General features: G+C 45.7%; 2 protein-coding genes across 2 annotated transcripts; both read left to right on the top strand.

The window, feature by feature from the left end:
• Positions 1–14,614: 14,614 nt before the first annotated feature.
• Positions 14,615–90,433, top strand: MUC16 (mucin 16, cell surface associated). Its single transcript, XM_067562056.1, has 68 exons — positions 14,615–14,843; positions 15,024–15,119; positions 18,774–19,001; positions 22,414–22,575; positions 24,580–24,735; positions 25,645–26,310; positions 26,637–26,879; positions 27,705–27,898; positions 34,214–34,289; positions 48,034–48,423; positions 56,205–56,441; positions 58,149–58,366; positions 58,555–58,628; positions 62,735–62,814; positions 64,107–64,249; positions 64,356–64,423; positions 64,826–64,998; positions 65,267–65,293; positions 65,564–65,706; positions 65,801–65,868; positions 66,008–66,180; positions 66,882–66,908; positions 67,640–67,782; positions 67,889–67,956; positions 68,360–68,532; positions 68,793–68,819; positions 69,102–69,244; positions 69,339–69,406; positions 69,546–69,718; positions 70,420–70,446; positions 71,178–71,320; positions 71,427–71,494; positions 71,896–72,068; positions 72,337–72,363; positions 72,646–72,788; positions 72,883–72,950; positions 73,090–73,262; positions 73,531–73,557; positions 73,840–73,982; positions 74,077–74,144; positions 74,284–74,456; positions 75,108–75,134; positions 75,409–75,551; positions 75,640–75,707; positions 76,070–76,242; positions 76,814–76,840; positions 77,342–77,490; positions 77,597–77,664; positions 78,803–78,975; positions 79,644–79,670; positions 80,082–80,212; positions 80,320–80,387; positions 81,104–81,276; positions 81,972–81,998; positions 82,267–82,412; positions 82,514–82,581; positions 82,899–83,071; positions 84,450–84,476; positions 84,666–84,808; positions 84,936–85,003; positions 85,398–85,558; positions 85,896–86,059; positions 86,810–86,877; positions 87,934–88,088; positions 88,914–89,074; positions 89,239–89,306; positions 90,086–90,261; positions 90,375–90,433. Exons 1-68 carry the CDS (start codon positions 14,615–14,617, stop codon positions 90,431–90,433), a joined length of 8,790 nt encoding a protein of 2,929 aa, XP_067418157.1.
• A 22,390-nt stretch (positions 90,434–112,823) lies between these two features.
• On the top strand, positions 112,824–114,191 carry ACTL9 (actin like 9). Its single transcript, XM_067554405.1, has one exon. It carries the CDS (start codon positions 112,824–112,826, stop codon positions 114,189–114,191), a length of 1,368 nt encoding a protein of 455 aa, XP_067410506.1.
• The last annotated feature ends 29,988 nt before the right edge of the window (positions 114,192–144,179 follow it).

The following is a 144,179-nucleotide window of genomic DNA, read 5'->3' on the forward strand; positions in this document are numbered from 1 at the left end:
GTTTCCATGTTTCTACACATGCTGAACCTGTCCCCAGATACTCAAAGAAATCACACAAATACATTTTCCATCTTCCCAGAAGAGATCTAGAAGGGCATTTCCCTACATAGGAGATGTGAGGTTTTCTGGATCTCTAAGAAAGCTCCAAGGATCTGCTCTTATTTTGTCCTTACTTTAACTTATTTGCCACCACTGAGGCTCTATTTCACAGCCACTATCCTTCTATTTAAGGAACACTAGATGGGATGCTCTTTAGATTCTGTTAACTTCTCTGCTTAATCAATATAGCTATAGACAGCTGTATGTTATATATAATACAGCTATGCAGCTGTGTTATTTTGTGGCAGGCAGCATTTATTGGACAAAGAAGATTATTTAGCATGAAAGTGTTGTGACCTGGAAATAACAAATCTTTCAGACCAGAAAAGACCATGTTTCTTTCATTTCAGGCCACAGCTCATTTCAACTGAAAGATATTATCTCTACATTTACTAGCTTACTCAGCATTGCTCACACAACATTTTGTGATGTTTGAATGACCTTAGGGGGCTCAGTCTTGCAAGTTGCTTATCACTGTGGTCTCTAGCATGTAAGCTAGATTGTCCACTTTATACTCGCTTTATTCTGGTATCCAAGCTGTGCTAAACTGCACCAATTGGTAATGGCTTTCGAGAGGCCTTTCTAGAAACCAGGAATTGGCCAGAAGGGGTGGATTACCTGGCCACATCCCTGTGTCCCACCTATGTCCTGTACACCAGTAGTTGGAAGGGCTGTGGCATCAGAGCAGCTATACCAGCCTTATGTCACCAGAGGATTCTCCCACTGCAAGGTAATACTTAGTAAGCCACTTACCCTAACTTTGCGGCTTGCTGTATGCTGCCTGACTGGCATAAAGCAGCTTCAGCGGGGGTCAGGATCTGACTCCATGAGTGTAGCCCAATCAAACACATGCCTATGCTATTTGTGGGCTTTTGAGCCGGTACTAGATAGTAGTAACTGGGGGGAGTAAGTCAGCCTCCTTGATGTTCATGGTGACATGTGTCACCTTATCTTTTTGCGGTACACCGAGAGGTTGTCAATCATTTCCACAGATGTTCTAGCTTGCATTTTCCTACACGTTTTCTTTCATCTTCCTCCCGCACCTAGCCCTTTTTAAATTATTTTTCTGACCTTGGTAGTGTTTGCTCCAAGCTCAAAGAGACTCTTTACAGATTCTCCCATCCCTGGCACATCCAGGCAGGAATCAAATGCCAACTGTCTCTGAACCATGAAGTTTATCCTCTGAACAACTTAGGAACCTCTTTGATATTCTTTTTAGCTTTATTTGTTATCCAAGCAATGGCCAAGTAATTTAAAAAATGTATGATTTTTCCAACATTTGGAACCATAAAATTATGTATTAAAACAACGGAAACTGGTTTTTAAAGAAAAATAACATTGAAGTTAATGAGTAAATAGACCAAAATTTTCCCCTAATTGCTTTAATAATAAAATTGAATTCACTTTGGCTTCGATGGTATCCCTTTGGTGTTTGCTATCCATTGATATTCTAGCCAGCAGGTTTACTAGCTGAAAGGCCTGTAGAAACAGCAGTTTTTATGGGAATAGTCTCAAATATATGCATAAAGTGAATTTTGAACTTGGAAATGTATATATTCACACCAGAACTACACTCAGCCAAGCACAGAGCAGAAACAACACCATGTGACCTATGGGTCCAATCAAAATTAATCAACAGATCAAATTTTGGATTTTGAATTCTTGTCAGCAAGCGACAAAATTATTGACTGAAATGATTTGGTGGGTAGTCCTGAATAACAGATGAAATCTAGATCTACTAACAGAAGAAGAGTATAGTTTAACTATATAACATTAGATGGTAAAACTCTGGTGGTATTTTTTTATTTTTTAAAAGAGATTCTGCATGAGAACCCTATTCATTGTTTGCTTTTATATAGTTAGTCCAAGAATTTTTCATTCTCTCTCCTCTTCAGGCTTGGGGTGATCTTGTAGCAAATACCCATTTAGTTTCTTTTTTGTTTTTCATTATTTGTATTTTTACCTGAAGTATTTCTTCTGTGGCCAGAAATTATGTGCTTTGGCTATCAATATGTACTAGTAATTAGTGATTCTGCCTACCAATGCACCCTGACACCTACTTTCCGAGGGCCATTACTAATTGTTTGCAAGCAGACGTTGTAATCCTAGGATTGAGTTATATAAAACATAATTGATTGTGCAAGGGACCAACTCGTGTCCTGGACAATGAAACTTCTACTTAGAGAGCTGGAGTGAAATGGATGTAGCCACTCCCTTACCTTCCCCAAACGGCTTAGTAAAAGTCTTTAAACAAACTCTTATGCAAGGTTTCAGGCAATTCGTGAATTTCACTGGGTCTGTCTGGGAGAAGTAGTTTTGATTTCTCAGAGTGGTGTCAGAGAGAAAGGAACTAGGACTGTGGAAGTAAAGCAAGGGGAGGTGTGAAGAGGGGAAACCCAGGCCAAATAATGTGTGAGCTGTAATTGATTCTTGTAGATTTGGGGAAGAAACCAGATTAACCATGGTAAAGCTATCAATAGCCATGGAACTCCCTAAATAGTTATGGCTGTGCTCCAGCATAGCTTAGTTAACTTTCTTATCTCACTGATTTTAACAGAGTCCTTCCTATTTGTGCTGCATTGCCCTGGGGATCTAGAGGTAGCTGCATATAAATTTGTCTCTTATTCACTCATGCATTTCTTTGATTTCTAATTTTCCTGATTGCTTCATTCCTTCATCCCATTTACTCCTGCACATCCCCTGTCTCCATCCTCTCCTTCTTTGCAACCCACCGGAAAATATCCCAAAAGTCAGCAGACACCAGGAAATCCCCTTCTCACAGTTACACTGGTAGGACCCACACTGTGATCTGTGGAGTTGTACTGGTGTAACTGAGAGAGTAACATGACTATTGGGCCTTTAGTTGCAATCAGGCGGTCACTGGATCCAGGACTCCCATGACGCATGTGATGAATGGGGATGTTCAGAGATCGAAAGCCAAACTTTGTTTTTTTAATTGTTTGTATTTATTTTTTTGTTACTCACAGGATTAACTTTTTTAATCAAAGTGGTTTTGTGGCTCTGATCCAATTAAGCACTTAAGCATTTGCTTAATTTTAAGTGCCAAAGAACTTAAAAAAAATCAACTGCCTACTCGTAAGCCTAAAACTAAGCACACACTTAAGTGCTCTGTTGGATTGGAGTCTTTATCGCTTTCTAAAATAGTTTTTCTAAAAGTTTTACACAAAATAGCATCACAGCATATTTTTCTATATATGCATAAAAAAACTATATTGTTTGAACCGAAACTTTCACAAAACTTGACACCCAAAAGTTTGCCTGTCTTAGCTAGAGGAGTGCACTGTACTTAAATAGCTAGTACATGAATGTCTGATTGAACCATCCTTAAATATGTTGATTAGTCACTATTCTCTGTCATAGTTTAATGTTTGAATAATGCACATTGACCTTTTTAAGGCACATTGACCTTTTCAAGGTTTCTAATTTTCCTTACCTAGTGGGAAGGTATGATACTCTAATTTTAAAACCCCCATGCTGTAAGGTGCAGCTGGGTGTGTCAAGTCACCAAACCCAAAGTGCTTGCATTATGCAAGATACTGTAGGTTAACAACATATATCTTGGTTTTCGGAGTTATTCTCTTATCATAAGGAATACAGCAATACAGAAAGTGAATTCTGGACTAAGTTAGTAAAAAACAAGATGGGCTGGACGTTGCGTTTACCTCACTGTAAACTGCAGAAAATATGCATAATCCTGGTACTATGCTGTGTTTCAGGTAGGTTTTATTTATTTGCTGTTTTGACTGGGGACAAAATTTGTGGATATACATTTTTAAAGTCTTAGATTTTTGAAAAAAAATGAAATTACTATACTTACCAAAACTACAAGCAAGGGACCAATTTTGCTCTCATATTAATGTAAATCCAAAAGCAATTCTACTCACTTCAATGAAGTCACTCAGGATTTACCTCAGACTAAAAGTGAGAAAATAATTAGCCCTAGGTTTTAACTAAGGAGCATTGTATTTTGATTATCACAATGCCATTTGAGAGCACACAAATCAGATCAAGCTTTCATCAGCAAAATAGAGAGGAATTTCTTTTCCAAACTTTTGTAAGGAAGTTATTTAAAAAACAAAACATTTTTTAACAGTTTGAACTGAATTAATTGCATTTCATTTTGCAAATCCCATGACACACCTTTATATTGATATCTTTGATATCTTTATTAATGATGAAAGTTTTTTTTTAAATGGCCTATAGGAAAAATCACTTTGGTGAGAAATATTACATTTGTTTGAAGATTTTATTAAAGTTATATTTAATTACAAATTTTTCACTCTGGGTAAACTTTTTAAAAGCACCCAAGTGTCTTAGGAGTCTAAAGTTAAAATTGTCAAAGGCATCTAAGTGATTAAAAAGCCTAAATCACTTAAGTGCCTACGTGACTTGAAAAATGTGACTTAGTCAATGGGACTTAGGCACTTAAGGACCAGATTTGTAAAGGTGTTTAGACACCCAAAATGCAAATACATGGCTAGCTATTAGCTAGGTGCACAAATACCTTTAATATTCTGCCCATAAGTTACTTTTGAAAATAAGACTCAAGCTCCTAAATCACTTAAGTGATTTTGAAAATTTTACCCTAAGTCTCATTTTCAAAAGTGAGTAAGGCACTAAGTATTGACTTAATCATTTAGCCACTTTTTGAAGATTACACCCCTTATCCTTTATGCTTAGCCTTTTTTGGAGATTGTACCATACTGATTAAGATCAGTTAAGAGATACATGATGATTCAGCTCCTCATAAGAATAAGGTTTAAGTTTGTACACTGCGGTCATGCTGATAATGCAGTCAGAGCAGCATAGGGTGACTAGATGTCCCGATTTTATAGATATTTGGGGTTTTTTCTTAGGCCTGATCTACACTTAACGGGAAATTCAGCCGCAGTTGATGGGAGATATGCAAGCTACATAGAATGGCTTGTGTATCTTCCTTCAACTTCCTAAAGTCTGTTCTGCGTGCCATCTCCACTACACTGCGCCGAAGGGAAATGTGTTCCCGTTGATGCAGCGTTACTCTTTTTTCGGGGGGTGGATTTATTAAATCGATTTCTGGATTGATTGAGTGGGTCTTCACTTCCTCTCAATAGATCCCGAGAAATCGATCTGACGGTAGCGAATTTGCTGTCATAAGTGAAGACATACCTTTATATAGGCGCCTATTATCACCCCATCCCCTGTCCCAATTTTTCACACATGCTATCTTGTCATCCTAGAGTGGCAACTGTGAAAATGGGACATCTGGTTTTGTTCAAGGGCAACAGCCATGGAATTTGTGAAAGCCTTTTTAGCAGAAATATAAGTATGCTTTTATGTTTGGTCTTTGGCTATATTTATAACAGTTTGTTTCCAGGCATACAGTTGGGATTTTCAAAGCAGTTTAATGGAGTGAGATGTCCAAATCCCATGGGAGTTGAGACTCTAACTCATCTGTGCTCCTTTGAAAATCTCAGCCTATATTCTCTGGATATCTATAAGATGCCTCTGTGTTACCTATTTTTTGTATTACTGCATCTGAAGAAGAGAGCTGAAGTCTCTCGAAAGCTTATGCCTGCAAATATTAAATTTGTTAGTCTTTAAAGTGCACAGAACTCTCACTGTTTTAGCCTATATTCTCTGTTAGATGTGTGTTTAATACTTTGTATGTGTGTTTAATACTTTGCAGTTTAATTACTTGCAGTAATGCAAACTAATATTCTTGGATGTATTAACAGGAGTGTTGTATGTAGGAGGTAACTGAGAGGTAACTGTCTTTCTCTTCTTGGCACTGGTGAGGCCTCAGCTGGAGTATGGAGTCCAGTTCTGAGTGCCACACTTTAGGAAAGATGTGGACATATTGGAGACAGTCCAGAGGAGAGCAACAAAACGGATGAAAGGTTTAGAAAACCTGACCTATGAGGAAAGGTTAAAAAAAACTGGGCATGTTTAGTCCTGAAAAAATTAGACTGAGGGGGAACCTGGTAACAGTCTTCAAAATGCTAAGGGCTGTTATAAAGAGGACAGTGATCAATTGTTCTCCATGTGCACTGAAGGTAGAATAAGACGTAATGGACTTAATCTGCAACAAGGGAGATTTAGGCTAGATATTAGGAAAAGCTTTTTAACTCTCAGGGTAGGTAAGCACTGGTCTAGGTTTCCAAGGGAGGTTGTGGAATCCCCATCATTGGAGGTTTTTAAGAAGAAGTTGGACAAAAACCTGTGAGGGACGGTCTAGGTTTACTTGGTCCTGCCTCTGCGCAGGGGGCTGGACTTGACAACCTCTCAAGGTCCCTTCCAGCCCTATATTTCTATGATTCTAAAAAACAGACCAAGGAGAATTTTGACCGAGTACATTGTAGGTAATTATAAAAGTGTCTTGTCCAGAACTGAGTTTTATTTGCAGGTAATAGACCCAACAGTATTTTTTGCTGTAGGAGATACTGTTCTCTCTTTTACTGGTGGGAATCTAGAATAACTTGTTGAAATCACTGGTATTGCTCTAGGTTCTCGCTGGTGTAACTGAGATCAGAATCCGGCCTAGATGTTTAATACAATATTTCCTGGGCATCAATCCAAGCTACACTGCACTGACATGTATATAATTGCATACTGCATTCACTGGGGAGAATCTGATGAGGTTTTACCAACTAGGGGCTAGATCCCATGCATACACTGTAAGTAAACCTGCACAAGGGGCAGAGAAGTTGGTGAATTTTCCCTTGCCAGAATGTCCTCAACATTCTGTCATCAGAAGCTGAGCTTGTCTAACCTGTCCACCAGCCACAGAAGGAAGCAAACATCTAGGCCTCGAAGCCTGTGAATTCACAGGGGGCACAAAGGCCATCCACCCCCTGTTTATCTCTGTTGGAGCCATTCTGACAGGGCCACCACTGGCCTCAATGGCCTGAGACCTGTCTTCAATAGGTATGACAGGGATGCAGAAATGTAACACAGCTTCTCTCTGTATCACGCTGCCAGAGGACTCTGCCCAGTGCCAGCAAAGCGAGGGGGGAAATACACATACCCTGGCCCCACTCTGACCCACCCACTCCCCACTTTGCTCACCTGCCTGGCTCCCTGATACCGCTGTGTGGGTCCTCAGAACTGTGGAGCCCCCACTGTCATGAGATGTACAGCTCAAAAGGGCATGACCCGGACTAATATTATAATATTAATAATAAAAATAATAAATAATCATAATCATAATCATAATAAATGACCAAGGGATTAACTATTTGTGTGCCCTAGGCCTGGCACACTCAACAGGTATGTGGATTTCCACACAACCTACTGCATGCCAGGAAATGGCAGAGGAATATTTGGCAAATGCCCATGGAGCCACACAGGTACCTCTAATCTGAATATCCCCAGGCTGGTAAAGTGGGTAGGAATTAGGAGAATGACGCTGCTGATAGTGAGTGTGTTCTACCAGTTGGGTTATTTGTACTTTCTAAGCAGTTACCATTGGTAAGCTTGAATGCTCTTCTAGGAAAGTGTCTCTCTTTTTCTAGAAAGGTCTCTTGACATTTCATATTTTCAGCAGCTGCCTTTTATTATCAGTTTTCCAATATATCCTCTTGTAAGATTTCATATTACTAGCAAATTTTCTAAAACGACATGGAGTCCTATAAACCTTGAAATATCACAATGAAAGGAGGTAGTGATTTAGATATTTCCTAGTAGTATTTTTGTTTTGATCTCTTCAGAGGTTTCATAGCTAGTCTATAAAAATCTGCTCCAGGCTGAAACTTGGCAGAAAGGATCTCAGCCTACAACTAGATTTGCGCATGGATAGCTGAAAGACAGCTTTAATTTACAACATGAAAAATGGCATTATAATGTCCTAGGGTCATCTACTCCAAATTCTTGCCCAGGACTTTGGAACAACTAAGGAAATGACTGACCCTACGAAATCCACTTTGAGAGTTTATTGAGTTCTGTGTGAATGCCGCTGCAGTGCAGATATGGTAAATCAAGCTCATAGTCGTGTACTTTACTCTTGAATCTCAGTGCTTCCTGATACATTATGCATACGTGTAGCTGATCCTTTCAGACGGCCTGATACCACCAATAGCTTGGAGCCAGTAATTAGCAAATCAGGATGGTCCACTGGGCAGGAGGTTACTTGGAGACATGGGTTCAGTTGCTTGCTCTACCACAATGTGACCTTTTGCAAATCACTTAGTGTCTCTGTGCCTAAGTGTCCTATCAGTAAAATGGAGCTAATAGCATTGCCCTGCTGCACAGGGGTTTGGTGAGGGCAAATACATTGAAGATTGTATGGTGCTCAGATATTATGGTAGTGGAGGAGACCACAGACAGAAAATCAAGATGTGAAATGAGTGCATCATGTTTGGCCTACTCATGTGGTATTCAGAAAAACATAGTAGATATATTGAATTTGTTCCAGGTAAGGGGTTAGAAGAAAGTCAGCCCTTTAACACATGGCATTTAGATCCAGCTGGGTCAGAACCGAAGGTTAATTTTGTTATATCAAGTGCACACAGCTTCTCCTTCTAAAGCAGAAGCTGGTCATATTCAAGAGATTTGCACCTGCTTTCCTAGTAACGACATGTACTGTTATTGTGGTTACTGTGTTTGTTATTTTTAGTGTCCTAAAGCATGGCACACCCTTCTCAAACACATACGTAAAAAGTCTGAGCCTTGCCCTAGAGAAATTATAATCCAAAAGGACAAGATGCAGACAAAAGAGCAGGAGAAAGGATGGCACACCCATCATAGTTGCAATGTACAGAGAATGAGAGGGTAGCTGCTGAGGTCAAAGCAAAAGGAAGGTTTAGAGGAGGGACTGGGAGGAGAGGGAGGCTGCGTGGCATACAGGATCAGATAGGACAATCCAGGCATGATAGGGCTTGGCATGATGTATGGGGCAGAGCCCAGGGTGCGGGTTGGAGAGTGCTAGAGTGTGGCAGGCAGGTGCACAGCTATGCATTCGGGCCTAATCCTCCTTCCCAAAGACAAGTTGCAATTTTATTGACAGACGCAGATGTTATTTAAAAATGCAGGATTAGACTTTGTCCCAACTTGTGACATCAATAGAAGCGAAGGAGACAAGTGGTCTTCTTAAATGTGTACATACACCTTGTCACAAGCAGCAAGGCAGAATCTCTCCACAGGGCTCAAGGAAGTGCTAGGAGAGGTGACTAGATAACATGCTGGCCAGCACAGGGAGACTAGCATCTCCAGCTCCCCAGCTGGCTAACATGTATGCCACCATCAGCAGCAGTCACTACCTTACCCTTCCCTGCTTCCCCTGCACAATTGTTTCCTGTAAGCGCAGAAATGAGCCCACCGTAGTATTCGTCAGCCAAAAATTCCACAAATTACTGTATCCTAGACATATCCATTGTAACTCAATCCTAAAAATACCCTCCCCACCTCCCATCAAAACCAGGGAACTTAAAATTAAGCCACCACTCCTCTACATCCCCTATGCAGGCTTACCAACCATTCAAAAGTCCAGTGACGGCTCTTCCGCAACCCAGACTCCCTCTATGCTAAACAGGTATGAAGACCCTGAATTGAAAGCATTTGACAATGTAGAGGAGGGCACCTCTACATAACCTTCTGTCTGCAGCCCCTGCTCCTGCACAGCTCTGCATAGGGACTTAAGTGCTGTGCAGGCCCACTACTCTGCAGTGACTCTCAGCCTAACAGACTATCCCTAGTCAGCTTTAAGGCTTTCATTTAAAACAATATGCCTCCCTTTTTGCGCCTGCGCTAATAGCAGAGTCAGTTTTGAGGCCTCAGAGTGGTAGCTGTTGTACATTTCAGGCACAGCTGATAATAGCAGAGTGTCTGTGAAAACCATCAAGAAGCTAGATACCTTAACGGCTACCATTTGGAGGCACAACATTGCACCTCCAACTATTTGTGGGGACAGAACTGCAGGCACAAAACAGGAAGCCAGTTTTTAAAAATCAAGCCCCAAAATTTCAAGTGTAATTTATAAGTCAGAACAAATCTCTTCTTGACTACATCTGAGTTTTGGATCCTGAGTTTTTACAGCAATAGCAGATATTATTAATGATGAGAGCAGAGCAGGAAACAATTTTCCTATCATGAGATTTTTTTCAAGATTTCAACATTTTTTCCATCCTAAAAGAGGACAAAGTGAAAAAAGTTTTTACTAAATTTTTACTATACTATATTTACTATAGTATACTATATAATATATAGTATATAATTTACTATACTCTATATTTTTTACTATATTTTAATTTTTTTTACTATTTTTTTTACTATAAAGAGGAAAAATTGAAAAAAATGTTTACTATAAATTCACTGAAATTTCAAAACAAAAAGTCATTTTGACTCAAAAAACTGAACTTTGCATTTTGAAAATGTTGAAATGGGATGTTCTGATAATTTTGGGGAAAAAAGAATTCCAAAATTGTTTCAGATTGGGAGATTTGTTGAAACCAACCTTTTGTCATGTACAGTTTCATTAGTTTTGACAAACTGACATTTGCTGGGGGGGAAAAAAGAGTTATGAAATACTTCTTTTCCTACAGGAAGCTAGGTGGATAGATAGCTCTCAGAGGTCCCAATTCAGCAAAACACTTACGCATGTGCATAAATCCCACTGAAGTCAATGAAATTTAACCCGCTTAGAGTTAAGCAGGACAAAGTGCATTTCTATTTGACAGATGGAATGACAAATTTGCAGGAAGGTTAAAGGGCTTAGAGAGGAAGGATGGTCGAAGGGCTAGAATGGTGGCTTGTGACATCGAGGGTCAATTTCCTGCTCCACCACTGACTTCTTAGAGCACCGTAGGTGTGCGGCTGTAGTGTGGATATACCACGAGTATACAGCCTCTATCCCTTTCCTTCCCCTCCTAACCCACAATTGCACTAGTAGAAGCAGAGCATCAGCCTTAACTTTGAATTTCCTGGTTGGGGTCACAAATGTTATATAAACAGAATGGTTTCTCTTCAGCAGTAAATTAGTCTGCGAAGTGACTCAGATACCTTGAACATGAATTGATTGTGATGGCAAAACTGTTATGAGCCATTATTAATAGAATGGGCCCCTCCTTAAGAACATTTGATCTAAATGACTTTGGACATAAGGCTATTTCACAAGGAGAGAGAGATTAATTATTTTAGAATGACAAACATGCAGGGCTACCATCATTTAATAAGTTAGTGCCTAGTTTTTAACTCCGGAGACCTGGCTTAGGTCAGATGCCTGATGATTTCCTATTCTACTCACAACTGGGTTTTTATCCACATCATAGTGCCACTGCATACATTGGCATGACTGGAAGTCTCTAGCAAAAAAGAATCCAGGTGGGAATCATAGGGGACTGTTGTAAATCAGGACTGACACAATAACAGAGCTGCTGTGCAGAAAAAAAGAAACGTCAATCTTCCACAGCGGAATGGACTGTTTGATGCCCCTTAGAGGGGTCCGACTGCCATGGTACACCTCAACCCAATGGTGACCCTGGGAGGAGTTGGAATTAGAGTTAAATCCGAGTAGGAGGGAGGGGGCACAGTCCCTGACAGAGTCTCTTTGAGTCCAGGCGATCAGGTGGAGTTGAGCTGATTTGAGATCAAAGCTAGATCTGGTCATTATTACCTAGGACAATTACAAATATTTCACTTTCATTCAAAAAAAAAAATTGATGAAAATTTTCTAAATGAATTTTTTGTTTCCAATTTTCTCGTTGCATTTTGGTGGGAAAAATACCATTTTCTGTTACCTTTAAAATATTCCCTCCTGCCTTTTATTTTTTATATTTGAAAAAGGGGGAGGGGAAAGACTAGAAAAGTGAAACCATATGGGGGGGACCCCCACTTTCCCTCACTTTTTACCCACCAAAATAATATTTTTACAAACCTCATTTTTCCCCCAAAAAATATTATTTTTCATGAAAACATGTTGATCTTTTCAAAACTTCCCAAGCGGCTGGGCTGCTCTTATGTGGGATGGTGGAGTGGAGTTTTGCTGCTTAGGACCACTTTGTGATATTTTGTTTGATTGTATATTGTTTGTTTGGAGTTTTCTGATTGTTGAGCTGCCTGAAGGGAATGTGGTCAGTTTGTTTTCTTTTAGTCCCATGATTTCCAAGTAAATAATCCAGCCCTTGACTTTTTTTGCTGCTAAAGTGGGCCTTCTATGAACTTTTTCTTCAATCACAAGGGTACATCTACAATACCTCAAAAAAAAAAACAAAAAAAACAATCCTGAAGCAGCAAGTCTCAGAGCCTGGGTCAAATGACTCAGACTTGCAGTACGGGGCTAAAATAGCAGTGTAGAGATTCCTGAGACCTGATGAGTGGGGTGAATTCCCATGGGGATTCAGCCCTTTTATCTGTTTAGCTGTGGTGGCCCAAAAGTTTCACAATGATGCACAGCACAGACCTTTTAGGAAAAACGTCTGTTTGACCTTTAAATTACTGTCAAAATACACAACAATAAAAGAGGAGGTGAGATGAGGCATTCATGCAGTAAGAAACTCAGAGTCACCCTTTGCAAATGTCACATTTGTCATATTCAGGTATGATTATAACACTTCGGCGAGGGGAGGGAACAGAAAGAGGTTGGACTGAACAGGTGTTTGCTTGTCCATAAAACATAAGCACAATTGGTTAAATAGATCCTCATTCCAACACAAGGTCTATGTGGAACTATTTGAAGGACTTAAGGGGAACATAATGTGATGCTTAAGCATGTAATGGCCTTTCAGATGAGAGTGCAGGGGTGGAAAATTTCAGCCAATATGCACAAACTGAAACATAACACTGGATCCATGCCTATCTTGTGTGTGTGCAACATCTACCCGGATTCCTGATTCCAAACGGAACCTCTGAGCGTAATGTAATACAAATAAATAATCAATAAAGATAGTGCAATTCATAATAAATAATAATAACTAGCCCTTATATAGTGCTTTTCATTGGCTGGAAAGAGTACCAGCAAACAATGGGCTAGCAAAAAAACTTTGCATTAAATATTTCCTTTTTATTAATGGAACATTCTGGAAAACATAAAATTCTGATAAAAAGCACAAGATTCATAAAGTGACAAAGACCCTCTTGGTACCCACATTTGTTAATGTGCTGCTTGTAGATACAGCATCCCCCATACTCAAAATTTCTGATATCTCTTGTGTTGTTGGTTTTGTGAAAAATGCTATAGAAGATAGAGCTACTTGAAATGTTTTATTCAAATTTTTTTCAAATAAAAGATAAATGTTTTAAATAAGAAATTTTCATCGAAAACTTTTTAACTAAATTTTTTGTAAAAATTCAATTATTTTCAATTTACATATAATAAAAATTTGTTTTTCATCTCTTTGCACTTATTAATCACCAAACAAAATAGAATGAAGGATGTTTCGGGAGTTAATTATTCTCTGACTTTAAAATTTATATTTCATTTTTTTATTCTCCCTCTTCTTTGGCAGACAGCACAAGCACATTAAAATCTCTTTTTATTCCACTCTCAGAGAGCATTGCTGAAGAGACTTCCACGACTCCAGAGACCTTCAATACTACATTGGAGATCATTTCCCTAGCAAAGACTACATCAATATCCAGTAAAACTACAGATGAAGAAACAAAAACAGTTACACTGAAAACAAATACACTCTATGAGAGCACAGCAACCACCTCTACTATAGGAGAAACAGACACCTCTCCTCTAGAGAAAACTACTGCAGCTGAAACTACACCTATAACTGATACAACCATAGTTTCTCCGTCTACCAGCAAAATCACTGAGAACCCGACTGTAGCCACATCTATAACGCCAGAGACATCCACAACTCCTCTAGAGACCACATCCCCAACAGCGAAGACAACAATAAGTGGTAGCACGATACCTGAAGAGACAACCATACTTTCCCTTCCTACCACTTCACAAGCTCAAAACACAGCTGGAGCCATCTCTAAATTGGGAGAAACATCCAGCCCTCGTCTAGACACAACTTCTCCAGCTGAAACTACAGCAATATCTAGTACTACCACAACACAGGGGACAACAACAGTTCTTTTTCCTGCGACTACACAGCCTGGAAGTACAACTATAGACACATCTCCCACAGGAGAAACATCCATCTCAACTCAAGAGAGGACTTCTGCAGTTGAAACAACAGCAAGAACTAGTACTACTGCAATAAAAGGGACAACCGCAGTTTCTGTTGATACCACTACAGCACCTGGGAGCACAGCTATAGCTACCTCTACTGTTGCAGAGACATCCACAGCTGCGCTAGGGACCTCTTCCCCAGGAGAGACTACAGCAATATCTAGTACCCCTACAGCAGAAAAGACAACCATAGTTCCTCCTTCTACCAGCACAATCACTGAGAACCCGACTGTAGCCACGTCTATAATGCCGGAGACATCCACAACTCCTCTAGAGACCACATCCCCAACAGCAAAGTCAACAATAACTGGTAGCACGACGCTTGAAGAGACAACCATACTTTCCCTTCCTACAACTTCACAAGCTCAAAGCTCAGCAGCAGCCACCTCTAAAATGGGAGAAACATCCAGCCCTCGTCTAGAGACAACTTCTGCAGCAGAACCTACAGCAATAACTGATACTACCACAATAAAGGGGACCACCACAGTTCTTCTTCCTACGACTACACTACCTGGGAGCACAGCTCTAGCCAGCTCTACTATTCCAGAGACATCCACAGCTGCGCTAGAGACCTCGTCCCCAGCTCAGACTATAGGAATTATTAGTACTCCCACAGTAGAGGGTATAACCACGCTTCCCCTTCTAACTAGTTCAGAATCTGAAAGTACAGCGGTAGCCAGCTCTACCTTGGGAGAGACACCCACTTCCACTCTCCACAATACTTCTCCTTCTGAATCAACAGCAATAACTAGTACCACTACAGTTGCCGAGACAACCATACTTTCCCTTCCTACAACTTCAGAACCTCAAAGCACAGCTGGAGCCACATCTCCCACAGGAGAAACATCCATCTCAACTCTAGGGAGGACATCTGCAGTTGAAACAACAGCAATAACTAGTACTACTGCAATAAAAGGGACAACCGCAGTTTCTGTTGATACCACTACAGCACCTGGGAGCACAGCTATAGCTACCTCTACTGTTGCAGAGACATCCACAGCTGCGCTAGGGACCTCTTCCCCAGGAGAGACTACAGCAATATCTAGTACCCCTACAGCAGAAAAGACAACCATAGTTCCTCCTTCTACCAGCACAATCACTGAGAACCCGACTGTAGCCACGTCTATAATGCCAGAGACATCCACAACTCCTCTAGAGACCACATCCCCAACAGCAAAGACAACAGTAACTGGTAGCACGACGCTTGAAGAGACAACCATACTTTCCCTTCCTACAACTTCACAAGCTCAAAGCTCAGCAGCAGCCACCTCTAAAATGAGAGAAACATCTAGCCCTCGTCTAGAGACAACTTCTGCAGCAGAACCTACAGCAATAACTGATACTACCACAATAAAGGGGACCACCACAGTACTTCTTCCTACGACTACACTACCTGGGAGCACAGCTCTAGCCAGCTCTACTATTCCAGAGACATCCACAGCTGCGCTAGAGACCTCTTCCCCAGCTCAGACTACAGGAATTATTAGTACTCCCACAGTAGAGGGTACAACCACGCTTCCCCTTCTAACTAGTTCAGAATCTGAAAGTACAGCGGTAGCCAGCTCTACCTTGGGAGAAACACCCACTTCCACTCTCCACAATACTTCTCCTTCTGAATCAACAGCAATAACTAGTACCACTACAGTTGCCGAGACAACCATACTTTCCCTTCCTACAACTTCAGAACCTCAAAGCACAGCTGGAGCCACATCTCCCAGAGGAGAAACATCCATCTCAACTCTAGGGAGGACATCTGCAGTTGAAACAACAGCAATAACTAGTACTACTGCAATAAAAGGGACAACCGCAGTTTCTGTTGATACCACTACAGCACCTGGGAGCACAGCTATAGCTACCTCTACTGTTGCAGAGACATCCACAGCTGCGCTAGGGACCTCTTCCCCAGGAGAGACTACAGCAATATCTAGTACCCCTACAGCAGAAAAGACAACCATAGTTCCTCCTTCTACCAGCACAATCACTGAGAACCCGACTGTAGCCACGTCTATAATGCCAGAGACATCCACAACTCCTCTAGAGACCACATCCCCAACAGCAAAGACAACAGTAACTGGTAGGACGACACTTGAAGAGACAACCATACTTTCCCTTCCTACAACTTCAGAAGCACAAAGCTCAGCAGCAGCCACCTCTAAAATGGGAGAAACATCCAGCCCTCGTCTAGAGACAACTTCTGCAGCAGAACCTACAGCAATAACTGATACTACCACAATAAAGGGGACCACCACAGTACTTCTTCCTACGACTACACTACCTGGGAGCACAGCTCTAGCCAGCTCTACTATTCCAGAGACATCCACAGCTGCGCTAGAGACCTCTTCCCCAGCTCAGACTACAGGCATTATTAGTACTACCACAGTAGAGGGTACAACCACGCTTCCCCTTCTAACTAGTTCAGAATCTGAAAGTACAGCGGTAGCCAGCTCTACCTTGGGAGAGACACCCACTTCTACTCTCCACAATACTTCTCCTTCTGAATCAACAGCAATAACTAGTACCACTACAGTTGCCGAGACAACCATACTTTCCCTTCCTACAACTTCAGAACCTCAAAGCACAGCTGGAGCCACATCTCCCACAGGAGAAACATCCATCTCAACTCTAGGGAGGACATCTGCAGTTGAAACAACAGCAATAACTAGTACTACTGCAATAAAAGGGACAACCGCAGTTTCTGTTGATACCACTACAGCACCTGGGAGCACAGCTATAGCTACCTCTACTGTTGCAGAGACATCCACAGCTGCGCTAGGGACCTCTTCCCCAGGAGAGACTACAGCAATATCTAGTACCCCTACAGCAGAAAAGACAACCATAGTTCCTCCTTCTACCAGCACAATCACTGAGAACCCGACTGTAGCCACGTCTATAATGCCAGAGACATCCACAACTCCTCTAGAGACCACATCCCCAACAGCAAAGACAACAATAACTGGTAGCACGACACTTGAAGAGACAACCATACTTTCCCTTCCTACAACTTCACAAGCACAAAGCTCAGCAGCAGCCACCTCTAAAATGGGAGAAACATCCAGCCCTCGTCTAGAGACAACTTCTGCAGCAGAACCTACAGCAATAACTGATACTACCACAATAAAGGGGACCACCACAGTACTTCTTCCTACGACTACACTACCTGGGAGCACAGCTCTAGCCAGCTCTACTATTCCAGAGACATCCACAGCTGCGCTAGAGACCTCTTCCCCAGCTCAGACTACAGGCATTATTAGTACTACCACAGTAGAGGGTACAACCACGCTTCCCCTTCTAACTAGTTCAGAATCTGAAAGTACAGCGGTAGCCAGCTCTACCTTGGGAGAGACACCCACTTCTACTCTCCACAATACTTCTCCTTCTGAATCAACAGCAATAACTAGTACCACTACAGTTGCCGAGACAACCATACTTTCCCTTCCTACAACTTCAGAACCTCAAAGCACAGCTGGAGCCACATCTCCCACAGGAGAAACATCCATCTCAACTCTAGGGAGGACATCTGCAGTTGAAACAACAGCAATAACTAGTACTACTGCAATAAAAGGGACAACCGCAGTTTCTGTTGATACCACTACAGCACCTGGGAGCACAGCTATAGCTACCTCTACTGTTGCAGAGACATCCACAGCTGCGCTAGGGACCTCTTCCCCAGGAGAGACTACAGCAATATCTAGTACCCCTACAGCAGAAAAGACAACCATAGTTCCTCCTTCTACCAGCACAATCACTGAGAACCTGACTGTAGCCACGTCTATAATGCCAGAGACATCCACAACTCCTCTAGAGACCACATCCCCAACAGCAAAGACAACAATAACTGGTAGCACGACGCTTGAAGAGACAACCATACTTTCCCTTCCTACAACTTCACAAGCTCAAAGCTCAGCAGCAGCCACCTCTAAAATGGGAGAAACATCCAGCCCTCGTCTAGAGACAACTTCTGCAGCAGAACCTACAGCAATAACTGATACTACCACAATAAAGGGGACCACCACAGTACTTCTTCCTACGACTACACTACCTGGGAGCACAGCTCTAGCCAGCTCTACTATTCCAGAGACATCCACAGCTGCGCTAGAGACCTCTTCCCCAGCTCAGACTACAGGCATTATTAGTACTACCACAGTAGAGGGTACAACCACGCTTCCCCTTCTAACTAGTTCAGAATCTGAAAGTACAGCGGTAGCCAGCTCTACCTTGGGAGAGACACCCACTTCTACTCTCCACAATACTTCTCCTTCTGAATCAACAGCAATAACTAGTACCACTACAGTTGCCGAGACAACCATACTTTCCCTTCCTACAACTTCAGAACCTCAAAGCACAGCTGGAGCCACATCTCCCAGAGGAGAAACATCCATCTCAACTCTAGGGAGGACATCTGCAGTTGAAACAACAGCAATAACTAGTACTACTGCAATAAAAGGGACAACCGCAGTTTCTGTTGATACCACTACAGCACCTGGGAGCACAGCTATAGCTACCTCTACTGTTGCAGAGACATCCACAGCTGCGCTAGGGACCTCTTCCCCAGGAGAGACTACAGCAATATCTAGTACCCCTACAGCAGAAAAGACAACCATAGTTCCTCCTTCTACCAGCACAATCACTGAGAACCCGACTGTAGCCACGTCTATAATGCCAGAGACATCCACAACTCCTCTAGAGACCACATCCCCAACAGCGAAGTCAACAATAACTGGTAGGACGACACTTGAAGAGACAACCATACTTTCCCTTCCTACAACTTCACAAGCACAAAGCTCAGCAGCAGCCACCTCTAAAATGGGAGAAACATCCAGCCCTCGTCTAGAGACAACTTCTGCAGCAGAACCTACAGCAATAACTGATACTACCACAATAAAGGGGACCACCACAGTACTTCTTCCTACGACTACACTACCTGGGAGCACAGCTCTAGCCAGCTCTACTATTCCAGAGACATCCACAGCTGCGCTAGAGACCTCTTCCCCAGCTCAGACTACAGGCATTATTAGTACTACCACAGTAGAGGGTACAACCACGCTTCCCCTTCTAACTAGTTCAGAATCTGAAAGTACAGCGGTAGCCAGCTCTACCTTGGGAGAGACACCCACTTCTACTCTCCACAATACTTCTCCTTCTGAATCAACAGCAATAACTAGTACCACTACAGTTGCCGAGACAACCATACTTTCCCTTCCTACAACTTCAGAACCTCAAAGCACAGCTGGAGCCACATCTCCCACAGGAGAAACATCCATCTCAACTCTAGGGAGGACATCTGCAGTTGAAACAACAGCAATAACTAGTACTACTGCAATAAAAGGGACAACCGCAGTTTCTGTTGATACCACTACAGCACCTGGGAGCACAGCTATAGCTACCTCTACTGTTGCAGAGACATCCACAGCTGCGCTAGGGACCTCTTCCCCAGGAGAGACTACAGCAATATCTAGTACCCCTACAGCAGAAAAGACAACCATAGTTCCTCCTTCTACCAGCACAATCACTGAGAACCCGACTGTAGCCACGTCTATAATGCCAGAGACATCCACAACTCCTCTAGAGACCACATCCCCAACAGCAAAGACAACAATAACTGGTAGCACGACACTTGAAGAGACAACCATACTTTCCCTTCCTACAACTTCACAAGCACAAAGCTCAGCAGCAGCCACCTCTAAAATGGGAGAAACATCCAGCCCTCGTCTAGAGACAACTTCTGCAGCAGAACCTACAGCAATAACTGATACTACCACAATAAAGGGGACCACCACAGTACTTCTTCCTACGACTACACTACCTGGGAGCACAGCTCTAGCCAGCTCTACTATTCCAGAGACATCCACAGCTGCGCTAGAGACCTCTTCCCCAGCTCAGACTACAGGCATTATTAGTACTACCACAGTAGAGGGTACAACCACGCTTCCCCTTCTAACTAGTTCAGAATCTGAAAGTACAGCGGTAGCCAGCTCTACCTTGGGAGAGACACCCACTTCTACTCTCCACAATACTTCTCCTTCTGAATCAACAGCAATAACTAGTACCACTACAGTTGCCGAGACAACCATACTTTCCCTTCCTACAACTTCAGAACCTCAAAGCACAGCTGGAGCCACATCTCCCACAGGAGAAACATCCATCTCAACTCTAGGGAGGACATCTGCAGTTGAAACAACAGCAATAACTAGTACTACTGCAATAAAAGGGACAACCGCAGTTTCTGTTGATACCACTACAGCACCTGGGAGCACAGCTATAGCTACCTCTACTGTTGCAGAGACATCCACAGCTGCGCTAGGGACCTCTTCCCCAGGAGAGACTACAGCAATATCTAGTACCCCTACAGCAGAAAAGACAACCATAGTTCCTCCTTCTACCAGCACAATCACTGAGAACCCGACTGTAGCCACGTCTATAATGCCAGAGACATCCACAACTCCTCTAGAGACCACATCCCCAACAGCAAAGACAACAGTAACTGGTAGGACGACACTTGAAGAGACAACCATACTTTCCCTTCCTACAACTTCACAAGCTCAAAGCTCAGCAGCAGCCACCTCTAAAATGGGAGAAACATCCAGCCCTCGTCTAGAGACAACTTCTGCAGCAGAACCTACAGCAATAACTGATACTACCACAATAAAGGGGACCACCACAGTACTTCTTCCTACGACTACACTACCTGGGAGCACAGCTCTAGCCAGCTCTACTATTCCAGAGACATCCACAGCTGCGCTAGAGACCTCTTCCCCAGCTCAGACTACAGGCATTATTAGTACTACCACAGTAGAGGGTACAACCACGCTTCCCCTTCTAACTAGTTCAGAATCTGAAAGTACAGCGGTAGCCAGCTCTACCTTGGGAGAGACACCCACTTCCTACTCTCCACAATACTTCTCCTTCTGAATCAACAGCAATAACTAGTACCACTACAGTTGCCGAGACAACCATACTTTCCCTTCCTACAACTTCAGAACCTCAAAGCACAGCTGGAGCCACATCTCCCACAGGAGAAACATCCATCTCAACTCTAGGGAGGACATCTGCAGTTGAAACAACAGCAATAACTAGTACTACTGCAATAAAAGGGACAACCGCAGTTTCTGTTGATACCACTACAGCACCTGGGAGCACAGCTATAGCTACCTCTACTGTTGCAGAGACATCCACAGCTGCGCTAGGGACCTCTTCCCCAGGAGAGACTACAGCAATATCTAGTACCCCTACAGCAGAAAAGACAACCATAGTTCCTCCTTCTACCAGCACAATCACTGAGAACCCGACTGTAGCCACGTCTATAATGCCAGAGACATCCACAACTCCTCTAGAGACCACATCCCCAACAGCAAAGACAACAGTAACTGGTAGCACGACGCTTGAAGAGACAACCATACTTTCCCTTCCTACAACTTCACAAGCTCAAAGCTCAGCAGCAGCCACCTCTAAAATGGGAGAAACATCCAGCCCTCGTCTAGAGACAACTTCTGCAGCAGAACCTACAGCAATAACTGATACTACCACAATAAAGGGGACCACCACAGTACTTCTTCCTACGACTACACTACCTGGGAGCACAGCTCTAGCCAGCTCTACTATTCCAGAGACATCCACAGCTGCGCTAGAGACCTCTTCCCCAGCTCAGACTACAGGCATTATTAGTACTACCACAGTAGAGGGTACAACCACGCTTCCCCTTCTAACTAGTTCAGAATCTGAAAGTACAGCGGTAGCCAGCTCTACCTTGGGAGAGACACCCACTTCTACTCTCCACAATACTTCTCCTTCTGAATCAACAGCAATAACTAGTACCACTACAGTTGCCGAGACAACCATACTTTCCCTTCCTACAACTTCAGAACCTCAAAGCACAGCTGGAGCCACATCTCCCACAGGAGAAACATCCATCTCAACTCTAGGGAGGACATCTGCAGTTGAAACAACAGCAATAACTAGTACTACTGCAATAAAAGGGACAACCGCAGTTTCTGTTGATACCACTACAGCACCTGGGAGCACAGCTATAGCTACCTCTACTGTTGCAGAGACATCCACAGCTGCGCTAGGGACCTCTTCCCCAGGAGAGACTACAGCAATATCTAGTACCCCTACAGCAGAAAAGACAACCATAGTTCCTCCTTCTACCAGCACAATCACTGAGAACCCGACTGTAGCCACGTCTATAATGCCAGAGACATCCACAACTCCTCTAGAGACCACATCCCCAACAGCAAAGACAACAATAACTGGTAGCACGACACTTGAAGAGACAACCATACTTTCCCTTCCTACAACTTCACAAGCTCAAAGCTCAGCAGCAGCCACCTCTAAAATGGGAGAAACATCCAGCCCTCGTCTAGAGACAACTTCTGCAGCAGAACCTACAGCAATAACTGATACTACCACAATAAAGGGGACCACCACAGTACTTCTTCCTACGACTACACTACCTGGGAGCACAGCTCTAGCCAGCTCTACTATTCCAGAGACATCCACAGCTGCGCTAGAGACCTCTTCCCCAGCTCAGACTACAGGCATTATTAGTACTACCACAGTAGAGGGTACAACCACGCTTCCCCTTCTAACTAGTTCAGAATCTGAAAGTACAGCGGTAGCCAGCTCTACCTTGGGAGAGACACCCACTTCTACTCTCCACAATACTTCTCCTTCTGAATCAACAGCAATAACTAGTACCACTACAGTTGCCGAGACAACCATACTTTCCCTTCCTACAACTTCAGAACCTCAAAGCACAGCTGGAGCCACATCTCCCACAGGAGAAACATCCATCTCAACTCTAGGGAGGACATCTGCAGTTGAAACAACAGCAATAACTAGTACTACTGCAATAAAAGGGACAACCGCAGTTTCTGTTGATACCACTACAGCACCTGGGAGCACAGCTATAGCTACCTCTACTGTTGCAGAGACATCCACAGCTGCGCTAGGGACCTCTTCCCCAGGAGAGACTACAGCAATATCTAGTACCCCTACAGCAGAAAAGACAACCATAGTTCCTCCTTCTACCAGCACAATCACTGAGAACCCGACTGTAGCCACGTCTATAATGCCAGAGACATCCACAACTCCTCTAGAGACCACATCCCCAACAGCAAAGACAACAGTAACTGGTAGCACGACACTTGAAGAGACAACCATACTTTCCCTTCCTACAACTTCACAAGCTCAAAGCTCAGCAGCAGCCACCTCTAAAATGAGAGAAACATCTAGCCCTCGTCTAGAGACAACTTCTGCAGCAGAACCTACAGCAATAACTGATACTACCACAATAAAGGGGACCACCACAGTACTTCTTCCTACGACTACACTACCTGGGAGCACAGCTCTAGCCAGCTCTACTATTCCAGAGACATCCACAGCTGCGCTAGAGACCTCTTCCCCAGCTCAGACTACAGGCATTATTAGTACTACCACAGTAGAGGGTACAACCACGCTTCCCCTTCTAACTAGTTCAGAATCTGAAAGTACAGCGGTAGCCAGCTCTACCTTGGGAGAGACACCCACTTCTACTCTCCACAATACTTCTCCTTCTGAATCAACAGCAATAACTAGTACCACTACAGTTGCCGAGACAACCATACTTTCCCTTCCTACAACTTCAGAACCTCAAAGCACAGCTGGAGCCACATCTCCCACAGGAGAAACATCCATCTCAACTCTAGGGAGGACATCTGCAGTTGAAACAACAGCAATAACTAGTACTACTGCAATAAAAGGGACAACCGCAGTTTCTGTTGATACCACTACAGCACCTGGGAGCACAGCTATAGCTACCTCTACTGTTGCAGAGACATCCACAGCTGCGCTAGGGACCTCTTCCCCAGGAGAGACTACAGCAATATCTAGTACCCCTACAGCAGAAAAGACAACCATAGTTCCTCCTTCTACCAGCACAATCACTGAGAACCCGACTGTAGCCACGTCTATAATGCCAGAGACATCCACAACTCCTCTAGAGACCACATCCCCAACAGCAAAGACAACAGTAACTGGTAGCACGACGCTTGAAGAGACAACCATACTTTCCCTTCCTACAACTTCACAAGCTCAAAGCTCAGCAGCAGCCACCTCTAAAATGAGAGAAACATCTAGCCCTCGTCTAGAGACAACTTCTGCAGCAGAACCTACAGCAATAACTGATACTACCACAATAAAGGGGACCACCACAGTACTTCTTCCTACGACTACACTACCTGGGAGCACAGCTCTAGCCAGCTCTACTATTCCAGAGACATCCACAGCTGCGCTAGAGACCTCTTCCCCAGCTCAGACTACAGGAATTATTAGTACTCCCACAGTAGAGGGTATAACCACGCTTCCCCTTCTAACTAGTTCAGAATCTGAAAGTACAGCGGTAGCCAGCTCTACCTTGGGAGAGACACCCACTTCCACTCTCCACAATACTTCTCCTTCTGAATCAACAGCAATAACTAGTACCACTACAGTTGCCGAGACAACCATACTTTCCCTTCCTACAACTTCAGAACCTCAAAGCACAGCTGGAGCCACATCTCCCACAGGAGAAACATCCATCTCAACTCTAGGGAGGACATCTGCAGTTGAAACAACAGCAATAACTAGTACTACTGCAATAAAAGGGACAACCGCAGTTTCTGTTGATACCACTACAGCACCTGGGAGCACAGCTATAGCTACCTCTACTGTTGCAGAGACATCCACAGCTGCGCTAGGGACCTCTTCCCCAGGAGAGACTACAGCAATATCTAGTACCCCTACAGCAGAAAAGACAACCATAGTTCCTCCTTCTACCAGCACAATCACTGAGAACCCGACTGTAGCCACGTCTATAATGCCAGAGACATCCACAACTCCTCTAGAGACCACATCCCCAACAGCAAAGACAACAATAACTGGTAGCACGACACTTGAAGAGACAACCATACTTTCCCTTCCTACAACTTCACAAGCTCAAAGCTCAGCAGCAGCCACCTCTAAAATGGGAGAAACATCCAGCCCTCGTCTAGAGACAACTTCTGCAGCAGAACCTACAGCAATAACTGATACTACCACAATAAAGGGGACCACCACAGTTCTTCTTCCTACGACTACACTACCTGGGAGCACAGCTCTAGCCAGCTCTACTATTCCAGAGACATCCACAGCTGCGCTAGAGACCTCGTCCCCAGCTCAGACTATAGGAATTATTAGTACTCCCACAGTAGAGGGTATAACCACGCTTCCCCTTCTAACTAGTTCAGAATCTGAAAGTACAGCGGTAGCCAGCTCTACCTTGGGAGAGACACCCACTTCTACTCTCCACAATACTTCTCCTTCTGAATCAACAGCAATAACTAGTACCACTACAGTTGCCGAGACAACCATACTTTCCCTTCCTACAACTTCAGAACCTCAAAGCACAGCTGGAGCCACATCTCCCACAGGAGAAACATCCATCTCAACTCTAGGGAGGACATCTGCAGTTGAAACAACAGCAATAACTAGTACTACTGCAATAAAAGGGACAACCGCAGTTTCTGTTGATACCACTACAGCACCTGGGAGCACAGCTATAGCTACCTCTACTGTTGCAGAGACATCCACAGCTGCGCTAGGGACCTCTTCCCCAGGAGAGACTACAGCAATATCTAGTACCCCTACAGCAGAAAAGACAACCATAGTTCCTCCTTCTACCAGCACAATCACTGAGAACCCGACTGTAGCCACGTCTATAATGCCAGAGACATCCACAACTCCTCTAGAGACCACATCCCCAACAGCAAAGACAACAGTAACTGGTAGCACGACACTTGAAGAGACAACCATACTTTCCCTTCCTACAACTTCACAAGCTCAAAGCTCAGCAGCAGCCACCTCTAAAATGAGAGAAACATCTAGCACTCGTCTAGAGACAACTTCTGCAGCAGAACCTACAGCAATAACTGATACTACCACAATAAAGGGGACCACCACAGTACTTCTTCCTACGACTACACTACCTGGGAGCACAGCTCTAGCCAGCTCTACTATTCCAGAGACATCCACAGCTGCGCTAGAGACCTCTTCCCCAGCTCAGACTACAGGCATTATTAGTACTACCACAGTAGAGGGTACAACCACGCTTCCCCTTCTAACTAGTTCAGAATCTGAAAGTACAGCGGTAGCCAGCTCTACCTTGGGAGAGACACCCACTTCTACTCTCCACAATACTTCTCCTTCTGAATCAACAGCAATAACTAGTACCACTACAGTTGCCGAGACAACCATACTTTCCTTCCTACAACTTCAGAACCTCAAAGCACAGCTGGAGCCACATCTCCCACAGGAGAAACATCCATCTCAACTCTAGGGAGGACATCTGCAGTTGAAACAACAGCAATAACTAGTACTACTGCAATAAAAGGGACAACCGCAGTTTCTGTTGATACCACTACAGCACCTGGGAGCACAGCTATAGCTACCTCTACTGTTGCAGAGACATCCACAGCTGCGCTAGGGACCTCTTCCCCAGGAGAGACTACAGCAATATCTAGTACCCCTACAGCAGAAAAGACAACCATAGTTCCTCCTTCTACCAGCACAATCACTGAGAACCCGACTGTAGCCACGTCTATAATGCCAGAGACATCCACAACTCCTCTAGAGACCACATCCCCAACAGCAAAGTCAACAATAACTGGTAGCACGACACTTGAAGAGACAACCATACTTTCCCTTCCTACAACTTCACAAGCTCAAAGCTCAGCAGCAGCCACCTCTAAAATGAGAGAAACATCTAGCACTCGTCTAGAGACAACTTCTGCAGCAGAACCTACAGCAATAACTGATACTACCACAATAAAGGGGACCACCACAGTACTTCTTCCTACGACTACACTACCTGGGAGCACAGCTCTAGCCAGCTCTACTATTCCAGAGACATCCACAGCTGCGCTAGAGACCTCTTCCCCAGCTCAGACTACAGGCATTATTAGTACTACCACAGTAGAGGGTACAACCACGCTTCCCCTTCTAACTAGTTCAGAATCTGAAAGTACAGCGGTAGCCAGCTCTACCTTGGGAGAGACACCCACTTCTACTCTCCACAATACTTCTCCTTCTGAATCAACAGCAATAACTAGTACCACTACAGTTGCCGAGACAACCATACTTTCCCTTCCTACAACTTCAGAACCTCAAAGCACAGCTGGAGCCACATCTCCCACAGGAGAAACATCCATCTCAACTCTAGGGAGGACATCTGCAGTTGAAACAACAGCAATAACTAGTACTACTGCAATAAAAGGGACAACCGCAGTTTCTGTTGATACCACTACAGCACCTGGGAGCACAGCTATAGCTACCTCTACTGTTGCAGAGACATCCACAGCTGCGCTAGGGACCTCTTCCCCAGGAGAGACTACAGCAATATCTAGTACCCCTACAGCAGAAAAGACAACCATAGTTCCTCCTTCTACCAGCACAATCACTGAGAACCCGACTGTAGCCACGTCTATAATGCCAGAGACATCCACAACTCCTCTAGAGACCACATCCCCAACAGCAAAGACAACAATAACTGGTAGCACGACACTTGAAGAGACAACCATACTTTCCCTTCCTACAACTTCACAAGCTCAAAGCTCAGCAGCAGCCACCTCTAAAATGGGAGAAACATCCAGCCCTCGTCTAGAGACAACTTCTGCAGCAGAACCTACAGCAATAACTGATACTACCACAATAAAGGGGACCACCACAGTTCTTCTTCCTACGACTACACTACCTGGGAGCACAGCTCTAGCCAGCTCTACTATTCCAGAGACATCCACAGCTGCGCTAGAGACCTCTTCCCCAGCTCAGACTACAGGCATTATTAGTACTACCACAGTAGAGGGTACAACCACGCTTCCCCTTCTAACTAGTTCAGAATCTGAAAGTACAGCGGTAGCCAGCTCTACCTTGGGAGAGACACCCACTTCTACTCTCCACAATACTTCTCCTTCTGAATCAACAGCAATAACTAGTACCACTACAGTTGCCGAGACAACCATACTTTCCCTTCCTACAACTTCAGAACCTCAAAGCACAGCTGGAGCCACATCTCCCACAGGAGAAACATCCATCTCAACTCTAGGGAGGACATCTGCAGTTGAAACAACAGCAATAACTAGTACTACTGCAATAAAAGGGACAACCGCAGTTTCTGTTGATACCACTACAGCACCTGGGAGCACAGCTATAGCTACCTCTACTGTTGCAGAGACATCCACAGCTGCGCTAGGGACCTCTTCCCCAGGAGAGACTACAGCAATATCTAGTACCCCTACAGCAGAAAAGACAACCATAGTTCCTCCTTCTACCAGCACAATCACTGAGAACCCGACTGTAGCCACGTCTATAATGCCAGAGACATCCACAACTCCTCTAGAGACCACATCCCCAACAGCAAAGTCAACAATAACTGGTAGGACGACACTTGAAGAGACAACCATACTTTTCCTTCCTACAACTTCACAAGCTCAAAGCTCAGCAGCAGTCACGTCTAAAATGGGAGAAACATCCAGCACTCGTCTAGAGACAACTTCTGCAGCAGAACCTACAGCAATAACTGATACTACCACAATAAAGGGGACCACCACAGTTCTTCTTCCTACGACTACAGTACCTGGGAGCACAGCTCTAGCCAGCTCTACTATTCCAGAGACATCCACAGCTGCGCTAGAGACCTCGTCCCCAGCTCAGACTATAGGAATTATTAGTAATACCACAGTAGAGGGTATAACCACACTTCCCCTTCTAACTAGTTCAGAATCTGAAAGTACAGCGGTAGCCAGCTCTACCTTGGGAGAAACACCCACTTCTACTCTCCACAATACTTCTCCTTCTGAATCAACAGCAATAACTAGTACCACTACAGTTGCCGAGACAACCATACTTTCCCTTCCTACAACTTCAGAACCTCAAAGCACAGCTGGAGCCACATCTCCCACAGGAGAAACATCCATCTCAACTCTAGGGAGGACATCTGCAGTTGAAACAACAGCAATAACTAGTACTACTGCAATAAAAGGGACAACCGCAGTTTCTATTGATACCACTACAGCACCTGGGAGCACAGCTATAGCTACCTCTACTGTTGCAGAGACATCCACAGCTGCGCTAGGGACCTCTTCCCTAGGAGAGACTACAGCAATATCTAGTACCCCTACAGCAGAAAAGACAACCATAGTTCCTCCTTCTACCAGCACAATCACTGAGAACCCGACTGTAGCCACGTCTATAATGCCAGAGACATCCACAACTCCTCTAGAGACCACATCCCCAACAGCAAAGACAACAGTAACTGGTAGGACGACACTTGAAGAGACAACCATACTTTTCCTTCCTACAACTTCACAAGCTCAAAGCTCAGCAGCAGCCACCTCTAAAATGAGAGAAACATCTAGCACTCGTCTAGAGACAACTTCTGCAGCAGAACCTACAGCAATAACTGATACTACCACAATAAAGGGGACCACCACAGTACTTCTTCCTACGACTACACTACCTGGGAGCACAGCTCTAGCCAGCTCTACTATTCCAGAGACATCCACAGCTGCGCTAGAGACCTCTTCCCCAGCTCAGACTACAGGCATTATTAGTACTACCACAGTAGAGGGTACAACCACGCTTCCCCTTCTAACTAGTTCAGAATCTGAAAGTACAGCGGGAGCCAGCTCTACCTTGGGAGAGACACCGACTTCTACTCTCCACAATACTTCTCCTTCTGAATCAACAGCAATAACTAGTACCACTACAGTTGCCGAGACAACCATACTTTTCCTTCCTACAACTTCAGAACCTCAAAGCACAACTGGAGCCACATCTCCCACAGGAGAAACATCCATCTCAACTCTAGGGAGGACATCTGCAGTTGAAACAACAGCAATAACTAGTACTACTGCAATAAAAGGGACAACCGCAGTTTCTGTTGATACCACTACAGCACCTGGGAGCACAGCTATAGCTACCTCTACTGTTGCAGAGACATCCACAGCTGCGCTAGGGACCTCTTCCCCAGGAGAGACTACAGCAATATCTAGTACCCCTACAGCAGAAAAGACAACCATAGTTCCTCCTTCTACCAGCACAATCACTGAGAACCCGACTGTAGCCACGTCTATAATGCCAGAGACATCCACAACTCCTCTAGAGACCACATCCCCAACAGCGAAGTCAACAATAACTGGTAGCACGACACTTGAAGAGACAACCATACTTTCCCTTCCTACAACTTCACAAGCTCAAAGCTCAGCAGCAGCCACCTCTAAAATGAGAGAAACATCTAGCACTCGTCTAGAGACAACTTCTGCAGCAGAACCTACAACAATAACTGATACTACCACAATAAAGGGGACCACAACAGTACTTCTTCCTACGACTACACTACCTGGGAGCACAGCTCTAGCCAGCTCTACTATTCCAGAGACATCCACAGCTGCGCTAGAGACCTCTTCCCCAGCTCAGACTACAGGCATTATTAGTACTACCACAGTAGAGGGTACAACCACGCTTCCCCTTCTAACTAGTTCAGAATCTGAAAGTACAGCGGTAGCCAGCTCTACCTTGGGAGAGACACCCACTTCTACTCTCCACAATACTTCTCCTTCTGAATCAACAGCAATAACTAGTACCACTACAGTTGCCGAGACAACCATACTTTCCCTTCCTACAACTTCAGAACCTCAAAGCACAGCTGGAGCCACATCTCCCACAGGAGAAACATCCATCTCAACTCTAGGGAGGACATCTGCAGTTGAAACAACAGCAATAACTAGTACTACTGCAATAAAAGGGACAACCGCAGTTTCTGTTGATACCACTACAGCACCTGGGAGCACAGCTATAGCTACCTCTACTGTTGCAGAGACATCCACAGCTGCGCTAGGGACCTCTTCCCCAGGAGAGACTACAGCAATATCTAGTACCCCTACAGCAGAAAAGACAACCATAGTTCCTCCTTCTACCAGCACAATCACTGAGAACCCGACTGTAGCCACGTCTATAATGCCAGAGACATCCACAACTCCTCTAGAGACCACATCCCCAACAGCAAAGACAACAGTAACTGGTAGCACGATGCTTGAAGAGACAACCATACTTTCCCTTCCTACAACTTCACAAGCTCAAAGCTCAGCAGCAGCCACCTCTAAAATGAGAGAAACATCTAGCCCTCGTCTAGAGACAACTTCTGCAGCAGAACCTACAGCAATAACTGATACTACCACAATAAAGGGGACCACCACAGTACTTCTTCCTACGACTATACTACCTGGGAGCACAGCTCTAGCCAGCTCTACTATTCCAGAGACATCCACAGCTGCGCTAGAGACCTCTTCCCCAGCTCAGACTACAGGCATTATTAGTACTACCACAGTAGAGGGTACAACCACGCTTCCCCTTCTAACTAGTTCAGAATCTGAAAGTACAGCGGTAGCCAGCTCTACGTTGGGAGAAACACCGACTTCTACTCTCCACAATACTTCTCCTTCTGAATCAACAGCAATAACTAGTACCACTACAGTTGCCGAGACAACCATACTTTCCCTTCCTACAACTTCAGAACCTCAAAGCACAGCTGGAGCCACATCTCCCACAGGAGAAACATCCATCTCAACTCTAGGGAGGACATCTGCAGTTGAAACAACAGCAATAACTAGTACTACTGCAATAAAAGGGACAACCGCAGTTTCTGTTGATACCACTACAGCACCTGGGAGCACAGCTATAGCTACCTCTACTGTTGCAGAGACATCCACAGCTGCGCTAGGGACCTCTTCCCCAGGAGAGACTACAGCAATATCTAGTACCCCTACAGCAGAAAAGACAACCATAGTTCCTCCTTCTACCAGCACAATCACTGAGAACCCGACTGTAGCCACGTCTATAATGCCAGAGACATCCACAACTCCTCTAGAGACCACATCCCCAACAGCAAAGTCAACAATAACTGGTAGCACGACACTTGAAGAGACAACCATACGTTCCCTTCCTACAACTTCACAAGCTCAAAGCTCAGCAGCAGTCACCTCTAAAATGGGAGAAACATCCAGCCCTCATCTAGAGACAACTTCTGCAGCAGAACCTACAGCAATAACTGATACTACCACAATAAAGGGGACCACCACAGTTCTTCTTCCTACGACTACAGTACCTGGGAGCACAGCTCTAGCCAGCTCTACTATTCCAGAGACATCCACAGCTGCGCTAGAGACCTCTTCCCCAGCTCAGACTACAGGCATTATTAGTACTACCACAGTAGAGAGTACAACCACGCTTCCTCTTCTAACTAGTTCAGAATCTGAAAGTACAGCGGTAGCCAGCTCTACCTTGGGAGAGACACCCACTTCTACTCTCCACAATACTTCTCCTTCTGAATCAACAGCAATAACTAGTACCACTACAGTTGCCGAGACAACCATACTTTCCCTTCCTACAACTTCAGAACCTCAAAGCACAGCTGGAGCCACATCTCCCACAGCAGAAACATCCATCTCAACTCTGGAGAGGATATCTGCAGTTGAAACAACAGCAAGAACTAGTACTACTGCAATAAAAGGGACAACCGCAGTTTCTGTTGATACCACTACAGTACCTGGGAGCACAGCTATAGCTACCTTTACTGTTGCAGAGACATCCACAGCTGCGCTAGGGACCTCTTCCCCAGGAGAGACTACAGCAATATCTAGTACCCCTACAGCAGAAAAGACAACCATAGTTCCTCCTTCTACCAGCACAATCACTGAGAACCCGACTGTAGCCACGTCTATAATGCCAGAGACATCCACAACTCCTCTAGAGACCACATCCCCAACAGCAAAGACAACAATAACTGGTAGCACGACACTTGAAGAGACAACCATACTTTCCCTTCCTACAACTTCACAAGCTCAAAGCTCAGCAGCAGCCACCTCTAAAATGGGAGAAACATCCAGCCCTCGTCTAGAGACAACTTCTGCAGCAGAACCTACAGCAATAACTGATACTACCACAATAAAGGGGACCACCACAGTACTTCTTCCTACGACTACACTACCTGGGAGCACAGCTCTAGCCAGCTCTACTATTCCAGAGACATCCACAGCTGCGCTAGAGACCTCTTCCCCAGCTCAGACTACAGGCATTATTAGTACTACCACAGTAGAGGGTACAACCACGCTTCCCCTTCTAACTAGTTCAGAATCTGAAAGTACAGCGGTAGCCAGCTCTACCTTGGGAGAGACACCCACTTCTACTCTCCACAATACTTCTCCTTCTGAATCAACAGCAATAACTAGTACCACTACAGTTGCCGAGACAACCATACTTTCCCTTCCTACAACTTCAGAACCTCAAAGCACAGCTGGAGCCACATCTCCCACAGGAGGAACATCCATCTCAACTCTGGAGAGGACTTCTGCAGTTGAAACAACAGCAATAACTAGTACTACTGCAATAAAAGGGACAACCGCAGTTTCTGTTGATACCACTACAGTACCTGGGAGCACAGCTATAGCTACCTCTACTGTTGCAGAGACATCCACAGCTGTGCTAGGGACCTCTTCCCCAGGAGAGACTACAGCAATATCTAGTACCCCTACAGCAGAAAAGACAACCATAGTTCCTCCTTCTACCAGCACAATCACTGAGAACCCGACTGTAGCCACGTCTATAATGCCAGAGACATCCACAACTCCTCTAGAGACCACATCCCCAACAGCAAAGACAACAATAACTGGTAGCACGACACTTGAAGAGACAACCATACTTTCCCTTCCTACAACTTCACAAGCTCAAAGCTCAGCAGCAGCCACCTCTAAAATGGGAGAAACATCCAGCCCTCGTCTAGAGACAACTTCTGCAGCAGAACCTACAGCAATAACTGATACTACCACAATAAAGGGGACCACCACAGTACTTCTTCCTACGACTACACTACCTGGGAGCACAGCTCTAGCCAGCTCTACTATTCCAGAGACATCCACAGCTGCGCTAGAGACCTCTTCCCCAGCTCAGACTACAGGCATTATTAGTACTACCACAGTAGAGGGTACAACCACGCTTCCCCTTCTAACTAGTTCAGAATCTGAAAGTACAGCGGTAGCCAGCTCTACCTTGGGAGAGACACCCACTTCTACTCTCCACAATACTTCTCCTTCTGAATCAACAGCAATAACTAGTACCACTACAGTTGCCGAGACAACCATACTTTCCCTTCCTACAACTTCAGAACCTCAAAGCACAGCTGGAGCCACATCTCCCACAGGAGGAACATCCATCTCAACTCTGGAGAGGACTTCTGCAGTTGAAACAACAGCAATAACTAGTACTACTGCAATAAAAGGGACAACCGCAGTTTCTGTTGATACCACTACAGTACCTGGGAGCACAGCTATAGCTACCTCTACTGTTGCAGAGACATCCACAGCTGCGCTATGGACCTCTTCCCCAGGAGAGACTACAGCAATATCTAGTACCGCTACAGCAGAAAAGACAACCATAGTTCCTCCTTCTACCAGCACAAACACTGAGAACCCGACTGTAGCCCCATCTACAATACCAAAGATAACCACACCTCCTTTAGAGACTACATCTCATAGTGAGACGATGGCAGTTACTGGTACCAGTGCAGTTTCAGCAACAACCATACTCCCTACAACTTCAGAAGCTGAAAGCACAGCTGTAACCACCTCTAGCATAAGATCGACATTCACCTCTCCTCTAGAGACTACTTTTGAAGCTGAAACTAAAATGACCAGTAGCACTAAATTAGAAGAAACAACCACAATTACTTTTCCTACTACTACACTGCATCAGAGCACAGCAGCAGCCACCTCTTTTTTACCACTAACCTCCACTGCTCCTCTAGTGACCGCTTCCCTAACAGAGACTAGAGAAATAACCATTACCACTTCATTCGAGGAGACAACCAAAGTGTCCTTTCCCACTACTTCCCCATTGGAAGCAACCAGCACTTTAGCTACCTTCACACCAACTCCTGTGGCCAGTTCCCCCACTGAGATCACAACTGCGGTCACTGCTATTTTACCATTGACATCCACAGTCCATCTTGAGACAATTTTGCCTTCTGAGAACACAATTCCCAGCACCTCTACAGAAGTTGAGACAACCACACCTGTCCTTCTTGTCAGTTATCCAGCAACGACAACGAGTGGAATCACCTCTTCTTTAGCAGAGACATCCACGGTTGCTCTTCTGGTGACTTCTCCAGCTGAGGGCACAGTGACACTGACTCCATCCACAGCAGCTTCAGAAACATCCACATCTTCTCTGGAAACCAGTTCCCCAGCCGAGATCCCAACTGCTTTGGGCACCACTACAGAACTGGGGACACCCACTGCATCCACTGTCATCACTGTTCTAGCTGAGACTACTAAAACATCACCCACTGCTACAGCAGGAGAGAGAAGCACAATGGCTCCAACCACCACTACCCCTACTGAGACCAGAACAGCTTACACCTCCACTACAGCAGAGGGATCAACCACATCTGCCCTTTTTTCAACTTCCCTCGCTGATACCACAACTTCGCTGGGCATCCCTTTCAAAGGAGAGACAACAGCAGCCATCTCGGTGACAACCACAACGTCGTTTTCACCTACCACAGCTGCACTGACAGGTAAGGGCATTGTTTTCCTCTTGTTTATCCTTTGTAGTTGCAGAATTCTTTTTTCTGTTAAATCCCAGCCCATTTTAAGCAGCAGGTGTCTGGATTGTCATACTTTTGAAGTCTCAGATTAAAAGAAAGTAATTGTTTCTGAGTGTTTATCCTGTTAAAATGGAGGTATTTTGAAGACAGCTAAAGTGAAGGTTTCATGCTACCTAGAGTAGCCAGATATTATTTGGGATATACATAGTGAAATTTAGAATTTCCATAGATATAGGAAACAAGACAGATGTGACCATTAAAAAAAAAAAAGAAATAGAACATATGGGAGTATCTTATTTTAATGAAGGTGTCTGTTCAACTGAACTCTTCTTTCAGGTTGTTAGTTAAGATATTTAACTATGGGATGGGTGGGGGCACAAAGTGATATAAAAAGGGATTGGAATGGCAATTGTCCCATTTTGCTCGGTACATTTTTCCCATTTAGAGTAGCTGCTTGGAAACTTGTATTAAGGACTAAGTTTAAGGCCTTGAGTATGTGCTTAACATTAAGTATATGACTAAGTCCATCCCTTTTCAACAAAGCACCGAACCAAGGGCGTAGTCTTGCTGATGTCAATGGGACTACTCAAGCTTCAAAAGCCACAGTCTGCATGCACAAAAGGAGTTAGGCATGGTGATGCTGAGCATCATAGCACTTAACTTTTAGGCATCTAGAAAGTCACTGCAATTCACAAAGCCTGAGTTAGGTACCTCGGCTGCTATATAATGAATAAAGACAGGTAGATTCCTTAGAATGATATCTACTAGGCTATGGAGTTATTCTCATGTGTTTTTTCTCTCTCTCTCTCTCTCTCTGGCCTAAATAACTGAGAGAGAGAGAGAGAGAGAGAGAAAGAGAGACTGTATGCATATGCAAGTGCATGTGCACGCACGGGAGTGATTCAACAGCCAGGACCGGGAAGACCCTGGATGCAGTCCACAGGCCCAAATGACTCATTAATTATTTATCCAGAGCTCAACAGTATATCTCCTACATCCCAGGTGAGTAACCTAACTGCGTGGCTATAAAGTTATGAGGGAGGACCTCCTTCTCTCTCCCACATCAAGCTGCTTTGTGTGAAACGCACCTGAGGGGCCCAGTCTGGGAGGCATACTCTTACTGTGTCCAGTTCTGGTGTCCACAATTGGAGAAGGATGTTGATAAATTGAAGAGGGTTCAGAGAAGAGCCCAGAGAATGATTAAAACATTAGAAAACATGCAGTGGTGTGACAGACTCAAGGAACTCAATCTATTCAATTTAACAAAGAAAAGATTGTGGTCAAGTCATCCCTCAATCTATAAGGACCTGCTTTGGGAACAAATATTTGACAAAGGGCTCTTTAATCTAGCAGACAAAAGTATCACAAGATCCAGTGACTGAAAGTTGAAGCTAAATAAATTCAGTCAGGAAAATGTGTACATTTTTATGTGAGAATAATTAGCCTTTGGAACAATTTAGCAAGAGTTGTGGTGTATTCAACACCACTGGCAATTTAAAATCAAGGTGATTTAAAAAAAAAAGCTTTGCTCTCATTAAAAAGAAATTAATCTGGGGAAGTTCTATGGCCCACAGGAGGTCAGACTGGATGATCACAGTGGTCCCCTCCAGCCTTGGAGTCTATGAAGCTATGAATCTAGGGGCCTAGAAGAAAGTGCAAATTACAGTTTCAGCCACTGCTAGAATAGTGTATAGGTTCGTTAGTGTAACTGAGAACGAGACCAGAGAGTAGGAAATGGAAAAATTATTCCAGAGTGAACTGTAGAGTGAGTCTCTTATGCGTTCTTCATGTAAGCTGTAAGAAATCTAGATGGAAAAAATTCGCAATTAGAGAGAAAATGTTGCAATATTCAAAGGTAAATCAAATTCTGTGTACGTTGATACTGATGATATATTATCAGTATACATATTCCTTGGATGTGCACTCAATATGTGGTGTAAGAACCGATATAAAATAGTATACTCGAGATGCATTTCTCTACACAGAACATGAAATAACTGAAGTAATGTACCAGAAGACCGTTAACCCGATGGGACAAAATAAAGATAATAATGTCACAACAACACAGACAACTCCTGTGGTTAAAACAACCACCACCACAAGTAGTACATTAGTGAGTACCACCAAAGCAGCAGCTTCTATGATCCCAAACAAAGCTGGGATGACAACAACGTATCTCACAACAGCAGCAGAATCCATCACCACAGCCCCAGTGACCACTTCCACAGCTGAGACTAAAACTGCAGCTATCTCTGTATTAGCAGAAACATCCACTTCTGCTCTTCCAAACTTTTCCTTAGCTGAGACCACAGCACTAACTAGCACTTCTGCATCAAAGCCAACCACAGTCACTTTTCCTGCTAGTTCACCACCTATTAGGACAGTTCCAGCCACCTTTACCATAGAAGAGACATTCACATCTCCTCTAGAAACCACTTCCCCAGCTGACACTCCAGCAGTAGCTGGTAGCACTACAGTAAAGAGGACAACCCCTGTTGCTCTTCCAACCACTTCACTACCTCAGAGGAGATCTGCAGCCACATCTACTATTCCAGAGACCTCCACAGTTTCTCTAGGGACCATTTCTCCAAATGAGACTATTGCAATAATTAGTACGACTATAGTCAAAGAGACAACCTCTGTGGTCCTTCCAACCAATTCACTCTATGAGAGCACAACTGCAGCCACTTCTACCACACCTGTGACCACTACAGCCCCTGTAGAGACCAGTTCCACAGCTGAGACTACAGCAATAACTAGTACCACTACAACTGAAGAGACAACCAGACTTTCTCTTTCTACAACTTCTCAGTTTGAAAGTACAGCTATAGTCACCTCTACCATAGCAGAGACACACACTTCTTCTCTAGACATTACTTCTCCATCTGCAACTACAGTTATAACTAATAGCGGTACAACAGAAGAGACAACCACAGTTCTTCTTCCCACCAGTACGCAACTTAGGACCACAGCTGCTGCCACCGTTATTATTCCAGAGACCTCAGCTGCTGCTCTGGAGACCATTTATCCAGATAAGACTACAGAAGTAACTGGTACCACTGCAGTAGAAGAGAAAACCACAATTACTCTTCCTGCGACTAAATTACCTCAGAGTGCAGAAGCAGCCACCTCTTCTGTACCACAGAGCTCCACAGCTTCTGCACAGACCAGTTCCGCAGCTGAGACAACAACAGCTAATACCAGCACAGCAGAAGAAAGAACCACAGTTCTCCTTACCACCACTTCAGTTCTCAGAAACACAGCTGCAGCCTCGTCTGCTGTTCAAGAGGCCTCCACAGTTACTCGAGAGACCATTTCCCTAGCTGAGACTACAGCAGTAACTAGTACCACTGCACTGGAAGAGACAACCACAGTTGTCCTTTCTACACTTTCCTTAGCTGAGAGCACAACTCTACCCACCTCTGCTATTCCAGAGACCTCCACAGCTCCTATAGAAACCATCTCTTCAGCTGAGACTACAGCAAAAAATAATACTAGTACAACAGAGGGGACAACCACAGTTCCTCTTCCTACCACTTCCTTACCTGAAAGAAAATCTCTAGCTACCTCTACTATTCCAGCGACATCCACATCTTTTCTAGACACCACTTCCCCAACTGAGATTCCAGCATTACCTGGTACCAGTGCAGTACAGGGGACGACCACTGTTGCTCTTCCTCCCATTTCACTATCTCAGAGCACAGTAGCAGCCACCTCTTCTAATCTAGAGATTTCCCAAACTCTTCTGCAGACCATTGCCCCGGCAGAGACTACAGCAATAACAAGGTCCTCTACAGTCAAGGAGAGAACCACCGTTCTCCTTCCGACCGATTTACTTCCAGGGAACACAGCTGCAGCCAATTCTGCTGTTCCAGAGACCTCCACAGCCCCTCCGGGGACCCTCTCTACAGCTGAGACTACAGCAATAATTAGTACCACTACAGCAGAGCAGACAAGCTCATTTCCTGTTCCTACCACTTCAAACCCTGAAAGCACAGTTTCAGTTACATCTACTACTCCAGAGACCACCACAGCTACTCTTAAGACCACTTACCTAGTTGGGACTACAGCAATAACTAGTACCACTACAGAGGAAGAAACAACCACAGTTGGCCTTTCTACATTTTCCTTAGCTGAAAGCACAACACTAGCCACCACTGCTATTCCAGACACCTCCACAACTCCTCTAGAAACCACTTCCCAATTTGAGACAATAGCCAAAACTACTAGAACTACAGAAGAGGGGACCACCACAGTTGTTCTTCCTACCACTTCACTACCTGGGAGTACTGTTGTAGCCAATTCTCCTATTCCAGAGATCTCCACAGCTCCTCTAGAGACTGCTTCCCAAGCTGAGACTACAGCAATAACTAGCATGACTACAGTAGAAAAGACGGCCATGGTTGCCCATCCTACTACCTCATTAACACAGAGTACTGCTGCAGCCACTTCTTCTGTACTAGGAACTTCCACCACTCCACTAGAATCTACTTCCTTACCAGGGACAACAGCAATAACTACTGCCTCCACAATCCAGGAGGCAACCACATTTCTCCTTCCCACAATTTCACAACCTGAAAGCACAGCTGCAGTTACACCAACTATTCCAGAGACCACCACAGCAACTCTCAAGACCACTTCCCTAGCTGAGACTACTGCAATAGCTAGTACCACTACACTGGAGGAAACAACCACAGTTCTCCTTCCCATCACTTCAATTGCTGGGAGCACAGCTGCAGCCACTACTTCTGTTCAAGAGACCACCACAGCTACTCTGAAGACCACTTCCCTAGCTGAGACTACTGCAATAGCTAGTACTACTATACTGGAAGAAAAAAGCACAGTTTTCCTTCCGACCTCTTCACTTCCTGGAAGCACCACTTCTGCTGTTCAAGAGACCTCCACAGCGCCTCCAGGGACCCTCTCCGCAGCTGAGACTACAGCAATAACTAGTACCACTACACAGGAAGAAACAACCACAGTTCTCCTTCCTACAATTTCACAACCTGAAAGCACAGCTGCAGTTACACCAACTATTCCAGAGACCACCACAGCTACTCTCAAGACCACTTCCCTAGCTGAGACTACTGCAATAGCTAGTACCACTACACTGGAGGAAACGACCACAGTTCTCCTTCCCATCACTTCACTTGCTGGGAGCACAGCTGCAGCCACTACTGCTGTTCAAGAGACCTCCACAGCTCCTCTGGAGACCATTTCCGTAGCTGAGTCTTCAGCAATAACTAGTACCACTGAAGTAGAGGGGACAACCACCGTTGCTCTTCCTGCTTCTTTACAACCTGAAAGCACAGTTTCAGTTACATCTACCACCCCAGGGACCACCAACGCTAGTCTGACAACCACTTCTCTAGCTAAGACAACTGCAGCAACTAGTTCCACCTCAGTGGAGGAGACAACCACAGTTTCCCCTCCTACCACTTCACTACCTGAGAGCACAGCTGCAGCTACAACTACTATTTCAGAGACCTCCACAACTCCCTCAGAGACCAACTCCACAGCTGAGATTACAAAAATAATTAGTACCACTAAAGTAGAGGGAACAACTACCGTCGCTCCTTCTGCCACTTTTCAACCTGAAAGCACAGATTCAGTTATATCTACTACTTCAGAGACCTCCACGGCTACTCTGAAGACCACTTCCCTAGCTGAGACTACTGCAATAGCTAGTACTACTATACTGGAAGAAAAAAGCACAGTTTTCCTTCCGACCTCTTCACTTCCTGGAAGCACAGCTGCAGCCACTTCTGCTGTTCAAGAGACCTCCACAGCGCCTCCGGGGACCATCTCCGCAGCTGAGACTACCGCAATAATTAGTACCACTACAGCAGAGGGGACAAGCTCAGTTGCTGTTCCTACCGCTTCTACGCCTGAAAGCACAGTTTCAGTTACATCTACTACTCCAGAGACCACCACGGTTACTCTTAAGACCACTTCCCTAGCTGGGACTACAGCAATAACTAGTACCACTACACAGGAAGGAACAACCACAGTTGGCCTTTCTACCTTTTCCTTAGCTGAAAGCACAACACTAGCCACCACTGCTATTCCAGACACCTCCACAACTCCTCTAGAAACCACTTCCCAATTTGAGACAATAGCCAAAACTACTAGAACTACAGAAGAGGGGACCACCACAGTTGTTCTTCCTACCATTTCACTGTCTGGGAGTACTGTTGTAGCCAATTCTCCTATTCCAGAGATCTCCACATCTCCTCTAGAGACTGCTTCCCAAGCTGAGACTACAGCAATAACTAGCATGACTACAGTAGAAGAGACGGCCATGGTTGCCCGTCCCACTACTTCATTAACACAGAGTACTGCTGCAGCCACTTCTTCTGTACTAGGAACTTCCACCACTCCACTAGAATCTACTTCCTTACCAGGGACAACAGCAATAACTACTGCTTCCACAATCGAGGAGGCAACCACATTTCTCCTTCCTACAATTTCACAACCTGCAGTTACAACCACTATTCCAGAGACCATCACAGCTACTCTGAAGACCACTTCCCTAGCTGAGACTACTGCAATAGCTAGTACCACTACACTGGAAGAAACAACCACAGTTCTCCTTCCGACCGCTTCACTTACTGGGAGCACAGCTGCAGCCACTTCTGCTGTTCAAGAGACCTCCACAGCGCCTCCGGGGACCCTCTCCGCAGCTGAGACTACAGCAATAATTAGTACCACTACAGCAGAGCGGACAAGCTCATTTCCTGTTCCTACCACTTCAAAACCTGAAAGCACAGTTTCAGTTACATCTACTACTCCAGAGACCACCACAGTTACTCTTAAGACCACTTCCCTAGCTGGGACTACAGCAATAACTAGTACCACTGCACAGGAAGAAACAACCACAGTTGGCCTTTCTACCTTTTCCTTAGCTGAAAGCACAACTCTAGCCACCACTGCTATTCCAGAGATCTCCACAGCTTCTCTAGAGACTGCTTCCCAAGCTGAGACTACAGGAATAACTAGCATGACTACAGTAGAAGAGACGGCCATGGTTGCCCGTCCTACTATTTCATTAACACTGAGTACTGCTGCAGCCACTTCTTCTGTACTAGGAACTTCCACCACTCCACTAGAATCTACTTCCTTACCAGGGACAACAGCAATAACTACTGCCTCCACAATCCAGGAGGCAACCACATTTCTCCTTCCTACAATTTCACAACCTGAAAGCACAGCTGCAGTTATACCAACTATTCCAGAGACCACCACAGCTACTCTCAAGACCACTTCCCTAGCTGAGACCACTGCAATAGCTAGTACCACTACACTGGAGGAAACGACCACAGTTCTCCTTCCCATCACTTCAATTGCTGGGAGCACAGCTGCAGCCACTACTGCTGTTCAAGAGACCTCCACAGCTCCTCTGGAGACCATTTCCGTAGCTGAGTCTTCAGCAATAACTAGTACCACTGAAGTAGAGGGGACAACCACCGTTGCTCTTCCTGCTTCTTTACAACCTGAAAGCACAGTTTCAATTACATCTACTACTCCAGGGACCACCACAGTTACTCTTAAGACCACTTCCCTAGCTGGGACTACAGCAATAACTAGTACCACTACACAGGAAGAAACAACCACAATTGCTCTTTCTACACTTTCCTTAGCTCAGAGTACAACTCTAGCAACCTCTGTTATTCCAGAGACCTCCACAGCTTCCATAGAAACCACTTCCCTAGCTGAGACTGTAGCCATAACTTCAAGTGCTATAGAGGAGGCGACCACCACAGTTGTTCTTCCTACCTCTTCACATGCTGGGAGCACAGCTGCAGACAATTCTCCTATTCCAGAGACCTCCACAACTCGTCCAGAGATCACCTCCACAGCTACCGCAATAACTAGTACCACTGAAGTAGAGGGGACAACTACCGTTGCTCTTCCTGCTACTTTACAACCTGAAAGCACAGTTTCAGTTACATCTACTACTCCAGAGACCAGCAACGTTAGTCTGACAACCACTTCTCTAGCTGAGACTACTGCAGCAACTAGTTCCACCTCAGTGGAGGAGACAACCACATTATCCCCTCCTACCACTTCACTACCTGGGAGCATGGCTGTCGCTACGTCTATTATTCTAGAGAACTTCACAGCTCCTGGAGAGACTACTTTTGAAGCTGAGACTAAAGCAACAACGAATACCTCTAATGTAGAAGGGACTATCACAGTTCCTCTTCCTACCACTTCATTACATAACAGGACAAGTTTAGCGACCTCTACCAGAGCAGAAACATTCACATCTCCTTTGAAGTCCACTTCCTCATCTGAGACTACAGCAATAACTACTGTTACTACAGTGGAGGGGACCACCACAGGGGCCCTTCATACTACTTCCCCAGTGGAAAAAGCCATCACTTTGTCTATCACCACACCAGCCCCTGTGGTCACATCCCCCATTGACATCACAACTGCGGTCACTGCTATTTTACCATTGACATCCACAGTCCATCTTGAGACAATTTTGCCTTCTGAGAACACAGTAATTCCCGGCACCTCTACAGAAGTTGAGACAACCACACCTGTCCTTCTTTTCACTTATCCAGGAGTGACCACAAGTTCGATCACCTCCTCTTTAGCTGAGACATCCACAGTTTCTGTTGTGGTGACTTCTTCAGCTGAGAGCCCAGTGACTCTTACTCCACCCACAGCAGCCCCTGAAATATCCACATCTTCTCTGGAGACCAGTTCCCCAACTGAGATCCCAACTGCTTTGGGCACCACTACAGAACTGGGGACACCCGCAGCATCCACTGTCATCACTGTTCTAGCTGAGACTACTAAAACATCACCCACTGCTACAGCAGCAGAGAGAAGCACACTGGCTCCAGTCAACACTACCCCTACTGAGTCCACAACAGCTTCCACCTCCACTACAACAGAGGGAACAATCACTTCTTCCCTTTTTACAATTTCCCCAGCTGAGTCCACAACCTCTCTGGGCACCCCTATCAAAGGAGAGACAACGGCAGCTGTCTCTGTGACAACCACAACATTGCTTTCAACTACCACAGCTGCATTAACAAGTAAGGGCATTGTTTTCCTCTTGTGTTATCCTTTTAGTCTGAGAATTTTCTTCTCCATAATGCCAGACCCATTTTAACCAGCAGGTGCCCAAGTTGTCATTCTTCTGAAGACTCAAATTAAAAGAAACAATTTCTGAGTGTTTATCGTGTTAGAATGGAGGTATTTTGAGGATAGCAAAAATGAAGGTTTCAGGTTACATAGAGTAGTTGGATATTTTTTGAGAGAGGGGAGGCAAAATGTAGAATTTCCAAGAGTATAGGAAACAAAGGAGATGTGAACATAAAAAAAGAAAAAACAGAACATATAGGAGTGTTTTATTATAACAATGTTGTCTGCTTATAAGAATGTTCTCAATGTTGTCTGCTTGAACCTTTCTTTAAATTATTAGTTAACAAATAAATATGGAAGGGCAAGGGGATACAAATTGATTTAAAAAAAGGGTATCGGAGTGGGAATTCTGTGAATTTTTCTTGGTAGCTTTCTCCAATTTACAACAGCTTCTTGGAAGCTTGAAATGCAAATGTAACATTAAGTATATCACTAAGTCCATCCATTTTTAGCAAAGCAATGAAGCAACTGAGTAGTCTCACTGAAGTTAATGGGACTTAAAAATTAAATGTTAAGACGTTAAACCCTGGTTGCACAAAACGGATTAGGCATTGTGGAACACTGATGCTTTTATAGGTACTTAAAAAAACACGGTGACTCCCAAGACTGAATAACACACCTAGCCTCTTATACAATGAATGAGGACAGCTAAGATGGAGGGAGGAAATAGATAGTGAGAGAGAATGCGTAACAGTGGTTCTCTAGCCTTTTGTTTAGAGCACTCACCGAGCATCTGGGAGACTCAGAATCCAGATCCACTGCCCATATCACTCTTTATTTATCCACAGTGAAACATTTAGTCTTTCACATCCCAAGTGAGGACCCAACCACTGGGTTAAAAGTTATGAGGGACAACCTTCCCTTCCTCCTCCTCTTCCTCCCCAAGCTGTTTTGTGAGAACTCACCTGAGTGACGTGATCTGGGAGGCATACTTAAGATATTTTACCTCTGGACAGGGCAATGGTGCAACCACTGCTTGAATACTATGTCCAGTTCTGGTGTTCACAATTGAAGAAGGATGTTGATAAACTGGAGAGGATTCAGAGAAGAGCCCAGAGACTGATTAAAAGATTAGAAAACATGCAGTGGTGTGACAGACTCAAGGAGCTCAATCTGTTTATTTTAACAAAGAGAAGGTTAAGGGGTGACTTGATAACAATCTGTAACACCCTATCTTGGGAATAAATATTTGATAATAGGCTCTTTAATCTAGCAGATGAAAATATTACAATATCCAGTGGCTGGAAGATGAAGCTAGATAAATTCAAATGAGAAAAAGTGTAAATTTTTAAAAGTGAGAACATTGGAACAATTCACCAAGGGTCGCGGTGCATTCTCCATCATTGATAATTTAAAAATCAAGGTTGGAGTTTTAAAAAAAGAAAAAAAAATGCTCTAATTCAAAAGGAGTAATTCTGGGGAAGTTCTATGGCCCACAGGACAAACTAGATGACCCCAGGTCTTGGAATCTATGCATATGGGGGCCTTCATGAGAGTGCACATTACAGTTAACCACTGTTAGAGCAGAGTATGGGGACTTTAGTGTAAAGAGGAATGAGGCACAGTGAGCACAAAATGGAAAAAAGGATTCTAGAGAGAACTGTAGAGTGTCTCTCTGATGCATTCCCCATGTAAGTTGTGAGAGATATAGATAGAAAAATATTCACAGCTGGGGAAAAAATGTTGGACTGTCTAAAACTAAAACTCGGTGTTTGTTGACACTAACCATATTGATACACATCTCCCTTGGATCTGCACTCAGTATGTGTTGTCAGAACCTATATAAAATAGTAAAATGGAAATACATTTCTTCACACAGATCGTGAAATCACCGAAATAATACATCAGGAGACTGCTAACCCAATGGGACAAAATAAAGATAACAATGTCACGACAGCACAGACTACTTCTGTGGTTAAAACCACCACCACCACCACCAAAAGTACTACTTTACTGAGTACCACCAGAGGAGCAGGTCCTGTGATCCCTAGCAAAGCTGGGACGACAACAATGTATCTCACAACAGGAGCAGAATCCATCACCACAGCCCCAGTGACCACTTCCACAGCTGAAACTAAAACTGCAGCTACCTCTATGTCAGCAGAGACATCCACTTCTGCTCCTCTGACGTCTTCCCTGCCTAAGACCACAACACTAATTGGCACTTCAGCATCAAAGCCAACCACAATCTCTCTTCCTGCAAGTTCACCATCTCTTATGACAGTTGAAGCCACTACTCCCATAGCAGAGACATCCACATCTCCTCTAGAGACCACTTCCCCACCTGAAACTCCAGCATTAGCTGGTACCACTACATTAGAGGTGACAACTGCTGTTGCTCTTTCAACCAGCTCACTACCTCAGAGCACAGCTGCAGCCACCTCTACTATTCCAGGGACCTCCGCATCACCTCTAGAGACCACTTCTCCAACTGAGACTACAGCAATAAAAAGCACTACTATAGCAGAGGTGACAAGCACAGTTCTCCTTCCTACCAGTTCACTACCTGAAAGCACAGCAGCAGCCACTTCTTCTATTCCAGAGACCTCCACAGTTCCTCAAGAGACTTCTTCCCCAACTGAGGCTACAGCAAAAAGTAGGACCACTACAGTGAAGGAGACAACCAGCTTTGTCCCCCCAACCAGATCACTCTATGAGCAAACAGCTACAGCCATTTCTACTACACCAGTGCCCACTACAGCTCCTCTAGAGACTATTTCCACAGCTGAGACTACAGAAATAACTAGTACCACTACAGGAGAAAAGACGACCACAATTCCTCTGCCCACCAGTTCAGTACCAGGGAGCACAGTTTTCGCCACCACTATTATATCAGAGACATCCGCATCTCCTGTAGAGACCATGTCTCCTGCTGAGACAACAGCAATAACTAGTACCACTACAATTGAAGAGACAACCAGACTTCCCCTTTCTACAACTTCACAAATTAAAAGCACACTTGTAGCCACTACTACAATAGGAGAGAAATCCATTTCTCCTCTAGAAACTACTTCTCCATCTGAAACTACATCGATGACTACTAGAACTACAATAGAAGAGACAAGCACAGTTCCTCCTCCTACCACTATGCTTCTTGGGACCACAACTTCATTGACCTATTCGATTCCAGAGACCTCCACTGCTTTTCTGAAGAACACGTCGCTAGGTAAGACTACACCAGTAAGTGGTGCCACCGCAGTAGAAGAAACAACCACAATTACTCTTCCTACCACTACACTACCTCGGAGCACAGCAGCAGCCACCTCTTCTGCATCACATGGCTCCACAGCTCCTCTAGAGACCACTTCCCTAGCTGAGAGTACAGAAATGATCACTACCACTACAGAAGAGGGGACAACCACAGTTGTTCTGCCTACCATTTCACTACCTGGGAGTATGGTTGCAACCACTTCTACTATTCCAGAGACCTCCACCTCTTCTCTACAGATCACTTCCATAGCTGAGACTACAGCGATAACTGGTACAACCACAGTAGGAGAAACAACAACAGTTCTCCCTCCTACTGCTGCACGACTTGGGAGCACGCCTTCAGCCACTTCCACTGTCCAGAAGACCTCCACAGCTCCTCTAGGGACCACTTACCTACCTGAGACTAAAGCAACAACTGGTACCACTACTGTAGAAGAGACTACCACAGGTCCTCTTCCTACCACTGTAGTCACCTCTACCAGGACAGAAACATTCACACTTCCCATAGAGACGACTTCCTCACCTGAGACTACAGCAATAACTACTATCACTACAGTGGAGGAGACAACCACAGTTGCCCTTCCTACTACTTCCTCAGGTGAAATAACCACCGCTCTGGCTGTCACCACACCAGCCCCTGTGGCCACATCCCCCATTGACATCACAACTGCAATCACTTCTATTTTACCATTGACATCCACGGTCCATCTTGAGACAATTTTGCCTTCTGGGAACACAATAATTCCCGGCACCTCTACAGAAGTTGAGACGAGCACACCTGTCCCTCTTGTCACTTCTCCAGCAGTGACCACAAGTTCAGTCACCGCCTCTACAGCAGGGACATCCACAGTTTCTGTTCTGATGACTTCTCCAGCTGAGAGCACAGTAACACTGACTCCATCCACAGCAACCCCTGAAACATCCACATCTTCTCTGGAGACCAGTTCCCCAGCCAAGATCCCAACAGCTCTGGGCACTACTACAGGACTGGGAACACCCACAGCATCCACTGTCATCACTGTTCTAGCTGAGACTACTAAAACATCACCCACGGCTACAACAGCAGGGAGAAGCACACTGGCTCCAGTCAGCACTATCCCTACTGAGACCACAACAGCTTCCACCTCCACTACAGCAGAAGGAACAACCACATCTGCCCTTTTTACCACTTCCCCAACTGAAACCACAGCCTCTCTGGACATCCTTAGCAAAGGACAGACAACAGCAGTCCTCTCGATGACAACTACAACATCACTTTCACCTACCACCACTGCTTTGACAAGTAAGGGCATTATTTTCCTCTTGTATATCTTGTGTAGTTGCAGAATTTTCTTCCCCATCAATTCAGACCCAGTTTTTGAATGTTTTTTCCAGTTAGAATGGAGGTATTTTGAGGATAGCAAAAATGAAGGTTTCATGCTACCTAGAGTAGTTGGATATTATTTGGGATAGAGGTGGCAAAAGGTAAAGTTTCCATGGATACAGAAAACAAGGGAGATATGAACACATAAGAGAGAAGGAATGGACCACGTGGGATGTTCTATTGTAATAATGTTGCCTGCTCAACTGAACCTTTCTTTAAAGTTATGAATGAAAATAAATAAAGATGGGTGGGAAGGGGATACAGACAGACAAAACGGGTATTGGAATGGGAATTCTGTGAATTTTTCTGGGTAGATTTTTCCCCATTCACAACAATTTCTTGAAAGCGTGAAATGGAAATATTAAGTAGTCCAAATTCAGTAAAATACTTAAGTCCTTGAGCACGTTCTTTACATTGATCACGTGCTTTACATTAAGCACATGACTAAATACATCCCTTTTCAGCGAAGCAATGAAGCAATGGACAGGTTCCCTGAAGTCAATGGCACTTAAAAGTTAAAGCCTGAATGAACAACTGGAATTAGGCACTGTGGTGCTGTGATGCTATAATAGGCAGTTAGAAGATCATTGTGATTCACGGAGTCTGACTTAGACAGGCTCCTCCTATACAATGAGAGAGAGAGAGAGAGAGAACACATAAAACTAACTCTATAATCTTTTCTTAGGGCACTCACCCAGTATGTGGGAGACTCAGAATCCAGATGCTCTGTCCAAATTACACTTCCATTATTTAATCCTCAGTGCAACAGTCAGTCTTCCACATCCCAAGTGAGGACCCTAACCACTGGGTTAAAAGTTACGGGGGACGGCCTCCCTTTCCCTCTCGTCTTCCTCCTCAAGTTGTTTTGTGTGAACTCACCTGAGTGACCTGGTCTGGGAGGCATGCTTAAGATATTTTACCTCTGGACAGGGCAATGATGCAACCACTGCTTGAATACTATGTCCAGTTCTGGTGTTCACAATTGAAGAAGGATGTTGATAAATTGGCTAGGATTCAGAGTAGAGCCCAGAGACTGATTAAAATTAGAAAACATGCAGTGGTATGACAGACTCAAGGAGCTCAATTTGTATATTTTAACAAAGAGAAGGTTAAGGGGTGACTTGATAACAATCTGTAACAACCCACCTTGGGAACAAATATTTGATAATAGGCTCTTTAATCTAGCAGATGAAAATATTACAATATCCAGTGGCTGGAAGATGAAGCTAGATAAATTCAAATGAGAAAAAGTGTAAATTTTTAAAAGTGAGAACATTGGAACAATTCACCAAGGGTCGCGGTGCATTCTCCGTCATTGGTAATTTAAAAATCAGGGTTAGATTTTAAAAAAAAGAGAAAAAAATGCTCTAATTCAAAAGGAGTAATTCTGGGGAAGTTCTATGGCCCACAGGACAAACTAGATGACCCCAGGTCTTGGAATCTATGCATATGGGGGCCTTCATGAGAGTGCACATTACAGTTAACCACTGTTAGAGCAGAGTATGGGGACTTTAGTGTAAAGAGGAATGAGGCACAGTGAGCACAAAATGGAAAAAAGGATTCCAGAGGGAACTGTAGAGTGTCTCTTTGATGCATTCCCCATGTAAGTTGTGAGAGATATAGATAGAAAAATATTCACAGCTGGGGAAAAAATGTTGGACTGTCTAAAACTAAAACTCGGTGTTTGTTGACACTAACCATATTGATACACATCTCCCTTGGATCTGCACTCAGTATGTGTTGTCAGAACCTATATAAAATAGTAAAATGGAAATACATTTCTTCACACAGATCGTGAAATCACCGAAATAATACATCAGGAGACTGCTAACCCAATGGGACAAAATAAAGATAACAATGTCACGACAACACAGACTACTTCTGTGGTTAAAACCAACCACACCACCACCAAAAGTACTACTTTACTGAGTACCACCAGAGGAGCAGGTCCTGTGATCCCTAGCAAAGCTGGGACGACAAATACGTATCTCACAACAGGAGCAGAACCCATCACCACAGCCCCAGTGACCACTTCCACAGCTGAGACTAAAACTGCAGCTACCTCTATGTCAGCAGAGACATCCACTTCTGCTCCTCTGACGTCTTCCCTGCCTAAGACCACAACACTAATTGGCACTTCAGCATCAAAGCCAACCACAATCTCTCTTCCTGCAAGTTCATCATCTCTTATGACAGTTGAAGCCACCACTCCCATAGCAGAGACATCCACATCTCCTCTAGAGACCACTTCCCCACCTGAAACTCCAGCATTAGCTGGTACCACTACATTAGAGGTGACAACTGCTGTTGCTCTTTCAACCAGCTCACTACCTCAGAGCACAGCTGCAGCCACCTCTACTATTCCAGGGACCTCCGCATCACCTCTAGAGACCACTTCTCCAACTGAGACTACAGCAATAAAAAGCACTACTATAGCAGAGGTGACAAGCACAGTTCTCCTTCCTACCAGTTCACTACCTGAAAGCACAGCAGCAGCCACTTCTTCTATTCCAGAGACCTCCACAGTTCCTCAAGAGACTTCTTCCCCAACTGAGGCTACAGCAAAAAGTAGGACCACTACAGTGAAGGAGACAACCAGCTTTGTCCCCCCAACCAGATCACTCTATGAGCAAACAGCTACAGCCATTTCTACTACACCAGTGCCCACTACAGCTCCTCTAGAGACTATTTCCACAGCTGAGACTACAGAAATAACTAGTACCACTACAGGAGAAAAGACGACCACAATTCCTCTGCCCACCAGTTCAGTACCAGGGAGCACAGTTTTCGCCACCACTATTATATCAGAGACATCCGCATCTCCTGTAGAGACCATGTCTCCTGCTGAGACAACAGCAATAACTAGTACCACTACAATTGAAGAGACAACCAGACTTCCCCTTTCTACAACTTCACAAATTAAAAGCACACTTGTAGCCACTACTACAATAGGAGAGAAATCCATTTCTCCTCTAGAAACTACTTCTCCATCTGAAACTACATCGATGACTACTAGAACTACAATAGAAGAGACAAGCACAGTTCCTCCTCCTACCACTATGCTTCTTGGGACCACAACTTCATTGACCTATTCGATTCCAGAGACCTCCACTGCTTTTCTGAAGAACACGTCTCTAGGTAAGACTACACCAGTAAGTGGTGCCACCGCAGTAGAAGAAACAACCACAATTACTCTTCCTACCACTACACTACCTCGGAGCACAGCAGCAGCCACCTCTTCTGCATCACATGGCTCCACAGCTCCTCTAGAGACCACTTCCCTAGCTGAGAGTACAGAAATGATCACTACCACTACAGAAGAGGGGACAACCACAGTTGTTCTGCCTACCATTTCACTACCTGGGAGTATGGTTGCAACCACTTCTACTATTCCAGAGACCTCCACCTCTTCTCTACAGATCACTTCCATAGCTGAGACTACAGCGATAACTGGTACAACCACAGTAGGAGAAACAACAACAGTTCTCCCTCCTACTGCTGCACGACTTGGGAGCACGCCTTCAGCCACTTCCACTGTCCAGAAGACCTCCACAGCTCCTCTAGGGACCACTTACCTACCTGAGACTAAAGCAACAACTGGTACCACTACTGTAGAAGAGACTACCACAGGTCCTCTTCCTACCACTGTAGTCACCTCTACCAGGACAGAAACATTCACACTTCCCATAGAGACGACTTCCTCACCTGAGACTACAGCAATAACTACTATCACTACAGTGGAGGAGACAACCACAGTTGCCCTTCCTACTACTTCCCCAGGTGAAATGACCACCACTTTGGCTGTCACCACACCAGCCCCTGTGGCCACATCTCCCATTGACATCACTACTGCAATCACTTCTATTTTACCATTGACATCCACGGTCCATCTTGAGACAATTTTGCCTTCTGGGAACACAATAATTCCCGGCACCTCTACAGAAGTTGAGACGAGCACACCTGTCCCTCTTGTCACTTCTCCAGCAGTGACCACAAGTTCAGTCACCGCCTCTACAGCAGGGACATCCACAGTTTCTGTTCTGGTGACTTCTCCAGCTGAGAGCACAGTAACACTGACTTCATCAACAACAACCCCTGAAACATCCACATCTTCTCTGGAGACCAGTTCTCCAGCCAAGATCCCAACAGCTCTGGGCACCACTACAGAACTGGGAACACCCACAGCATCCACTGTCATCACTGTTCTAGCTGAGACTACTAAAACATCACCCACTGCTACAGCAGCAGGGAGAAGCACACTGGCTCCAGTCAACATTATCCCTACTGAGACCACAACAGCTTCCACCTCCACTACAGCAGAAGGAACAACCACATCTGCCCTTTTTACCACTTCCCCAACTGAAACCACAGCCTCTCTGGACATCCTTAGCAAAGGACAGACGACAGCAGTCCTCTCGATGACAACTACAACATCACTTTCACCTACCACAACTGCTTTGACAAGTAAGGGCGTTATTTTCCTCATGTATATCTTGTGTAGTTGCAGAATTTTCTTCCCCATACATTCAGACCCAGTTTTTGAATGTCTTTTCCAGTTAGAATGGAGGTATTTTGAGGATAGCAAAAATGAAGGTTTCGTGCTACCTAGAGAAGTTGGATATTATTTGGGATAGAGGTGGCAAAAGGTAAAGTTTCCATGGGTACAGAAAACAAGGGAGATATGAACACATAAGAGAGAAGGAATGACCACGTGGGATGTTCTATTGTAATAATGTTGCCTGCTCAACTGAACCTTTCTTTAAAGTTATGAATGAAAATAAATAAAGATGGGCGGGAAGGGGATACAGACAGACAAAACGGGTATTGGAATGGGACTTCTATTAATTTTTCTTGGTAGATTTTTATCCATTCACAACAATTTCTTGAAAGCGTGAAATGGAAATATTAAGTAGTCCCAATTCAGTAAAATACTAAGATTCTTGAGCACGTTCTTTACATTGATCACGTGCTTTACATTAAGCACATGACTAAATACGTCCCTTTTCAGCGAAGCAATGAAGCAACGGACAGGTTCCCTGAAGTCAATGGCACTTAAAAGTTAAAGCCTGAATGAACAACTGGAATTAGGCACTGTGGTGCTGTGATGCTATAATAGGCAGTTAGAAGATCATTGTGATTCACGGAGTCTGACTTAGACAGGCTCCTCCTATACAATGAGAGAGAGAGAGAGAGAGAGAACACATAAAACTAACTCTATAACCTTTTCTTAGGGCACTCACCCAGTATGTGGGAGACTCAGAATCCAGATGCTGCGTCCAAATTACACTTCCATTATTTAATCCTCAGTGCAACAGTCAGTCTTCCACATCCCAAGTGAGGACCCTAACCACTGGGTTAAAAGTTACGAGGGACGGCCTCCCTTTCCCTCTCGTCTTCCTCCTCAAGTTGTTTTGTGTGAACTCACCTGAGTGACCTGATCTGGGAGGCATGCTTAAGATATTTTACCTCTGGACAGGGCAATGATGCAACCACTGCTTGAATACTATTTCCAGTTCTGGTGTTCACAATTGAAGAAGGATGTTGATAAACTGGAAAGGATTCAGAGACGAGCCCAGAGACTGATTACAATTAGAAAACATGAAGTGGTGTAACAGACTCAAGGAGCTCAATTTGTATATTTTAACAAAGAGAAGTTTAAGGGGTGACTTGATAACAATCTTTAACAACCTACCTTGGGAACAAATATTTGATAATAGGCTCTTTAATCTAGCAGATGAAAATATTACAATATCCAGTGGCTGGAAGATGAAGCTAGATAAATTTATATGAGAAAAAGAGTAAATTTTTAAAAGTGAGAACATTGGAACAATTCACCAAGGGTGGCGGTGCATTCTCTATCGTTGGTAATTTAAAAATCAAGGTTAGATTTTTTAAAAAAGAAAAAGAAATGCTCTAATTCAAAAGGAGTAATTCTGGGGAAGTTCTATGGCCCACAGATCAAACTAGATGATCAGAATGGTCCCCCTAGGCCTTGGAATCTATGCATATGGGGGCCTTCATGAGAGTGCAAATTACAGTTAACCACTGTTAGAGCAGAGTATGGGGACTTTAGTGTAAACAGGAATGAGACACAGTGAGCACAAAATGGAAAAAAGGATTCCAGAGGGAACTGTAGAGTGTCTCTCTGATGCATTCTCCATGTAAGTTGTGAATATTTTTCTATCTATATTTCTCACAACTGGGGAAAAAATGTTGGAATGTCTAAAGCTAAAACAAACTCGGTGTTTGTTGACACTAACCATATCGATATACATCTCCCTTGGATCTGCACTCAATATGTGTTGTAAGAACCTATATAAAATAGTAAAATGGAGAAACATTTCTTCACACAGATCGTGAAATCACCGAAATAATACATCAGGAGACTGCTAACCCAATGGGACAAAATAAAGATAATAATGTCACGACAGCACAGACTACATCTGTGGTTAAAACCAACCCCACCACCACCAAAAGTACTACTTTACTGAGTACCACCAGAGGAGCAGGTCCTGTGATCCCTAGCAAAGCTGGGACGACAGCAACGTATCTCACAACAGGAGCAGAATCCATCACCACAGCCCCAGTGACCACTTCCACAGCTGAGACTAAAACTGCAGCTACCTCTATGTCAGCAGAGACATCCACTTCTGCTCCTCTGACGTCTTCCCTGCCTAAGACCACAGCACTAATTGGCACTTCGGCATCAAAGCCAACCACAATCTCTCTTCCTGCAAGTTCACCATCTCTTATGACAGTTGAAGCCACTACTCCCATAGCAGAGACATCCACATCTCCTCTAGAGACCACTTCCCCACCTGAAACTCCAGCATTAGCTGGTACCACTACACCAGAGGAGACAATCACTGTTGCTCTTTCAACCAGCTCACTACCTCAGAGCACAGCTGCAGCCACCTCTACTATTCCAGAGACCTCTGCATCTCCTCTAGAGACCACTTCTCCAACTGAGATTACAGCAATAAAAAGCACTACTATAGCAGAGGTGACAAGCACAGTTCTCCTTCCTACCAGTTCACTACCTGAAAGCACAGCAGCAGCGACTTCTTCTATTCCAGAGACCTCCACAGTTCCTCAAGAGACTTCTTCCCCAACTGAGGCTACAGCAAGAAGTAGGACCACTACAGTGAAGGAGATAACCAGCTTTGTCCCCCTAACCAGGTCACTGTATGAGAGCACAGCTACAGCCATTTCTACTACACCAGTGCCCACTACAGCTCCTCTAGAGACTACTTCCCCAGCTGAGACTACAGAAATAACTGGTACCACTACAGTAGAAAAGACAACCACAATTCCTCTGCCCACCAGTTCAGTACCAGGGAGCAAAGTTTTGTCCACCCCTATTATACCAGAGACATCCGCATCTCCTGTAGGGACCATCTCTCCAGCTGAGACAACAGCAATAACTGGTACCACTACAACTGAAGAGACAACCAGACTTCCCCTTGCTACAACTTCACAAATTAAAAGCACAGTTGTAGCCACTACTACAATAGGACAGAAATCCATTTCTCCTCTAGAAACTACTTCTCCATCTGAAACTACAACGATGAGTAGTAGACCTACAATAGAAGAGACAAGCACAGTTCCTCCTCCTACCACTATGCTTCTTGGGACCACAACTGCATTGACCTATTCGATTCCAGAGACCTCCACTGCTTTTCTGAAGAACACTTCGCTAGGTGAGACTACACCAGTAAGTGGTACCACCGCAGTAGAAGAAACAACCACAATTACTCTTCCTACCACTACACTACCTCGGAGCACAGCAGCAGCCACCTCTTCTGCATCACATGGCTCCACAGCTCCTCTAGAGACCACTTCCCTAGCTGAGAGTACAGAAATGATCACTACCACTACAGAAGAGGGGACAACCACAGTTGTTCTGCCTACCATTTCACTACCTGGGAGTATGGTTGCAACCACTTCTACTATTCCAGAGACCTCCACCTCTTCTCTACAGATCACTTCCATAGCTGAGACTACAGCGATAACTGGTACAACCACAGTAGGAGAAACAACAACAGTTCTCCCTCCTACTGCTGCACGACTTGGGAGCACGCCTTCAGCCACTTCCACTGTCCAGAAGACCTCCACAGCTCCTCTAGGGACCACTTACCTACCTGAGACTAAAGCAACAACTGGTACCACTACTGTAGAAGAGACTACCACAGGTCCTCTTCCTACCACTGTAGTCACCTCTACCAGGACAGAAACATTCACACTTCCCATAGAGACGACTTCCTCACCTGAGACTACAGCAATAACTACTATCACTACAGTGGAGGAGACAACCACAGTTGCCCTTCCTACTACTTCCTCAGGTGAAATAACCACCGCTCTGGCTGTCACCACACCAGCCCCTGTGGCCACATCCCCCATTGACATCACAACTGCAATCACTTCTATTTTACCATTGACATCCACGGTCCATCTTGAGACAATTTTGCCTTCTGGGAACACAATAATTCCCGGCACCTCTACAGAAGTTGAGACGAGCACACCTGTCCCTCTTGTCACTTCTCCAGCAGTGACCACAAGTTCAGTCACCGCCTCTACAGCAGGGACATCCACAGTTTCTGTTCTGGTGACTTCTCCAGCTGAGAGCACAGTAACACTGACTTCATCAACAACAACCCCTGAAACATCCACATCTTCTCTGGAGACCAGTTCTCCAGCCAAGATCCCAACAGCTCTGGGCACCACTACAGAACTGGGAACACCCACAGCATCCACTGTCATCACTGTTCTAGCTGAGACTACTAAAACATCACCCACTGCTACAGCAGCAGGGAGAAGCACACTGGCTCCAGTCAACATTATCCCTACTGAGACCACAACAGCTTCCACCTCCACTACAGCAGAAGGAACAACCACATCTGCCCTTTTTACCACTTCCCCAACTGAAACCACAGCCTCTCTGGACATCCTTAGCAAAGGACAGACGACAGCAGTCCTCTCGATGACAACTACAACATCACTTTCACCTACCACAACTGCTTTGACAAGTAAGGGCGTTATTTTCCTCATGTATATCTTGTGTAGTTGCAGAATTTTCTTCCCCATACATTCAGACCCAGTTTTTGAATGTCTTTTCCAGTTAGAATGGAGGTATTTTGAGGATAGCAAAAATGAAGGTTTCGTGCTACCTAGAGAAGTTGGATATTATTTGGGATAGAGGTGGCAAAAGGTAAAGTTTCCATGGGTACAGAAAACAAGGGAGATATGAACACATAAGAGAGAAGGAATGACCACGTGGGATGTTCTATTGTAATAATGTTGCCTGCTCAACTGAACCTTTCTTTAAAGTTATGAATGAAAATAAATAAAGATGGGCGGGAAGGGGATACAGACAGACAAAACGGGTATTGGAATGGGACTTCTATTAATTTTTCTTGGTAGATTTTTATCCATTCACAACAATTTCTTGAAAGCGTGAAATGGAAATATTAAGTAGTCCCAATTCAGTAAAATACTAAGATTCTTGAGCACGTTCTTTACATTGATCACGTGCTTTACATTAAGCACATGACTAAATACGTCCCTTTTCAGCGAAGCAATGAAGCAACGGACAGGTTCCCTGAAGTCAATGGCACTTAAAAGTTAAAGCCTGAATGAACAACTGGAATTAGGCACTGTGGTGCTGTGATGCTATAATAGGCAGTTAGAAGATCATTGTGATTCACGGAGTCTGACTTAGACAGGCTCCTCCTATACAATGAGAGAGAGAGAGAGAGAGAGAGAACACATAAAACTAACTCTATAACCTTTTCTTAGGGCACTCACCCAGTATGTGGGAGACTCAGAATCCAGATGCTGCGTCCAAATGACACTTCCATTATTTAATCCTCAGTGCAACAGTCAGTCTTCCACATCCCAAGTGAGGACCCTAACCACTGGGTTAAAAGTTACGAGGGACGGCCTCCCTTTCCCTCTCGTCTTCCTCCTCAAGTTGTTTTGTGTGAACTCACCTGAGTGACCTGATCTGGGAGGCATGCTTAAGATATTTTACCTCTGGACAGGGCAATGATGCAACCACTGCTTGAATACTATTTCCAGTTCTGGTGTTCACAATTGAAGAAGGATGTTGATAAACTGGAAAGGATTCAGAGACGAGCCCAGAGACTGATTACAATTAGAAAACATGCAGTGGTGTAACAGACTCAAGGAGCTCAATTTGTATATTTTAACAAAGAGAAGTTTAAGGGGTGACTTGATAACAATCTTTAACAACCTACCTTGGGAACAAATATTTGATAATAGGCTCTTTAATCTAGCAGATGAAAATATTACAATATCCAGTGGCTGGAAGATGAAGCTAGATAAATTTATATGAGAAAAAGAGTAAATTTTTAAAAGTGAGAACATTGGAACAATTCACCAAGGGTGGCGGTGCATTCTCTATCGTTGGTAATTTAAAAATCAAGGTTAGATTTTTTAAAAAAGAAAAAGAAATGCTCTAATTCAAAAGGAGTAATTCTGGGGAAGTTCTATGGCCCACAGATCAAACTAGATGATCAGAATGGTCCCCCTAGGCCTTGGAATCTATGCATATGGGGGCCTTCATGAGAGTGCAAATTACAGTTAACCACTGTTAGAGCAGAGTATGGGGACTTTAGTGTAAACAGGAATGAGACACAGTGAGCACAAAATGGAAAAAAGGATTCCAGAGGGAACTGTAGAGTGTCTCTCTGATGCATTCTCCATGTAAGTTGTGAATATTTTTCTATCTATATTTCTCACAACTGGGGAAAAAATGTTGGAATGTCTAAAGCTAAAACAAACTCGGTGTTTGTTGACACTAACCATATCGATATACATCTCCCTTGGATCTGCACTCAATATGTGTTGTAAGAACCTATATAAAATAGTAAAATGGAGAAACATTTCTTCACACAGATCGTGAAATCACCGAAATAATACATCAGGAGACTGCTAACCCAATGGGACAAAATAAAGATAATAATGTCACGACAGCACAGACTACATCTGTGGTTAAAACCAACCCCACCACCACCAAAAGTACTACTTTACTGAGTACCACCAGAGGAGCAGGTCCTGTGATCCCTAGCAAAGCTGGGACGCCAGCAACGTCTCTCACAACAGGAGCAGAATCCATCACCACAGCCCCAGTGACCACTTCCACAGCTGAGACTAAAACTGCAGCTACCTCTATGTCAGCAGAGACATCCACTTCTGCTCCTCTGACGTCTTCCCTGCCTAAGACCACAGCACTAATTGGCACTTCGGCATCAAAGCCAACCACAATCTCTCTTCCTGCAAGTTCACCATCTCTTATGACAGTTGAAGCCACTACTCCCATAGCAGAGACATCCACATCTCCTCTAGAGACCACTTCCCCACCTGAAACTCCAGCATTAGCTGGTACCACTACACCAGAGGAGACAATCACTGTTGCTCTTTCAACCAGCTCACTACCTCAGAGCACAGCTGCAGCCACCTCTACTATTCCAGAGACCTCTGCATCTCCTCTAGAGACCACTTCTCCAACTGAGATTACAGCGATAAAAAGCACTACTATAGCAGAGGTGACAAGCACAGTTCTCCTTCCTACCAGTTCACTACCTGAAAGCACAGCAGCAGCGACTTCTTCTATTCCAGAGACCTCCACAGTTCCTCAAGAGACTTCTTCCCCAACTGAGGCTACAGCAAGAAGTAGGACCACTACAGTGAAGGAGATAACCAGCTTTGTCCCCCTAACCAGGTCACTGTATGAGAGCACAGCTACAGCCATTTCTACTACACCAGTGCCCACTACAGCTCCTCTAGAGACTACTTCCCCAGCTGAGACTACAGAAATAACTGGTACCACTACAGTAGAAAAGACAACCACAATTCCTCTGCCCACCAGTTCAGTACCAGGGAGCAAAGTTTTGTCCACCCCTATTATACCAGAGACATCCGCATCTCCTGTAGGGACCATCTCTCCAGCTGAGACAACAGCAATAACTGGTACCACTACAACTGAAGAGACAACCAGACTTCCCCTTGCTACAACTTCACAAATTAAAAGCACAGTTGTAGCCACTACTACAATAGGACAGAAATCCATTTCTCCTCTAGAAACTACTTCTCCATCTGAAACTACAACGATGAGTAGTAGACCTACAATAGAAGAGACAAGCACAGTTCCTCCTCCTACCACTATGCTTCTTGGGACCACAACTGCATTGACCTATTCGATTCCAGAGACCTCCACTGCTTTTCTGAAGAACACTTCGCTAGGTGAGACTACACCAGTAAGTGGTACCACCGCAGTAGAAGAAACAACCACAATTACTCTTCCTACCACTACACTACCTCGGAGCACAGCAGCAGCCACCTCTTCTGCATCACATGGCTCCACAGCTCCTCTAGAGACCACTTCCCTAGCTGAGAGTACAGAAATGATCACTACCACTACAGAAGAGGGGACAACCACAGTTGTTCTGCCTACCATTTCACTACCTGGGAGTATGGCTGCAACCACTTCTACTATTCCAGAGACCTCCACCTCTTCTCTACAGATCACTTCCATAGCTGAGACTACAGCAATAACTGGTACAACCACAGTAGGAGAAACAACAACCGTTCTCCTTCCTACTGCTGCACGACTTGGGAGCACGGCTTCAGCCACTTCCACTGTCCAGAAGACCTCCACAGCTCCTCTAGGGACCACTTACCTAGCTGAGACTAAAGCAACAACTAGTACCACAGTTCTTCACACAGACCGTGAAATCACCGAAATAATACATCAGGAGACCGCTAACCCAGTGGGACAAAACAAAGATAATAATGTCACAACAGTACAAACTACTTCTATGGTTAAAACAACCACTGCCACCACCAAAAGTACTATGTTAGTGAGTACCACCAGAGCAGCAGGTCATGTTATTCCTAGCAAAGCTGGGACAACAACAATGTATCTCACAACTGGAGCAGAATTCATCACAAAAGCCCCAGGCCCCACTTCCACAGCTAAGACCAAAATGGCAGCTACCTCTACATTAGCAGAGATATCCACTTCTGCTTCTCTGACGTCTTCCCTATCTGAGACCACAGCACTAACTGGCACTTCGTTCTCCGAACCAGCCACAGTCACTCTTCGTGCTAGTTCACCCTCTGTTATGACAGCTGCAGCCAGCTCTACAGTAGCAGAGACATCCACATCTTCTCTACAGACCACTTTCCCAGGTGAGACTACAGCAATAATTAGTACCTCTATAGTTCCCCTTCCTACCACTTCACTATCTGATAGCACCGATGCTGCTCCACCTACTATTCCAGAGTTCATTTAGAGACTACTTCTGAAGCCGAGACTATGTCAATAACTAATACCACTACAGTTGAGGTGATAATCAGGGTAGCCCTTCCTACCACCACTTCACTACCTGAGAGCACAGCATCAGCCATGTCTTCTATACCACAGGCCTCCACCACTCCACTAGGGACCACTTTCCTACCTGAGGCTAAAGAAATAATTCGTACCACTACATTAGAGGGTAGAACCACAGTTCCCCTTCCTACCACTTCATCCTATCATAGAGCTATAATCACCTCTACTATACCGGAGACATCCATTGCTCCTGTAGCGAACACTTCCCAAGCTGAGACTACAGCAATAACTATTACTGAGAGTGATAGGGTCTAACTGCCAACCTCTGCTAATCCTGGATGGCAAAGGTCTAGATCCCATGTGTCGATTTTTTAAACATAGATTTCAAGGTCTTACTGAGGGCAGCTAAAGTTACAGACACTCTGGGCAGGGGTGAGAAGGTGAACCACGTGGGTTGGACACTTTGTAGTATTGGTTGAATTGGGCCAGGTCACCGATAACACTCCCACAAAGAGTGGAGGAAATACACTCCCTGGCAGCTCCTGCTACAACTTAGAAGAGGGAGCCATCCCCTTCTCGCTCACTGGTGGTTGCAAGGCATTAGCCAGGGGCTATACCCTTAAATGGTTCAGAGAATTCTGGATGGGGGGATTAGCTGTGTTCCTGGCTCTCCTTGAGCTCAGAGCGGGCTGATATCAGTATTATGCCCATATCCTTCAAGAAAGCATTGAAGAGAGCGGCTCCATTCATTTCCACTTCTCTCTCCATGTTACTCTACTATCTGTTCATCCCTCTCATCGTCAGCTGTCTAGTTTTCCCTCTAATGATTTCCTTTTTAATTCCCGGTTACAACGAACCACCAGCTCTGCCCATTGAGTATATTTCAGAATTCAGCCATACTGAAAAACTGAAAGGTTAAAAAATTTAGTATGAAACATGTCAGGCTATTGATAACCTAGAAGTCAAGAGATGTGTTGATCTTCCATTTGAACTGGAACTTTAATGGCAATAAACAAAAGGTTACCTTGACAGAAGGCCCTTTAACATCGAATATAGCTGTATCACTTAAAAAAGACACATGGGCTTTTCGTGTATCTTGATGGCTGAATTACTTGATTTCAGCTTCTGACAGTTATATTGTTTTTTCCAGCTCTGATCCCATCTATAACCCCAGCTCCAGCAATTGCATATTTCACAGTGAATTTCACCATAACTAACCTCCAATATACTTCAGAACTGGGAACCCCTAATTCTATGAAATTCAATGCTACAGAGAAAGCCCTGACCTCTTTGGTAAGTATGACTCACTGACGTCTTTCCCTGGCACAGCTATTTGCAATCTGGGATATTTGGTTCTATTTAGCAGTACGACACACTAATGATATCCTCTCTTTGCCAGCTTGACCCGATACTTGGAAACAGCAGCATCGGCCCCGCTTACATAGGATGTGAAGTGAAGAGTTATAGGTAAGAATCCAGGGACTGAGATTTCCTTATAACCCTACTGCATGAGGCTTGTTTACTGTCAATTTGTTTGGCATTGTAATAATGCACAATTGTTTGTCTCTTGCACAATTAAACCCTACCACTCCACACCATCTCTGAATGTGAACATGGACCACGTTAACCGTGGAACAATCACTCAGGTGCCAGTAAAATGGTTTTGGTTTCAAAAATGACCTTTTTTAACGTTTGGGTCATTTGTGATAATGTAGATACAGGGATTGTTTTACATTCCCTTACACATCATTTGCGTATGAATTTTCATACAGTTATGGGAACAATACGATTCCAGAGTTGAACATGTAGCTTAATCATCAGCAAACAATTTAAACATGATGAAATGTAACACTGACTCTTCTATTCTAGACCGGTGAGAGCTGGGAATGACACTGGAATAGATGCCCTCTGCATCTACAGGAACGGCTCCACCATTCCCCCATTTGATAAAGTGGGTGTTTACCATGAAATAAGCAAAAAGACAAATGGCATCACCAAGCTGGGGCCCTACACTCTGGACAAGGACAGCCTCTATGTCAATGGTAACCAGCTGATTTATTACAGCTTTTAAGTTGTACAGAATTCGTTGCCCTGGTATAACAATATATACACGATATACACGGTGGAGGTTAAAGATCACAGTAATATAGCAAGAAAGAGTCCCATCCCTGGAATAACCACAGACCATAGAAAGTTAGTGACTGTGTTATGCTCTACTGCTCTTTCTGAACCATCCTGGCTTCAACATGTCACTTTCTTCTCTTCCTACCTCTCTAGTTGCCCTCTAATCATTTCCCCTTCTCATTCCAGGTTATAACGAAGCACCAGCTCTGCCAAGTGAGTATAGTTCAGATTGATCCTTACTGAAATAATGGAAAGATACAAACTTTCAAAATTTAGCATAAGGCAGGTGGTGAAAAGAGGTTGCCTACAACTGTGATTCTGCTCATAGCACAATGGAAGGAGAATTGTCCACAGTTCCCTTGGCAGAAAAATAAAGTCCGTTTGCGATTGCATAAAACCTGCCTCTGTGGAACGAGTGACGTCTTTCACTGTGTCTGCAGCAGTAAGTTCATTGATTTTTCATTCTTTATTTCATTTTTGCAGCTGTTTCACCAATGCCAACCTTGGCTCCAGCAATAGAACATTTCACACTGAACTTCACCATAACCAATCTCCGATATGCTTCAGAATTGGGAACTCCACATTCTACCAGGTTCAACGCTACAGAGAAAGTCTTGATCTCTTTGGTAAGTGGGATTGGTTCACATCCTTCCCTGGCACTTTGGGGCATCTGGTGCTATCTGGCAGTATGACAGACTAATGAAATCCTCTCTTTGCCAGCTCAACCCGATATTTGGAAACAGCAGCATTGGCCCAGATTATATAAGATGTGAAGTGACAGCCTATAGGTAAGGATCCAGAGGCAGAGATTTACATATTACCCTATCGTGTGAAGGTTCATTTACTGACATTTTGTTCAACCTTAGACAATCATCAGCAAATAATTCAAACACAGGATCAAATCTGACATAGGCTTTTCTGTTCTAGACCGGTGAGAGCTGGGAATGACACTGGTGTAGATGCGGTCTGCACCTACAGGCACGACTCCACTGCTCCCCCATTTGACAGAGTGGGTGTTTACCGTGAAGTGAGTAACAAGACAAACAGCATCACCAAGTTGGGCCCCTACATCCTGGACAAGAACAGCCTCTATGTCAATGGTAACTTGCCAGTTTCCTTATCATTATAATGCACTGTTATGTATCTCACTGCACGGGTGTTCCCTTTCTAATATGGAATAGATAATGACGATGGACCTTATCCTCTGCTTTGGATCCTCTTTGCATCCATGCAAAGTTGATTTAAAATGTACCAGATTGGAAGGGCTCTATTATGTGAGGTGTAAATTATGACACCAGATTGAAGGGCGGTGAGATTCTCTGACGGTGTTTCAGAGCAGGGAAGGCAGCATTGAAATCCACAGAGCTGCAGGAGACAATGATCATCTTGGATTTCCGCTAGCTGGCACAGATCCCAAGGACATTATTTGTAATACATGCTCTAGAAACAAAACCGAATCCCCTCAACGTAGTGTATAACATAACTGTTCTTAGTAATGATTTGTACCATGCTAGTGTTATGGAGCAGCACACCACTCTGCTAGGTGCAATACACACACACTGGAAACACAGGAAAGCCATGCTGTAAAACAGGGCCAGGGTCTCCGACCTTTACTGATCAGAGCAGTACAACTGACTTCAGCATCACGTTGTTGACAGTGGGCTGCCAGAACAGACGTAGCCCACGGTTGTGTAAAACAAATTGATGTTCAGTTGCATGGAATTGTTATTGCTGTCAGCTCTCTTTATCCCTTTCCAAGCTGCCTAGCCTGACCTTTATTCATTATCCCTTTCCATTGCAGGATACAATGAAGCAAGCCCAGTGCCAAGTAAGTGTCGATAAGAACTGGTGCCTATTGAAACGATACAATACAGCAGGGGTGGCCAAACTGTGTCTCAGGAGCCACATGTGGCTCTTTGACAGTTAAAGTGCAGCCTGCAGAGCCCCCCATTCTCCGCATACCAGACTAGGGAAGGGATTTCAGGGCTTCAACCCCATGGCACGGGGGTGGGGCTGGGGGCTTCTGCCCCACAGGCGGCGCTTGCCAGGGCTCAGGATTTCTGTCCCACAGGGTGCGACTGCCAGGGCTCCCTGCAGAGAGCAAGGTCTCGGGGCTTCTACCCATGGGAGATGCCTGCCGGGACTTGTGTATGCAGCAGATGCTCCCCACCGGGCAGTGGCCCTGAGACCTGGCAGAAACACCCCACGGGGTAGAAGCCCCAATCCCCGCTTCAGGGCTGAAACCCTCGAGCCAGGCAGGCGCGCCCCGGCTCTCAAACTTCTGAGGATGGTCGTATGCGGCTCAGAGAATCAGTAAGTTTGGTCACCCCTGTAATAGAGTGTCAATCTACAGGAAGTCTAAAATAAAACAGAGCGAGCAACATGCTGGTGGTTCAGTGGCCCAGCTCCTTTAATAATGATAATTTTCCACTTGAAAGAATAGCAGATCATTGAATACTTGGTGTGGAACTTTGCCAGAAGCCAATAGCTTTTTTTAAATATCTTTGTAGGGGAAACGTATTTGGTTTACATTTCTGGTTGCTATTCACTTTTTTCCAGCTCTGAACCCATCTGCAACCCCAACTCCAGCAATTGCATATTTCACAGTGAATTTCACCATAACTAACCTCCAATATACTTCAGAACTGGGAACCCCTAATTCTATGAAATTCAATGCTACAGAGAAAGCCCTGACCTCTTTGGTAAGTATGACTCACTGACGTCTTTCCCTGGCACAGCTATTTGCAATCTGGGATATTTGGTTCTATTTAGCAGTACGACACACTAATGAAATCCTCTCTCTGCCAGCTTGACCCGATACTTGGAAACAGCAGCATCGGCCCCGCTTACATCGGATGTGAAGTGAAGAGTTATAGGTAAGAATCCAGGGACTGAGATTTCCTTATAACCCTACTGCATGAGGGCTCATTTACTGTCAATTTGTTTGGCATTGTAATAATGCACAATTGTTTGTCTCTTGCACAATTAAACCCTACCACTCCACACCATCTCTGAATGTGAACATGGACCATGTTAACCGTGAAACAACCACTCAGATGCCAGTAAAATGGTTTTGGTTTTAAAAATGACCTTTTTTAACATTTGGGTCATTTGTGATAATGTAGATAAAGGGATTTTTTTACATTCCCTTACACATCATTTGCGTATGAATTTTCATATAGTTATGGGAACAATACGATTCCAGAGTGGGACATGTAGCTTAATCATCAGCAAACAATTTAAACATGATGAAATGTAACATTGACTCTGCCATTCTAGACCGATGAGAGCTGGGAATGACACTGGAATAGATGCCCTCTGCATCTACAGGAACGGCTCCACCATTCCCCCGTTTGATAAAGTGGGTGTTTACCATGAAATAAGCAAAAAGACAAATGGCATCACCAAGCTGGGGCCCTACACTCTGGACAAGGACAGCCTCTATGTCAATGGTAACCAGCTGATTTATTACAGCTTTTCAGTTTTCATTGCCCTGGTATAACAACATATACACGATATATATGGTGGAGGTTAAAGATCGCAGTAATATAGCAAGAAAGAGTCCCATCCCTGAAATAACCACAGACCATAGGAAGTTAGTGACTGTGTTATGCTCTACTGCTCTTTCTGAACCATCCTGGCTTCAACATGTCACTTTCTTCCCTTCTTACCTCTCTAGTTACCCTCTAATCATTCCCCCTTCTCATTCCAGGTTATAACGAAGCACCAGCTCTGCCAAGTGAGTATAGTTCAGATTGATCCTTACTGAAATAATGGAAAGATGCAAACTTGTAAAATTTAGCATAAGGCAGGTGGTGAAAAGAGGTTGCCTACAAATGTGACTCTACTCATAATGCAATGGAACTGGCCCTCTAAGGAGAATTGTCCACAGTTCCCTTGCCAGAAAAATAAAGTGCGTTTGCGATTGCATAAAACCTGCCTCTGTGGAACTAGTGACGTCTTTCAGGATGTCTGCAGCAGTAAGTTCATTGATTTTTCATTCTTTATTTCATTTTTGCAGCTGTTTCATCAACCCCAACCTCGGCTCCAGCAATTGAACATTTCACACTGAACTTCACCATAACCAATCTCCGATATGCTTCAGAATTGGGAACTCCTCATTCTACCAGTTTCAATGCTACAGAGAAAGTCTTGATCTCTTTGGTAAGTGGGATTGGTTCACATCCTTCCCTGGCACTTTGGGGCATCTGGTGCTATCTGGCAGTATGACAGACTAATGAAATCCTCTCTTTGCCAGCTCAACCCAATATTTGGAAACAGCAGCATTGGCCCAGATTATATAAGATGTGAAGTGACAGCCTATAGGTAAGGATCCAGAGGCAGAGATTTACATATTACCCTACTGTGTGAAGGTTCATTTACTGACATTTTGTTCAACCTTAGACAATCATCAGCAAATAATTCAAACACAGGATCAAATCTGACATAGGCTTTTCTGTTCTAGACCGGTGAGAGCTGGGAATGATACCGGTGTAGATACCGTCTGCACCTACAAGCACGATTCCGCTGCTCCCCCATTTGACAGAGTGGGTGTTTACCGTGAAGTGAGTAACAAGACAAACAGCATCACCAAGTTGGGCCCCTACATCCTGGACAAGAACAGCCTCTATGTCAATGGTAACTTGCCAGTTTCCTTATCATTATAATGTACTCTTATGTGTCTCACTGCACAGGCGTTCCCTTCCTAATACACAACATATAATGATGATGGACCTGATCCTCTGCTTTGGATCCTCTTTGCATCCGTGCAAAGTTGATTTTAAATGTACCAGATTGGAAGTTCTCTACTGTTTGAGGTGTAAATTATGATTCAAGATGGAAGGGCGGTGAGATTCTCTGGTGGTGTTTCAAGGCAGGGAAGGCAGCATTAAAATCCACAGAGCAGTAGGAGGCAATGATCATCTTGGATTTCCACTAGCTGGCACAGGTCCCAAGGACATTATCTGTAATACATGCTCTAGAAACAAAACCCAATCCCCTCAATGTAGTGTATAATATAATTGTTGTAATTAAGTATTTGTACCATGCTAGTGTTATGGATGAGGACACCACTGTGCTAGGTGCAATACAAACACACTGGAAACACAGGAAAGCCATGCTGTAAAACAGGGCCGGGGTCTCCGACCTTTACTGATCAGAGCAGTACAACTGACTTCAGCATCACGTTGTTGTCAGTGGGCTGCCAGAACAGACGTAGCCCACGGTTGTGTAAAACAAATTGATGTTCAGTTGCATGGAATTGTTATTGCTGTCAGCAGTCTTTATCCCTTTCCAAGCCGCCTAGCCTGACCTTTATTCATTATCCCTTTCCATTGCAGGATACAGTGAAGCAAGCCCAGTGCCAAGTAAGTGTCGATAAGAACTGGTGCCTATTGAAACTATACAATACAGCAGGGGTGGCCAAACTGTGTCTCAGGAGCCACATGTGGCTCTTTGACAGTAAAATTGCAGCCTGCAGAGCCCCCCATTCTCTGCATACCAGGCTAGGGAAGGGATTTCAGGACTTCAACCCCATGGCACGGGGGTGGGGCTGGGGGCTTCTGCCCCACAGGCGGCGCCTGCCAGGGCTCAGGATTTCTGTCCCACAGGGTGCGACTGCCAGGGCTCCCTGCAGAGAGCAAGGTCTTGGGGCTTCTACCCATGGGAGATGCCTGCCGGGACTTGTGCATGCAGCAGATGCTCCCCACCGGGCAGTGGCCCTGAGACCTGGCAGCAACGCCCCACGGGGTAGAATCCCCAATCCCCGCTTCAGGGCTGTAACCCTCGTGCCCGGCAGGCGCGCCCCGGCTCTCAAACTTCTGAGGATGGTCGTATGCGGCTCAGAGAGTCAGTAAGTTTGGTCACCCCTGTAATAGAGTGTCAATCTACAGGAAGTCTAAAATAAAACAGAGCGAGCAATATGCTGGTGGTTCAGTGGCCCAGCTCCTCTAATAATGATAATTTTCCCCTTGAAAGAATAACAGCTCATTGCATACTTGGTGTGGAACTTTGTCAGCAGCCAAAAGGTTTTTTTAAATATGTTTGTAGAGGGAAAGTATTTGATTTATATTTCTGATTGTTATTCCCTTTTTTCCAGCTCTGATCCCATCTATAACCGCAGCTCCAGCAATTGCATATTTCACAGTGAATTTCACCATAACTAACCTCCAATATACTTCAGAACTGGGAAACCCTAATTCTATGAAATTCAATGCTACAGAGAAAGCCCTGACCTCTTTGGTAAGTATGACTCTCTGACGTATTTCCCTGGCACAGCTATTTGCAGTCTGGGATAGTTGGCTCTATTTAGCAGTACGACACACTAATGAAATCCTCTCTCTGCCAGCTTGACCCGATACTTGGAAACAGCAGCATCGGCCCCGCTTACATAGGATGTGAAGTGAAGAGTTACAGGTAAGAATCCAGGGACTGAGATTTCCTTATAACCCTACTGCATGAGGCTTGTTTACTGTCAATTTGTTTGGCATTGTAATAATGCAGAATTGTTTGTCTCTTGCACAATTAAACCCTACCACTCCACACCATCTCTGAATGTGAACATGGACCACGTTAACCGTGAAACAACCACTCAGATGCCAGTAAAATGGTTTTGGTTTTAAAAATGACCTTTTTAACATTTGGGTCATTTGTGATAATGTAGATAAAGGGATTGTTTTACATTCCCTTACACATCATTTGCGTATGAATTTTCATACAGTTATGGGAACAATACGATTCCAGAGTGGAACATGTAGCTTAATCATCAGCAAACAATTTAAACATGATGAAATGTAACATTGACTCTTCTATTCCAGACCGGTGAGAGCTGGGAATGACACTGGAATAGATGCCGTCTGCACCTACAGGAATGGCTCCACCATTCCCCCGTTTGATAAAGTGGGTGTTTACCATGAAATAACCAAAAAGACAAATGGCATCACCAAGCTGGGGCCCTACAGTCTGGACAAGGACAGCCTCTATGTCAATGGTAACCAGCTGATTTATTACAGCTTTTAAGCTGTACAGAATTCGTTGCCCTGGTATAACAATATGTACACGATATACATGGTGGAGGATAAATATTGCAGTAATATAGCAAGAAAGAGTCCCATCCCTGGAATAACCACAGACTATAGAAAGTTAGTGACTGTGTTATGCTCTACTGCTCTTTCTGAACCATCCTGGCTTCAACATGTCACTTTCTTCCCTTCCTACCTCTCTAGTTGCCCTCTAATCATTTTCCTTTCTCATTCCAGGTTATAACGAAGCACCAGCTCTGCCAAGTGAGTATTGTTCAGATTGATCCTTATTGAAATAATAGAAAGATACAAACTTTCAAAATTTAGCATATGAGCAGGTCGTGGATAGAGGTTGCCTACAACTGTGACTCTGCTCATAATGCAATGGAACTGGACCTCTAAGGAGAGTTGTCACAGTTCCCTTGGCAGAAAAATAAAGTCAGTGTGCGATTGTATAAAAGCTGTGTTTGTGGAACTAGTGACGTCTTTCAGGATGTCTGCAGCAGTAAGTTCATTGATTTTTCATTCTTTATTTCATTTTTGCAGCTGTTTCACCAACCCCAACCTCGGCTCCAGCAATTGAACATTTCACACTGAACTTCACCATAACCAATCTCCGATATGCTTCAGAACTGGGAATTCCACATTCTACCAGGTTCAATGCTACAGAGAAAGTCTTGATCTCTTTGGTAAGTGGGATTGGTTCACATCCTTCCCTGGCACTTTGGGGCATCTGGTGCTATCTGGCAGTATGACAGACTAATGAAATCCTCTCTTTGCCAGCTCAACCCGATATTTCAAAACAGCAGCATTGGCCCAGCTTATATAAGATGTGAAGTGACAGCCTATAGGTAAGGATCCAGAGACAGAGATTTACATATTACCCTACTGTGTGAAGGTTCATTTACTGACATTTTGTTCAACCTTAGACAATCATCAGCAAATAATTCAAACACAGGATCAAATCTGACATAGGCTTTTCTGTTCTAGACCGGTGAGAGCTGGGAATGACACTGGAATAGATGCCCTCTGCATCTACAGGAACGGCTCCACCATTCCCCCGTTTGATAAAGTGGGTGTTTACCATGAAATAAGCAAAAAGACAAATGGCATCACCAAGCTGGGGCCCTACACTCTGGACAAGGACAGCCTCTATGTCAATGGTAACCAGCTGATTTATTACAGCTTTTAAGTTGTACAGAATTCGTTGCCCTGGTATAACAATATATACACGATATACACGGTGGAGGTTAAAGATCGCAGTAATATAGCAAGAAAGAGTCCCAACCCTGCAATAACTACAGACCATAGAAAGTTAGTGACTGTGTTATGCTCTACTGCTCTTTCTGAACCATCCTGGCTTCAACATGTCACTTTCTTCCCTTCTTACCTTTCTAGTTGCCCTCTAATCATTTCCCCTTCTCATTCCAGGTTATAACGAAGCACCAGCTCTGCCAAGTGAGTATAGTTCAGATTGATCCTTACTGAAATAATGGAAAGATACAAACTTTCAAAATTTAGCATAAGGCAGGTGGTGAAAAGAGGTTGCCTACAACTGTGACTCTGCTCATAGCACAATGGAACTGACCCTGTAAGGAGAATTGTCCACAGTTCCCTTGGCAGAAAAATAAAGTGCGTTTGCGATTGCATAAAACCTGCCTCTCTGGAACGAGTGACGTCTTTCACTGTGTCTGCAGCAGTAAGTTCATTGATTTTTCATTCTTTATTTCATTTTTGCAGCTGTTTCACCAACCCCAACCTTGGCTCCAGCAATTGAACATTTCACAGTCAACTTCACCATAACCAATCTCCGATATGCTTCAGAATTGGGAACTCCACATTCTACCAGGTTCAATGCTACAGAGAAAGTCCTGATCTCTTTGGTAAGTGGGATTGGTTCACATCCTTCCCTGGCAGTTTGGGGCATCTGGTGGTATCTGGCAATATGACAGACTAATGAAATCCTCTCTTTGTCAGCTCAACCCAATATTTGGAAACAGCAGCATTGGCCCAGCTTATATAAGATGTGAAGTGACAGCTTATAGGTAAGGATCCAGAGGGAGAGATTTACATATTACCCTATCGTGTGAAGGTTCATTTACTGTCAAATTGTTCAACCTTAGACAATCATCAGCAAATAATTCAAACACAGGATCAAATCTGACATAGGCTTTTCTGTTCTAGACCGGTGAGAGCTGGGAATGATACCGGTGTAGATACCGTCTGCACCTACAAGCACGATTCCGCTGCTCCCCCATTTGACAGAGTGGGTGTTTACCGTGAAGTGAGTAACAAGACAAACAGCATCACCAAGCTGGGACCCTACGTCCTGGACAAGAACAGCCTCTATGTCAATGGTAACCAGCCAGTTTCCTTATCATTATAATGTACTCTTATGTGTCTCACTGCACAGGCGTTCCCTTCCTAATACACAACATATAATGACGATGGACCTGATCCTCTGCTTTGGATCCTCTTTGCATCCATGCAAAGTTGATGTAAAATGTACCAGATTGGAAGTTCTCTACTATGTGAGGTGTAAATTATGATACAAGATGGAAGGGCGGCGAGATTCTCTGGTGGTGTTTCAAAGCAGGGAAGGCAGCATTGAAATCCACAGAGCAGTAAGAGCCAATGACCATCTTGGACTTCCTCTAGCTGGCACAGGTCCCAAGGACATTATTTGTAAAACATGCTCTAGAAACAAAACCAAATCTCCTAAACATACTGAACAATATAGTAATTGTTGTTATTAATTATTTGTACCATGCAGCAAAATAGACCCAGGGTCTCCCACCTTTACACACATGAGCAGTACAACTGACGTCAGGATTACGCTCATGAGAATGGGATGCCAGAAGAGATCCAGGCCATGCTCATGTAAAACAAAGTGACACACATATCATTTGCTGTGTTATATTTCATGGAATTTGTATTGCTGTCAGTTCTCTTGCTTGCTTTCCCAGCTGCCTATCATGACCTTTATTTACTGTCCCTTTCCATTGCAGGTTACAATGAAGCAAGCCCAGTGCCAAGTAAGTGTCTTTAAGAACTGGTGTATATTGAAAGCATACAATTGAATGTCAACCTACAGGAAATCTAAATTAAAACAGAGCGAGCAATGTGCTGGTGGTTCAGTGGTCCAGCTCCTTTAATAATGACAGTTCTTTCCCCTTGAAAGAATAACAGCCCATTGAATTCTTTGCGTGAAACTATGCAAGGAGCCAAAAGGGTTTTTTTTTTAAATATATGTCTGTAGGGGAAAATTATTTGATTTAAATTTCTGGTTGCTATTCATTTTTTCCCCAGCTGTGATCCTAGCTACTATTCCAGCTCCAACAGTTGAGTATTTCACAGTGAACTTCACCATAACCAATCTCCAATACTCACCTGAATTAGAAATCCGAAATTCCAAAATATTTAATGTTACGGAGAAAGTGCTGACCTCTTTGGTAAGTCTGAATTGCTCCTGTCATTCTTTTTACTTTTTTGATTTTATAATGATCTCAGCATGATCTCACAAAATCTTTTCTTTGCCAGCTTGACCCATTGTTCAAAAACAGCAGCATTGGCCCTCTCTATATGGGATGCAAAGTCATGGCTTATAGGTGAGGATAATGAGCTTTGTTCATGTTCACCCCTCTGATGCTGTAATGTAATACACATAGATATCTCTTTACCATCCTTCTCCTTCTTAATTTTAGTATTGTAACAGAAACCATCTACACTCTCATTTTCAATGCATTCATCTCCGTAAATACATTTTATTTCATGCTTTCATCTATTTGGGTTGAAGTTAATTTCACAGTTTTGGCATCACTAGACTTAAATTGATCATCATCCCCACAAACAGTAGAGTGATTTTTTTTCAGCTGTGTCTCATAATAGGATTGTATGAGCAAATACAGAAATATCTACCATGAATATCAGAGTCTCAGGAACAAACAAGAATATGTCCTGCTTTCTCTAGGCCTGTGAAAAATGGAGATGACACCGGAGTGGATGCCCTCTGCACCTACAGAAATATCTCTACCACATCCAGGTTCGACAGAGCGAAGGTTTACCGTGAGCTGCGCAACAAAACAAATGGAATCACCAAGCTAGGACCCTACAGCCTGGATGACAACAGCCTCTATGTCAACGGTAAACAGCTGGTTCCCTTATAGCTGTAGGGATACAATCACATGGCCCATAAATGCCTGGTGAATGAAAGAAATAGTGTAGCAGTGCATGCAATACTGATGAGCAGTGTTTTAAATGTCCCATTGTTTGGGTTAAAGTGCTTTGTATTCACACAGCTGTATCCTCTACACAACTCTGCTCCACACCCTCTGTGCATTTGCCTCTAATTAAACCATTTATGTACACTTGCTTTAAGTTCAGAGCAAGGTAGTAGTTAACCCCCCCTTCATATTAAAAAGAGAAAAACTTCTAAGAGCTGAGAAGCTGCACTGAAATCTGCAGAGAAATAAGGTCAACTTGGTCCAACTCCAAGTAGGAACAATTTTCCTTCTCCACAAGGACATTAAGCAGTCTTCTCAAACTGTACCCCATCATTATATCCTAACTGCTTTGAATGAGTGTGGTGGGATAATAAATCTGTAGTCCTGTTGTGGAACATTTCATTTAGAATTCCAGATGTCTCTGAATCAATTTTTCTTCATTCATCACCTACCTGCCTCTCTGATTATATTACTGTCCCTTCTCTTTCCAGGTTACAATGAAGCACGTTCTTTGCCAAGTAAGTATCTTTAAGAATTGAAAAGGCTATAAAGCTTTGAAAAGTTAGTGAATAAGAGGGAGTGATGATGCTTGTTTAGACACCTTTTTATTTGTTATAATGGAACTAGAATTAGAAATAAGGCATAACATTGGGGGTGACTGTCAAACTACCAAACTGCCAAAAAGGGATGTGGTGGATTCTTCATGTCTTGATATCTTCACATCAAGACTTGAAGAGATGCTTTAGTCAAACACTACTTATTGGCCTCTGTACCGGAGTAGCTGGATAAAATTCTATGATCTGTGCTATACGGGAGGCCACACTAGATGATCTAATGGGCTCTTCTAGCCTTAATATTTATGAATTGATTAATTAGCTCTCCCTAAGGTTTCCTTTAAACATATTAAAATGATGTTTGGTGTTGAATACTGGCTACTTCCAGGTTAATGCATTTGTAGTATGCTTTAGGAAGTAAATTACTTGTATATAAGTTAAAGCTGTTATTCACCATTTTCCCAGCTATGCTACCAACTACAACCAGTGCTCCTGCTCCAACAGTTGAACATTTCACAGTGAATTTCACCGTAACCAATCTCCAATACACTTCCCAACTAGGAACCCCCAATTCTTTGAAATTCAATAATACAGAGAAAGTGCTGACCTCTTTGGTAAGTGTGTCTGAGTCCATCCTTCCTTTGGCCAAGTCATTTCTAGTCTTATGGGGGTTGCAATTATCTTTGTATGATGGACTCATGAAATCCTCTCTTTTGCTAGCTTGACCCACTGCTCAAAACCAGCAGCATCGGCTCAGACTACATAGGATGCAAAGTGATGGCCTATAGGTAAGAACAGTGGAGTGAAGTCCCTTTTATTTTACATCATATTTAATAATTATTCTGTTAGATTCTTTGTTTATTAAATGTGTAACATGAGCACCTCACAATTGCCACTATGGACATGTTCCTCACTTAGAAATAATACTGTAACCAATTTTATGTGAACTAAAAAGATCATTATCCTTAAAAAAGGCTGATCACGTAGCCTACCATTTATCTCCCTCCAGGAAAAGGTCTGGAAAAACTGACAGGCCTGATGCCATGTCCTAAAGTTCAACACACTTTGACTCTGTTGGACAAACAAGGTGTTTGTACACTCAAGGGCTTTCCTGAAAATGCATTGTCCATCCCTGGTGGACTGTGAGCAAAAATATCCCAACTACCCTCTTTCACAAAGACACGGAAGAATGGAGGCAGCCTATAGTATGTTGTTATCATTCAGCTTACTGCTGACAAAAGAAGCCATCCTTGTTCAATTTAACTAGGGAGGAAGAATGGGCCCCCCTGGGACCTTAGAGTCCTGGGTTCAATTCCCTGCTCAGCCACAGCCTTTCACAGTCACCTTGGATGAGTAACTTCCCCTTCTGTAAAATGGGGATAATAACTTTGCTCGACCTCCCAGTGGGGTGTTGTAAGAATAAATACAGTAAAAATTGTGAGGTTCTTGGATACTAGAGCAACGATAGCCAGATAAGTACCTTAGATACATGGTTAATATGTTAATCTATCCTTGTTAATGATAACTTGGTGAGGGGGAAAAAAAACCTTTTCTACATTGTTATTTTTCTGAAGACTTAACAAGCTACTGAAGCTTTTTATGATTTCAGAGGCTTTTACGTGATGGTCTATGGGCAGCAACTGCACTGAGAACTGACCATTTGAGGTGGGGGCCGGGGGAGGGCTGGTTAGGGGTGAGAAGGGGAAATGGGCCCAGGAGAGGATCTCTCTCTTTCACAAAGCTGTCAACAGAGTTAAGGTATCGGCAATACCATGAGCTATCTCACCTCGTATTTTATTCATCTCCTAAAAGAGCAGATTGATTTTTTTTCTGATGCTTTTAATTTTCCAAAGTTATAAATGGAGAAGGGAAACAAAATCACACGAATCTTGCTTAGTTCAAGAACAAATGTCCTGTTGTTCATAGCCCTGTGAGAAATGGGGACGGAACCCACATAGATGCCCTCTGCACCTACCGAAATGACTCCACAAGACCCAAGTTTGACAGAGCGAAGGTTTACCACGAGCTGAGCAACAAGACAAGAGACATCACTAAATTAGGTCCTTACAACCTGGACAACACGAGTCTCTACGTCAATGGTAAATAACCAACGGCCTGTTGTTGTTCACTGCTGTCGCATGTACAGTGTTAATAATTGAAAAAGGAGTGTAACACTCTGCAACACAAGCAAGATGAGTTTAAACATGCAATTCACTGTGTACATACAATTCCATCCACTATACGAAGCCTCTTCCATACCCTGCGTGCTCCCTGTTTATTTGTACCTGCCATCTAATTAATCTACACACCTGCAATGGCTTCAACTCCAAGCCATTACATTGCAGCTGTTAACTTTCTACGTTACACACCAATAAATTCCCAAGAGCTGTGAAGCAGCATTGGAGTCTGAAGAGCAGTAAGATCTTCTGTCTGACTCCAAATGGGAGCACCTTCAAGGTCATTGGTCAATATTTTTAAAATGTGCCCCATGTTTCTAACCAAATTGCCTCTGTCAGTGTGCAACAGAGTAAATAGGATCATCACATAATAAACAGAGATGGGACTGAACTGGAAAATTGTAGCTGAAAACCCTGCACTCTGGGGATAAGGCCAAATGGGACTGAAACTGTGCAGCTACGTAATAAGCTCGCTGCCTGAAACTTGCCTGTGTGCGAAGGATTGAGCCTTGCTGGAATCCTCACTGCACGTATTTTCATTCACCAGGTTCCTAGAGTTCATGTTAAATTTGTATCCCTTTCCTTTCCAGGTTACAACGAGCCACGCACTGTGCCACGTAAGTACCTCTGGGAGTTGAATCGTATTAAAGTCAATGAACATGTGTAAAGGTTCAGGAAGATATTATGAAGCAGTTAGTGATGTTGCCTGTTTAGGACCCGCATGTAGAACACTGAGTCACAATGGAATAATGTTCACACGTGGACAGAAATCCTGCACACAGGCCCAGGCACCATTCAAGTCCCACTAAAGCTCTGTTTGGCGTGGGGTTGTATATTTAAGCCTATGAAGAACCAAAGGTGAATTAGTATCTCAGTGCAGTTTAGTCTCTGCTGACAGCAAAACTCATGGCTCCTTAAGATATTCCAAGCCACTGGATGTAGAGTGTGGCCATTTCAACAGAATAGGGCTTTCTTAGTGCATCATTGGCGGTGCGTCTACTTATGACTGGCTTGGTGCTTTTTTGCAGCTTTGAAGCCAACTACAACCATCGCCCCTTCCATTGCAACGGGTGAACATTTCACAGTGAACTTCACCATAACCAATCTCCCTTACAATTCTAAAACATTCAACACCACAAGCAATGTTCTGACCTACATGGTGAGTCTCAGTTCATCACATCCTTCCCTTGTCCATTTCGCTACAGAATCTTTAGTATTTGGTTTTCTTTATTTCCTATGATTTATTCATCAAATCCTTTTTGGCAGCTTGACCGTCTGCTCAGAAACAGCAGCATTGGCCTTGCCTACACTGGATGTAAAGTGGTGGCATTAAGGTAAGAATCATATGGTTGGAGACTTTTTGTTACATGAGACATTGGAGACAGTCACTTTTTGACTGACAATAGGATTATACATAGATATTTCCTTAGTATTTAATTAATCCCTTTCTGCTTTCAGTTCCTCTTAAAGTTAGTGGATTCTGCTAACTTCATTAGGTCATAAAGAAAGTTAAATTCCATGTAGGGTCCCTTAAAGTTGCTTTTTATGCAGAGGACTGCTTCTCATCTTGCTTATAATGCCATGGACTCCAGTGCAATTACTCCTAATTTACACCTTGTGTGAGTGAGATCAAAACGAGACCCTCTGTGTTTGAAAATAAACATACACTGAAAATACTAGTTGAGTCTTCACCAAGCCATGTGTAACTTTGGGACAGATTCTGATTCCAGAGATGTGGGTGTAACTTCATTCAAGTGAATGGCATTTAACACCCAGGTAACTGGGAGCAGGTAACTTTGGGGGAGATTCATTATGGATCACCGAGTTATTCCCCTAGCTCTACATCATAGCATGAATGTCACATTACAAGAAGCCACGATGAGCTCCCAAACCAGTTTGCTTTCATTCATGTAATTCTCACATGGCTTTATTATATGCCAATGAGAAGTGCAATTGCAGCCTACCTCTAGTATAATTGAACTTGAATAAACTAATGCACATAATTGTCATTCGTGTCTGCACATCTATAAGCAAATATATGATTTTGTAGGCCTGTGAAGAATGGGGATGACACCGGCATGGATGCTACCTGCACCTACAGAAATGAGTCCACAACTCCCAAGTTTGACAGAATGAAGATTTATCGTGAGCTCAGCAGTATGACAAATGGGAGTACCAGGCTAGGACCCTACATTCTGGATAACACTAGCTTCTATGTTAATGGTAACTAGCTGATCCCCTTTGCACCGTGATGAAACTCTCACTTGATTCAGTGGTTTGATCCTAGCTGTGAAGGATAATGGAAAAATTCCCTAAAGACATAATAGCAGCAGCAAGCCAATTTGCCGAGGAGTGTGAAAGCAAGAGCTGGTTAGTTAAGCAAGTCAAAGGTAGCTCTAGCTCCAAGTTTGTAGGCCATTGAGATTTTTTCCCCTGAATAATTGGTCAGAATATAAAACCAAAGCTGGCTGATTCTCCCTGGTATCTTGCACAGAGCCAAAGCCCCAAAGCATCTTGGGTGAAATTCACCCATTTGAAGGACTTGCACCAAGACTAGGCCCAACTTAATTCCATAATTCCCACTTAATCAAGACAGATCAAATTGAATTGAAGCAGTGCATAACCTTCAGGCTCTCCCTTCTCCATAGGAGTGAATTTCACACACTGTTCCTTAGAACCAACAGCAATACATCAATAAAACAAACACAGTGTGTGTGTGAACCCTCCTACTGTACATTTATAGCAAAACAGCCACCAAATGAGCACTTTTCTGCAATCAATGTGCATACAGCGTCTGTCGCGTGTCAGATTCAAGTTTTACTGATATTTTAAAATGTCTGACATTTTAGGTTTCCCTGTGCTTCACTAACATGCTTCCCAACTGACTTACTCAGTATTGTCCCCTTTTTTTCCCTCAGGCTATAATGAACCACAACCTGTGCCATGTAAGTATCTTTAAGTACTGAAGCTATTAAGAGGGTGTTGGGCTTCAGCTAGTTAATAACAGACTGGAGATGGCTGGACTAACCTAGAGATATTGCTGTCCATAAAAACTGTGACAAGAAAAGGGTGCAGGAATCTTGTTTGGGAACCATAGATTTTAGGTTTCCTGAGGTCACCTGATGGGCCAGTATATTTCTCTTTTATTGTGTTTTTTAGGAATGATGTACACAATTTCAGTTTTCAAGCAATAATTTTCCTTATTTGTTACAGCAGTAAATACAACTACACAAACTCCATCTCTAACAACAGAGCATTTCACACTGAACTTCACTTTAACCAACCTCCGCTTCACTACAGATCTGGGGATGCCAGGTTCCCCCAAATTCACTTCTACAGAGAAAATAATGCTTCATTATGTGAGTCTGCCAGAGCCATTTCCTGCCCTCAGACAGTTCATTTGATATCTCTGGTCTCTCTCCCTCAACATGACACAATATCATTTTTTTGTCTTCACTAGATTAATCCTCTACTCAAAAACAGCAGCATCGGCCCTCACTATATTGGCTGCAAAGTGATGGCATTCCGGTAAGAGTCATAGGCGGGGGAAGATTGGGTTCCTCATTTTTTAATGAATAGCTTCCCACTTTCAGTTCTCTATAGTGTCAATATCCAACATATTAACTTCTCCATGCTCTGAAACACTTCCCTTTGCAGAACTTTGGCTTGACAATTGTGTATGTTTCAGCAGAACTTACGTTATCAGGGTGGTTTCATTCAAATTGTTTATCTTTGTAACCTGCAGAATGGTTTCCTCTCATGCATTGTCTGATAAATGTTAGAAATTAATACAAGCACTTTAATGACTGACTGAAATGTCATATGACAACTATCTGATTTTCTAGGTCGGTGAAGAATAGGGATGACACAGGAGTAGATGCCTTCTGCAGCTACAGAAATAACCCCATAGCTCCCCGGTTTGACAGAGTGAAGGTTTACCATGAGCTGAACCGTATGACAAATAACATCACCCAGTTAGGACGCTACACCTTGGATAACAAGAGCCTCTATGTCAATGGTAATCAAGTGATTTTTTTCTTACACTTCCAGGAGATATTTGCATGTTTCCTTGTTTTGATGCACACCATCTAGAGATGGGAATGAAAAGAGTTAAATATCCCCCAAAATAGACAACCAAAAGTGGAGTCCATATAGTGCAGTCAGGAGTTAAATATTTGTGAGTTCTAAAGCCTTTAATAATGAAAGATAAGTGTGTAGTAATTTCCTTAAGCAGCTCTGAGCTTGGTCAGTGCCTGGAGACTCATTCCAGGAACGTTTAGGTGGAACAAGAAGTGCTATTGGTGACTCTGTAGGTGGTACTCGTCCTTCCAAGTCAAGATTGGTCAAGGCCTCAACTCAGCAAAGTATTTCAGCATGTGCTTAATTCCATTCTTATTTGGTAAAGCACTTAAGCCCTTGCTTAACCTTATGTGCATGCTTAAGTCCTGTTTATGTCAATGGGACTTAAGTGTATGCCTGAAAGTAAGCATGAGCTTAATTGCTTTGGTGAATAGGGATGGAATGCTGGGCTCCTTATTCTCAGCTTTTCAAAAGAGGGAGTGAAACTATAAAAAGGAGGGGCAAACACCAGTCACCGCTCTCTCCCTGTCCAAGTTAGCCAGTAGGAAGCATTTTATCTTTATTTTTCTTGTAACCATTTCTAACTTTTATGCATCATTACTTGTACTCACTTAAAATCTCTCTCTTTGTAGTTACATAAGCCTGTTTTACTCTTTAATTAAAACTAATCCATTGTGTTTAAGTTAAATTGTCTGTGTAACTCCATTTAAGTTGGCAAATTGTTGGAAAATACAAGAGGGTGAGGGATGGCCTGCTTGGGCCTTGGGCTCCCTTTCAGCTGGGCACTTAAGCACACCCTTAACTTTAAGCACAGAAGTGTCTTATTGACATTTGTGGAATAACTCATGCTTAAAGTGCTTTGCTGAATCAGGGCCTTATTTAAGAACGTGGGTCAAATGGTCCAAAACACTTAAGAGACTAAGTCCCATGGATTTGCAGGATTTAAGCTTCTGAGTCCTGCAGGCACTTTTGAAATTGTTACCTTAAATCCCATTTTCAAAAAGTGATGAGCCATGTAGAAGACTGTCCCTTTGACAGTCAATGGGATTTGGTCTCTTAAGTCACGTAGGTATTTTTTTAGCATTTCATCCAAATAGAGCAACTAGCTTTTCTGTCTGAGTTGCAGTTCTTTCAAATGATAGTAAAGTACACCTGTGCTTAAGCAATAGGGTTACTTATTTTATAGATACCCATCTACAGCACCTGGCTTCTGAGAGTCCATTTCCAACTTACCTGTTTTATTATCCTGACCTCTTCCAGTTTTATACTCTCATCCATAGCTGTGTTTCTTAATGTTAATCTCTGTTCCTTTCTAGGATACAATGAAGCACTTCTTGGGCCAAGTAAGTGTTTTCTCAAATTAATTCATATTAAAGTTATAGAAGGGGTCATAAACTCTGGAAAATGAGTGGGGAACAAATTCTTGAGAGCACTGCAAGAGTCTTGAAGTATGTTGGGATTGAGGGTGTCTCTCAGGGTGAAGAAATCTTTGTATGTTGTTAGGTTATGATCTTTTATTTCTTTGATTACAGATCTGAGCCTAACTACCCCTCAAAGTCCAACAGATATGCATTTCACAATGAACTTCACCTTAACCAACCTCCGATACACTACAGACCTGGGGATACCAGGTTCCCACAAATTCAATAGCACAGAGAAAATAATGATCCTTCAAGTAAGTCTGACTGAGACACACACTGCCCAGCCTATTTCATTTACTGGGTCTTGTGCTCTCCCTTTTCACACACCTCCCTTCCCCCCAGCATGTGTCAGACTCAGAAAATGCTCTTTTTTTTTGACAGATTGAGCCTCTGCTCAGAAACAGCAGCATTGGCCCTGTCTACACTGGATGCAAAGTGATGGCAATTAGGTAAGAGTCCTGGGGTGGGGTGGTTCCATTCTCCTGCCAGACATTAATTGGGCCAGGACCTCAGCTGGTGTAAAGCAGCATAATTCTTTATAACCCACAGATTTCCCCCAACTGAGATCTGCCTACGTCTCCTTATTGACTTAATTCTTCCTCCCTTGTCTCCATTATATTAATGTTCATTTTGCAATTTGGAAAGTCAGTCAAAATTACCCTCTTTTATTATTAATTTTGCGAATTAAAAACCCCTAACACTGCAATGCAGCTGCTGTGCTTGTGAATCAAGATTGATTGTGTCTATGCTTTTCAATGTCCAGCTTTTTGCAGTAACCTAAATAAGGCAGGTGATTTTCTATCAGTGTCAGCAGTGTCCTAAAGCACACGTGTGATTCTCTAGGTCTGTGAATAACAAGGATGACACCGGGATCGATGTGGTCTGCAGCTACAAAAACAATGCCACAGTCGCCAAGTTTGACAGAGTGAGGCTTTATGATGAGCTGAGCAGCGTGACCAAGCTAGGACCCTACACTATGGAGAAGAACAGCCTTTATGTGAATGGTAAACATCCAAAGAGAACATCAGGACCTGCCTTAGGAGTCATTGGGAGACTTTAATTCATGCTTTCACTTCATAAGAGCTTGAGCTCGCTAATGGCACAGGGTGAACTTTCCCTTCAGCTGATGAGGATTTCCAATTTATGGCATTGCACAGGTTTTGGCACTAGGATTAAGCCAGTTCAGCACATTGAGCTGTCACGGAGGCTCTTCATTTATGTAAAATGCTCACAGATGTATGCCTATAAATCAAACAGGGACACACTCACATTGCCTTTAGTTATGTGGATAAAACTGCTGCCAAAAACATCCTTAACCCTTTTACAATTTTATTTATTTAGGCTTCCGCCGCTCAGCCATAGCTATTACTACAAAACCTCCTTCAACCGTGGCTCCAGAGAATAGGGCCTATCAGCTCACCTTCAAAATAATCAATGTAAATCTAACCAACCCAGACCCGAAGTCTTCAGCCTACCAAGCATTACTGAAAGACATCTCTGACAAGGTGAGATGCAACCTTTGAAAAACCGCCCTGGCCCTTCCATCTGATTTTCACACCCACTTTCATGAAAAGTTTTATTAGTTTTAATTGCGGACATTCAAGATGTTGACAAAGAAATTGTCAATCTTTCAAATTTCAACCAGCTCTGCTGTTGTCGGTCACCACAGTGTCTGTGTGCTGTGTAAAATAATTCATGAGAAGCTGCAGGATTTGTTACGTTACAGAGGGCATCAACGCTCCACTGCAGTCACAAGACTCGATCCATCTATTAAATCCAGTCTGTTGGCATCTATACCTTAATGACCAAATTTAGGAGTAGGCACAAACTGATCCAAACATATTCATGTGTAACCCACCTGTGAGTGTGTTACAGATCCTCCTCTTGACCTGATCCACAGAATACATGAGACTGTTACACCCGTACCTAGAGAAAGTTGGTGCTTTAGCTCAAACTATAGCAATTTATGCTCTTAGCTCTGCGAGTTGCCAGTTCAGTCCCTGGAGTGTTGGCCAAGAGAGCAGCCAACAAATCTTCCTAGGTTAGTGATGGCTGTAGATTCAGCTAGGATGAGAAGAAGGGCTGCCATGCTCAAAGTCAAGTTGGAACAATGAGAACACTTACCATAAGATGCAAGTTTCAAATATAAAATCAGTCACATCTTCCACCACGTTGGGGTCTTTCTGCTGCCCTAAAGCCTCAGGCATGAGCTCACTCCTTACTAATGGTAACCTCTAATTGGGTGTTTATTTCAGATTAACCAACTGTACAGTCAGAGTGACCTTCGAGACAAATTCCTGTTCTGCAATGTCAGCAGCTTGAGGTTTGTGCTACGATTCAGTTTTGTTTATGAAATTGAGCAAACAGACACTCGTGCCATTCGCTGTGTACCCTGCTCCCTTGTTCTTTGCAGAATTCCTCTCTGTTCCAAAGTTTGACATTCAGGTTTATTCATGCCCTGAATACCTCTTCAGTCCCTTGCCTCTTCATTCTCACAAATATGCCCAGGGTTTAAATATCAGGGATTACAATCAGTAAGAGCCTTGTGGCCATGCACCATGCTGTAGGTAGTCTCCCTGTGTCTTAGAGGGCTGACTTTACTTCTGAGAGCGAGTCATGCACTCTGGCTATTAGGAGACAGATGAGCTGGAGACTGACTGTTCTCCAAGAACACGCCTGGGCTCACGGCAGCTCTGCCAGCCCGGGGAAGTGCTGCTAGTGCCAACAGAGTCTCTGTCACCAAACTACCCAATTCCTTACTTGGCATTTAATGCAATTAGCATTCTTCACAAACCTGGGGTCATTGGGGGACTCAGGGGATGGCTCATGAGAACCAAACCCTCTTACCTCCAGGGAACTGGTCTGAATCTGTCACAGGTTGGTGGGGACCAAAAGTTATTCGTATTCCATGGAGGCTGGGGGGCCTGTGTGGAATGAGTGGTTCTTACTCCAGTTCCCACTAGCCAACTGTCCACATCAAATCTTTCCCCTCCCTCCCCCCTTGACTGGGATTTTCAAAGGGAATTAAGCACCCAACTCCCATTGAGTTTCATGGGGATTTGAGCACCTAACTCCTTTAAGGCCCCTTTGAAAATCCCAACACTTGCTAGCAATCTCAGCAGAGGACAAGGGTTGCATGAATCACGGAGCTAAAACCCCTCCCTTCTTTGGTTTAGGAACATTGGTGTGAGACTTTGCATGTAGCTGGTCTATGGATAAAGAGAGCTCTCTAGTCTCCAGGGCATTATCCAGAACCACATTCACGTAAACCCTCCGTTAACGTTGAAAATAGCAGTAGGGCCTCGGGAAGCCCTGACCCATAAAAAGGTGATCCTCTGAGGGCCGATTTGTTTAAGAGCCTTGACCTCTCTGCCCCCAGGATTGGCTCTGTAGTGGTCGACTGTCAGTGCTTCTTCAAGCCAGGACCCAACCCCAGCGAGGCAGATGTTCACAATGCATTTCAGAACGGAACTAGGAATGAAAGCACACAATGGCTGGGAGGCCGCTATCAGCTGCAGGAAGACCTGGGGAATGGTATGTAAAACTGTATAGAAGAGCTGGCTGCCCAACTTCCATTCTGGTTAATCCAAATCCCCAGAGCAGAGTCGAAAGTGTCTACTTTAAAGTCCTTTCTTCTCTTCCACTAAGAATACTCTACTTCCCAGGTTTGAGCCAGAGAATTCCCAGAACATGTGCCAGTTTTTTGGCTCATCAAGTTTGGCTCAACCCAACATGTCGGGTCCCCAGTGACATTTCCAGTCTTTCATTGTTAGACAAGGGGAGGGGTAATTAAAGCCATTCATGGGGCTTTCATAAAGCTTGGATGTTTTGAAAAAAAAAATTGTAGATACAAAATCCCAAAGAAATGACAGGAAGGTTTTTAACACTTTAGGACTGAGGGCTTGTCTACTCTTACCTCGGAGATTTGGCAGCAGTCGACCGGAGTTACACAAGCTACGCAAAAAACTTGCATAAATCCCGTCGACTTCTCTGCTTCTGTTCTGTGCGCCATCTTCACTGCACTGTGCCACTTGAGAAGGTGGTCTTAATACGTTGATTTCTGGATCGACTGATCAGGTCTTCACTGACCGCTCAGTCGATCCGACAGTGGCCACTTTGCCGCTTTCAGTGTACACATAGCCTGAGACTTTCAAAGTGGATTAAGGGCGTTTGGCACCCAAATCTCACTGAAATTCAAATTTGCGTAATGCCTTCCAGTCTCCCAACCTTAGCCTCCCAACCTAGTCTCCCAACCTAGCCAGGACAGCTCTGGCTACACAGATGCTCTAGTTCAATGGGCCGTTGCCTGCCTTGAAGTCTATGCTGTATTTTTTACTGGTTTCTTTTCTTTCTTCTCAGGTGTGGAGACAGTGATTAAGCCAGTAACTCAGACGCCCATCAAAGCTGAGCGAGAGTCTTTCAGGTTAAACTTCACCATCACCAACCTCTTATACTCGTCAGAACTGAAACAACCCAATTCAAATGCTTATCGGCTGAACAAGCAGAAGATTGAAAAAGAGGTAAAGTTCTGGGGAGTCTGCAAATGGGCCCGATCCTGGTCCCAAGGGAATTTTGCTATTGGTTTCACTAACAGCAGGGATGGACTCCTTTCAATTGTTCAAAGATTACTTGATACAATCCTTTGTGCCCACATTGCAATAATTCTTTTTCCTGTTCCACACAGCTTGACAATATTTTCAGAATTAGCAGCATCCAGAAGTACTTCGTTGGCTGTTCAGTTGAAAGCTTTAGGTATGTCCCTTCTCACGGGCTGTGTCACACAAGAATTGTTATTTTTTAAATTCCAATTGAAGGTTTATTGAAAGTTTTATTCAGGAGCCTATGCTAGTTCACATTATTTGAAAGTATTGCATTTGTTCATCTGCCCTAGCCCGAACCTCTGTGCACTAAAGCTGAGATGCATGCTGGGTTTTCACTGGAGGGAGAAGAAAAATCACATTCACACTCACTCATCTTTTGCCTTGCTTCAAATTTTTCTGCAATGGCAAAAAGCGCTTTTTTTGTGCTTGGAAAGTCATTTTCAGGCACCACTAATCTCTAGGGGGAAAAAAGATTTCACCCACATCCAAAACTCAAAATTAGGCAGCTTTGCAAAAGCATAATGAAAATTGACCAACCCAGGCACAAAACCCACTAACTCGCCCTTCTCCACAATCCCTGATGATAATTTGGGGGGAAGGGGGTGCAGGGGAACAAGAGTTTGACTCATCAAGCAGAAAAGTGACTTATCCAGAGTAAATGTAATTTTGTAAGTCTGTAATAGCAGCTTCTTCTGCTTTTTCTAAAAAGAGAGGAAACTTAAAGGTGAAAACTGGCCAGTGTGCTAACAAAACATTGCTCTGAGATCTGCAAGCATGAGCTAAGCATGAACACATCACTGGCCTCTATCATACTTTCGCTGACTTTCATCCCTGTTGCATATTCCTGGTCTATCTCTCTCAGTAAATTTCAGCATGCTCTGTTGTGTGTTCCTCCCCCTACATCAACGGTCTGTGGCTTGCATTTTCCAGGCCCATCCCCGGGAAAACTTACACTGGTGTTAATTCCATCTGCAAATTTATGATGGACAGCACCTCAAGGAGTTTTCAAAGAGAAGAAGTGTATGAGGAGTTTAAACGTCTAACCAACGGAGTCACTGAGCTAGGGGAAAGCTACAGTCTAGCCAAAGATAGCTTGTTAGTTAATGGTGAGTAGCATGGCAGAACCCTGGAACCTGGTGTTTTTGAGCAAGTTGCCACAATTGCAGTTCTGCTTTCTTGCTGTTCTCCTTTTCTTCACATGTTCCCCTTTTCTTTCCAGATTATTCTCCTCTCAACACAATGGCAGGAGAGCCCGGTATATCTGGTAAGGGCTTTTGAGAAGCAATTCATATTCAAGCTGCTGTACAGATTTTGAGCCTCACGAAATTAGTACGGAACACGCATAGACATGAGTTTAGATTGATGTATCCATGGCTTCAGTGACAAGAGTGTAGCGAACTGGCTCTTCCAGCAGGGAACCAGCTCTCAAGCGGGGGCAGTTAGAGTCATCAGGCCTGTGGAAGCCCAAGGATGAGTGGCAGATACAGACATCCTGGGGCCAGTTCAACTCTGAAAGTTGTTTCCAGTCACCTTTTGGGCCTGTAAAACTTGACCGCTCCGATATTTGCAGAAAACAAATGCACAAGAGCTGTGAGACTGGCCATGGAGAATCCACTACAAACTTGGTACAAATATTCACGGGAAATCCTTGCATTATCCAGCCCTCACTACAGCTTATCCACCAACAGTACACCCTGAGGAGCACAGCACATGCTTCCCCTGTACCACTAGGCTTCCCCTCAGATCTAGAGAGTCAGAGTTTGAGGCCAGAAAGGACCAGTAGCTCATCTGGACTGACTTTCTGTACATCCCAGGCCACCAGCACCCCCCACTGACCCGCACACCATCTCCAACAGTCAGAATTAGATCCAAGTGTTACAGTCCTCAGCAGACTAGCCTATTGCATGCCATAGGCAGAGAACAGGAAGAACTGAGATGCACCAAGAGACATGATCAGTTGCCAAGAGGGGAGTTTGCTATTTGATGAACCAGTCAGTGCTGGGCCTCTCTGGTGCAGATGCCAATAGAGGACCCAATCAGTGCCCACAATAGGGGTGTTTTAATGACATGGACATTTTTGCACTAGAACCTAGTGGGCCCCCTGGTCTATTTCACACAGGCCGCTGCACATCCACCCCATGATTAGGACACTTAAAGAAAGAGAAGTAAACCTGACAAGACATACGGGGCATTTCACATCCCGCTTTTTCCCTTTCCACATTTTCAAACCTCCCCTTTAAGTTGAGCAGTGCCCCTGAAATTTAGCCATAGCAAAAGTTCTCCCAAGTCACGAGGTAGGCCTTGTGTATAGTCTTGTTTCAAACCAAAATTACTATGAATTTAAAGATCTTTTAATTTGTGCTTTTGTCCTTCCAGAGCTCCCATTCTGGGCGATAATCCTCATCTGCCTCTCGGCATTGCTTGGCTTGATCCTCCTCTTCCTCTTGTTTTTCTTGGTAAGTGGCCACTTCGCTGTCCTGCGTCCTCCGAGTCACCAATACCCTGGAGATCTTGGGGCTGGAAAGAGGATAATTATGGAATCAGGCATTCTGGCAGATTTAGAGACATTGAAAGTAAATCCAACCAAAGAATTAGTAAGCGAGGAGCAAATAGGAAACACAAACAGGGTGGCAACACACATGGGAAAAGAAGAAACATTTTGGGCCAAATCCTCCCTGCTTTACTCATGTGACTTCCGTGGGACTGTTCACCTGAGTAAGGAGAGAATATGGCCCATTGAATAAGTTATCAAGGAAGCAGGTTGAAAAGCATAACGGAGGGATATGGCAAAATCCAGGAAAATAGAGGTAAGGTCAACCCCCAAAAAGACCAGTGGCTTCTTTTTCTTGCTGCTCTTACAAATTCTCATGTCCCTAAATCTCTGCAGAATGGTGAGGACATGGAGCTACTAAGTGCAGAAAGTCAAATACCTTAAAAAAATTACCAGCTTCATGAATCACACTGAATACTTCCCATTCAAACTTCTTAGCAATAGGGAGCAGGCTAATGTCCCCTTCCAGGGTCAGACTCCAGCTGCATCTCTGCTGCATGGGGTGTGGATCCTCTTCCAATCTCCCAGCAGAGTTACTACTGGGGATCTCAGGATAGGGAGGAAAGCCTCTCCTTTTTGGTCTCTTCTGTTCACAGGGCTCTCACAACACAAGCTGTGTATCCTTCTTTCCAGATAGGCCAACAAGGGTTGCAAAGAGAAAATCGGTTAATTGTTCTCAGAGGTTTAAGAAGGAAACAGCTGGTCATTCTGAACAGGGAGCTTTGAAAAGGAGAGAGACTTAGGAGCTGAAACTGGAAGCTCTGCCATGGACTGGCTTTGTGGCCTTCGGCCAGTCATTTTACCTCTCTGCCTCTGAGTCACATCATCTGTAAAACGGGGATAATATTTACCCACCTGGTAAAGCACCCTTAGGACCTCAGAGGAAAGGTGATACAAAGGCTCACATTTCTCTCATTAACATTGCCTTCTTCCCACCAGATTCCCTTTTGTCTGAAAAGAAAGGGAGGCCTGTACCAGGTCCAACAGAGCATATACGGGGTCTATTTCCCACATCTGGACATGAGAAAAATGCACTGATGTAATGCAGAGATGAACTCTTTGAACTCAGAAGTATCTCTTCTCACTGACCCATTTCATCCACCAAGAGAGAAAAAATGTTTACAACTGCTGTAAAGAATGTTCTATTTCTCCGCCAATAAATTATGGTTAACCTGGGACACATCTTTCCTTTCGGCCTTGATACAGAAAATCTTTGCACTGATCTCAGCAATTACTTTGTACTGTGGAAAACTGCCGGCCATGTAGATGTGTTGGGAAAAAAATATTTATTTTTTTATGCACTGTAGTATTTAGAGCAAATGTTATACATCCAAAAACATCAAACAAAAAATGAAGTGAATGCTAGATGAATGCAGTCTTCAGGGCTGCTCAGTGTTATGTAGTTTTTCTGAAGGGGGGGCTAAATTATGCTAATTTATGGTGTTTTAAGTACTGTCTATTGTAAATGAACAAAACCAAGAAAAAGCACTTTAATTCTACTGGTTTTTCCTGCTTTATAATTAAAAAAATTATATATGTATATGTTTGAAACAAATGAGAAAAATAATTTTATATTTTAAATGATGCCAGGAGATTTTTATTTTTTTGTCAAAGATGCATTGTTAAATATAACTTTGTGAATCAGTTGTCCCATGTCACTCGGGATAGATACTGTAACACAGACTGTAATTCAGAAATAAAGTATCAGGAATCATTCCAATAAAGCTGGGACTTTATTTTATTCAGCATCTAAAAATTTAGCTTTGTGGCGTTCTCTTCGCTTTTGGCTGGGTGCCAAAGTTGCTGAGTAGTCTTCAGGGTGGAGTCAAAGAAAAGATGTCTATATTTGACCTTAAAGAAGCCTTGAAATAAATTCCATCAGTTTGGTCCTTCCAGGGGAGTTTGTTATTAACAAGAGTTACTAGCATGTTCCCAGGATCGCAAGCCCAAGTCCACAGTGGCTGAAAGCTGATACCATCTGAGAGCTGCTTTTCGGTCTATGTGACTTTTGTTGTTCCCTTTAAAATCACCTTCAAATTAGCCGTACCTTTCTCTTTTGCTGGCAGTCTAAGGGGAGAAGCCAGGGGCTGACCAGCTCATGAAGACTGGACTCTGTCTCGCTTCTTAGAGGTCACCTTGGCAGAACAAGATTGAGGCACACAGGCCAGGGCAAGATGGGGGAAGCCAGCCTTGCTGTCATTGATGCTGTCCTCATCCTGTGGATAAACAGAGGTCTCCAATCTCCAGGACTGTTGATCTGAGACCTTTCATTAGCCTGAAACTCACACATGAAAGTCTGCTTCCAAATGCATTGTCCTTGCGGATTCAAATTTCATAGAACCAGCTACAAAATGAACCCAGTGCCAGCAAACAGACACAATCATTATAGGCCACAAAAAGAGAACCGGGGTGAGAAAACTTGTAAACAATGGAAACATGGGCTGCTACCACTTCACCTAATGCAAACCTCCCTTCATGAGTAGCAGCGTGTCTCATATTCCCTCTGTGGGGCCAGTCACTAGAGGTAAACTTCAGAGACTCACCCAAAGGCCTCAGTTTAGCAAAGCATTTGAGCATGTGCTGAAATCCCAGAAGGAAAAGATTCAGTGTTTAGCTGAATGGGGCCCAGAACAAGTCCATTACTCCCCCCAACCTTCCAGAATTGCCTGTGTCATTCTGCTGCTGCTCTTCTCATCCACCACAGCCACAGCACCCATAGAGCCAAAGGCATTTCCTGCAGGTTCCTGCCAAGGCTCTACTGAGCACCCTGGATGACCTATGCAAGGCACTGCTATGGCCCCAGCACTGTAGTATTTGAGCACCTCACAATCATTAATACAGTAGAACTCCATTTATACACCCTCCATTATCTAGCTCTCCATATTAACCAAACAGCCAGCGCATACAGGTCCAGAAGTGGGCGATCTCGCCTGTGATCGCTAGACAGCGCTGCAGCCTCGCACTTTCCCATCCTCTAGCTTATCCGAATTGGCCGCAGTCCCAATTAAATTGGATGAACAGGGGTCTGCTGTATATTTATCCTCACAGTCACCCACGAGGCAGGGAAATGCTATCCTCCCCATTTTATAGGTAGGGGATTGAGACAGAACTAAAACCAGATTTGTAAAGGCCCAAGATCACACAGGAGGTTCATAGCAGAGGAGGGAATTGAACATAGGTCTCCCACATCCTAGGCTAATGCCCTCGCCCTGGGGCTGTTGCTCCTTAGAGTGGCACACAACTCGTACAGTTCACTTTATCCAACAGGGAGCGAGCCACTGCACTTGTACTATTGAATTCCACAGTGAAACAAGCCAACCCCTGGGCCCTCTTTACTTGTTACTTTGAGGTCCTGATTCTCCGTGGCTTTGCACCTAGTGCAGCCATTCACAGCAGCGCAACGTGAGTGTGAGACACTGCCATTCCGAACTGGGAGCATTTTACAGCCAAACTTCTCTCTGGTGCCATTGACTGAACAGAGTCCAGGGGAACAGAAAATCAGCCTTGAGTCTTTCAGAACTAACATCAAACAAAGAAATATCCAATAAAAGATATTAGGTCTCCTGCCCTGTCACTCTCATATCCTGGGACCAACTTGGCTGTAGCAAACTCTGCAAACATCAAATAACTGGCCAGTTTGCAGGTCATCAAACAACCCCTTCTGCAGAGGATCGATTGGAAGGATAGATTAAAGATGGCAGGTAGGCTGTTAAATTGGATTTTTCCTTCTATGGAAAGCCACCTTTAATAATAAAACAGGGCTGTCTGAGAAATTGAAAATAGCAGCCCAGACCTGATTACATTCAACATGAGTAAACAAGACAGGCTCAAACACATACATTTAGTGCTTCAAAAGGGCTAACATCCCAAAACTGAGGAAAATTATGAATGAAACTGATTGAGATGAAAAATTTTGCTGGGAAAATATGATTGAACAGTTGGAGAGTTCTTTAAGAAGAAGGATTTATTAGATGACCATAAAGTCATGATTCCACAATCAAGAAAGAGGACAACTTTGGTTAAAAACCCATCCCTGGTTCAGTGGTGAAGGGAAGGCAGCAATTAGAAATAAAAAATAATATATAACAAATGGGAAAAAGGGGGAAAGAAGATAGCAAGCAGTATACATTAGAAGTTCTGAAGTGTAGAGAATTGGTAAGGGAAGCTAAGGACACCAGGGAATAATCCATGACTGACAGGGTTAAGGACAAAAAGGAGGAATTTAGGCATATTAGGAACAAAAGAAGTCCTAGTTTAGGCCCATTACTAGATGGAAATGGTAAAACTGTAAATAATGATGCAGAAAAGGCAGACGTGTTTAATAAACATTTCTGTTCTGTAGATCATATTTGGAAAGAAGAAGGATGATATTGTCATATCACATGAGGATGATACTAATGGACTGGAATGTAGTTGTAACTAAAAAGGATGTTAAATATCATCTACTAAAGACAAACATTTTAAAATCAGCTGGCTTGGAAAACTTGTATCAAAGATTCCTAAAACAGCTGACCGAGGAGATCTCTGGCCCACTGGTGTTAATGTTTAATACAATCTCAGAATATGGGAAAATTCCAGAAGACTTGTAGAGGGCTAATACAATGCTAATATTGAAAAAGGACAAGTGGGATGACCTAGGTAATTACAGGCCAGTCAGCCTAACATCAATCCTGAGCAAAACAATTGAAAAGCTGATATGAGATTTAATCAATAAAGAACTAAAGGATAGGAATATAATTAAAGTTTTATGGAAAGTAGAACTTGTCAAACAAATGAAAGAATGAAATCAGAAGTTTGGCTGATAAAGATAACTATGTAAATACAATATACTCTGACTTTTGTAAGGCATTTCACATTCTGATTTTTAAAAAATAGTGCGACGCAATATCAATAAAGCACACATTAATGTTAAGAGTTAGCTAAGTGACAGATCTCAAAGGTAATTGTCAATTGTGACTTGATTACAATGCACAAGTACCTTCACGTGGATTGAATACCAGGAACTAAATGGCTTTTTAGTGGAGAAAGGCAGAACAAAAACCAAGAGTTGGAAGCTGAAGCCAGACAAATAAATATGTAATAAGAGCAGGTAGAAATTACATGTTTTCAAGGATCCTTCTGGGGATCTACAGAGCCAAGAGCTGACTGGCTTGGGAAGGTCTTTATTTTTGCTAATGGCCAAGCAATGCCTCTCACACCTGTTGGTTAGGTAGCAAGTACAGAATCATAGAAATGGAGGGTTGAAAGGGACCTTAAGAGTCCAGCCTCATGTGCTAAGGCAGGATTAAAAAGGACTTCCTCTAAAACAAGCCCCAGGCTGACTTCCCCACTTCTCAGCTTGCCTCAGCTCTGTGCAGAGAGACAGGGCTAGCAAGATATTTAGTTAATGATAAACAAAACAGGCAGATCATGGTGGTGGACTTTATTCACCAGAAAGGGATTCACTTGAGTCAATGTTTGGTTACTATCTGCCATCTGGGGAGATCACAGAGAGGCCAGAAGAGCTCTTTGAGTAGCTTAGGAACATCAGCAGAGGGCGGTTATGGAGATGGAGTCACCTATCCGACAAGAGCTGGAGCGAGACGCCCATCTTATCGCATAGAGACCTCTGAATGGCCGTTGGATGGTAATGGCTGTCAGTCACCACTGGCTTAGGCCAGAGTCCAACCAGCTACATAAGGGAGCACGACTCTTTCGTCAAATATTTCCAGCTAAGTAAATGCTTGTCTTCTGTCAACGACCTTTTTCTCTAAGAACCCTCAGAAAGCCACGTGCGTGGGCTGTGGACTGGCAGTGTCATTGCTCCCGAGGCAGCTATGCTTTGGCCGTGGCATTTGGGCGCTATGGAGCTCTGAGCCGAGCCAGTGAGCGTGATCACGACTCGGGTGTAGGATCTCCCCACACACCCATCCTTGATCTGTGCCCCATGGGGCATGGCAGCAAGGACATCGTAGGGAGCAATCCAAGATGGCGGCTCTTTACCTCAGAACTGACACAACTTTCGATGAAGAATCAGCACCACAAAGGGTTTAAACCAGTGGTTCCCAACCGCGGGGCAAAAGTGGCCCGTGGAGTCTTTCAGAGTGGCCTCCAGCTCCCCTCCCGCTGGCTGTAGCAGGGAGCATGGCAAAGTGCTCCGCCTGGTGCCCTAGGCGCTGGGGTCCCTGCTGGAGCCAGAGGGAGGGGAGCATTGATCGGCACTCCCCTCCCTTTGGCTGTAGCAGGGAGCACGCTCCGCCTGTCACAGCTTTCAGTGAAGAATCAACACCACAAAGGGTGTAAACACAGGGCAGCTGGAACTTACAGTGATCTTGAATTTCAGAGCTAGACAAACCTCAGAGTGAATGACTGAGCCTAGGAATTCGTAGCAGTGAAGAGCGCAAACCACTGCTGGCCAACCCCTTCCCCCAACCCTAGGGGTGCCTGCTCTAGTTAGATTGTAAGCTCTTCATGACAGGGACTCTCTATTAGTACAGCACCTGGCACAACAAGGCCCCACTCGTGGTCAGCTCTGAGGCACTACCATCATAACCATGGTTTATAAGAATGATGTCATACAATAATTATATACGTAGAATTATGTATTACAAATATATATAATAATTATGTCATAAAAATGTCAGTACCTCACGTCATGGGCCAGTAAAGGGTGTTGTGCAAGGCCTGCTTGGACACTCCTTAGTGACACAGCAGATTGCAATAGCTCCATCTGTCAAGACTAGTTAGAGACATCTTCATTCACGGATCAGTGACATGACAGGTGCAGGTGACTCAGAACGTCGTGATTCAGAAGAGGGCTTCTGCCTGAGTCACCTCTGGGCCAGGGCACCAGCAGGGCGTTCAGGGCACTATGCTTCTGAAGAGGCCATCTTTCAGAGAGGGTCTAACAGTCAAATCCTCAGCATTTCTAGTTGTGAAGATCCCGTGATCCGTTCCTGAAGAATGAGCTTGACTCTCATTGTCCTAGTCAAATTCGAGCTTGGGTCACTACAGCGTGCCTCTATAAATTCCCCGTGCAGTTTGAATTGGTTAAAGTATTCCTCACTTCCGAGTGTCACCGTGTGGCATGTAGCAACGGTTGCGTTCCATTTCAGGGGTGAGTCTGGGATCGTTCTGGATGAAAAGCACTGGGTAAAGAGCAGGTATTAGAGCTTGATTCTGCCCCCTCACTCTCTGAGTATCACCTTATTCCCTAAGCTGTCCTATTACAATTAGTGGGGCTTCTTGCAGAGTCATACTAGTCAATAAGCATGGTAAAAATCAGATCATTATTATTTTATACAGTTTAGCCAACGCTGAGCCACAATTCATGAAGGTTTAGGAGGCTTTTTCCTTAACTCGCACCTTTTAGGCCAAGGTGTTGCAACACCCATGCATAAGCTCTCTCACACACACACACACACACACACACACACACACACACACACACACACACACACACACACACACACACACACACACACACACAGAGCCAGGCCCACGTACAAAACCACAAATTGAACATGGACTTCATCCATGCAGCAAACCTGAAAAACCATTACAAAATAATTAGCACCTCACAATCTCCCTGTGCTCCCTCCAGGGCTTAAATTAAACAAGGCTTCCAGGCAAGGATTTGCTAAACCTTCTGAAACTCTGAAGGACCTTCTGACCCACAGAGCACTCACACACACAGTTCAGCGAGACGAGAACGATGGAAAAGCTCTTTGCTTTCCCCGGAGTCAAACCCAGTGACTGTTTTTATCCCAAACCATAATAGATTTATGCAGTAGCCAAGCCCACCTGCCAGGATTTCTGATCTTTGATCCCCAGATGCCCGGGACATTCTCCGATGGTCAACGTCTAACAGTATTTGACAACTCGAGATCCAAGCAGCTGCAGATACCAAGCGAGCTCCAGTCCGGCCCTGTCACTCACTTGCATTGTGGCCTGTGAGCCAGGTGTTCCAAAGGGCTCAGGACTAGACGTTCAGGTGCTCAGCACTCACTCTTTGGCCCAGATTTTCCAAAGACCTGGGGCATGCTGGTTACAGGATGAGTGCTGAGGCCTTGTGAAAATCTGGCCCTTAATGTCACACTGGGAGCTGAGCGGTTGCCCGAATGGCATGGGAATCTGTCCCTGAATGTGATGCACACAGTTTCCTGGGAAAAGCCAGGCGAGATGTCACCCAATCACCCTTTCCTAAGCTCTTCCCAGATGCATTTTCTGAATCTGAAGCATGATAATTACTAGAAATAAAACACTTCCCCCCCCCCCCTCCCGCTGCCAGTGTGCAGGATTTTACCACAGGCGATGCCGCTGGGAGGAAAACGAATTCAACCCAGGGCTCTGTGTAATGGTGTGATAGTATTAAATAACTCTCCCCTCTACTGGTGAATGGTAGCAGTAGAACTTGAATCTTTCCAGCAAACGTTTTTACATGGCAAATCAAACCTTCCTAATATCCTTGGAGCCAAACAAACAGAGGACAGCAGCTTGGCTCCCCGTCAGCTCCTGGGGCTGGTTTCTAAACAGAGATTGGAACGTGGCAGGCAGAGGATTATAAACCTGCTTGCCTGACCCGTTACAGGCAAACAGGATTTTCAACCTCCAACACAGGGTCAGCTACAAAAGCTGGAAGTGTACTTACAGCCACTTGCGAAAGAGGCTTGCAGAAGCTCTGGGAGGATCGTTTATGGTGATTTCAATTGAATTATAAGTACGCCCAGGCTCAGCAATCAATGCTCAACCATAACCCCTGGGCAGGCAGAGGGGGAAGGAAGCGGGGAAGCAGAGCAGCTCACGTTACACTTACCAGGGGTGCAGGCTATGCCTACCACATTGGGAACAATTCACCGGTTAGGTCACTCCATGTTACAGGAATATGCTAAAAGCAATGAGAGCAGCACCAAAGAGGGCCAGTGACTGGGGAGATTGGCCTGGACTAGGACTCAGGACACCTGGGTTCTATTCCTGGCTGTGACCTTAGATGGGTACTTTGTTTCCCCTCCCCACCTTTCTCTCTCAAGCCTTTTAGACTGGAAACTCTTTGGGGCAGGGACTGTCTCTCACTACATGTACGTAGAACCCCACATGCCTCAGAGCCCCAGGCTTGGGCTATTTATATACTAGAATACAGATAAGCAATACTCCTATGAAGACCAGAGCGGTACTATCGCAGAGAGCACACGGTGCTGGAGAGGTCTTCTGGGTGGTCATTTCTGGGCTAGTGCACAGTGTCTGTGGTCCAACGCGTCTGGCCTAGGAGGCAGGGATGTCTGACATGCCCAGACTAGGGGGCGGGGACGTCTGACACGCGTGGGCAGGGAAGTTTCTATTTCTGTGTCTTTCCTAACATTTCTGACTTTTTCTGTTGAAGCAAAGGGCACAGGGTAAAAATAGAAAGAATCCAGGGCCCTGAGCAGCTGCTTGAGTCACCCAGCCCCTCGGGCGAGAGCTGTACCCCCATGCGGGTGTGTCACATACCAGGCCCCATGCTTGCTATTTCCTAGGTTTGGTTTTCTCTCTATTCTCTGAGCCACCAGCCATGCCCTCCCTCTCTCTCCCACCCCTTTCTGCCTCTCCCACCACCGCCGTGTGCTACATCAGCCGGGCACTGAGGTTGGACCCGTTCCCTGGTCTGGGCACCCACTCAGTGGGGCTTTTCCTTTCTCTCCCCTTTCGCACCGCTTCAGTGAAAAGTTGATGGGCTGGGAACACGCCGCTGGCGAGAGGTGCCTCACTTTATCCCCAGAACAGACAAGCTTTCCTATGCCCCCTCCAGCCAAACTGGCTCTGGAGGAGCCATGTCGTGGGCCCTTTCCCCCTGGAATGCCCAATCCTTGCCTGCTGCGAAGGCTTCCAGCATAGGGGGTCCGTTAGGGCCAGGTGCGGTGGGGACTCCTGTGATGAGGATGACTATGAGGCACTCAGCTCAAACCGTCCTCTCACTCAGCTCCTCAGATGACGACTTCCTCCCAGCCTGGGATGGATTTGGGCCAGCCACGTTGAGCTGAAGTTCTCTAGGCCCTCCCGGGCTCTGAACTGGGAGCTCACTACGTGAAAAGTGACATTCGGCACCACCTAGGAATACCCCCTGAGGGGACTAGGGATGGCACGTCTTTCTGGAACAGCAGCTTCCCCTGGAGCGGCTGGAGGGCGGGAAGAGGAGAGAGACGCTGCAGTCCGTTACTAAGGACCGGAGGTCGGAAGGCAGAGCAGAGGCTCCGTTCCGGAGTTATTCGCTGGGCAGGATTACTGCAGCTGAGTCAGAGAGGTAGCTCAGGGGAACAGCGCCCAGTCGGAGCAGGCGCCCTGGGGGCTGAGCTCCAGCATGGTACTCAGAGGGGCTGGTGCCGACCCCTAGTACAGTACGCTAGGAAGTCAGCTCTTTTGCAACGTTCAGCCCTTGCACTCGTCTCCCCAGCTTCAGTGGGGTAAGAACACGATGGGCAACACAGGCAAGGGGCTGAGAAGGAGAATGGCTGTGGTGGTGTGACGAGGGCAAAAGGAGGGGACAAAGCAACACAGTTCCCTACGGGGAAGCTCCTGCTTGACCCGTTTGGCAAGGTGCTCCAAACCCGGCCACCGTGAGTGGCTCCTGGCTCCATGTTTGACCTCAGGGCGGCTTCATTTCTCCAGTCACTTTGCTCAAGGCAGAGATGGTAACAGAGGGTATTGCTAGTGCAGCACCAGGAGCACAGAGGTGCCCTGCCCATGCCTTCTCTTTCTTGGGCTTTGCCTCCTGCACCAACAGTCGAACATGGGTGTAACCCAGGAGCCTCCACCGCGGTTCTGTGCCACACTGGCCAGCTCTGAATCTGCTCTCTGCTGCAGGGACCAGCCTATCACAGACATCACGGGCCAGAAAGCTGGGCCCTCAGTGTGGGAGGAGTCTTGCAATGAGGGTGCTTGCTTTTACATGCCCTTGTCTCCCTTGCCGCCTCCCACCTCACCCCCTCGGCAGCCCCAGCTACTACAGCAGCCTGGCAGTGAAAGCGCCATGGACTTTCAGGGCTGGGAATGCAGGGGAGGCCTCCATGTGCTTTTCTTTAGCGCCAGGTGTAATTACAGTCCCTGTCCTGCAGCCAGGGGAGTGACAGGTGAAGGAGGGAGGCTGTGGCCTAATTAACTGCATTAGAGGGCCGGAGCCTGAGCTGCTGTAAACAATTAACCCCCGTTAAGTTACATCAGCTGAGAAGTTAGTCCACAGAGCCCAGGGGCAAGAAGAGGTTTTATTCCATGCCACTCTAGCTGGTGTTTTCACCCCGAGCACCCTCTAGATCCTGATTCGCTCCATGCCAAGCCTTTGCTGGGGAACTCTTGCATCCAGCCCCCACACAGCAAGTCTGTGGTTTAAGTCATTACTAAGGCAGGGACAAGATTCTAAATAAGAGAGAAAGGGGCCCCGCCCCCCGCACAGAGAAGGGAGCTGGGAAAATGTGCATGGCTGGATGGTTTTGTCAGGTTTCTTCTTGCCCAGAGCAAGAATTTAGGTTTGCAGCAAACACCCTGGCAACACCCACCTGTCACCTGTGTCATCAGCCTTCCAGCTGACAGTGCAGCTATGTGCGTGTATCAACGTGTATCAGTGTCAGGCTTGCACACCTTCCACACTGCTCCTTATCGGACTGCCCTCCCGTAGGTAGCAGCACCCTTCTCACAGCTCACACCTCTCTCAGCGTCCTCTGCGCCACATCACAACCCGCTGCACGTTGGCGTCTGACTCCTCGGCCAATGTTGTCTTGAACCAGCCACAGGCACGAGCTGCTCAAGAGACAGCCAGGACTGGAAGAGCAGGGGTTGCTACAGCACAACGGAGTTGGGGGGTGAGACTGGAGTGGGAAAGCGAAGGGCACTGCAGGTCAGGCCTGACCTCACCTTCTGATACTCTGGTGACCCTGAGACTAGGTGGTCGAGTAACTTAAGCGGCCTGGTGTGTGCTGCATTGCCTTCTCGGTATTACCAATCTCAAGAGATCAAAAAGCACGAGTCAGACCCTCCAAAAAACCAAGAGATTCATTTTTTAAATGCCCGTGTTGTGTTTTCTGCTCTGTCTTGTGACTGTGGAACTCCCCCTGCCCCTTCTCAGCAGGCGCTAGTCAGTGGGCACTGGCTGGCCTCACACACGGTACTGATAGCCCCTGGGCTGTGCTGTTTGGTCATTGAAATGCACAGGCCAAGCTCTGCAGAGGCCCAGCAGCAAAGCAGTGCCGGGGAGGCAGGTCAGAATGAAAGCAAACAGGCCAAGCTGGCCTCACCACGAGTGGAGCAGCGGTAAGTCAGCACCGAGGTGCATGGATCCAGCTGGCTGGAGGGGAGCAGGGACCTGGCAGTTCGCTGTGCATGCTCTATGCTCTCCCATGAGCCCCTATCGACAGTTACTTGATTTATCCCGAAGGGACTCCCCTGTGGTTATTGAGCCCGTGTGGAAGGCGCTCAGCTACTGGAAAAACCCTAAGCCCAATAGAGATCGTAATGTGCATTAGAACAGTCCAGGGCCTGGCAGAAGGTGTCTGTTGCAGGAATTTCTAGAATTGGGCCGGTTTTGTAGAAGACACTCACATTGCATCAGCAATCTGACAGGTGCTTGGCAGCCGGCCTTGTAAGGGCTCCACACTCACTGGCATTACAACGCAATCGCCCAGCCCCTCCCCACAAATACCCTCCCTGTGAATAATTCTCAAGTTTTGGCTTACGGGCATGGCTGCATTTGTACCCTGCTGAACTCCCTGCCGGGTCAGACTCCCGCCCGGAGCAATCAGTCCAGCCCTTCAGCTTTTCAGGGCAAGTAATGTGATAGGAGTGATGCTGTTTCCTGCGTGGGAAGCATTCTTGAGCTGTGTTTGCATAGACAGAGCTGCAGGAGTTCAGAGGCATGCTGGCATCTCCTGCCATCTCCTGGTCACGGCAGGGCAGTGCCACACCGGACTGGAGCAGGCAGCAAGCAATGCAGGCTGCATTCAAATTAGAGCACCAGGTTCAGAAGGGCTGGTGGCCATGGCCCGATTTCTCTTTAGAGATTCCCCCATGCAGCGTATAGATCAATGGATGTTCTCAAGCACCCCGGTGTAGAACTATTCTGTCTGTTCATTGTGTCTGTGTGACCCTACGTCAACCTCTATGCCTGATTCACAGATGGGGCGGGCACCACCCCACCAGGCCCAGTCAAGTTCAAAGGCTACCTCTACACTGCAGTCAGAGGTGTTACCGCAGCACCTGTAGTTCTATCCCAGCTAGCTAGATCAAAGCCGCAGTCACACCTCTGCTGTGGACAAATCTTAGCTCCAGACCTCAGACCGCGGCACCCCCTAGTAGGAGACAGTCACAATTATTTTGATCAGCAATCTCATCTGACTTCTCTCTAATCAAAGGCCGGAGTCTTCTGCCCAGTGATTCCTGCATCATGGCCTCTGGATCAGCGACACCAAGGAGGACAACAGTCTCAGGAAGGGAAGTCACTGCAGAGCCCCAGCCAGCCCTAGACATCTTGCCAGCTAGGGCAGACAACAGTGTTTGGCACCCTGCCCACCCTCAAGCCAGCCGTCCAAGGAAAAAAAAAAAGCAGAGAGCTGTGGAACCTCCATCCTGTCCAGATGTGGATTTGGCACCACTGGAAGATTGCACCCAGAGCACCTGCCCTGAGCACCTGCCCCTAACAGCAGCCCCCTGCACAGAGCTTGGCAGCCAACCATGCCTCACCTGGAATAGGATACAGAATCTGAGCCACAAGGAGTAAGATGGGCACATAATGTTTGACCCTGGCACCACCACGGGGCCCTACATCTCCTTGGTGAAGGGCTCATTATTCTGCTCGTTATTTTCTGCAGACCCCCTTCACATTAGCTCTCTCAGCCACGGTTTGCGGCTTTCAGTCCACCCTTGTTACTGCCGCATTAGCTCGAGCTATTTCCATGACACCGTGTGCCAGGGAGGGAGCCTGGCTCTCTGGACCGAGGAGTTTAATTGGTGAAAACAATTGCCTCGCCTTTGAAGGCAGCTTTTTGATGGCAACACTCAGCTCTCAAAGCACCCTTCTTACGGACCAGCTTAAAGCAAGCTAGTCAAACTTCCTCCTGGAGTCCCAGATGCATTCCCCTCTCAGCCGACGCCCTGCCTTCAGTGCCATCCGCTGACAGAGGCAGATGCACGGGGTTCTTTAAGCACTTCGCTCACAGAGCACAGGTTGGACTCTCCTGGCCCAGAGGAAGGATGGGGTTGAAGAGATCTACAGTCAATTTAGGTCACTGTATGACCTCAGGCAAGTCAGTTGGGGCCTGTCTATACAAGGAAATTGACCTGCATAGATATTCTGGAATTACTCCCCCACCTGGTCTCAACTCTGAAATCAAAGTGACTTTATTCTGGAACACTTACTCCGCTTTCAAAGCTATTTAACATCTCACAGATTATTTCATGACGGACTCTTGGCTGATTCGGGTGTGGAAGAGTGATAGTCTGTGTGGAGAACATGCAAACCCAGGAGTTCTCCAGATCAGACAGCACAGAGCCGAGTGCGTGAGTGTTGCTGCAGGAAGAAAAGAGCTCTGTGTTCTTGGGCGTGAATCCACTGTCACAAAGGAGCCTGTCCTGGGCACTGCTAGGTGGGGTTTTCCTTCCCCGTGCTGCTTTCGGCCAAAGAGCTCACAGCAAAAACAGAGGGAGAGCAACAACGCCCCTTGAGATGCCTTAGTTACACTGGCTGCATAGGTTGTTAAATGGTCAAGGTTCAATTCCACCCTCACTTACGCCAATACCAGATTTACATCTGCGTAAGCAAAGATAAAACTGGCCCCCCTTATGGGAACCAATTCATTATAGACCAGAAGATAAATACAGGAACTGTAGAAATAAAAGCAGCCCAGTTAGTCTAAAGGGGATTATCCACATGTGTGAAGTCAAGCATATGACATCTTTGCAGGATCAGGTCCCACATTTGTAGACACTCAACACATCAATGTTGCCAACTCATGATTTTAGGGAAAGTCTGGTAATATTTAGTGTTATTCTTAAAGCCCCAGCTCCTGAAGTCATGTGAATATGTGAAAAATCTGCCTTTTTTTTTTTTTTTTTTTTAAAAGGAAGTTTCTATCCCTGTGATTTCATAGAAAGTATTTGTCCCAAGTGCTCTCCTAAAAGTTCAAAAATCCAGAAGGCAAATAAGACAACGCAAAATACATGGATTTTGTAAAATCACGGGATTTTTAAAGCCACTCTTATGGTTTTGCAGTGCTTGGGTTAACGATACACAATTGATACACTGAATTTAAAATCCACTTAAACTCTTAAGGAAGGACCATCTTTTTGTTCTGTGTTTAGACAGCACCTAACACAATGGGGCCTGGCTCATGACTGGGGATTCGAGGTGCTACCGTAATCCAAGTAATAATAATTCAGTTATTTATAAATTAACAAAAGATCAGGCTTCAGTGACAATGTCAAATGTTGAAAGCTCAGTGGGTTCTGACTTATGCATAAACAACAACAACAAAAAAGCTTTGCCAGAAGTTAAGCAGGAGGAAACAAGAAATTAAAAACTCACCTGTTGGTACCTGCCACTACTACTCTCACTGGCTCATCAGGGCTCCCGGAGGGCAGGTAATTGAATGGGATGACAGTGCTGAGTTACAGAGATTGCATTCCCCACGCTTTATCCAGAGAAAATTCCTCCCTGGAGGCGTAGAATCCCAAAGGGACAGGCTGGCGTCTGAGCTGGGATTAAGCAATAAACCGCTGGTGCCTGCTCCGGAGGTGGGGTGTTGTGAGGCACAGGACAAAACACATAACAGGGGCAGAGATGGCCCGTTTCTGGGCCTCGCAGGAGTCTGCCCAACTGCCTATGTAAATTAGACAGCTTCAGGGTAGGTCTATTTTAGCCCCCACACTGGAGTGTTTTATTCTCACTACATCTCCATGCAGTACACAGACACTTATTATCCCCATTTCACAGAGGGGAATTAAAGCACAGAGAGACTAAGTGACTCACCCAAGGTCAGATAGGAAGTCTGGGGCACAGCCGAGACCTGATCCCAAGTCTGCCCGACCCTAAACAAGCACTTTAACCACTGGCCCATCCTTCCCCTCTCCTGTCGGCCTTTAATTTACACGCTGCTTCCCATGGTCCCCACAGAGCCTTGGTAAGCAAAGAAATGCTGCAACATGGTGCTTTCCAGCCAGGCCTCTGGTCCACTCTCAATCCAGCCGGTAGGCCAGGCGCTGGGAGCAAGGCCAGCTCTACCCCAGCCAAGGAGACTCCCTGTGCAGGGGGCATTTGCCAGGGCCTGTTTCCAACCACGTGCAGGCACTGCCAGACGGGCATCAAGGGAGGCGCCTTGATTTGAGCCCATGGAGCCTGAGAAATGCACCCGTGGCTCCAGAACGCACCCTTCGGTGGGGGTTATTGTTGTGATAATGTGTCACCTGCATTTTAAACATCATTTCCCTCCCTCATCTGGAAGCCGGCGTTAGGAGTGTTCTTAGTAATGTACCCTTCCGCTGTGAAAGGCAGTGACTCACCAGCTGGCGTAACCCCCAACGGCTGGGCGCCGCGTAGCTGGCTCTCCTCCGCTGGTGCCCTCTGCCGACAACTGCTGGGGCCCGGCTGTGGTCTGCTTCGTCTCAAAACTCAGTTCATGTCCAGTCCCACCCTTTCAAGGGTGATAAATCCCCACTGCAAACAACTGTCTAATGACCTAATGCCAGGACTTCAGCCCCAGCTCTGGGCCTTCCTTCTCACGCCCCTTCCCCCAAGGCTTCCCCCCGCCCCCGCTATCAAGCTCCCCCCTCCGCCGGTATCAGGAGGAGTGTGCGGCCACGTCCAGCAGCCGGGCAACCGGCTCCCAGTCCAGTTCCTGTGGAAAGCAGCTGAGCTCAACCCCCTCAGCCTCCTTGCTGTCCCCCTGGGTTACATCCTATCCTGCTTCAGCCCTTCCCAAGCTCTGCTGAGTCCTTTCCAGCTCCTTGTACGTGGGACGCCTCTCAGGGCTTTGCCCCTGGAGGCCCAGCTTCTCCACTTCCATCAGAACTCACCACAGGTGCATCTGTGCCCTCTCTCGGGAAAGGATCTCAAGGCCTGTAGCTGTCTGTGTTCCCCCAACCGCAAGCCCTTCCTTTATCAGTTAGCCCCAAGCTTCCCAGCTAGTGCTCATTCTGAACTGGGCATTGCCCTCCCTCCATGTGCAACTAATTGCGCCCTGCCTCCCATTAACCCTTTCACCACCAGGGAGGGAGTCCACAACCCGTCACAAATTCCTAGCAGGAGATTATCTGGGAGGAAGGTTTTAGGCTCCGTGTTTTCCACGGCCCTGGACTCTTCCAACCCCTTCTCCTTTCTCCTGCCTCCCAAGAGTCTGGCTGCCTTTTGGCAGCAGTCTGTGGTCCAGCTCCAGCTAGTGCCTTCAGCTCACATCACGCTGCAGCCATAGGTTTCTAATCAATGTTAACTAAATGTCAGGGCTACTGTGTAGGAGAGAGACCACCCTGGCTTAAAAGGCAGCAGTCCTTTCCCAGGCAGTCAGAATCCTCACCCAGGAGTGCATGCTCCTGTACAGCTGGCTAGAGGCCACACCACACCCCAAACCAGTGTCGTTATCCGTTCCCTCACTTTGACTCTGTCATGCCACCCCTACCCACAGCCCAGCGTATGGGGCCAGGGGAACCCAGCACAGTAATACATGGAGTTCAGAGTGCTAATTAAATATCATGCTTCAGGGCATCAGCTGATAGCTTGAGGGGTCAGGAAGGCATCCCCTCCAATCTCCATTTGCTGCACTGCAGCGCTACCCAGTTGCATTAGGGAATTAGTTTTTCTTCCTCTGAATCATTGTCTATTGGCTCAGGCAGGATAGTAGGGCATATATAGTAGATATCTGAGCTGATATGTTCAGTCCTACCTATGTAACTATATTTCTAGTCCTCCTGGATGATCACACAAGTACCCCCTTTTTACTGTTGCCCCTCTCGTTAGAACTGCCTTGCTCCATTCTAGAGCCTCAGACCCCATCAAAGGAATCAGCCACATGGAAACGTTAATCTTAGGCAGAAACTATTGCAACACCTGCCCATTCCAGGCTATTCTGTCAGAACACCACCCTGGCTTACTGCTGGTCTGTGATGGCATTTCTGTGTCTGTCACTATAATCTCTGCTATTCAGAGTGTGCCAGACCACAGAACAAATAGGAGAAGTAAATACATGTAGTGGATACAATGAACATTGCAGACGAAAGGGTGGCAGGCTGGACCAAGGGTGCTGACTTGCATGCCAGGACACCTCATTCTACTCCTGACACTAACACCCATCAGCTCTGTGACCTCAGGCAAAGTTCTGTGCTTCTGTTTCCCCTCCCAGTCATGGTCTGTTTTGACTATTTAAATTGAAAACTCTTCAGGGCAGGTCCTGTAGTCAATTGGCTACATCTGTTGGAGCAATTAACCAGTGCCCCAGTTGATTTGCCATCCCCTAGTTAGAACAGCTGACCAGCTGGACCCCACCACAGCCCAGCCCTGCTGTCAGCCTGCCCTTAGGAGGGGCAAAGTAGCAGGGAGGTTGCTTGAACTATAGCTTTCTGACCCGCCCACCTCCCCAACTGCTCTCACAGAGCTTGAGTCCCTAGTAAATTCCCCACCTTGCTGACTGATTGCACATGCTTTAGTGACATCATTGCTGCACTCCTTCACCGTGGCAACAGATCCCAACAGCTGCTAGCCCAGAATTGTGTCAACAAATAAATGCAATGGACAAAACGGAGGACCTTGTGTTGGGCATGCACTAAAGTGTGTTCCAGATTGATGGGCACCTGTGAAATAATACCTAATGCATATGTACCACTTTCCATAAGCAGATCTCACTGGGCTTTCCAAAGGAGGTCAGTAGCGTTATCCCCATTTTACAGTTGGGGAAACTGAGGCACATGACAGGGAATTGACTTGCCCAAGGTGATCCAAAGCTTAGAATCGCACTCTCCTTAAAGTCCAGGGTTGACTTCAGACAGGAGCGATGTCAAAAGGGCCCAGGTAAATCCTCTCTGATGTGCCTTTGGAAATGCAAATACAACAGATGCCACCGTTAACAGCGACAACGCCTCCAGGGTGCAATGACACATGTAGGACACTGAAGGCAGTTTGGTCCCAAGGGCTCATGGGGCAGTGCGACTACAGCCGATGTGTTTGCCTTGCAGCCTGACAGCTGTGCAGTACTCTTCTGCTGAGACGTGCCAGAGATTTTGTTGCATTCGGGGCAACCAGTGGCCCAGAGGGCTAGAAGTGAGCAATGCAGATTTTCACCTGCCAGTCACCAGTTCAGCTCTGAGCAGTGGTAGTCTCTGCTGACGGAAAGTCCTTATGTCCTGCTGGCTGGTGAGTGTGAAAGGAGACAGGGTGCCCCACCTCCTAATGCACAGATGTCCACATCACATGTGGCACCTTTGCGGTCTCAGCAGAGACTCTGTGAATTGATTGAGCCACGCAGACTGACAACCCAAGTCCTGGCCCGGATACCCTAGAAGTGGAGTATCCAGGTCAGGACTGGGGGCACAGAGGAAGCTTGCAATGCTGCTGCTCAGGATGTGCTTTGCTGTGGTTCAACAGACACCTTTATGAAAGGCAGCATGGTCCAGCAGACAGCACCTTGGCATCAGAACTGTTTCCTGCCCTGCTGTTGATTTGCTGTGTGATCCCAGGGTGAGTCCCTCCCTCGGTTTCCCCTCCTACCTCTGTGTGTCTTGCCTTGACGATTTAAACTGTATGCGCATCAGAACAGAGACTATCTCTTTCACCATAGGTTTTTGGACAGCACCTAGCACAGTGGGGCCCAGATCTCCGTTGTGGCTTCTGGGTGCTGCTGTCATAATAGTCAGTAACACTTTGCCCAGGGCTGTCAGGCTAGTACTTGTTACCAGCCCTCAATAGACTTACAATATTGTTTTAAAAGAAATCATCAAAACCGGTAATGCTGGTTGCTTGACACCCATCACTTTCTGCTACAGCCGCTGCTGTTTGTGGTGCAGTAGTGACACCTGGTGTTCAGTGTGATCAGCCACACACATGCATCACCTGTGGGTGTCTTCCAGTCTGCAGGGCTCAAAACAGCTTCTTCTGCAAGGCACTGTTTCTCAGGCCATTCCTACCTCCTGGATGGCAGATGTCTCTCCCAATGTCTGTGCAGTGTCACTTATGCCCAGTAATAAGAAGCAGGCGGCGGGGGAGAAATCAGGTTATTTTTAAAAGTTGGATAGAATAATCCATTGTCCGAGACACTGATTTTTCAAGGCAGCAAGGCACGTAAGTGCTTTCGAATCTCCCACGAGGTGTCTATCTGCATCTTTAGACACCTAAATCCCTTTAAAATCTGGCCCTTGGTGCCTCTACCCATGTCTCCGTCCAACTGGCAGTCCCAGGGATGATGATAGCCTTCTACTTTCTCACTAGAGGAGTTCTCATTTGGTTCAAGTGGCAGACACCCGGCCTGGGATTATCAGAAGAGTTTAAGGGAGTTAGGTGCCCAAGTTTCATGGGGGTTATGCTCAGGCAGCTACACCACTTTGATCATACCAGTTCTTGTGCTAACGGTCCTTGGTTCAATCCCTACCAACCACCATTTGTTACAACAGTGTTAATGATGAGTCACCTTTTTCCATTTGCTCCTTTAAAATAATGCTATCAACATTCAGCGGATATCGGTCCAAATTTCTTTGAAGGGATCATGAAGCAGACACTTTACACTGGGTTCCTCTTGCCCAAAGACTTCCTATATCTATTAGTCCAGCACATGCTCAGTTAAGAAATTACACAGCCACAGTGGCTCGGTGAAGTAGGAATGGGGTCAGAAAGAAACAGTGAGAAAGGAACAACGACAAAAAAGAGTCACCTGGCAGAGGACAGGCACAAAGGCAGGGACTGATGGCAGATAGGACACAGCAGGGAAAGGATGTTAATACAGTCGGCCAAACCACCTGGTTGGGAAAATGTATCATCCATTGTGATCAGGGAATTCCGCTGAAACAGCTTCATTGAAGAAGCCGGAATGATGTCACAGTTCTCTCTATGACATCAGCGAGCCAACCTGTCCTGGACCTAAGTTAACTCCCCTAAAAGCCACTTCCCATTTTACCTCCAAGGAGGCAATTTCTGCCTCCACTAGAATGTCTTCAGATGGCTCAAGGACAGGTAGCTCAAGACTATCCAGTCCAGACCCCGTGACGCCGAGAACGATGAACCTGGGAACAGCGACTTCAAGGTCAGTAAATCCAAGATCGGACAGTCTAGGGGCAAGCAGCCCTTCTCTGAGATCTGCGACACATCCTGCAGATCGATATCTCAAGGCTAAAGGAACAGAAAGAGAAAGTAGAACTTCTACAGAGAGGTCTGATTCCCATGTGAAAGACCACCCTGTTGTGAAGAAGACAGGAGCCATTGTGATCGATACGGGTACTGGGAGCTGTAAAGCAGGGTTTGCTGGGCAGCAGAAACCCAAGTCCATTGTTGGTACTTTGGTCAGCCATCCTTTGGAGAGGTCAATAAAGTCTGGAAGGACCAGACCAGACACTTTTGTGGGAGAGAGAGCACGACTGCAACCCAATGTGGAGATTATCGAGCCGGTGAGGAACGGCATCATCATAGACTGGGAGGCAGCAGAAGTCCTCTGGAGACACATGTTCTATCATGACCTTAAGGTCCCTCCAGAAGAACATGCCCTATTGATGTCAGACCCACCCCTCAGCCCTACCACCAACAGAGAGAAGATGGTGGAAGTCGTGTTTGAATCTCTGAACTCTCCTGGCATGTATATTGCTTATCACTCTGTCTTGTCAGTATATGCCCATGGGAAAATCAGTGGCTTGGTGGTAGATACGGGTTATGCAGTGACCCACACTGTGCCGGTCCATGAAGGTTACAACTTGCCACATGCCACTGAGAGAATGGATATTGCTGGATCTCATTTGACTTCCTTTCTGATGCAGCTGCTCAAGGACTCTGGGCATGCGTTTAATGAGAGGATGATGCACATTGTGGAAGACATCAAGCAGAAGTTCTGCTACGTTGCTGTGGACTTTGAAAGCGAGTGCAGTCTTCCCAAGGAGGAATACCTGGTAGATTTTCAGCTGCCGGATGGTCAAATCATCAGCCTAGGGAAGGAACGATTCCAGTGCCCAGAGAGATTATTCAATCCGCCCAAGATGCCTGGTGTTTCTCTTGTGGGCATCCACAGCATGGCCCAGAGAAGCTTAAAGAAAGTCCCCGAAGAAGCCAGGAGAGACATGTACCAAAATGTATTTCTGTGTGGAGGCTCCTCTCTCTTCGAGGGGTTGGAGAAGAGGTTTTCTAGTGAGCTCCTTCAAAAAGTGCCAGCTAACGCCAAGCTGAGAGTTTCCTCCATCCCGCTGAGGAATTATTCTGCTTGGACAGGAGGCTCCATCCTGGCTTCCTTGAAGAACTTCCAGTCATGCTGGATTCGAAAGGAGCAGTACAAAGAACACGGGCCATACATTGTCCATCGGAAGTGCTACTGAATTAAACTAAAGGCACAGGTGCCATCAGTAGAAGTGTGTTTGCCCTGCATTGTAATTGGCTTGTGGTTCCTGGTTGGGCAATGGACAGTAATATAATTAATAAATGCGTTTGCCTTGTAGAGCACTGGCCATTCAAGATCTCAGGACACTCCAGGCTGGAATTTTCAAAGGGGACTAAACAAGTTAGGGAGTCCAAATCTCATTGAATTCCAGTAGCAAATATAGGATCAATGGCAGGGTGAGCATCCCCTTGACACACAGTCCTGCTCTGGGGAGAGCACCCCACGGCAGAGGAGAAGCGTGCGCTGTCTCCTTGGTTCAGTCGGTCCTTGGCCTCTCTGCTAAGGCTGCCAAGAAGGACAGCAGTCCATACCAATGGAGACACGAGAGCGGGTGAGATATGGGGGTTTCTCCTGCCGGGTTGAGACCCAACCCCTTGTTTCAGACGGGGCCGTTGAATGGAGGTCAGAGAAGAATGACTGTCAGGTGCTGAGGCTGAACTGGAACTGACACAATCTAAAAGGGAAAGGCCTCATGCTCCATTCGCAGCAGGCCCCCTGAACCAGCCAGTCCCCTGCCCGGGGGCCAGGCTGGACCCAGCACGCATGAAAGCAGAAAAGTCTCCCACATCCCTCTCCCGAGGCACTGAGCCAGTAGCCCCTCTTACCAGGCAGTGGATAGAAACTAAACCCTTCTAGAAGGGAAAGGCCCCGTATCCCAGTCCCCGAGCCAGACAGTCCCACAAGCAAACTGTCTACCACTTGCTGTCTACCACAGGCTTCCCTCCCGCAGACCCAGATCCGGACCGGATGATTATTGGAGCAGTGGCCCAACCTATATAGAGGGAATCTCCACCCATTCCCAGGTGGCCTGGAGGTGGGACTTAATGGCAGGAAGCAAGAGAGAAAATCTGGCAAAGGATCCCAGCCTGGTTCTGTGTCTCTTGCCAGCCTGTTCTGGGGCCCAGAGAACCCAGGGGACCCTCCCCTTCTTGCCCCTCCCCAGGGGAAAGCCCCAGCTCCCCCTCTGCTCCCATCTCACGGGTTGTTCATCCGTGATGCTCCCACTGCTGTATGCAGGATCCATCCAGCAAGCACCTCTGGGATTGTGTCCTGTCCATTTCCCTTGGGAGCAGAGATGGGGACTTTCTAACCCTCTGCTGCCCATGGAGAATTGTGTCCCTGAACCCCATGAACCAGGGACCTCTCCCACCTCCCAGCCTGAGGGGAATCCAGGGCTGGGGAGAATAAACACCTCCTCCCCCAGAATTGGGGGCCACATGGACCCCTGGACTGTGGAGTAGGAGAAGTTCTGTCCCCTCCCCCATTTGTCATTTCCAGCTCAGAAAAGAGCAGGAGAGTCCTGTGGGGCTTCAGCTCACCTCAGCAGGGGCAGCTGGGGGAGTCAGGGGGCTGGGAACAGGGAGAGGGGGAAATAAGACCCAGCCAGACTCTGTCCCCCACAACTCCTGCATCTCCAGGGGGATGGAGTGGGGGGCTCTGCCGCTCTCAAAGCCACCCCTGTGGGAACCTCCGGTATCTTATGAGGGGCTTGTGTGGCTACCAGGGATAAGGAGCCCCCGTCCTCCCTCCTAGGCCACACCTTGCACCCCCATCCTCTCCTACACCCCTTCCCTTCAATCCTGGGTCCAACGCTTCCCTTTCCCTTCTCAGCCTTTGCCTCATGTCCTCCCCTCTCCCTCCCCGTCCCCTTCTTCTTCTGACCCCAGTTCCTTCTCAGCCAAGCAGGCTGGGTGGAAGAACCTGGTTTGGGGTCCTGGGCTCATGAGGTCCAGTGTGTCTGGGCGGGTTGCACACACTCAAGGCATCTGCTGGAGAGGGCAGTGTCACAGCCCTGTAACCAGGCTTAACCTTGGCATTTCCTGACAGCTGACTGCTTGCTTTCACAATCGTCACGTTCTTTTACCATAATCTGTTTGCGTGATGCACAAATGAGGTTCTGGTTGCAATTCTCCCTGCACCTGTTCCTCTACACACACCCCATCCATGGCCCCACAAAGTCACAGGACCTCTTCGTCAACCTCCTCCTAGCCCTGGCTAGAATGGCCATCTACAAGACCAAGGAGAGGAGGTTGGCTTGGGGAGGGGGTGCTCTGCGACTGTGGGGTCTACTTCTGTTCCTCTGTCCGCTCACGTATCCAGGCAGAGTTCCTCTGGGCAGCGTCCGCTGGCTCCCTTGACACCTTCCGGGAGCAGTGGGCACTGTCCGAGGTTCTCTGCTCGGTGTCCCCTTCCAGTTCCCTTTCTTTGATCCTGTGACCCCCCACGCCCGCTCCTTTTTTCATTAGTTTCATTAGTAATCGGGTGTATCCCGGACTCAGGATCCTTCAGCTGGGGGAGGGGCCTTCAGCCATGGGCGGGCGCACTTCCCAGGTTACAAATAGTACAAATAAAATATATGTGTTTATAGGCACACGCAGACACTCCCCAACAGAACCTACCTCCTCCTGCAGACACACACACACACTGACACACACACACTCAGATCTCTCACTGCAGATGGAGGGGGAGCTGGCAGAGGGGAAATGTAGCAAAATGTCCCAAGCTCGATAGCAAACCTTGGCCAAAGCATCCCCTTCTGGCTATTCACACCAAAGCTGCTGAGCCAGCGTGAAACGGGTTGACCTCTAGGTGCTGTGTCTTCGTGGGGACAGATTTTCCAACCCCCCTCCTGCCCCTCCCATGCACCCGCTCCTGTCATGCTTGCTTTGTTTGGCTGTTGTTTATAAGTGTCTAACGCCCAGCTGAGTGGGAAGGTGTGGTGAGCTGCAAGGATCCCACGGGAAGCTTCTCCACCGTGCTCTGACGAACAAAGTGCGCTAGCTGCAGCTGGGATCCGGGCTCGTGAGCTCTCAAATTGAGTCAAACGAGTACCTTTTAATTTCCCCTGAAACTTTCCAGAGGAAACAAGTTCTTATTTCTCTAGAAATCTAATCCTCAGGTGACAGGCTTGAGAGAGAGAGAGCAGGCGGGTTTGCAGCTCTTGTGAAAGGACAACACCCACACCAGCAGGCGCATCTTGGAACAAATGCAGCCGCCTCCTCCCCACCTGCTCTAGCTATATTCCTGTCGCGAGTCAGCCGAACTCGAGGGAGAGTGGCCCCGGGGGGCAAAGAACCCTGTGGCCGCTGGGTTCACACTGGGCCCGCACACACTCGTACGTGGCGCTCAGACTTTGCACTGCAGAAAGCTGAGCAGCTTTACTAATTCTTTCCCTGCGAATTGGGGGAGCTCCTGTCTCCCCTTTCTGGGCACCAGGGGGAATCGTGGTAAGGAACTGAGGGCTAGCCTCAAGCCTGTGTCCGCATTACAGCATGGTTGCGTTAGGTATGCTCACTTGCCTTTCAGCCTATACCCTCAGGCAGGTTGAGATAAAGGCAAGACCACCCTTGAGTTCAGCATTGTGTGTGGACCGGACTCGAGTGACCCACTGCATCCTCCCAGCTGCGGGCCCTCTCCTGCAAGTCGCTGTGTCGAAGACACTCCGTCCCTCACAGGCATTTGGTCCTTATGCCAGTCCCCAGAGGTAAAGCACGGCTCACGGAGATGCAGAACCGCTCCAGGCAGTTGGAAATCTCAGCTCGTGCTCAACAGGGAAAGGAAAACGCCACTGGCCGAAGGATTTGGGGACTTGGGATGACCCCACATGCAGATGTCAGGCAGCACAAGTCTGGGAGCTGTAGAGCTCCAGAGAACCACAAGGGCTATCTGTGCGCATCCGCCTCAATGACAAATCCCCTTTATATTCATTGAGTCCTATCTCTTTCCTACTAGGCGGGACCCTCCCAATTCCACAAGCTTTTAGCGGTCGGGTCTCTGATCTCGGCTCATTGCCCTACCTTTGGGGCCTTTGGCAGCAGATAGGGAAGGTCCGTTATTTCCCTATGCCTGCAGGACAATGCTCTACAGTGCTGTGTTTCTCCATGCGCTTCCCACCGGGGAGATGTGGGTGCAGATGACCCTGTCGAAATAACAACCCTACCTTGGCCAAACCATTGGCAGAGGGGTGAATGGTGCAGGTCAGGCTATTTTCCCTCTCAATGTCTAAGGCTCCCCATGGGGTCATCATGGGGGGAGAGGCACCAACAGAGAAGGGGCAGCTAGTGCCCGCTGCTCTCTCCCTGGCTCACAGAATTCCCCAGTGGTCGCCCATTCTGTCAGTGTGAATGGTTTATCTGCCCAGTGGCAGTGTGTCTGTTTTCTGATTGGCTGGCCTATCCTCTGGAAAGAGAGCGTGAGTTTTACTCACATCTTCACGATTGAGAATTGGCTGAGGAGTGTCTCGGGCCAGAAAAATTTTAAAAAAGCAGCAAAAGATTTTCAAACTGGCCTCCTCAATGCTTCTGAATCAGCAGTGGTCTTGGAAGTCATTATTCACTCCGGCAGTTTTGCTTTCTGTGAACATGCTTACGGCTAAAAACGCCTTAACCCAAACGTTCGTGAAAAATACTTGATTCTTGTGCTTCTTGCTTAAGTCCTGGAAAAGTCCTAGATATTGACCATTTATGCCCACAAGAGCAAGTTTAGGTCATTGCTGGAAGTGTTTGCCATACAGCCTTTTTAATCTTTCTCTGAAGGTCCTGTACAGTTGTGCTTGCTGTAACTAAAGCACCTGGCTTTACAGGCAAAAATGAAAGAGTCCCAATGCTTTTAAATCTCTTAAATACTGTGGTTGAGATTTTCTAAACTGCCTAAGAGATATGGAAACTCGTTTCCCATTAGAAAGGACAGGGAACTGGATCTCCAAATGCTGTAAGTGATTTTGAAAACCCTCCCCCATTACAATAATGATACAAATTCCTAGCTCTTAAATAACACTTTTCATCAGTAGATCGCAAAGCACTTTACAACGGAGGTTAGTATAATCGTTTTACAGATGGGGAAACTGAGGCACAGAGCGAAGAAATTATGACTTGCCCACGGTCACCCAGAGCCAGAAACAGAACCCAGTTCTCCTGAATCCCAGTCCAGTGTGCTATCCACTCTTTTTGTAACACAGGTAGCACATACAGAATGCAGAATATTAACTAGGGTTGATCTGCAGAGCACACTCAGTATAAGACAAGCCTGCAACCATGTAGCTAAAACGTTTTTATTACACAGCCTCACATAGTGTGCGTGTTTTAGCGCACTAAAGAAAAGAGGCTAAGTGTACGTCTCTTAAAGAAAATGAAGTCTGAGCAAAGAGAACAGAGAGAGTTTGAGGTTAGTCAAAGACTGTGGTAACCTAATGGAAAGTATTTCTCTACTGTAATCTTGTTTTGATGCCATCAACAGGCAGCTTCTGCTGCCTAGGACAGAGGCGACAAACGTGGGATGTGTGAACGAATGATACTACATTGGAAAGGTGACGCCTACTCAAGGTCTCAGAATGATGCTTGCTGGCCTTGATATTTGATAGGGTGTGAGCAAGGAAAGTGGAAAATATTAAGGAGTATTAATCTTTAAAAAAAACCAAACTGTACCATCAAACCCATCAGCAAATGTTATTCATAAGCAAAGACATTTGCTGTCTCTGCCTCGTCTACCCTGAGGGCAAGACATTCACCTTCAGACACAAGCATTTTGCTCCATTCCCTTCTCCTTCTATCATATCTTCCCCAACCTGGCATGAACCTAGCAAGCTCAGCACATGTAATTCCTGAAATCAGCTGGGAGCACTCAGATCCGACTACGTAGATTGTGAGCAGGCTGGGGCAGGGAGTGTGTTCCGACATGCTTGCCTAGCACCTAGCAATAGGGGACAGCGTACTGGAATGGGAACCAGGAGAGCAAGCTTCTGTTCTTGGCTCTGACACCGACCTGGGAAAAAGTTGCTTCCCCTCTCTTCCGATCACTATTTGTCTGTCTTGGCTATTTAGATTGTAAGCTTTCCAGGGCAGAGACTGTCTCTTACCAAGCACAAGAAGGCCCTGATCTTGTTTGGGCTTTCCAGATTCTACTGGAATAGAGAGAATAGTTGATGTTGCCTGGAGGCAATGGACTTAAACTGCAAATTCTGTCCCTGGATTTTGAACACTCCAAAGTTCGGGGCCATCTCAGCAGGGCTGAATTTAGTGCCAAGGCCATTCGAGGCAGATCCAGGGCTAAGACACAGGGTTCCTGACTCACAGGCTTACCTCCATCCCCTGACAGAGGAGGCAAAAGACCCCCCCCCATGGCTGGATGATCAGATCCCAGTGGGTATTTGCAGCCCTGCTCTATGGTGATTGTTATAGGTCAGGCCTGCCCACCAGCCCTGCAGACATTGTGGGGCATGGCTGACTAGGTGGGAAAACTCTCTGCCTGGACAGCCTAATTCCACTACAACCATACTACCAGAGCTCCTGCTGGCAGCAGCTGCCCCAGGAACCTGGGCTCCAGCTGGGGCTACGCTATCGTACTGTTTCACTGCTCGTCAAACAGCCAGCAAGCGGACAATGTATGTCACCCAGATCCTCCCACTCCCCTTTGCAGATCAGATGGCCTGGGGGGGGGGGGGGGGCAGAGGAAGGGGGACAATTGCCACATCATGGGGAATGATCCGTGCATGGAGGGGGCCTTTTGCATCCAGATCAGGGGGCTCTAATCAGGCCCATTGTCACTAACACCATCCCACAACGGCTTTTTTCACCATCACTTGTCTGGCACTTAGAGCCCATTAAAACCACTTCTGTGCTTCCCCCCAGCTTGGAAAGTTCTCGCCTGGCCGGTACCAGCACTGGGACTCAGCTGCCTCGGCCTGCCCTGCCTCCCAACCACACGAAGAGACATGAGATGTGGAGGTGTCTCTGGCGGTGCCAGGCTGCTGCATGACCTCCTCTGGGGGCCAAAGAGTCTCCCAGCGACACAGCTCACTAACTTCCTGTGCTGCCCTGCCACGGGGAGGCTAAAAATAACAGAGATGAGCTCTGTAACGTGGGAGCTCTCAGCAAGATCAGCCGTTGCACAGGAGGGGGAAATTGCAACTCTATTTTCCAGAGAGCTACATGCAGTAACGAAAGCCTCCCCACTGACCGGGCTCTTCAAAACCGCCCTGCAAAGCCCAGGGAGGCTGCAAAGAGCTATTTCACAGAGGAGAAAGACTGCTCAGTCTTGCAACATATTTCAGTGCCACGAAGCTCTTCCCCAAAGCCCCCCTACATTAAATGCAGCGGCCCGGATTCTCCATTGTCGTGCATCACGGCTCATCATTTACACCAGTGCAAAGTGGTGAAAGGGAGCATCTTAGAGTGACGGCTCTGGAAACACCCTCCCTCCCTCCACGGAGCAGGGAACTGCATGATCCCACTGTTGCCCAGGGCTCGGAGGACATTTCAGCTTCCATGACCCGTGGCTTCTTAGTCGTCAACCGGTAAGAAAGGACCAACTTATCCCAGCTGTGCCTTGGACATCGGTCCTCTAGAAAAAGCACTGGCCCCCACCCATTTCCTTCACGGGGGCTTCTGAGTAGTTGCTCATTGAGCTGAAGTGATGGAGGACTGCACTGTAGCACTTGAGGTCCTGAGAGCTGACGACCTGCGGAAGGGGGGCAGTTACATAAGAAATGATAAAAAGCAAAGTGGGCAAAAACTTGGGAAATTGGCCCTTTGTCAGTAGAAACCACAGTTGCAACAATTTCCATGCTCTAGTTCAAACAGGAATTCATTCAGGGAAGTCCCCTTGCCTGTGCTATACACACTGTGATCATCTGGCCTCAAACTATAAGGAGGTGAGAATCGCTTAGGGGTCACTCACACTGTGTTACTCCCACCCCGCAGAATCCTAAAGCTCAGGTTCCAGCCCCGGACCAGACACAGCAACGAAACAGCCCCACAGCCTGAGCCCCGCGAGACTTAGTTGGCTGGCACGGGCCAGTTGCGGATTTGTGTTTGCTGTGTAGACAGACCCTTCTTGCTCCTCCCCCACAGTGTGCAGCAGGCAAAAAATAATCAGCCAGAGGAATGGGGCCATGTGGAGGGGACAGGCAGCTATGGGAGCTATGTTCATCCTTTTTAGAGCTGGACTCAAGAAGCTCCTGGCTGTGCACCACAACTTTATTGACCCAGCTATACTAAGCAGTGCTCCATGTTCTGTTGTGTCAGTAGGTAGCGCACTTTATATTATGGAGAGATGAAAAAAAAGGTCATGTATATTTCACAGCCCCTCGCCCTCTTGGATGTCTTTGCCCTCACACTGCCATTGGGAGGGAGGGCAGGGCTATTAACCCCAGTGTACATGGGGAACTGAGGCACTGAGACACTAGATGACTTGCCCCCGTTCACACAGGAAGTCTTTAGCAGAGCAGGCAATTGAGCCCTTATCCCCCACGCTAGCACTCCACCCATCAAACCAGACGGCTGGCTGCATCGGTCAAGGAATCCCTGGGCTTGACGCCTTGCTTCTCATGCAGCCCTGGCCTCTGCAGCCTGTGTCTCATGGCCCACTGATCTTGTGATGCTGTGTGCGGGGGGGAGGAATGTGTCCCTTACATCCATGCTCACAGCGGTGGGGGGAGTTCATACTATATTTAAACAAGAAGAAGAATCTGCATTAGCTGCAGTAGTGTCAGCACCCCTGGCATTCTAGCCACTAGGGGGCAGTGGTGCAATGACATACAGGACACTCCCCAGGGCCAGGATGGGGCATTGCCCAGGAGATGTTTTGCCTTAAAATGTGTTTAAACTATGTGGTGTGGGGGGAGGAGGGGAGCGAGCGAATGCAACCAGCAGCTTGCAGCTCCCTTAAAATGCAACTTGAAGTCAAAGAGAAGAAAGGTCCGCACTTTAGTAAGTGGAGAGAAACACCAGCACCTTTAAGATGCGGAAGTCAGTTGTATAACTTCTGATTCACAGCTCCGCCAACGCTTCCTGACAGGAAGACCTGGTGGGTACCGATGGTGCTGAGGCACCAGTGCAAAAACCTTGCAGCCTTGTGATAACACTGAGATTGTGGAATAGCTTTATAAGGACTGATTCAGTCTTGCCAGCCACATGCAATGAAAAAATCACTTCAGGCCACCCGAAATCATGAGATTGTCATAAAAAGCATGAGATTAAAAACAAACATGTTAGTTTCTTTTGAGCGGCTGTTGGTTTCTAGGGAGTCAGGATTGAGGTGCATGGATGGAATTTAGTATTAGGACTAGCTGATTCTGTTCACCCTTCATTTTCATGGGTCACTACGTTCTCCCCAAAACAGTCAAATTAATTAAATATTTTTAAAATAAAAATCATACAAACCTTACCTAAAAGTGTGACAGAAGATTCCACAGCATTTCAAAACCTGGGGCTCTGCAGTCTTAAAGCAAATAGGATTTTCCCTGTGGTTGTGTTGTGTGTGAAGTCAATCATTTTGTAACAAATATGTGACCACTTGGGACTTCAGGGGTGACTGTATATGGCACACTGTGATTATTCAGAATGTCACAGAAACAGTGTGGATGAAATTCAGATCTTCATGCTCCAATTGCATAGGCTCCTGCTGCTTGAGGTGAAAACAAATCAGTTAGCTATTATATGGAGCAGGTCAATTTTTTAAACTTCATTTTCATGGAAAAGTTCAGAAAAAATAAAGTTTTCAGTTTCCTTTGAAATTTCAGAGATTTGTTTATTTTTCTTTGACTTTTTTCAAATCAAAATGAAAAATATTTTTGTTTCATTGTGAAATGTTTCTCTTTTTTTAGCCCCCCGCCCCCGCTTGTCTCACATTTAAACTTCCCTCCCCGCACCCCCCCCCCACACACACTTTTCTTGTGGAAAAAATACCCTAATGAAATGGGGGTGGGAGGGACACATAATAAAAAAACCCAAAACCAATGGTCAAGGTGAAACAAAAATGTTCATTTCATTCCAAAACATATCACTGACAATTTTTGACATAAAAATGCTCATTCTGTCAAAAAGCCATTTTTTGTCCCTCCCCCACAAAAAGTTTTCAACACAAGATGTTTAAGCTGCTGGACTATTTGTTGTCGAGAGCTTAGCACTCCCGGATGCACAGTTCTGATTCTTTCCCACAGAGGGCAGTGGAACACACATTACATGTGAATGACTCAGTTACCAGTTGCACGAGTTATATACGATTTTTTGGCCTGTTAAAGTTAGCAGTGATCATTCCTTTTCTCAATAAGGGCAGAGAAAGGCAAGCCCTGTTCCTGTGAAGAGGTCAAATGAAGATAAGAGCATGCTGCTTCTTACTCATCCCTGCACAAGAAAAAAATTAGACACTTCAAAAGCACGAGTTTTAATTTCACAATGGATTATTACTACATTGACAATGTTAACGGTGCTCTATTTCTCTCCGCAATCCCTTATACTGCCATCCCAGAGGAGAAGTAGGAAGCAGTTACCATCATGCACAAACAATTGAGCTTCTGAAAAATGTTCCCCTCTCTCCAGGTTGTTCACTCATCCTGCCCTTTCTTTGAAAGCTCTGCCTCTGACGGAGCATTGTTATTGCTATAGATTCTCAGATGCATTGGGTCCTACGACTCGTCTACACACAAACTTGCACCAGTTTAATTAAACCAGAACAACCCCCTGTGTGGATGCTCTCATTTTGGTTTAAAAGTTGCTGCTTTCTGTGTAGACATGGCCTCGGTAAGCTACAGCCCCTGCCACAAAGAGCTTAGAAGACAAGACAGACAAAAGCGAGGGAAAGTAGCCAAATTTGTCACAGTAACTCCATAGACAAAGGGAGAGAGGCTGGGTATAAAACCTAGGTGTCCTGTGTGCAAGACCGCTGCCCTAGTCAATGCCTCCCAACTTAAGCACTGCTTAGACACTCCAACTAGGTGGACTGTGGAAGCAAAAGGGGCTGAGAATTCATACAGCGTATCACCCTTCAAAATCTGTTCACTCACTGCGGTGGAAGAGGTTGTTTGTTACGCTCATTGCATGCCCTGCTGCCTCCTTCTCTCAGTCTCTGGGACTCAGGGTGCTCTTTCTTTGTGACTTGGCTCTCAGGCCAGGTTACTATAATCCTTTCCCCCTTCTGGGGGCAGGAGGGTCAAAGTCTTTCCATATAAACTGTCTCAGGCAGTCTTCTTCTTCTTCTTCATGGCCCAGATGGTGCCATTTCCCCAGTAGCCGGTGGGGGACCCCAAGCCAGGTCCACCCTCTCCTCCAGTTTCCAGCGCAGGGACCCTCTAATCAGCAGTCAACCTCTGCACCATTTTAAAGCTTGCTGCCATTTCCCTGAGTCTTTTTCTAACTCCCACTCCTCTAAGTTTCCCTCCTTCCCACTCTAATATCCCAAGGATATCTGCAGGCTCCCTCACTGCAGCTCGCTTCTGCTCCCAGGGGCCTGGCTTTATGGTAGCCCTACCTGTTCCCTCTTAGCTGGGCTCCATCATTGTTCGGGGTTACTAATTCCCCTCAGCTGTGGCCTATCTTCTTAATTAGCCCCTTCTCAACCTCATTAACCCCCATTTGGCTAGTGTGGGGTGAACCCCTCATCACAGGCTTAGCTGCAAAGCAACTTAGCTGTGTAATGTAGACCAGCACTCGGAAAGGGGCATGCCACATGGAATGGAAACTGTCTGGGAGAATCTGAAAAGACAGGCAATGCCTGCCTACCTTGCAATCAAGTTTGGGAAAAATGTCTAATGGGGAAACACGATTATTAAGTAATGTCTTCTATAACATCTCAATTGTCTAGAAGGAAGAACTAAACAGCACCTTAATAATATTCCTCAATAACATTAAACTGCCAAAATGCCCCCCCACCCCCCCACCCCCAAAAAAAACCACAGTAAGGGATGTGGATTGGTTAGAAGCATAGGGAGAAACTAGCAAAGTGAGATTCAACATGGAAAACTGCAGCTAATACATCTGGGGGGAAGCCTGGCGTGCTGGGAAACAGGAGTTCTGAAAGGGATTTTGGAGTGACGCAGCCAGCAAATTAGACGCATTTGCAGTGCAATATTTTGGTAGTGCCTAAAGACGCCTAACAGGGATTGGGGCTTCCTTGTTTTAGGTGCTGTACAGAATCAGGACGACTGTTCCTGCCCCAAAATCTTGCCATCTAAATTGAAAGTGAGAGACAAGTGGACACAACACGCAGATCTACAGGGTCTCAGAGAGAGAGTTGTGACCAATGTAATATGTAGTGGTCTCTGATTAAAATTATGGGTACATTTTTAAGTGTCTACAGCCAAGAGATCAAGAGTGATCAGTGGGTTTGTGTGTCTGAATATGTGGTGGCCAAGCTGAGTTGCCCAAAAGGGGATAGATTTTCAAAAAATGCTTAGCACATGGCTTTGCGGCTGACTCATTGTTGGCCTGCAGCATGTTACTTGAGGAGAGACTCTACTAGGTAGAGCAATATATTGGGAATCAGAACTCCTGGGTTCTTTCCTTGCTATGAAACAGAGTGTGACAGGGCAGAGGACAAGGAGTTAGGACTCCTGGATTCGGCTGACATCTGCTCCCTGTGCTAAGCAGGAGGTCAGAGGAGATAATCATAATGGTCCCTTGTGGCTTTAAAATCTAAAAGACCAGCATGGAGAAAGCTGCGGACAAACTGGGCATCAGGGCTGGCAGTTCTGGCAGATTGGAAGATGCAGAGGTGATGAAATAAGAGACGAGATTGGAGATGTAACTGGTTTACAGAGACCCACAAAAGCCACCACAAGAAGTGTAAATCAGAGGCAGTAGAGAATGCAAAGAAAGGGAGCGTATTCAGAGAGGCAGGGTGACAGAGCGTGCAGCAGCACACACACTTGATTGGTTCACGTATCACCTCTTTAAAAAAATTGTTGTGGAACGAATGGCTGGAACATCAAGCTAATGTACCCCCAGTGGTACAAGTAGCACAGTTTGGGAACCCCTGGGCTGGACTGATGGGTGAAGGAGGCCACGTTAGTGCATTGTGAAATGACTGGGGGAGGGAGGGTGCTATGGGTGTCAAGGTAGCAGTTGAGATGGAAAGTAACAAGGTCATGGACAAGAGAGGTCATGAGGTCATGTCAGAATTGAGAGGAGGGGCCAGGGCTTTGAAAGGCTGGGGGGAAAGAAGTGGCAAGATTGGGCCCCACCACGGCTTGTGACGGGGTGATTTCAGCAGCAGCCTCATCACTGACATTGCTGCAGCCTGGAGAAGGCTGTGGGCCCAGGTGGGGCCATGACACACTTTCTGGTGAGGGGTGGTGAGCACCTGCATGACCCTCACTGGGCTAACAAGGTAGTTGGGGGGAATATAAGGGGAGGAAAGAGGCTGCAAGGGGTAGCTCAAGAGAGGTGTAGAAGAAGGCTCAGTGTGTGAGCCAGGGGTGGGGTATGAGGGCTGCCGGGAAGCCAACCTTTGCTGGAAGCCTGTACTGCACAGTATTACTATGTAAGAGGGAAATAAAGGCACACCTTGCCGTAAGATAAACATCCCGGTGTGTGTTTGTGACTGTGAAACTGTCCAGGCAGTGAGGTTCACTGGCTAGTGACGGAGGTGCCCTGTGACACGGCTGTGTGAGGTGCAGGGGGGTGAGGAGCCCAAGCAGAACCCAGGCCATGAGCCCGGCTGGCAGGGAAGGCGGTAGCTTTGTCCACAGGCACAAGGAACAGGTAGAGGGGGAAAGGGTTAGGAAGGAAAATGAGTAGTTCAGCTTTGGCCACGTTGAGCTGTCAGCAAGGCGGGGATGGACGAGTCGGGATGAAGTGAGGAACACGGCAGAGGGAAGCAGGACAGGACCAAAGAAGTAGGTTTGTGAGTTGTCAGCACGGAGAGGAGAGCTGAAGCTTAGCAAGCAGATAAGGTGAAGAGGGGACCAAGAACAGAGGCTTGTGGGAGAATCCCAGATGATGGGCAAGGGGGAAGAAGGAAGAGGGGCCACCAAAGCAGATGCTTAAGGAACAGACAGGAAGATAGGAGAAAGACCAGGAAAGTCAAGGGAGGACAAGATGCCCAGGAGGAAGGCATGGTCAATGGCATCCAAAGCAGCAGAGGAGCCACTGAGTCTCAGAACGGAAGGTAAGCGCTTAAGGGTTTGCCTGTTTTTTAAAAAGTTCCCCTCCATGGCCACCGCTGGTGCAGGTCTGCCTGTGGCAGCAAAGGGCAGAGCTCAGGCAGCTTCTGGCATTTTAACCATTGTGTCATCTAGGTGACAACAAGGCAGTTAAAATGCCAGCTGCTTCCAGGGCCCAAGTACGCCTGCCCCCATCTACCAATGGTGGCGCGGATGGGGAATTTTAAGGAAAAAGAACCAGGGTTGACACCGCCAGTACAGATGTGCAATGACCACTGGCCCCTGTATAAATTCTGGGGTGGCCACAGGTGAAGACTGTATAATGCTGGGGTGTCCCCACCTGGAGCGTTGCATTTGGTTCTGGCACCTCCTGGCAAAAACGTTAAGGACAAATTGGAGTGAGCTCAGAGAAGAGCAACAAAGCCGATGATGGTGGGAGAGGGGCCAACTTATGCTGAGCTAAGCACATCCATCCTGGCTAAGCGACAAATATATGAAGAATATAGGATCAAATTCAATTCCCATCGGAGTCTGTGTGGGGGAAAGACTTTTCACTGCATTGGTAGTTCCATTCCGATGGTAGCTGGATCAGGCCTGTAAACACCAAGAAGGAAGAGGAATTATTAGGGCAACTCGGGGGGGTATGGCTAGGAGCAATAGGATGGAACAAATGAAAATGCATGCAGTGGTAGGATCCGCTTTGGAAATATATTGTAAGGGACCAGCTTGAGTTTGCTGCATGGCCCAAGAGGCCCTTTCCATCTCAGGTTCCTAGGAGAGAATGATCCTTGCTGTCTACGGGACTAACCTCCAGCAGCAGTAATGTAACCACTTCCTCTCTTCACCTGTCACCACGGAGTGCACTGGGTTACACATGTGAAAACCAAATATAGGTGTTAAACTCAAGGGGAGTCTCTTCAAAGCACATGCAGGAGGCCTATGTCTTATTCAGCTACTTTAGAACCTCTGGGGCTGGGGCTGGAGGGCTGTTTCTTGGTCCATCCTAACTGGTGCAAGAGGAAATAAGCACAGTGATGTGTGAACTCGAAAATGTGATGGGCCCCCCCTCCCATGACCATCAATGGAGCCTCTTGCCTTGCACGCAGCACAGCTCCCTCTCTGGGTTCTTGTGTAGCAGTGTGGTTAACGTGTGTTTGTTTCCTCTCTTGGGGGGACGTGATAAGTGACTTGGACACACACAACCGCAGCGCCTCTCATGCCACACGTCACTTTGTGAGCTTTCCATTTGCAAGCAGCAAACCCCCATCAGGCTGCTCCTCTGTGGCCTGAGCGGCTCTTTCTTTTCTTCTGGCTGCCAGAAGATAGCGTCACTGGTTCTGCCAAGATAATGCAAACAGCTTCTCTGCGGTCTCCCCTCTCTAACTGCTGGAAAGGATCCATCCTACTCACTGAGAAACCCTTCCCCCAGGAGCTCCTTTATTTGTTTGGGTTCTATCGGTCCCCCATCTTTCATCCTCTGGGAATCTTAAACAGCAGCATCCAGCCCACATATTCCCCTTACGCTCAGCACACACTGCCTGTCCAGTATCAACTCAGTCCTAACTATGGTGCCATGAATGCACCTCCATTGTGCCAATCAAACTCCGCCTTGCTCCACCATGAAAGGATCTCAAAGCCCCTCAATTAATGTGAATTGATTAAGCTTTGTGATTGCACTGTGGGGGGAAGGAAAAGTTAATATACCCCATGTGACATATGGAGTATCTGCTGAGCACAGAGAGATGAAGTGACTTGCTCAAGGCCACACAGTGAGTCAGTGGTAGGATTCAAATAGGACTCAGGAGCCCTGGCTGCCAGGTTGGAGCACAGTCTACTTCAGGGGTTCTCAAACTGGGGGTCCGGACCCTTCAAGGGGTCACGAGGTTATTATGGGGAGGAGAGGTCGCAAACTGTCAGCAGCCGTGCATGCCATGGTTGTGGTTGTCATGCACAGCTAACAGCCAGAGCCCTTCAGAACTGGAGAGCAGCAGCTGCTGGCTGAGTGATCTGAAAGCAGTGCCGCCCCCAGCAGCAACACAGAAATAAGGGTGACTTGACATGGGGGGATGGCATGGCATGGGGGGGTTGTAACTTTTGGGGGGGGTCATCACAGTCTTATATATGTTCAAAGGGGGTCCCAGCAAAAAAAGTTTGAGAACCCCTGGTGTACTTGAATGTGCTGCCATCCACCATAATATCAAAGCCCTGGTCAAAACCGCCAGCTCCACAAATGTCAAAGAGAAAAGCTCAGCTTGACAGATGCTTGGAAGGTCACCAAATCTGGGTATGGGTGGGCCAAAGAGGGAGGCGTGTTTTGAAGGACGCTTCATAGCAAATGCTGGGTCAATGAGGGGGTCCTCACACCCAAGCCAAGTACGCGCTAGGATCATAACCTTTGTTGACTGCCGTTTATCAAGGACCTGATGTGAATTCCATTAAAGTCAACTGGAGTTTTTGCATTGCAAAGAGAGCTACTGCCTTCAGTGGGAGTTGGCTGACCCGCCTCTGACACAGTGCGTCTTTGTCATTTGGCAACTCATCTGTTGCTGTGGGTTATTCTTTACTCAGAGTCACTGGGCCAGATCTGTCCACATCTGGTGTAAATTGGCTTATCCCTGCTGACTTCAATGGAGCTCTCCCAGTTTACACCAGATGAGCATCTGGCTCCAACATCTGATTTGTAGCATCACAACCATTTCCACAGGAGTTCACTATGATCTGTCTTAGAGTTTTATACTGCTGCCTTTCACCATCCTTTCTGAGCACATGATGCCACCAACAGAGCCCTGTGTCTTTGCAGACAATAAGAATAAAGAGGCGAAGCAGAGAAATCTCTCAGTAATTAATTTCCTGTGCCATCACTGACTCCCCCACTCCACCTTCCCAAAACTATATGGCACAATTTAAAGAAAACCACATTCCTACATTCCTCTCCCACCAAATACAACTCAACCGTGGCCAAGTGGCCTCACTTAAAATATCAAAGAATTCCAGACAATAATGGGCAAAAGTGGAGGAGCAAGATTACCTAGTGGCTAAGCCACAGGACTGGGAATCAGGATTCCTGGGTTCATATTCTCACCTCTGCCACTTCTCCCCATGTGACCTTGGGCACATCACATGACCTCTCCCAGCATCAGTTTTCCCAGCCATGAAATGGCATTAATCCTAGTGATGACCTAGTTGGAACGGAGACAAATTCAGTATAGTTTATAAAATGCTTCGAGATCCTTGGAGAGAATGTGCTAAGGAAATACAAGGCATTATTATATTACATTAGATGAGACATCTAGCTAACACTAGCATAGCCCAGCATGGATTGATTTAAGCTTTGGGCCAAGTTTTGGGGGAATGGGGTGCCGTAAAATTTTGGCCCAAGATTTAAGGTTTGGTTCGAGCTGATTTACCAAAACATTTATAATAAATAAGTAACATTATCTCATCTACAAGAACCAGGGAAATGAAAAGATGAAAGAACTTGAGCCAAGATTCAAGTTGCCTGCATTGGGCCAAGGTTCACTGGGTCGTTTTAGAGTGGAAAGATGATCTGATGGTTAGAGCATCGGCTGGCAAATTGGGAGACCTGAGTTCAATTTCCTGCTCTACTACAGGTTTCTTGTGTGACCTTGGTCAAGTCACTTAGCCTCTCTGTGCCTCTGTTCCCCATCTGTACAATAGAGATAATAGCCCTGTTGCGCCTCATAGGGATGTTGGGAGGACAAATACATTAGGACAATGAGGTGTTCAAATACTGTGATGGGGGCCAGGGAAGTACCACAGATGGAAAGACACATTTTTGGTGCAGGGATTTAATTCATGTTTTCATCAAAGCTTCATACTGAGTTTTGCATGTGGGTTTGGGTTAGTTCTTAACCAGTTCACCTAGCTCTAATACAAAGCAAATTCAAATAGGGCTTCAAATTAAAATTCAAAGATAGAATTATTTCATTCTACAGCTACTTCGGGGGTTGGACTAGATGACCTCCTGAAGTCCCTTCCAACCTAATCTTCTGATTCTATGATACTGGTGACTGAATACACTTGTTTTTTTGAGGTTGAGGAGTTGTCAAACCTCCCCTCTTCCTCCTTAAGTTAGAGCCTACTTAAAAAAATGTATCAGGTATGAGTAAAGCTACATGCGAGAAATGAAAGATTGTGGTCTTCAGAAAAACTGATATCATAAAACCAACCTGATGATTAACAGTTTAGTATATTCACACTTCTGTACTGTGTTTAGTATCTGATATTTACAGGCTACTGTAAGTTCTAGGGCCGTTCTTTCTTTCTTTCTTTCTTTCTTTCTTTCTTTAAATACAATAGGGCATGAGTCTGAAATATAGTGGTGTCTGAAAAGGGGAGGGTGCAAGTTGCAAAGACATTACAGAAATAAGACCCCCGTAAAACTCTTAAATAAATGCTCAATTTTAAGCATGTGCTGAAATGTGTCCCTGTACAGCGAAGCATATAACCTGGGATTTTCAGACACCTAAGGGAGTTAGACACCAGCTACCACTGAATTTTGAATTGGCCCCTTTGGAAACCCCTGACATAAACTCGTGCTTAGGTAAGCCATTCCCTCAGCTAAGTGCACATTCAAACGTCAGTGACCATTTCCATGACCATGGCCATTTCTCAGAGCAGACTTTCTGTATTTACTTGCTGATCCCAAAGACACTGGGGGATTGTCTACAAAAAGACCCATTGGATGACCACTGTGGTTCCACTGGCAGCCTACTATTATGACAAATGTATCTATAAATAGGGCTCTGGTGTTTTACCACCATATCATCTAATCTTGCTCTGACTGAGGCTAAGCAGCTCAGTGGAATACACACGGCAAAAGGTCTGAACTTCAGTTTCCACTGCTGCTACCCCTAGTAGAACTGCACTGGTGCAGAAGAACGCATGCACATTTTCCAAGTGGGATTTTATTGAAGTGAATCTTTTGAAATGCCCATCCTCTTCGCATACACAATGCCTAAGCAACCTATAGGAAGATGGTGGCAGAGGTGGAAATAGAACCCAGACCAGATTGCAACAGAGAAATCCAGAATTTACACAGCATGGAGAGCTATAGGCTTGAGATGCATTAGCAGAGGTGTTGGCAGCCCAGGACTGGAAAAGCAAGGGCTGCTGCAGCACACGATTGAGATGCATCTGGAGAGCTGGTGTGTGGAGGGACACCCCAGGACTGGAACGGTGGAGGGCGTTGCAAATCAGCAGTCTGGTGCAGAGGCAAAGGACACTTGCACAGAAAGGTCTTGGGTATAAGAAGAGTGACCAACTAACTCCTCATTTTCACAGGGGCAAATTTCACCTTGGATATTGTTTTAAATGAAGGCAATATAAAATGCAGGTAGCTCCAAACAGCAAAGGTATCTGCATGAGAAGTAGTCCTCATGTGATAGATAAGAAGGCTAGCATGAGATAAGAAGCAAACAGCTCATGCTGACTATGGCGGATCAATCTAGCCTCACACGATCTCTGTAGATGAAACAAGAAAGACCCTGTTCTGGTCTCCAGCTGTGACTTGCTACACTACATGGTAAAATAGCATTACTGTCAATTCGGAGAAATGATGTCACCCAAGCAAACATCCTTCCCCCCCAATCCCTCCTCCTCGTCTGACCTCTTTCAGATTGAATCCAGTCATCTCTGTGCTCATCAGATGACCTCACTAGCAGTGTGGGTTCACTGTCTTAGCTACATAGTAGGAGAAGCTAAGACCCCCAGCTCTCAGTTTTGAGGAGACAATTCTGAACTCAGTTACATAAGTATAAATCTGGAGTTAATGGTATTAATTTTGGTGGAGTCACTCCAGATCACACTGGTGTAACTGAGATCAGAATAAGAACTAGAATGTAGCATGGAATATTTCAGCTTCCATAAATATAACCACTCTCCCCTATAGAAACTATCTCAAAGAACTGACTAGGGATTAAACTAATAGGGTCCTATTGGGCTCTGTACAAGCGGAGGTCCTGATGGTTCCCCTGCCTATGACCTTGTGTCACTATTTATAGCTGTGTAATGTGAATGTGACATGCTGCCCCATCAGAATGGCTGCTTTGCACAGATGTCGATGTCAACCCTATGTTCAAGGTAAGCCAGAGTCTTTGAGAGGGACGAGATAGGGATTCTGCGCTATCCTATAGAATTACAGGGGAGGAGACCAAGAAGGAATCTGATCCTGTGAGTAACATCAGCACCTTGCCGGATTGGACAAGTGTTGAGTGTGAAGGGGCTTACAGCAAATCTAACAAGAGGTTTGTAAAAATTAAGATGGCTGGTTTAAAAATTTCTTTCTATTCAGTTCTACCAGTGTAGTAGACAGAGCACCAGGCTGGGAGCCAGGACCTCCAGGTTCTGTTCCTAGCTCTGCCACTGGCATGCTGTGTGATCCTACGCAAGTCACTTCCCCTTTCTGTACCTCTGTTGGTCATCCCACCCTGTCTGTCTTGTCTATTTAGACTGTGAGCTCTTCAGGACAGGGGATGGTGTCTCACTCTAGGTTTGTACAGTCCACAGCACGATGGGGCCCAGAAGTGAGTTTGGACTTCTAATTGCTACCATAAAATGACTATTAATAATATAGAAAGGGGATTGCTGTCTATTAAATTCCTGTTCTATAGGATTACCTGCCAGTCATTTAAAGGGCTGTGTCACTTTTTCTGACTCACCAGATTCCTCTCCCCACACCCAACCCGCAGTTAAAAGAGGTGTGAGTCTGAAGCCAGTTGTGATCGGGGTACAAAAGACAAACCCCACACCAGTCAAGAACGGGTTAATGAATGTCTGTGAACTCAGTCAGCCTCATCTACCCTAGGTCAGAGTTTCTCAAAAGTGGGTCACCAGAATGTTTCAAAGGTCACACAGCAGCTCCTGTGTGGTAGAAAGTGCTAAGAAGCCCTGCAGTGATCAAGAGGCTCAGAAAAAGAGAGGATCTGATGCACTGCTAGCCTGGGAAGAGACTGTGGGAAAGGCCTAGGACACTTCAAGGCAGGAAGTGGCCCAGGAAGGCAGCAAGGACTCTGCGTACACAGGCCTTGGCTACTTGTTGAACCCAGAGGTGAAGAAGGACTGGGTTCTCCTACTGACCCACTGGGAAAACTGGGACAGAAACCCCAATACCAGGGGAAAGGGCTAGCGAGTCCAGAGCTGAGCTGAATGCCCAGCGTGAGGGAGGTGAACTACTGCTTGCTGGACTTTTGGTTTATCATGGAAGGGGTGGGACTAATGTGACCTGGCCGGAGGGCCACATCGTAAGAAGAAGTGGACCACCACTGGCCTAAATGGCCCACCGCAGCCCAGCTAGCTCTTTAAGGGGAGGTAGGCTCAGACTTGCCTGTGACATAGCAGTTATCTTCAGCTGATCTTGATCTGGTGACTTAAATACAATTAGTGAGCACAGCAGTGAGAGGGTGTGAGGGAATGTCCACCCCACACTAGCCCTGAAGGGGTTAATGGAGGCCAGGTGGGCTAATTAACCTATTAGGCTGGAGGCTGAGAGGAAAACAGTAATTAAGGGAAGCTCAGCTGTGTGGGAACAGGCAGGGCTTCTGTAAAGCCAGGGAGCTGACAGCAGGAAAGGACTGCAGGGAAATAGGATGCAGTTGCTGCCTGGGTGAAGTGTTTGGTGCTATAGTGGGTAACCCATAGCTCCTCTCTAGGAGGAGGGGCGTTTGGGCTGGCAAACCCAGAGAAAGGGGAGATCTAAAGAGTTATGACAGGCTCAGGGGAGATTCAGCAAGGGTAGACTTTGGCTGCTGATAAGAGAGCCACTGAGCTGGAACCCAGAGTAGAGGATGGGCCGGGGCCCAGGTTCCTCTACCAGCTGCTGAGGAAATGGCACAGGCTAGGCAGTGAATAGGAAGGCTGCCTGAGCCCATGTGTCAGGAGAGGCTGTGGTACCCTGCAGAGGGGAAAATCTGGATAGTGACCTGGCTGGAGGGCTAGGTGGTGAAGAAGGAGCCTGCTGGGTTGCAGAGGCTGAGAGAGTGGCAACAGAGAGGCAGCAGATGTGGAGGGGCCCTGGACCTTGCAGCAGAGTTGCCAGGAGGAGGCGCTCACTGAGGGTAAGTGGATCCTGTGACAGAGGGTCAGAGCACCCTACGTGGGGAGGGTGGTGACCGCAGCTTGGGAGGAGTCTCTGGGGAGAGGAGCGAGGGAGCTCCCTCTCTGGGAAGGGTCTGGTGAAGATGGGCTGTAGAGGGCCTACAAGGAGCAGGGTGGGACCTGTAAGAAGCAGGGGAGTCCTTGGGAGAAGGTGCCACAATCCCTGGGGAAAGGAAATTGTGGGGAACCTACTGGGAAGAAGGGCCAGTTTAGGGGGAAAGCCCTGGGAGGCCATGCTCAGCCTAAGGAGCACTGAAGAACTCCAGGGGGGCCGGCAGCTGGGTTGAAGGGAAGGGTGCGGCCCGTGAGGGGGCAGAAGGATCACTCGTTTGGATGTTCATTTGGCCTTTTAGTTATCCTCCTCCCCCCCTCCCCCCCCAAAAGGGGGCTGCACTAGGAGGTGCCCTGGCCGGAGAGCTCGCCACTGGAGACTTAGGAACAGGCCCTCTCAGGGCCACAGGAGTGGTTGCCTGGGTACTAGAGACACAGGCCCCCACCCTCGGATGCCAGCAGTGAGCACCTGGTTCACAAGGCCATTTGGCAGCGGTGATCGATGGGACCTCGCCGGGGCCGCCGGCAGTGAGTCACACTCTGCCACCAAGGTTTTGGGCTGTTCTTACTTCACTTGGACAGCTGAGACTCCGCTACACCATCCCTCTAGCGTTGAGCCTGACTAGTGGTTTTTCTTGTGCATGGTGCTCTTTTAGGCTCCGATCTTACAAGGAGCGCCCTGTGGGCAGAGACCGTACCATTAAACTCTACGCCTCATGTGTCCTCCATGTTGTGACTTGCAAGCCCCAAGTGAAAAACGTAGGCCTTTCAGTTTCATTGCCAGAGGGGAGATTTGGGAAGTGTGTGTGAGTTCCAAGTGTGGCCCCACGGCAGGAATAAGAAGCTGGTTTGTGTGTGTTTCTGAAATGCAGGAATACTGGGGGGGTGTTGTATGGTTTGGGTTTTCTCCTGGTGCGAAATAGCAATCAAAATAGTTTTTAAAAATGACATTGACCTTATGAATATATTGATGTGTATATAAAGTTGTTAAACACCATGATGTGGGCTTATTGCAAACACTGTACATTTCCAGGAGTCACTGCTAACCTTTTTTAACTCACTCGTGATTATGTTCCCCACCCATGAGTCAAATGTCATAAATAACCCAGACAAACAAATGGCGCCTCCACAGTTATCCTGTTGTCTAGCACTAGAAAAGAGTGACAATCTCACACCAGTCTGCTGATGATGGGATTTTAAAGTGCTTGGTGTTTGAGAGCAGAATTGAGGGCTTTTTGGAGTCCCACCCTAAAGGGACACAAGTTATATTTGTTAGCATTGGAATGATCCGTTATGAGGCCAGAGAGAGAAAAATATAGCTGAATTTTTTGAGTGAGTGGGGAATTTCTTTCTCTTTTCTCCTCCCCCACACTTTGAGTTTGAAATATGGTTTTGGGTGCAAATGAATTCACATTTGTACCATCATGATCAGTGCACCAAAACTTAAATCTATAAATAAGCACTGAAAATAGAAGATTTTGATTTTGATTTTTTTTTTTTTTTAATGTTTGGATGTGAAAATAGCCATTTCACTTAAATTCAACAGACAACCAGATTTCTGGAATGCAAAAATCTATTTACAGGAGATATATATAGCCTCCGTTACCATGGTATCTGTGCACCTGACAAACCTTTGTATCTATCTTCACCTCAGAGGGGAAGGGAAGTATCCTTATCCCTACGTCACTGTGGCGGGGGACGGAGGGGAGAGAATCTGTTGTATAAATGGGCCCAGAAAGTCAAAAGTGTTAACTTGATCCTGTCACAGTACAGCATTAAACTGCCAAACAAGGTGCCGGGGTTTGGAATACAGAGCCTTGGTCTGCTTTGCCCATGGTGCAAACGGCATTAACAAACATTTTAACCTGTGATTAAAGACACAGAAAAAGAAGAAAAAACAGTTAAAACATTTGAAATGTAAAGTATAAGAAAGGCTTTCATTGTAACAAAATCTCTTATTCCCGTCCCCTATAGCTGGAGTGAGTTTTAGAAGGAAATCCTAACTTGCCCTTCCACCACGCTCAACAAAAATTACCAATGGTAATAGCTGTCCTTTTCTCTCCCCACCACAACCACCCTCCCCCCTCAAAAAAAAGTTTGTTGAGATGATCTAGAGCTGATGCTAAGTCTGATCTGGTTTCCTAGAAAACGAACAGGACTCGCCCAAAACAGGAGAGCAAAGAGAGAGAATCTAGCTTTTTTGTCTCTAGTGCTGATTCTTTCTTGCCACTTCACTGCTTGAGAAACACAGGCTTGGCATGCAATCTTATCAGCCACCCATAACAGCATTGGACTGCTTAGGGCATTGCTTTTAGCTGCCTTTCCGGTTACAGGCTTAGTGTTGCAAAATATACAGTCTTGGCCCACTAAATCAGATTTGTATCAAATAGAAGGCAAAAGCAGAGGGATAGGAAAGAGAAGAAATAAAATGGGGAAGGAAAAGGAGACACAAGGGAGAGATTGACAGCAGGAACCAAAGTCTCACATCCCAGTTGGATTTAACCAAAGCCAGTGGAGGTGCTGGTGTGATTTGGGGGCTTCCTTTTTGGTGCTATCTGGTTAGGACACTTTGCAGGATCAGGCCTTCAGTCCTGTTGGCTCTCCCCAAACTGGCCCAACCATTACACTAGACCATAGGCCTCTTCACTGGATCCAGTGCTAGATTGACTCCCTAAACTCCCTGATGGGGGGGAGAGGAGGATTCAGAGCAATGGAGATAAGTAGTTTAGTTACTGTTTCCTAAGTTTCTGTGTAACCATCTGGATTTCTCACCCACAGTGATGATCTAAGTGGTAGATGTCCACCTTCTGTGGCCAAATTGTGGCACCCAAATAAAGGAGGCCAGTCACAGAATCCCCACCACAAAACAAACCAAAAACCTAGTCAGCTGAAATGTCAGTGAATTTGCATTACTAAATCAGTATTTTCAGTGTAATCTCAGTGATAGGAACTGTGGTTCAAAAATTGCAAAACAAGGCTGGAGGACAGGGTGAATTCTGCTCTCCGCTACACTGGTATGAATCCAAGGTAGCTCCTTTCACTTCACTGGAGTTACTCTGGATTTACACTACGGTAAAAGACAGTAGATACTGTCCAGGGATTTGCAGTGCGCTATTGACAGAGGCCTACCTCTGAAAAATCTGAAGATGAGTAAGTTCCTTTGAAGTACGGATGCAGCTGATCCTCATACACCAACACCCTGCTTTGAGTAGGAGCTGATGTAATCTCTGTCACTTGGACTCCAGAGCCTATGAATTGCATGGATGAAAGTCCAAATCCTAGTTCATGAGCAACGAAAAGAAAGATCAGATACAACCAATGCTTCTGAACTGGATGTTCTTAATAGCAGAGCTGGTCAAAAATTGCCTGATAGTGCAGTTTTCTGCTGGAAAATGCTGATTCAACCACACGTCGTCAGACTGTACCCATTTTGTTGCAACTGTCAACAAGAAAGTATAGGACTGTTTCATTTCAGCGTTCTGCTTTTTAATAGTCAAAATGATAATTTGAAACAAAATATTTTTTTATAAGGTTGAAATGAATTCTTGGAATGACTTGTTTTGCAGAAAATTGAGTTTTGTTTTTTTTTTTTTTCTGTCCTGATTTGGGGCTAAACAAAAGTTTGAAGAATTTCCATCCCATGGGAAATTCTGTTTTCAGTCAGTTCTTCTTAGTTGATTATCTTTATTGTAGTACCTGCAGCAGAGCCTGGGGTAGATTCCCTTCCCTCTTCTCTCTCTCGCTTCTGTTATAGCATAAGGAGGGTTCCCAGCCTGCTCTGCTCTCTATCATTTGATAGACACACACAGATGTGAAACATGGTTCTGGCCTAATGGGCATAATCGTATTTAGAGCTGGCTAAAAGTTGGAATATCTGTTCAACAGGAATTTGCAACAACATTTCAAAATTTCATTTGAGTGAGCCATGTTTCAACTCTTGAGCCCAGTTAACTGCTAATGTGGTTCTTTAGCATAATTAGGACATGTTTCCCAGTTCATACAAAGAAGAAACTATGTGACAATGAAGTTGGGCTACAGCTCTGCTTCACAACTCTAGTTAAATTGATGTTTTATGAAGGTAGGCAGAGCTGTGGTAAATGCACAGGATACTTTAAGGACTTGTCATTATGAACTGATCAAAGCCATTAGGGCAAATGTTGCCTATCAACTGGGTTCCTATGGATGGAATTCCTATAGATTTCCACACTGGATTGGAACTGTGCTATCCCCAAACATATTCAAACTAACTTAATTCTATCAAGGTTTCAGCCCAGTTGGACAGGATATATATGAGAACAATTTTATCCAGGGCTTGTGGAAAACTTTCCGACCATGTCTCTTGAGACTGAGTTCTTTGGGGCAGTGACTATCTCACTGTGTGCCTACAGCACCCAACACAGTGGGGCTTCTAGGTGTACTATAATCCTTGGCCAGGCCTCAAGTTAGTTCCTATCTACACTGCAGAATGGAACTGTGCTTCAGGCATGTCAGGGGACACCCAGTTTGTAACTGGATCCACCCGTCTGGGGCTGACCGTTACTAAGAAGCCTCTGTTCAAGTGTGTGATCATGTCAAAGAGGACATTAACAATCCCGCCGACCTGTGAAAGATGCTGCCCAAGATAACAGGCAGCTCCCAGCTAACGGAGGCTTTGCATCCAGTCAGAAGCTGAGGGATGGGAGGTCTCAAGAGAGAGTGTTTACAGGAAGCAAAGAAAAGAGGTCAACAATACAACAAACTTCTGTGTGGTTTGGGTGCTGGACCTGATGTGACCTCGGCCTTCGTTTCCTTCATGCTCGAGGGCTTGCTATATGGGGAGGTAATACTGCTTTGGAGCTGGGGACTGCATGGAGGTGTAAGCTCAGCAGCTGGTCTGGGGCCTCCAAAAGACTTCCTCCCTTGCTGTTGTCATGCAATCGTTTCAGATGGGCATTATACAATCACAGAATGAGACCATCCCTGCCCCAGAGAACGTGCCTTCTAAGGCTACAGCTGCACTAGGACCGAGGGGTGTGATAGTCGCATAGTCGCACGCCCTGGGCTAGCATGAGTATAAATAGCCATGTAAGCGCAGCAGCACTGGCGGTGGCAGCAGAGGCGCGGCTGAGCCACGCTGAGTGTGTCCTGTGACATCAGTTTGAACTTCAGTTGGTAAATGATTCCAGTGATTGTACTGAAATCGTCATAGGTTAGTTCCCACGTTCATGGTCCCTTGGCGGACAGGTGAGGTGTGTCCCCTTCCCCTATCCCTCTCGGGTCTAATTATATCTCAAAGGACTACCTTAAACCTACTGAGTAAGGGACACCTTTCCTTCTCCTTAACATCCGCCCTTTCCTGAGGGGTTGCTTCACTCGCTTCTGGGCTTTCCCCTCTTTACCAGGGAGCATGAATTTGTCAGCACTTTTACCACCCAGACTCTCCCTCATTCCAGGGGAGCTCTGACACAGGCCACCTTGGGACGGTGCCTGGTTTCCCTGCTCCTAGCAGCATTCTGGCCCACAGCACAGTCTAGCAGTCCCATTGTCTTTCGGCATTCAGCAGCCTTCCTTGCTTCTTGCAAAGTTCTGGCGCCCAGCATTTCCTAGCTGCACAGTGTCTCACTGCTCCTGGCAAATTCTTGGGTGCAGCATCTTTTAGCAGTGCCGTGACATGCTCAGTACTGACTCCGTTTCCCTGGTGAGGATTGATCGCAAGCTTTCTCGCAAGCCCTCTCAGCTACTGAGTCTGGCCATGGCAGGCTTATCCCTGAGATGTCAGGGTTTAACCCTATTTCATCATCAGGAGAAATAACTTCCTACATTCCCATAGTCAGAATCCCTGAACAACCTGTAATGTCCATATTGACTCAGCCTGCGGGCAGGGTGGTGGGGTCCATCATACCCACATTTGTTTGCTTGCCAGATCTGGCACGTCTTATGTCCTTCTTGGGTCCCATGGGCATGACTTGACCCTGTTCAAGCTGCCTGTGTGTGTCCTGGCCTGAAAGCTTCCGTTGCTCCAGCTCTGCCTCCTCGCTGACGCCTGGCCTGCAGCTCCATCTGCCTTGCCACCCTGCTGCACCCTCCCCAGCTCTGGGCCTCACACCATCACCGCTGACGAATCATCTGCTTGGTCTCCTGAATGCCTTGTTGGATTAAAAAGGGACCCCTTCCTGCCCGTGGTTTGGAGCAGCAACCCGTCCTGCCTCATGGCATGTAAGTGCAATATGGGAGATTAGCATTAGCAGCTGTCAAACCTCACTGAGCATACAACTGTGTTGCCAGCTCTCATGATTTTGTCTCAAGTCTCATGATTGTTTTCCCTAAAGCCCCAGCTTCTGGACTCAAGTGGGTATGTGATGATTTCAGCCTTATCTTTTCTTTAAGAACGAAGTTTCTAGCGCTCGTGGCTGTGGAAGCAGCCTCAAAATGTGACCCTAGTGCATCCTAAAGGCTCAAAGCAGCAGGCAAATAAAAACACCAAATCTATTTTTACATAATCTCATGATTTTCAGGGAGCCTGACTTGTTCTTTTTTTAACTTTTGGGGTTGGCAATACTGCTCTTCTAACTGTTTTTTTTGGTGATCTCAGTGTGTGTTTCTCAGCTCATCCTGCCTCCGCTGCTGCTCTATTCATCTTACGCTTTCTTTTGTTCTATTTCCCTTACCTGAAATAAACAAACAGAAAATAACAAACTGGAACCTTTTCTTTATCTGTTCCAAATCTTCTCACTGGTCATTCTCTTATAGTCCGATGTACCAGGGCCTGGAGCGTGATCCTTTGCTCACCAGCAAACTGGGTGTAGTGCTGGCCAGCACTATGCCAGTGTGATGGTTCTCAAGGTGCCCAGGACTGCGAATCACCATGTTTCCCTCCCCCAAACACACACATACCACCTCCAGCAAGAGAGATCTTCCAGTGCTTTATTGTCAGGTCCGTCAGGCTGACAATCTGCTCTGGGCTAGGCCAGCCCTCACTTTGCCTTGCAAGTTAACATAGGTGCACCCCAGTCCCTGAGCCTCTTGGAAGTGTTCCCCTGTAGTGTCCAGTCCCTTATCCACCATACACTTTCAGTAAGACCAGATTTACCGTCCCCAAAAGAACAACATACACCCCAACTTGAATGGTCCCACTCAGGATCAACATTTTGCTTAATATCACAACACTGGTCGTTCTAGTGAAAACAATTGTACGTTTATTATCAAAGGTCAAGATTTAAGAGATAGTGAGTGAAGAAAAGGGAAACAGAAGGGTTATATATAAAGAAAATCATAACACTACTCCTAGAGACTAAACTTAACAGGCTAACCTCCAGCCTAAATAAGCTTAGCTCACCTGAAATGTCCTGTGCAGTGTTTTCAACCAAGACATGGTTGAAGTCCTGTTTTCACAATGGTTTGATCACCTATTTGCTAGGTGCAGGATAAAGGGGTGTCTTTTTGCCTTACTCTTTTATTCCCCAAGTTCCCCATCTGTCCGTGGAGACCAGGCAACCCCTTGTGGTTCAGTTGTCAGTGTCGTTTTTTTTTTTTTTTTTTTTTTCCCCCTGTTGACTTGGTATGTAAATGGGACTTTCATGATGTTGACTTACAATGAATCCTAGAAAATAAGGGTTGGAAGGGACCTCAGGAGGTCATCTAGTCCAATCCCCTGCTCAAAGCAAGACCAATCCCAACTAAACCATCCCAGCCAGGGCTTTGTCAAACTGCACCTTAAAAACCTCTAAGTTATGCTTAATTTACATGTGAGTTGAGATAGGCAGGTGAATATACATCCTTTGTCTGGCAGAAATCTGTTTGCCAACCCTGCCTTGATACAGGCTTTAGGAATATGTAGTTTTTTTTATGCTTACTGTACCTTTTTTTTTTTAACATAGTATCTGTACATTCATTTCAAAGTGGCAT

Source organism: Emydura macquarii, unplaced genomic scaffold, assembly GCF_026122565.2.
Source record: "Emydura macquarii macquarii isolate MOO-44397 ecotype Brisbane River unplaced genomic scaffold, CSIRO-AGI_Emac_v2 contig_306, whole genome shotgun sequence".
In the NCBI taxonomy this organism is placed as follows: domain Eukaryota; kingdom Metazoa; phylum Chordata; order Testudines; family Chelidae; genus Emydura; species Emydura macquarii.

Coding starts and splice junctions, on each gene's coding strand:
- MUC16 (XM_067562056.1), top strand. CDS start 14,615: ATGGGAGAAACATCCAGCCCTCGTCTAGAGACAACTTCTGCAGCAGAA. Junction 58,629..62,734: donor TACCACAACTGCTTTGACAA/GTAAGGGCGTTA, acceptor TCTTCGTGCTAG/TTCACCCTCTGTTATGACAG. Junction 68,533..68,792: donor GGACAGCCTCTATGTCAATG/GTAACCAGCTGA, acceptor TTCTCATTCCAG/GTTATAACGAAGCACCAGCT.
- ACTL9 (XM_067554405.1), top strand. CDS start 112,824: ATGTCTTCAGATGGCTCAAGGACAGGTAGCTCAAGACTATCCAGTCCA.